Source organism: Miniopterus natalensis, chromosome 4 (genome assembly GCF_054644295.1).
Source record: "Miniopterus natalensis isolate mMinNat1 chromosome 4, mMinNat1.hap1, whole genome shotgun sequence".
Classification (NCBI taxonomy): Eukaryota; Metazoa; Chordata; class Mammalia; order Chiroptera; family Miniopteridae; genus Miniopterus; species Miniopterus natalensis.
This window is the reverse complement of record NC_142084.1, coordinates 97331770-97475554: the sequence shown is the minus strand read 5'-3', so window position 1 is coordinate 97475554 and position 143785 is coordinate 97331770. Positions and strand designations below refer to the sequence as shown.

The 143785-nt window shown below is 46.1% G+C and overlaps 2 protein-coding genes and 1 non-coding gene across 5 annotated transcripts; 1 reads left to right on the top strand and 2 right to left on the bottom strand.

Moving 5' to 3' along the window:
• Nucleotides 1-9128: 9128 nt before the first annotated feature.
• FSCN1 (fascin actin-bundling protein 1) lies at nucleotides 9129-18247 on the top strand. Its single transcript, XM_016213654.2, has 5 exons — nucleotides 9129-10006; nucleotides 15713-15869; nucleotides 15976-16097; nucleotides 16298-16465; nucleotides 16911-18247. The coding sequence occupies exons 1-5, from the start codon at nucleotides 9175-9177 to the stop codon at nucleotides 17111-17113; spliced, it is 1482 nt and encodes a 493-aa protein (XP_016069140.2). The 5' UTR covers nucleotides 9129-9174; the 3' UTR covers nucleotides 17114-18247.
• Nucleotides 18248-22459: 4212 nt separating this feature from the next.
• Nucleotides 22460-137751, bottom strand: RNF216 (ring finger protein 216). 3 transcript variants are annotated; one of them, XM_087817013.1, is made up of 17 exons: nucleotides 137635-137751; nucleotides 129244-129379; nucleotides 123352-123485; nucleotides 116866-117726; nucleotides 115729-115805; nucleotides 111734-111836; nucleotides 109767-109931; nucleotides 106539-106653; nucleotides 101886-102025; nucleotides 100322-100372; nucleotides 99324-99461; nucleotides 97508-97656; nucleotides 96922-97000; nucleotides 51769-51866; nucleotides 43368-43590; nucleotides 26164-26233; nucleotides 22460-25452 (listed from the first exon to the last, which is right to left on the bottom strand). In XM_087817013.1, the coding sequence occupies exons 2-17, from the start codon at nucleotides 129308-129310 to the stop codon at nucleotides 25133-25135; spliced, it is 2790 nt and encodes a 929-aa protein (XP_087673139.1). In that variant the 5' UTR covers nucleotides 129311-129379; nucleotides 137635-137751; the 3' UTR covers nucleotides 22460-25132. The 3 variants fall into 3 exon arrangements, with proteins under 3 accessions (XP_087673139.1, XP_087673140.1, XP_016069117.1); XM_087817014.1 differs by having other exon boundaries at nucleotides 116866-117555; nucleotides 137635-137750; XM_016213631.2 differs by lacking the exons at nucleotides 129244-129379; nucleotides 137635-137751 and adding an exon at nucleotides 125109-126703.
• On the bottom strand, nucleotides 76983-77278 carry LOC148093420 (signal recognition particle RNA). The gene has a single exon (XR_015714438.1).
• Nucleotides 137752-143785: the final 6034 nt, after the last annotated feature.

Sequence of the window (143785 nt, the reverse complement as noted above, 5' to 3'; positions counted from 1 at the left end):
CGGGCTGAAGCCAGGTGGCCGGGCGCCGCCCCACTGCCCCTCGGTAACTGTTCCGTGTCCACGTGCAGGCCTCTGTTTCTTCGTTGAGAATGGGCCGGTATGTCCACCGGAGCTCCCTGTTCCGGTGCTCTGTGTGTGGTCCTGCTCCAGGCCTTCACTGTCGTCATTGCTGGGGTGTCTTAGTAAGTCACCAAGTCAGGCCATGTCAGTTCACCAACGTTGCTCCATCTCCTCCCCCCTCCCAGTTCCTGGCACCCACCCTTCTGCTGTCTCTATGAGTGTGACTCCTCCAGGGAGCTCATGGAAATGGAATTGTGTAGCATTTGTCCTTTATTGTGGCTTATTTCACTGAGGATAATGTCCCCAAGGTTCATTCATGCTGTGGCAGGTGGCAGGATGTCCTTCCCATATGTGTGTGTGTGTGTGTGTGTGTGTGTGTGTGTGTGTATATTCCTTTATTGATCTGAGAGAGAGGAAGGGAGAGGGAGAGAGAGAAACATCAATGATGAGTGATTGATCGGCTGCCTCCTGCACGCCCCCGACTGGGGATCGAGCCCACACCCTGGGCCTGTGCCCTGACCGGGAATCGAACTGGGACCTCCTGGATCCTAGGTCGACGCTCAACCGCTGAGCCATGCTGGCCGGGCACTTATTTTTTTTTTAAATTCTCACCCAAAGATATTTTTTTCCAGTGCTTTTCAGAGAGAATGGAAGGGGGAGAGGGAGAGGGAGAGAGACATCGATGTGAGAGAGACATATCCACTGCTTGCCTCCCACATGTGCCCCGATGGGGGCTGGGGATCAAGCCTGCACCCGAGGTGCGTGCCCTTGGCTGGAATCGAACCCGGGACCCTTTAGTCCGTGGGCGGGACTCTAACCGCGGAGCCAAGCTGGCCGCGGCACGGTTCCCATTTTGCCTCTGAGTGTCCGACGCCGCGCACCTGGGTTGCTCCCACCTTTGGCTTTTGTGACCAGCTGCTCGGAGCCCAGGCGAGCAGCCCTGCCTGAGCCCAGCTTTGGGGTTCGGGGCGGGAACCCAGTGCGGAGTTGCTGGACCCCACGGTCGGCCGAGGGGCGCGCTGGGTGAGGGCAGGTGGGCTGCGCGGCCCCGAGCGGGGTCTCGGTTTCCCACGCGAGCTGCGGGTCAGGGAGCCTGGAGCCTGTGCACTTGGACAGAAGACACATCCTGACCGTGGGCTGAATTCAGCATCTCCCTCCTTTATGAACGTGAGCGGCAAGCTCCGGGGGACCCGTGGCTTTGTCCCCACCAGCGGCACCGATGACTTCAGACCGAATTACACGAATTGCAGCAATTCAGATTCCAATCACGGTCGTTCTCAAACCCGGGCTAGCTGCTGCTATGTAATGTATTCATGTCGGCCTGTCCCAGTTAAACAACATGCGGACAGCGTCAATGGCACTGATTTCCTTCGCAATTGTTTTCTCCTGCTCACAAGTGGTCAAAAGCCTAGTTTAGATAATGTAGGGAAGATTTGATGTCTGGAGCCCTGGCAGCCACCTTGTGACTCTGAGGGGCTCAGCCTGAGGGCCAAGCTGACTGGGTAAGGACGGGGGAGTGAGGGGTGGGGGAAATTCCAGGGACCTTTCCCAGCTCATACCAGAATTATCCACTCCTGGGAACTCCCCTCTTCGGGACTTCTTGCTTCTTGCCAGAACTGACAGCCTTGTTTGAACAGCTGAGTCAGAGTTTTCTGTTTTTCGCGCTGAAGGCATCATGACTGAGAGAGGGGGTTTCCAAAGGGGTCCGGGAACGGTCCGGGCGAGCAGGGTGAGAACAGGATCCCGCCAGCTTCCTCCAGGTGCGGGAAGGTGCCCTGGCTGGGGCTGTGACTTCTGGCAAAAATAAAGTCCCGCTCGGCCGGGCGTGGCTCAGCGACTGAGCATCGACCTAGGATCCAGGTGATCGGGGTTTGATTCCCGGTCAGGGCACATGCCCGGGTTGCGGGCTCGATCCCGTCAGGCGTGTGCGGGACGCGGCCGATCAATGACTCTCTCATCGTTGATGTTTCTCTCTCTCTCTCCCTCTCCTTTCCTCTCTCTGAAATCAATGAAGATATATTTAAAAAATAGTAAATAAATAAAGTCCCTTTCCGTCCAGGCTGCCACAGCCCCCAAGCTAGGGTGCAGGCCTTGTCTAGGGGGCCTTGAGCTGGCCCTCCCCCAGCCTCTATGCACACAGCCGCGCTGGGGGGAGACCCTCAAAAGGCTCCACTCTCAGCCTGCCTGTCCCGTTCCCCTGCTGGCGAGGACCTCACTTCCTCTGCCAGGGACCGCCTAGCAGATGGGCCTCTTGTTCATGCCCCCAAACTACCCTTGTCCCCACTCAAAGACCCATCAATGCCCCAGACCCTTGTAGTGTCCTTGACCCTTGGGTGGGGGAGGGAAAGGCTGACTGTGCCAGCTTGGGACCCCCAAGCCAGGCAGACAGATGTTTCCCCAGTCCCCCTACAAGATTTTCAAACATCCTGGCCCCTGTTCCCGGTCAGCGGGCATCCCCTGAAACGCCCCGCTCGGTGGGCAGACCCCAGCGGCAGGGTCCCTCAGGGAAGCAGGCAGAGTGCAGGTCTGGGGGCCACACGCCTGCTTAGGGAACTGTTGGGGCCTGGAGCCCAGGAGGCCAGAGCACCAGGAGGATTCAACCAAGAAAGGCCCAGGAGGCAGGGAAGGGGAGGGAGGTCTGGGCCCTCTACCCTCATGGCCCCTTCCTGCCTCTCTGTGTCCCTCTGTCTCCACAGGCTGACGTGGGTGTCGCAGCTTGGCACAGGGACACACACAGCCTTGCCCACTGGGGCGGCAGGAGAGCAAAAAAGCAAAGTCACCAAAAGTTGCTGGAGTGCCAACATCTGTAACTCATGAGACATCCCTCCAGTGCCCAAACTCTGCTCCAGCCTCCCAGGGGGGCTGCCCAGGCTGTGGCGGGGCCCCCAGGGGTGCCCAGACCCTCGCCACTCAATACAGTTGCCTCCAGTCCTGTGTGGCTTTTCCCATTTAAATTAATCCCAGTGAAGTAAATAGAAAGTTCAGCTCAGTCACACAGGCTTCACTTCAAATACTCAGTGGCCACGTGTGCAACTGGAGGCGCTTGTCTTAGAGAAGATTCTAGAACATTCCATCATTGCAAAAAGTTCGATTGGACGGTGCTGGGCTAGATTCCACCCTGGGACACCTAGACCTGGGTCAAAAGTGCCAAAGCTGCCCTCTGTGGGCACTCAGCGGAGCCAGGAGCCTCCCTGGAGGCATCAGGTGAGGTTTGAACTGGGTCTTTAGGGTGAGCAGGGCGTTGGCAGCTGGAGAATACAGGGAAGGGTGTAGAGGCAATGGGAACAGCATGTGCGAGGGCACTGAGGCTGAGAGCAGCAGCCCCATGTGGACCAGGTGTGAATGAGTGAAGGGGAGGAGGAGTGGAGACAGGAGAGGTGAGCAGAGGCCGGACCCCAGGGGCCCTGAGGCTCTGGGCTTTGGGCACTGGCAGCCTTGGGACAGGTTTAAGCTGAAGGGGGCAGGATCGGACCTGCCCTTGAGGGAGCCGTCTGCCTGCTTTGGGGCTGGACTGGAGGCCTGAGGGTGGAGGTCGAAGGGGAGAGCTGGCTCCTGTTATTCTTGTGCCTGAGCATCAGGAGTTGGTCAGAACAGCTCAGAATCACTGAGCTGAGGGAGGGTGGCCCCGTTCCTTGCAGCTGACCCTGGGCCTGTGGGCATTGGTGGCAGAGAGGGCTCCGTGTGGGCCGGGGGAGGGATGGGTGACCACGCCATTTGACAGATGGAGCTGAGGCCAGAGACAGGCCTGTGCTGCTGAGGTTTCAGGCCCTGGTGAAGGAGTGGGGGAGTCCCAAGGGCAGCCGCAGGCGTCCAGAGCAGCAGTGGGGTGGCGGCCAGGTGGGGGACGCTGAGGCCTGGCACCAGCCCGCGGCCTCTCCGTGGCCAGGGGATCCGGCCCTGCTCCTGGCAAGGACATCTTGGCAGGAGTAGGGCTCTGCCTGGGGTGCTAATGTCCTCTTAATTAGCCAGGCACTTGCCAGGCGCCCGCCACTACGGCTTCATTGCAAAACAGGCTCAGGCCTCAGAGCTGGACCAGCGTCTGCCACACTGTGAGTCGGGTGGATGGCCAAGTGGGGCCTCTGAGCTGCCCGCAGAGGCCAATCCAGGTCTCCTCCCCTCAGGCATCACCACCCAGGAGGGTGACAGAAAAAGAAATGGTTTCTAGGGATGCATTTTCAGTAATAGACACAGGGCAGGCCAGACATCATACCTTTGCTGAACTCCTATTCACCCAGCATAGGCATCACCTCCTCCTGGAGGCCCTCCTGGAGCTCACAGGTGACTCTGGAGTCCCCCCTGCAGCTCCTCAGGTGGGCCACGCCCTGGGCACTCACAGGCTTGGTTCCTGCCTTTGAAGGGGTTACAGTTTAGAGGCAGGGGTTGGGGGTCGCAAATCCCTTGGCAAATCTGATGGGAGCCATGAGCCTGGGTCCTTGAAAACTGCATTTCTCTCCTTCAAGCTCAGCCAGAGCCTCTGTTCTATCCATGCCTCAGTTTACCTATTTGTAACCAGGAGGCTGAGATTGGCAGGGGCAATGGGGTGATGGCCTCATCCTGCCCTCCTTGGCTCTGACCCAACAGTCCTGGGATGTGGCCTGTGGCCCTGGGTGCCACAGCTGGCCTGGGCCCCGTGGTCAGCCCTGGAGCCGCTCCTCCCGCTGCAGAGGCACCGGGGAAGGGCACGGGCTGTACCAGGCTGCGCTGGGGGCGCTGCAGGGGCGGCAGGACCACAAAGGCGCCATTCACAGGCTCGGGCCGCAAGGCCGGTCGTTTACGGTGGACGGAGCGTGGCTGTTCGCGCGTCTGTAACACGGATGGCCCCTTATGCAAACCTGGGCTGCACTTGTCACCTTTTGAGAAAAGGGAAACTGAGGCTCAGAGAGGACAAGGCCTCACTCCCCACCACGCAGCTCTGTGTGATGCTGGCCGGAAGCTCCCAGGGCGATGTCACACCCGTGTCCTTTCACAGGCCGAGGCTGCGATTTGCCCACGGCCACCTGGCAGGCCCCAAACACTGGAGTCTGGGTGACCCACCAAGAAAACGGGCAAAACCCCCGCAGGTGCGGGGTGAGGGTTCCAGTATCTCGCTGGGATGCTGGGAGGCAGAGCGAGCGTGAGTCTGCGGAGCTGGAGTCAAAGGGGGGCCCAGAAGGAGCAGGAGGTGTGGGGCCACCCCAGCCGGGAGACTCAGGAAAGTACCTTCAGGGAGGGAGGGGCGCAGCCACAGCGGCTGCCTCGAGCACACAGTCGACAGCTGAAGGCCTGGGTTCAAGTCCTGCTTCGATCACCTCCCAGGGGCGGAATTACTTGTATTCCCTTTTCTTTTCTCCAAGATGGATCGATTTGTTTGTTACGGTGAAATTCACATAATATCAAAGTAACTCTTTTAAGTATACAGTTCTGTAGCATTTAGTACATTCATAATGTCACATCTCCCCAGTTCTAAGCATTTTTATCCCCCCAAGGGTGCCAGCCCCAGGGTGCCCCAATCTGCTTTCTCCTGGTTCCTGTTTCTTCACCTCTCAGTCTCCTTATCTGTGAAATGGGGATAACAAGTCTGTTAGAAGTTTAAGCAGATAAAGCACAATGCCTGGAATTCTTATGATTGACAGTGATTTCGTGCCTGCCTCCCCCACCAGACAGACTCTATGCTCTGAGGGCAGGGTCCAGTGGGAGGGACCCCAGAGTCTGGTGGGAGCAGGGGGCCCAGGTGTCAGGACCCAGTCCTCTGGAGCTGGGAGAGTGGGGCTTTGGGAGATTCCTGCAAGGAGGAGCCCAAGGTGTCGGACCCCCCGACAGCGCTGCTCAGCCTCGGCCCAAGTGACAAGGCCTACCTCAGGGGCAGGTAGAGGCGAGGGCCCAGCTGGGGCAGGCAGTCCTTGTCCCAGGGTTACGTAGGAAACACAGTAGGAATTCAATGACCATCCACCTGCTCCAAAATGGGGTGGAAGTAGCTGTGGTGACAGGGGGACACACTGGGACAAGTCACCAAGGCATGGAAGCAAGATGCAGGGCGAAAAAACCAAAGCCAAAACCAAATAAAACAAAAGTCCTCAGAAACAGAGCTATGCATTTCTAGATCTAAGTACCTATCAACATTGCCTATGTAGCTGTCAATCAATCAATCAATCAATCCATCCATCCAAAAACACTCCCTGCTCTGCACCATCTGGGCTCCCTCCTCTGGCCTTCCCTGACTCTCAGTTACACTGGGCACCTCTGTGTCCGGCAGGTCACATGTCCTGTTTGTAGGCCCCGCCTTGGGTCCCTCTGGGGAAGGATGGGAACAGGGACGCTATTGTCCCAGGCACCACCTGAACTGCCCTGGAACAAGGGCATGGCTGAGGCCAGGCCCAAGCCACTCCTGGGCTGGCCACTGGGCTCCCTACTGCCTGAGCTGAGGAGGGAAATGAGGCCACTGGGAAGGGCTGCTCAGCCAGCTGGAACCCAGTTTCCTGAGTCTTGGAGACCAAGACCCCTTCTCCATGGCCGAGCAGCCTCGGAGAGTCCCCTGCGCCCAGCACTGATGAGCAGGGGCTGCCTGAAAGTAAATCTCAAGGGGCACCGCAGCACAAAAGTCACGGACTGGACGCCAGAGTCAGGAGGCCTTAATGCATAATTGCCATGGACAAAGAAGAGTGAGCTCCGCATCACCAAAGGCATTCAAGCCAAGACTGGACAGCCTTAATTTTTTACATTGTGCATGAGCCATGGCTGGGCAAAGAGAAGCACAAAAACTGTTGGTTTGTGGTTGAGGGCTTCACTGTTGGGAAGGGGTTCTGGTCAAAGCAGCCACCCAAATGTCTATCCACATGGTACCAGTCAGACTTGGGCGTATTCAGTCAATGGAATATTACGCAGCTGTAAAAAAGGGCAAGGAAGCCACTTATATGCTGAAGCAGAAACTGTGCTGAAATACATCAGGTAATAAAAGCAGGGTTGAAAATACTGTTTAAAAATGCAAATGATAATAATAATAATAATAATAATAAACAGACCCACGTTTGCTTGTCTTTGTTTAAAGAAAGGAAAACACAAGAAGCAAATCTAACAGCAGGCACCAAGGTGGTGGAGTGGGAGTGGGCTGGGGACCAAGGCCTTTTGAACTATGTGAACGTATTGTCTATTTGGGGAAAAAATGGCTCTCAGCATATTCCAGCCATGCCGCCAATACTCAGCCTGGCACCCACCGCCATTCCTAAATGCCTGCTGTTATTCACCCCCTCGCCTCTGAGTCTAGTAGTTGGCCAGACATTTGGGGTCTCCCTAACTAGGCAAAGGCCTTTTTTTTTTCTTTTTTAAAAATATGTTTTTTATTGATTTCAGAGAGGAAGCGAGAGATAGAAACATCAAAGATGAGAGAATTATCAATCAGCTGCCTCCTGCATGCCCCCTACGGGGGATAGAGCCTGAAACCCCCTGCATGTGCCCTGACCAAGAATCTAACTGTGACCTCCTGGTTCATGGATCGACACTCAACCACTTAGCCACACTGGCCAGGTGACACAGGTCTTCCTGGATCCTGACAGTGGTCAGAAACAGTGTCTGAGAGTGCCCCCTGGGACTCTCTGGCTACCCTGAGTGAGTGGTTTATAACTCTTCCACAAAGGGGAAAACTGAGGCTCAGAGAGGTTAAGTAACTGGCCTAAGTTACACAGTCAGTGAGAGCCTGTTTCAAGCCTATTAGATGACCTTAAAATGAGAAATGCGGCTTCCCAGCTCTCCAGGGGTGTGCTTTGTGGGAGGGGATGCTGTGGGTGTGCCAGCCTGGGGCTCTGAGGCCCTGCCAATAAATCCACAAAGGTGAGAAGGTCGTGCCACATTTGTTCCCCTGGAAGATAAAACTCCAGGGGGTTGCCTGGGGGAGGCACAGGCTCAGAAGACCAGCTGGGGAGTCAGTGCAGTGCCCTCTGCTTTCTCGTCTGGAGACCTGTGGGCAGCCTGTGGTCACGCTGGCATTCCAGGGGCCTGCCTGGCATGTGGGGAATGTCCCAGCAAAAGTCTTGGCCTTCGGGGAGGCTCAGAAAAGGGAAGTGCTCCTAGACAGGGGTGAGGTGGGTGTCTGTAGGGAAAGTCCCCCTCAGTGGCGGATGGAGAGTTGGGGTCCAGAAGGATGGGGGTGTCACCCTTCCCTGTGCTGGCTCAGCGAGCGGCCTTTGACGTTGGGGTCCGGGGTATAAAGTGGAAGGCACACTGGCCCGAGGCGGGACCTGGGCTCAGACCTGCAGGGCCGCCCAGAGTTGTAGCCCCTCTCTGACCCTCCCAGTAGCAGGAGGCGCTGCTCACTCCTCTGCCCCCTAGACCACAACCCTGCGGCCTCGGCGTCCCCACAGTGGGAACACTGGTTACTTGTTGAGGCCACTGCCACGGAGACCAGCCCGGCTGGGTGCCTGGGCCACTGGGAGGGGTCTGGTTGTCCTTCAAGGCAGTGCCCTTGGGAGCGAAGCCTCAGGGAACCACAGTCCCCCTCGGGAGGGCCTGACTGCAAGGCCCGGGTTGGGTGAGTTGGGGTCTGCAGACCCCTCCCCAGCTCCTGGGCTGCGCGCCCTCCACCCCATGAACCCACAGCCCCTTGCAGGGGCTTCTCTGGGCTCCCTGAAGGCTCTGCTCCCAGGCCGCCTCCTCCAAGCAGCCTCAGGACCGCCTCCGCCCACCCAGTTACAACCTCGAACCACCTCTGTCCCATCCTCAAACCTGCCTGGTGCATCCTCCCCGCTCGGCTTGGGGCGGGGGGCCTCGGAGGGGTCCAGGGCTCCGGGGGAGTCCTCCGTCGGCGGGGCCCTGGCGGTGGGGGCAGGGCCGGCGGCCTAGGCGGGGGGCTGCAGGGGCTCGCGGTGCAGAAGGCAGGGGCAGTCCAGCCGAGCGCCCCCCGCGCCCCCGGGGCCGCAGGGCGCGCGGCCCCCTCCCACGCCGAGCCCCGCGGCGAGGCCGGGGCGGGGCCTCGCGGCGCTGACGTCACCCGGCCTATAAAGGGGCCGGGGCGCCCCAGCCGGCTTTGTGGAGCGCTGCGGAGGGAGGGCGCGCGCGGGGCCGCGGTCGCCGAACAAAGGAGCCGGGAGCTGCCGCCGCGGGGACCCGCCACCCACGTCCCGGGGCCCGCCGCCCGCCGCCACGATGACCGCCAACGGCACGACCGAGGCGGTGCAGATCCAGTTCGGGCTCATCAACTGCGGCAACAAGTACCTGACGGCCGAGGCTTTCGGGTTCAAGGTGAACGCGTCGGCCAGCAGCCTGAAGAAGAAGCAGATCTGGACGCTGGAGCAGCCGCCCGACGAAGCGGGCAGCGCGGCCGTGTGCCTGCGCAGCCACCTGGGCCGCTACCTGGCGGCCGACAAGGACGGCAACGTGAGCTGCGAGCGCGAGGCGCCGGGCGCCGACTGCCGCTTCCTGATCGTGGCGCACGACGACGGCCGCTGGTCGCTGCAGTCCGAGGCGCACCGGCGCTACTTCGGCGGCACCGAGGACCGCCTGTCGTGCTTCGCGCAGGCCGTGTCGCCGGCCGAGAAGTGGAGCGTGCACATCGCCATGCACCCGCAGGTCAACATCTACAGCCTGACCCGCAAGCGCTACGCGCACCTGAGCGCGCGGCCGGCCGACGAGATCGCCGTGGACCGCGACGTGCCGTGGGGCGTCGACTCGCTCATCACGCTGGCCTTCCAGGACCAGCGCTACAGCGTGCAGACCGCCGACCACCGCTTCCTGCGCCACGACGGCCGCCTGGTGGCGCGCCCGGAGCCCGCCACCGGCTACACGCTCGAGTTCCGCTCGGGAAAGGTGGCCTTCCGCGACTGCGAAGGCCGCTACCTGGCCCCGTCGGGGCCCAGCGGCACGCTCAAGGCGGGCAAGGCCACCAAGGTGGGCAAGGACGAGCTCTTCGCCCTGGAGCAGAGCTGCGCCCAGGTCGTGCTGCAGGCCGCCAACGAGAGGAACGTGTCCACGCGCCAGGGTGAGTGGGGACGCCGCCCCCGCCTCTCCCGGCCGGCGCACAAAGCGCACCCCACCCCCGGCCTTCCAGCCTCCCGCCCTTTCTCGCCCGCGGCGCCGCTGCAGTTCCGCGCGGGCCCCGGTGCGCCCCCGCCAGGCGCGCAGCCCGCCCCCTCTAGCTGCGGGACGTGCGCTCGGGCCCGGAGGAGGGGGCGAGGGGTGTGGCTTCGCCCAGCTTTGGGCGCCGCTGCGCTACCCCCACCCTGCGTTGGTTTTGGGGCCCACAGGCTCCGCATGTGCGCCGCCCTGTGTGCCATTCTCCGACCCCTTTGCCCAATCTGGGGTCTCCCCAAGCGCGCTGACCCTTGGGGTCGGCGGGCTTACCCTTGGGGAGGGGACACCACTCGCCGTTTCCGCGATCCCCTCCCCCTCTCAGCCGGCCTTTAGCCGAAGGGCGGAGGCGAGGGTCGTAACGCACCCTGGGCGCGCCCCCAACCCCCTCGAGCAGCCTTTGGAAGGCGGGCGGGAAGGCTTTGATCCCCGCAGGGTGCGCTCCACCTCTCCACCCTCCCTGCCTTTCTCCACCTCTTGCTGTCGGGAGGGGTCGGGCTGTGCTGGGGTGGGGGCCCCCGAGTGCCTGCCCTTCCCCCAGCCCCTCCTCCCGCGTCTGCCCTCGTTAGAGGCCGCGGCCTTTGTGAACAGGGGGGCGGGTTCCTCGACAGGGCCCTCCCTCGCCCCCTTTGTCCTGCTCGGCCTCTGCGGATGGGAAAACCAGATGCGGCGGGCGGGGGAGGGGAACGGCTCTCCGCGGGTCCCCCTGCTGAGGACTTCCCCCGCGCCGGCCCTGGACGCCGGGCCGGGGTCTGGAGCCTCTCCCGGAGGCAGCCTCGCTCCTCGCGCCGGGGACCCAGGACGGCGTGGCGCGGCTGGCGGGCGGCCAGGCACCGCGCCCTGCGCGCGCCGTGCGTCCCGGGGCCGGTGCGCATGGCTCAGCGTGAGCCCAGGTCCCCTGGAAGCCCCTTCCCTCGAGTGAGCCCACCCCCGCGGCCCTGCCCGCAACAGTTGGCTGCAGTTCCTTTGCCCCCTCTCCCAGGGCCTCCTGCCGACCTGGCCATTTCCGAACCAGAAGTAGGGCCCCCTCTTGCCCTCCTCAGATTCCCCCCCCCCAGGCGGCTTCTCTTCCTTCTGGGGTTCCTGTCCTTTCTTTAGTGAAGAAGGCAGTTGTTTCCTGGCAGCCAGAGGCCCCGCTGAGGGACCTCTGGGGGGTCTTGCTCCCCTGGACGGGAAGTTGGACCCCACCTCTGGAGGTGGCTGGATGGGAGCCCAGTAAGTGGCCTCCTGCTGAGGGATACCTTCCTCTGATGGCCACTCTCCTGCAGCTCCTGTCCCAGTGCGGGTAAAGGCAGTGTTGTGCCCGAGTTTGCTGATGGACTCCTGCCGGATGCTTCCATCCTACAGATGGGAGGGTTTAGGCCCAGAGAGGTGAAGCCTGGTGCCCAAGGTCACACAGCTAAGAAGCAGCATGCAGAGCTGCATCTTTTTGACTCTACAGTGGGCTCTTATCTGGACCCCCTGCAGCCTCCGGGGCATACCTGGGCCTCCCGTTTCTGTTCTCACACTGTGCTGGGTGGGGTAGGTCTCCCCACCTGTTCAGCGGACTTTGAGCCCCTGCCCAGTTAGACACGCTGAGGCCTGAGTGGTGAGCAAGTGGGCATGTCCTGGATCCTTCCCTGGGGCTGCTGTTCTCACCGGGACATGAGCAACACTCCAGAGGTGTGGAGCAAAGGCCTGGAGCCCAGGAAGTATATCAGGGTTCCAGATTCGGTGGGGGGTTCCCTTTCTGAGGCCGACGCTTGAGCTGACCTGAGAACGAGCGGGGAGTGGTTGCAGCACAGCTGGTGCAAAGGCCCCGAGGCAGGAAGGAGCCGAAAGCCCAGAGTGAGCTCGTTTCTTGGCAGCCACGGGCGAGCCTGGACAGCTGCCCGATCCTCTCTAGTAAAGCTCGCTGGGGGTGTCATGATGTGATTCAGGCTGACGGGGCAGAAGCAGCCGGAAATTGGGCCAAGAGAGGTGTGTTGGCTCATCTGCGAGTTTAGGGGGATCTGGAACTGGGGGAGGGGCTTTGGGGGCTGATGCCTGGGCTCCATTGGCTTCAGATCTTGGGGTCTTCATCTTGTTCTCACGTTAGCTGACCCTGGGACTTCTGGCGGGATGAGGGTGACCAGAGGACCCAGAGCTGCCACCGGGTGTGTGTGCGGGGGCAGGGGGTGTCTGCAGAGGCCATTTTGGACAGGCCTGCGTGGCAAGGAGGCTGCTTCCGACACATGCCGGGGAACACACACGCTGGGAAACGCAGCCAGGAAGGAGGAGGGCCCTGGACTCAGCGGCTGTGAGGGATGTGAATCATCCCGCAGGCCTTCCTCCGCCGGCCTTGTGGGGGGCGGGGTGCTCCCTGAGGAAGCTGCAGCCTGCTCTCCTGCCTCGGTTTCCCCATCTGTAAAGGGCTGGCCCCAGGCTGGCCTGCGCACATTTTCAACCCGGCTTTGTTTCTGGGAGGAGGCCTTCATGGCCACTGTTCCAGGCAGGATTTGCCACCCGGGGGTGGGGTCCAGGGGCCGGAGAGCTGATGTGAGTGGCAGATGGCACATGTACATTCATCCCTGGTCCTGGCTGTCACCACAGGTGAGGACATGGCTTGGGCAGGGGTGGAGGATGGCAGGGGCACTGCCCCTTGGGAACCTCACCTGCCCTGGGCTCCAGCCAGACCTTGGGCAGTGTCTCACCACATTTTCCAGCTGGTCCCACAGCCTCCTTGCATCTGGCCAGCTGCACCCGGGGGACTCCACACTCAGGAAGTGCCCTGTCCCAGCCGCCTGAAGGAGAGGCTGGCTGGCTGAGGAAAGACTGATCAAGCTGGGCTTTGCAGGATGTGTAAGAGTTCTCTTCATAAGCCGGACATTTCAGGCTCAGGGAATGGCTCATGAGAGAATGGAGGAGGGATTTCAAGTGGTCAGGTAGTGGTAAGAGTGGCTGGAAAGAGGGAAGGCCACCGATGCTTCCAGACCCCTCCCCTAAACTGAATGAGGGTGGGGGGGAGTTCCCTGGGAGTTTTGGGAAATGCTAAGGCTGAGGGGGGTGGGGATGGGGGGGGTGTTAGGGAGGGGGTGGATGAGGACAGAGAAAGCCATGGTGGAGGGGGGTGGGGAGGTCCCAGGTATCTCTCTAGGGCTCTGGAGGAAGGAGGAGATGTGCCCATGGGCTCCATTGAGCCCCCCTCCCCCAGCATCTCCTGCCTCCCCAGGGCTCCTGTGGGCCTGTGACTCAGGCTTTCTGTGCTGCTGTTGATGAAAAGAAAAATCCCAAAACCCTGTTTCCATAGTAACACAGCTCCAATTAGAGACTCCAAGGCCGAGGGGCCTTTCCTGTCTGGGCCTGGCCCTGGAGCCAGGAGGGGCCTGCTGGGTGGTAGGGGGTGGGCAGCTCCCCTTATCCCACCCCTTCTCGTTGGGGTTGGAAGACCTGGTGTCCACGTGGCACCAGGCCCTTAAATTCTCTCAACCTCCTGGTAGAATAGAGAGGGTGGGCCCTTTGGATGGGCAGAGAGAGAAGCTGAGGCCGAGTGAGGGGAAGGTACTCTCCCAAGGGTGCCTGCCTAGCCCCCGCTTTGTGTCCCTCAGCCTGGGACACAAAGCGGGGGCCAGGGTCTTTCCATCAAACCTGGACACGCCAGGCTGATGGGGTCTGAGTAAGAGAGCAGATGGTGGCAGTTATGGCCCTGGGCAAGTGACCTGCACTGGGGAGCCTCCCTTTGTTCCTCTTGGAAGGAGGGTTTCAGTAACAATTCCACACACACATTCACACCCACACGTGCCCACAGGTAGCACAGGGCAACCAGAGGTCCCATTGATCTGTTGACTCGACAGCCGTGAGCTCAGACGGGCTGGTGAGGGCCTGGTTGGCCTGCCAGGCTGGGTTAGGACGAGCCCTCCGAATCCCAGGGTGACTGTTAGACTTCTGTCCCAGGTCCCTTCCCTGCGCACTTGGCCCCTCTTTCTGGGGAGTCCTCTCTCTCTCTCTCTCTCTCTCTCTCTCTCTCTCCTGCTTCTAGGTGTACCTGGTGGGGCTTTTCCTTTGTCTCTCCCCTCCCTTCGGGTTGGCCAGCCCCCCACGCCCTGGGCAGCTTGGGACTGGCTGGGGCCCCCAGGGTGGGTTTCTGGAGAGCGGGGTGGAGCAGGCTGTCCAGTTTGCTGGGTGAGGTCTGAACAAGGAGGGGACCCTAATCCCAAGTTATGCTCCTGGGTGTGGCTTTAGGATGGTCTGTTCTTGGTGGTGCCTCAGTGCTCAGCAGGCCCAGCCCTTCTGACCTGGTCCTGGCTCAGGGCTTCTCTGGGGTGTAGGTGATGGTGAGTCCAGCTCACCACCTTGGTCCTAGTTTGTTAGATCCCTGCCACTGGGGCCAAGGAAGCCCAGGGACCTGGAGGGCTGAGCCTAAGGGGTTCCTAGAGGGTCTGGTTCAGGGCCCTGGGGGACCCACGGAGGCCACATCCACTATTCCATGTATTCCATGGAGAGGAGGGAGGGCTGGGGGAGAGGGCCTTGCAGGAGCCTAAGTGTGCCCACCTTCCCTCTTGAGATCCACCAGGACCCCTTAGTTTCTCTCTGGGTGACCTTGGGCAAGGACACCACCTCTCTGCCTCAGATTCCCTCTTTGTGAAACAGGGTTGAAGGTTGCAACCCCTTGGTGCTGATGTGGGGACATGTCTCTAGGTTAGAAGAGGCTGACACCTTTCAGGCCCTGGGAGGGGTGGCTGGAGAACTGAGGATGGGTCCTGGGGAGGGTGTGCTCAGATCTGGGCTCCACTACCCTCAAGCTCCCAGCTCCCTAGCCAAAGGGACACTTGACACCCACCACCATGGTCTCGACTTTATAAAGGCCCAAAGGGTGACACGCTGGCAAGCCCGAGCCCTGGGCAGAGGTCTGGTGGCTGTGGTTCTTAGAGCCCAGAGCGCCTCTGTTGGGACAAAGACCCCAGTTTCAGGCTTTCGCTGGAGGAGTCAGCATTGGTATGCAAAACGATGCAGATCATATGCAAATCGAGGTTGTAGGCGGCTTAGGTGTCTGCAGAAGGAAGCTGAGGCCCCAGTGCTGTCCCGGTGCTGTCCTGGGGTGCTTGGGCCGACGTGTGGCTTCATGTTTATGCATTTATAAGTTTCCTGAATTTCCCGAGAACCTGTGCTCTCAGGTTTCACTCTGTGGCTGTCACACCTGCACAGAAGAGGGAAGGAGGCCGTGACCCCGTCCACCCGCTCCCCAGAAGCAATACTCTGCCGAGTTCTCCATCTGTCCCTGTAGTCATGGTTTTTGGTTGTATTTAAAGCAAATCCCTGACATCAGAGCATTTCATCTCGAAATGTTTCTGTCTGTATCTCTGAAAAAATGAGGCCATTTTCTTACATAACCACAACATGATTAACAATAATTAATCCTTTCATATCTAATCGAGGGTCACTTGATGGCCCCCCCATCAGCTCTGGAATGTCTTTCTGCAGTTGGTTTGCTGGAAGGTGTCGGGTCTGTTGTCAGAGAAGGTGACATGGACACTGGTGCAGCCGGCCTTGCTCCCGGGTTGGCCCTGGCTCTGGCCTCTGTTGCGGGGGCCGCAGGGTCTCGGGGACCCGGGCAAGAGGAGGGCAGGGCGTGGGTACCAGCTGGAGGCTCTCCCCCCAGGTATGGACCTGTCGGCCAATCAGGACGAAGAGACTGACCAGGAGACTTTCCAACTGGAGATCGACCGGGACACCAAAAAGTGCGCCTTCCGCACGCACACGGGCAAGTACTGGACGCTGACGGCCACCGGGGGCGTGCAGTCCACCGCCTCCACCAAGTAAGTGTCCGGCCTGCCGGTGGCTGCTCTCGCTCGCTGGCCAGGCCGCCCTTCCTGTGGGACCGGGCCTGGGTGGCTCCGCCTGACTCTGTCCCACCACACCCAGGAATGCCAGCTGCTACTTCGACATCGAGTGGCGTGATCGGCGGATCACACTGCGTGCGTCCAACGGCAAGTTTGTGACAGCCAAGAAGAACGGACAGCTGGCCGCCTCCGTGGAGACAGCAGGTAGCCCTAAGCCCCCTTCCCTGCAGGTCTGACCATGTGGTCACTCACCCCGACGCCCGCCCTGTGCTGGGCATCCCCCGCAGTCCCTGCCCAGTCTCACCCCAGGCTGGCATGCTGTGTGAGCCCAGGCCCCTGCTCTCCCTCTCTGAGCGGCAGCCACACCCCCACAGGGCTCACGGCCCCTCCCCTTTCTGGGACAGGGGACACGGAGCTCTTCCTCATGAAGCTGATCAATCGCCCCATCATCGTATTCCGTGGGGAGCACGGCTTCATCGGCTGCCGCAAGGTCACGGGCACCCTGGACGCCAACCGCTCCAACTACGACGTCTTCCAGCTCGAGTTCAACGACGGCGCCTACAACATCAAAGGCAGGTTCTCCTCAGGGCCGTGCTGGGTGGGGGCAGTGTCCGGGCCAGGGATGGTCCCCCTGCTGTGCATGGCCCTCGTTTTGGGGCTCAGCCTGGCCTCCCTGTAACTTGGCTTGGGCCATTCCAAGTCCCAGGGGGATAAATGTCTTGAGGCCACCAGGGCCCCTGGACTGGGAGCAGTCCCCTCCCTTCTTGTCTGTATAGGGGGGAGACTAACCAGCCACCCCAGACAGAGCCAGAGCAGACAGGGAGCCGGGTTCCGGAGGGGTGGGCAGGGGAAGACGCACACCTGAGTTATGGGACCAAAGCCCTGGGGGTAGGGATGGGCCCCATCCAGGATGGGTGGGTGGGAGGCTTGGGTGGGCATAACCGACCTCACCCCCCCTTCTGGAAGCCATGATTGCGGGGTAGGGAACAGAGCCTGACAGGGTTCCCTCTCCCCCAGACTCTACAGGCAAGTACTGGACGGTGGGCAGTGACTCCTTGGTCACTAGCAGCAGTGACACCCCCGTCGACTTCTTCTTTGAGTTCTGCGACTACAACAAGGTGGCCATCAAGGTGGGTGGGCGCTACCTGAAGGGGGACCATGCGGGGGTCCTGAAGGCCTCCGCCGAGACCATCGACCCCGCCACACTGTGGGAGTATTAGGCCCTGCCACCTGCGTCCCTGTCCCCAACCCGCCCCGACCCCTCCTGCTAAATCTCCAGGTGGGCGCCACCGAGGGTGGTGAGCCCCTTGCCTTTCAAACTGGAAACCCAGAGAAAACGGTGTTCCCACCTGTTGTCCCGTGTGGCCTCTCCTTGGGCGGCTGCGGCCTGGCCCTCAGAGGGACCGGGGACCCTCTGCCCTCTCTTCTCTGCAGTGGGTGAGGCTGGCACCTCTTTTTTCTGACCTCAGACAACTCTGAGCCTTATTTCCCTAAAGTGGCCGAGGAGCAGTGGGGGTTGGGAGCCCTGGATGTGGCGGGGGTGTAACTGGAAACTCCTGCCCCCCAGCCGAGATTCCCCCCAACTTGCCAGGAACCGGGCACTTGCCCCAAGCTCCTCGGTGGCCCCCTGGGGGCACCAGCCCTGCATCAGGACAGCCTACAGGGCAGGGGGCCGAAACTGGAGTGCCCATCACCTGTCCCTTTGCACGGAGCAGGCCTGCCCACTGCAGTCCCCTGTACTCTGGGGACCCTGTTCCTGTCTCTTTCACCCTGGCCTAACTGGAAACAGAAAATGACCAAATCAGTATTTTTTTTTAATGAAATATTATTGTTGGAGGCGGCTCTGGCAAGCCTGGTTAGAGCCATAAGTGGTCCTCAAGGGGTCTTGGGACAACATCTCCAGACCTTGGTGCCCTCTGCTTGCTAGTGTTGTGGCAGGGAGGGCACCTCCCCAAATCCAGAACCTGCCCCCACATCCCAGGGGCTCTTGCTGGTCCCTCCCACCTGCCCAGCCTTGGATCCCTACTTGGTGGTGCTGGGCCGCTCGCTGCCTCAGCCAGAGCCTCCAGCCAGCGTGATCGGTGCTCCTTGTCTGACTGGACTCTGGGTCTTGGGGTGGGATGAAGCCGGGTGTCACCCTCAGCTGGGGGCCTGTGAGGAGCCACCCAGCCCCCGACCCTTGGCTCCCAGCCGTGCCCCTGCCAGCCTTCCCCCCCACTGGACCGTGGTTTGTCTCCGCCATGCATCTCACTCTGGGTGTCTTGGTCTTTTATTTTTGTGTCATTTGTATAACTCTAAATGCCCATGATAGTAGCTTAAGACTGGAAAGAGCAAAATAAAATAACACAAATCCAGCACCGAGGCTGGCCTGTGTGTGTCTGGGGATGGAGGCAGCGGGCAGGGGCGGGCCCAGGGCTCTAAGGGGTGGTCTGAGTAGCCAGGCACCTCCAGGGACTGGAGTGCCTTGCAAAGGTGTGGACTCTGCTTCATCCTAGAGGCTGGCTCGGTGTCCCAAGTGGGGACACACACGCACGCACGCACGACACAGTATGGGACCGGAGCTCCATGGTGGGGAGGTGGCTGACTCTGGTTCCTCAATGCCCTGCCTGGAGCATGAGGCATTTGCGGCGGGCCTGCGTCTGCATGTTTAGGAGGCAGAGCCCCAGTCAACAGCAGACCGCCTTACTGGACATCCACGTGGCACCCTGGCCCACCTGCCCCTCTGTAAGATGGGCACCCAGCTCTTCCCACCCAGGAGAGCAGGCCCTCCTGCCAAGGCAGGTGCGCCTTGTCTAGAACTTGGAGGTGTGGGGCCCTGGGCCGGCCCCTTCCAGCAGTGCAGGCGGCCTATGCTGAGCACAGGGCCTGGGAAGAGTGGGCTGGCTGGCTGGTCAAGCTTGCAGATCAGGGTGGGTCCCTACAACAAAGCAGGACCCCTGGCCCAGCTCTGGGTGGGTGGGAGGGAGGGAGGCATTTTCCCATCTGCAGACAAGAAGCTGTGTGTGTTCCCAGCTATGAGGGGGGACCTGGGTCCTGAGCCCAGGGTTGACCACCACGTGGTCTAAGCAGGCAAGCTCTGGGCCGTCCCTTCTGCTGTCCCTCATTTAACCCAGGGTACCCCTGGGTGGGAGGAGCTGGGCTCCCAGCTTACAGAGTGTCAGGAGGACCATGGTGCCACGTCGATGTCCAGTAAGGTGGTGATTCAGGACGGACTGGGATGCGCGGTAGGGGTGGGCAGCGGGGGTGCCCTGCAGTTGGGGCTCCGCCAGGACCTGGGGGCCCGCCGGCCTTGAGCCGCGCCTGGTTCCCACCCCGCTGCGGGAAGCAGTCAGCGGAAGCCCCGATTGGCTGCTGCTGCTGCTGCAACTGAGATGCTTGTGCTGTGACTGGTGGTCCCTGGGGGGATTCTCGAGATTGACAAGGGCAGATGGGAGCTAGGAAGGGATGTTGGGTCTCCAGCGGGGTCCTGGCGGCCAGCCCACCGCCCGTTAAAGCCGGGCTGGAAGCCAGAGGAGGCGCACTGACGCGCAGGGAACAGCTGCACGTCTCGAGTGGAGCTCGACCAGGCCCGGGGTGGGGCGCGGGCGGGGCGCGCACCCTCCAGCCAGGCGGATTCTCAGCCACGATTCTGCAGCGCTGGGCGCCTGCCACGTGCCTGCGCGTTTGGAGGCCGTGGGTCCCGGAGGGGGACGAGTCTCAGGCTGATGGGGGAGGAGGCCCAAACCCAGGACAAGGGATGACCGGAAGGGCGACCTGGGGGCGGGGCCCGCACCAGCAGAGGCCCTCTCCTGCCTGCCCAGTTGAGAGGCGCCTTCCCAGGGTCCGGCCCAGGCTTGTGCCCCTCAGCTGCACGTGCACAGGTGGTGGCCGGCCGTGGACCATGTGCAGGCGTGGACACGGACTCAGTGCTCAAGAGTCCTGCGTGGGGGTTGATGCAATCTCAGACGCACCAGACACCTCAGGAGTGACAGTACTTAGTCCCCAAAGAGCCCCCAGCAGAAGGGTGAGGGACAACAGCCTGTGGATGCTCAAGGGCCTGAACTGGACCCCAGAAAGGATTCTGAGGACCAGCGAGAAGGGGATTCCACAGCATTCCTCCCTTGCTCCATCCTCAGGTGCGGGCCTCAGGACTCACAGCCTGGTGAAAAGATGCTGTGATTAACCCCTTCCCAGCTGGAAGGGGCAGAGCTGGGATCTGCACAGCTGCAGGGTCCACAGGGAAGATTCTGGACACCATGACTTAATCCTGAGTGGGGGAACACACAACACAGATGGGGGTTTAGCCGTGACATTTCCCCCAGGGGTCATGAGAACAAAGGGCCAGCAGGCTGGGCAGGGGTAGCTTTGCACCAGCCTTGAGAAAAGTGATTTCGAGAAGTCCAAAGAGAAGGCTAGCAGATCCCGTGTGGGAGGGAAGCGTCCATGGGAGAGAAACACACCGACTGGTTGCCTCCCACACACGCCCCAACCGAGCCGGGGGTCGAGCCTGCAATGGAGGTCCATGCCCTTGACAGAAATCGAACTCGGGACCCTTCAGTCCTCGGGCCGATGCTCTAACCAATGAGCCAAACTGGCCAGGGCTCACCTTTTGTTTTTTAACCCTCACTGGAGGGTATATTTTCCTTCATTTTAGAGAGCGAGGAAGGGAGGGGGAGAGAGAGAGACATGGGTGTGAGAGAAAACAACACTCCAATCAACTGAGCCACCTGGCCAGGGCTCTCAGTAGCTACCTTTGTACAACGGAGCACTTCTTTTTCTTTATACTTCTCCATGTCTTCAAGTTTTTTCTATTTGAAAACATTTATAACTGGTAAATGTGTATATATAAAAAGAGATACTCGTAAGGATGGAAAACGAAAATTTTGGACATTAGAATTACAAATGCTCCTGACCTGAAAGCTCTATCTAAAGAAAGGGGTGTCGATACAGGCGACGCCTCCATGAGGACAGGAGACCGAGCACGCAGTGGGCCAGCCGGGGCAGAGCTCAGTGCAAAGTTCCCCTGTGATGGCCGAGTGGCGGGGCTTTGCAGGAGAGGAAGCTGGCTAAAGCCATCAAAATACTGCCCCCCCCCCATTCTCTCTGAAAAGCAATGGAAAAAATATCCTCCAGTGAGGGTTAAAAACAAACAAACAAACAAAGGCCTGACCCTTTCTGCAGGTCTTCGCGTTGTAACGTGCCAGCAGGTGCCTGTGGCTCTGGTTACCTGGATGGAAGAAAAGATTGCAGCAGTTTAGGAAAATAGCCATTACTTATCTACTTACAGCTAACTTAAAAATGAAAAGGCCTTTCAAAGTGAGGGGCAACAAGCCTTTATTCGAGATCAATAAGAATAGCTATTCAAGAATTATTAATTCAGGCAGAAGCCCAGATAGTGTTCTGATTAGGAGACAAAAGCAGGGGGTGTTTATGAGAAGGGGACAGGGACAGTTCACAGTGCCGCCCTAGGCCCAGTCCAAAGGTTATTTTGTGGTTTTTAAGTTCCAAAGATTGGAGGCCTGAAGCGACCATGGCAATTCCTCTGGGATGGCAGCTCCAGCTCCATTTTAAAGAGGCTCTGTTTCTGTCGTTAAAATTATTGAAACTGTAGAAAGTCTATATTCCCTCAAATTTGCAGAATACAAAGCACGCCCAGGAACAAGGACTAGTTGGCACGGGTAAATTTAAAAACACACTGCCCCGTTCAGAAGGTGAGAACCCAGGTCACTTTTGTCTTGGATTGATTTCAGTATATAGGTGACCCTAGAACAGCGCAGGCTTGAACTGCGCAGGACCCTCTGTTTGAACCTGCGCTGCTCAAGGGTCAGCTGGCAGTTGGGAATCCAGGTATGCGAAGGAATCTGGAGTTACACTTGGATTTCCCATGTGTGGGCAGTTGGTGGCCCCTCATGCATTGTTCAAGGGTCAGCTGTACTTTTTTCAGACATAAAAAAAAAGATCATTTGAGTAAAAAGTTGCACATGGCAGGAAAGGGTAGCCCCGTGTTTTATTAAAGTTTTAAGCTCCTTTTGAGCCCAGAATGCCCTCCAGGACTTGGGGCTGATTCCTGCAGGTGGGAGCCTGGCACCCAATACAAGGTGCTGTGATGGGGCTGAGGCTGTGCCTGAGGGAGGGGGCCCTCTGGCAGTAGGGCTCTGCTCCGGTCTCCTGCCTTTGTCCCAGGTTCTCCCATTCGCACCCAACCTTCCGGAAGGTGGAGGCAGAGCTTCTGCAAGTTGCTCTCCAGGGTGAATCTGCTGCAGTGGCCTGGAGAGGGGCTGACCACAATTTCTCAAAGGGGATTCTGTGTCAAAAAACCAAAAAAATAAGCCATTTGTGCCCACCCTGGGCCTCTGCAGGCACGCAAGCAGGGCTGGCATAGCGGATCACCCGTTTTCCCCCTGGGCAGGGGAGGGGTGGGAAAAGCTTTCTTCCTGAGCAGGGTTGCTACTTTGGGATCAAATCCTGCCGTGATCTCTCCGTTGAGTGGTGTTTAGATCTAATCACCTCCGGAATCTGGGAACCCTGTCTATGTAGCCCATGGTGGGGGGGGGGGGGGGCGTGCGAAGAAACAAAATCAGAGGGAGCAGAGTGCACAAACATTTATTTACAAAAAGTCCAAGGTACATATGATACAGGCTTTTTACACACAGTAGTTAAAACAATTATTTTATGTATTTTTACTACCAGAAAGTAAAGAAAACATCTAGTAATTATCTTTACTATTTTTATACAAAGTGACAGGTCATGCACTTTTTTAATTCTTAAAATCCTTTACTAAGTGCAAATACTAGATTCCTCTCTCCAGTTTAAGGCAAGTGGAACGGGACTGTCGCTGGGCAGTCTCTTGCTCCGGGGAGCAAGCACTTGGCCCAGAGAGGGGAAGGTGCCAGGTGCCTCTGGGGGTCCTGCTTTGTCCCCCAGAAAGGGGCTGATCTTTGCGGGTTTCCTGTCATTTGCATCTTGCAGCCACTTGCTGGCTTGCAAGATGATTATGGCCCCATCTCTTCCCCAAACCCTGTGAGCTAGTATGCCTGCTTCTCCAGGAGCCCAGGATCCAGGTCCTGCCTCTAGGACACAGGTGCCTAGAGGGTCATGCAGGGTCAGAACTCATGGCAAGTGACTATCCCACATCTGCAGACCTGTGAATCCCCCCGTCTGGTGAGCAGAATGTTTGGTGCTGGCAGGAATGCCTCCTGAGCAGTCGTGTGGGCCTAGAAATAGGCAGAATCCTTCTCAAAGCACAGGGTCTCGGGTTGGCCTTGGGGGGGAACCATTACTATGGTCCTTTGTATGCCAGGCGCTAAGGGACTTGCTGAATGGCAATGATGGGCATGCCACCCGCCTCCGGCCCTCCATGAAGCCACATACCCCCAGCTGTGGGGAAGCGGTGGAATGAACCTGCTCAGGCCTAGGAGGCCAGGGTGAGCGCTGTCACTAGTGGGGCAAGACAGTGTGTGAGCTCACTCTCCACATTGGTAGGATGTCTGTTGGGGGTTCACTGCTCTCAGAGACCCTCCCTTGGGGAAGCATAGGGCACATGCTTTCAAGGTATTGTCACTGCCGTTCAGGCTGGCAGTGAGGTGAAGGCAGCCCCCATGGAGGAGCTCCGGCAGTGGAGAGCGGTGCAGGCCTGTCCCATAGGCCCCATCCCATGCCCAGATGACCAGCTGCTGCACAGCCCTCCACTGGGGGAGAGGCAGTCAGGTGCAACTCAGCACATTTACTCCATTTTAAATTCTTAAAATACATCTGAGAAGTCATTGGCAGCAGGTGACCAAATAGTGCTGCTAGTGTCCCGATAGAAGTGAGCAGGCCTGGGCGGTGCAGGCCTCTGGCTGCAGGAGAGTGAAACAGGGTCAGGGAGGAGTCACTGGCTCCCCTCCTCTCGGAGGCCTGTGAGTGTGCTCTGAACTTCTGGGAACCCCACAGGCCTCAGAGACATAGCAGCAGATAGAGGCCAGTACAGGGCTGGGCAGGCTCGGTCACAGCTGAGCCTCTGCTCTGCACATGGCTGGGGTATGACATACCACTAAGGGGGTGGGTGAAGCCTCAGATGTGGCTCAAACCCCAGGCTGGGGCCGAATGAGACAAGGGAGTAAGGACATGGCAAGGACCCCAGGCAGATCCAGAATGAGTCTCACCTAACCTCAGGAAAGGGCAGCTGCTAGGCCTGCAGAGCACCTGGCGGGGCGGCACCCTGGGTGGGTGCTAAGCATAATCTGGGTCACCTATCCGCCTGGGGAAACCCACTGTCCCCACCAAACCTTAGGGGAGCTGTTCATTGCCTGTTTGGAGACAGAGAAGGCTCCCCAGTAATTGCTGCCTGGGAGAGCCACCAGACCAGTTACAGCTGCCTCAAAAGGACCTTTTATTTGGCAAAAGCTCCAAGGCCATCTGGACGGCACAGGCTGCCTGATTTGGGATAACACGTGACTTTCCAGAGACCAGAGGAGAGTCTAGTGGGCCACAGAGAGCTGGGTAAAGTCAAAGGCAAACATCTTAGGTAAATCACAAAATGAGCCCACAGCACAAGATGGTTTCATCTGAGAGGGCCAAGAGGGAAGAGGGCAGACCCCAGAACTGTCACCATGGTGGTGTCCTGGGGTTCTGGATGTGGGGGAATGGTCTGCAGCTTCCCCATCCTGCGTGGTGCTCTTGGGCCTGTGGCTGCTGCTCTGCCCTCTTCACTGGGGCAAGCGGACTCAGAGCAGCCGGGCACCTCACTCTGGGTGGGCCTCAGTGAAGGGGGTGGCAGCAGGCCCTGGCCTTGGTGATTGGCCCACGCCTCAGCTCTCTCCAAGCAGCACTATTTGTAACTTCAGCTTTACTGTGAACCAGACAGCGCTATGGTAAGGAAGGTCTTTGTGTTTGTAACTGAGACTTCTGTTGTCTAGTGGGCGAGGGGATGGAGGCAAATGTTTCCCTTTTCTCTTTCTGCAGGGAGGTGGATAACAGCAGAAAAGATGAACTTGTGGCCAGGCCCCTGCACTGGCTCTAGGATGGCAGAACTCTTTAAAGGGTGTTGCTGCCCCCTTCTCTCTGGCCAGCAAGAACTAGCCTGCCAGCTCCTATTTGAGGGGAAGTGGCTTTCCCAGGAAGGGGTGGGAAGACCAGCCTATGCTTTCAGGAGCCGGGCCCATCGTCCCTCCTAAAAAGCATGGGCAGAGCCAAGGGCCGTGGGGGTGAACAGGGATCTATCCAACCCCTGCCTGCACATGCTGCGCAGTAGGGCTCCCAGGAGGGGCAGGGCTCAGGTGTCAGAAGCGATGGCGTGGCTGGGGACCAAAGTGCATGGGCAAGTTGTGCTCCAGGGGCAGGTGCATGGGGGCAAACTCGTAGTTGACCCGCACGTTGGGCAGAGGAGGCACGTAGGGGGCTGGGATGGGACCCATGTTGAGGGGGAAGTTGTTGAACATGGGCCTGACAGGTGGCAGAGGAAAGGGTGGGTGAACAAAGGCATAGGGGGGAATCTGAGGCTGGTGCAGGTTCTGCGGGACAGGTCTGGGCAGGGCTTCGATCCTCTGAACTTTCTCTGGAGGCTTCTCTAAGGGGGGCCCGATGCGTTTGAAGGTGTTCTCTGAAAAGGAGATGGGGTTTAGTAGAGAAAACAGTTAAAGTCAATTGTGCCTGGATCTGGCTTGGGACCTGGGTGTACATCCTGATCCTGGTCCCACCTGCCCTGAGCTAGGGGCTGAGAGCCCGGAGAAGGAGGCGAGGCCAGGAACCTGTGACCTTCAGCATCATTCTTACCTGGGTACACAGGAGGGCTGGCGATTAAAGTATAAAACAGCAGACACACGGACCTCCCCTCCAACCCCCGCCAGCCGTCACTAAGAACAAAATCACATTTTCATCTGAGTATTACACCCCATAGTGATCACCTTGGAAGTGGGGGGACTGATCCAGTTCAGAACAGGATGAGGTTCTGAGAGACTCCCCTTTAGAGCCAGGGCCCAGAGGGCACCTCACAGGAATACCATTTCATTCCTTTTAACCTCAGGGTGGGCCTACTGTCGTCTTAGTCTGATCTGGCTGCTACTTGCTTCCTAAGCTGAAACCTACCCCTTGGGACCTTCTTGCCATCAAGGAGATGCTGGAACTGTATCTAAGCTTTCATGGCCTTTCCACAGGGTGCAGGACATGGGGCTGAAGCGTATCTAGAGCCACCTGAGGAACTGCACTACCTGGGTGGTCCCTGGTCGGGAAGAGTGCCAGGATCCCCAGGGTGGGCCAGCAGTGGGGAGTGCACTGGGCGAGGGGCCTGTGCTAGGAGTAGGGGGGCACTTACCTCCATTCTTTCTTTTCTGTTCCTCTTCAGCCTCCTTCTGGATTTCCTCAATCAGCTTCTCATCATCTTCCTAGAAGAATAACAAGATAAGCTGGCGCTCAACCAACTGCGTGCTGTGTGGAGGCCCCTCGGGGATACCAGTCTGCCGCTGGTCAGCGATGGGATGAAGCCAGCAATCTGCTGCCGACCAGCCGAGAGCCTGCTTTGTTCACTCAGCTGCAGGGTGAGCACAGGGAGAACCTGTCTCATGCAGCTCGGAGGGGCAGACCAAGAACCTGAAGGTTTGGGAAGCTAGTAAGTCTGGGGTGGGCAGGGCCTGATGGATCCTGAGCTTATAGACTCTGAGCCCAGCAGCCTTGCCAACTCCCTGAAGTGGGCTGGACAAATGTCCACTCAGGTCGGCCAAGCCCTCAAGCTGGACTTTAGCTCCTTGACAGTTGGTGGGTTGTAGAAGCAGGGGCCCAACCCCCAGAAGGCCACCTGTCATGCATAGACCCTGCTCCGCTCCTTCATTCCAGTCTTTCAGAGGGGCTTCCTCCTGGGAACTGGGCCAGCGGCACCTGCCAGCGGAACGGTGGCCTGGGCAGGCCTTGGGCACAGGAGGGCACCAGTTTCAGAACAGACCTTGCCACTTCCCCTTCCCAAACCCACACCTGGTGGACCTGCTGTGCTCACTGGCACTTCAGACTTGGGTTATCCCAGCCTGGGAAGGAGCCAAAGAGGGGCTCTGGGCACAGGCAGAAGTGTGGGCTTCTCCAGGGAAGCTCTGGGCAAGCAGGGAACCAGGTCTGTGTAGTTCCCACGTCTCTACCTGCCCTGTGCACTATGGTGGGAGCACTGGGCTGCTGCCTCATGTTATGTGCTAAGTTCACCCACCGCTCAGGGGCCTAGCAGAGGCTTTCCAATTACAGTGGTACCTCGGTTTTCGAATGTAATCCATTCTGGAAGAACGTTTGAGTTCTGAAACGTTCTAAAACCAAGGGATCAACAGCTAGGCCTCAGGATCTTGCACTCAGCGGAAGCCGTGTGGCATGTTTGACTTCTGAGGTGTGTTCGAAAACCGAAGCATTTACTTCTGGGTTTATGGCGTTCATAAACCGAAACATTCATCAACAGAGACGTTAGAAAACTCAGGTACCACTGTATCTGGAGTGTGAAAGGACACGCGCTAGATTGAAAAACCCCAAGATGCATGTCTTTGCTGGCCAATGGCAGGGCTGCTGCTGCACAAGCAAGGATGTGTAGGCCATGGGAGTAAGGCCTCGCCCTCAGGGTGAGGCTCAGTGAGGAGCACGGGAGGTAGGACACTGCAGCCCAAACCTGAATGACGCGCATCAGCTCCACTGGTTCAAACTGAGTGACAGGCAGGCCTGGTTTGTTCTTTGGTGTCTTCCAGCTGCTTCTCTAGGAGTTAAGAGCAGCCACACTAGAAGTATGGGGAAGGGCAGTGGTGACCAAAATGGGGGCAAGAGGGCACAAGGAAGTTTCGGTACTTTAAGAGCCTGCTGGAAAGCTGTGTTTCCCCAGACCAGGCATGAGAGCCTTCTTCATGGCTGGGTGGACTCTGGGTGGGACAGGATCAGTGGTGGGTCTGGGTTTTCCATCTGACCTGAGGCTCTGACTGGTTGATGACACCCATGGAACTTCTCAGATGTGAATGGAGCCACAGAGCAGAACATGAGCTGTAAAGGACCCCTGGAAATCCTTGGACCAGAGGAGAGTGTGGCAGCCCCAGTGTGGAGCTGAGCAATGGACAGCCTGCAGATTTACTTAAGCATGTTACTACTGTCAAAGTCAAGACAGCAATCTGTGACTTTGCCGTACAGTTGTAAGCCCTCAATGACTCTGGAATCATGAGTTTACCCAATCAGCATGTCAGACACCTACTCTGTGCTAGACACTATCCTGTTTGCGGGTTAAACTTCTGATCAACAGTGAAACTGATGGAATGAGTAAATAGCAACACAATATATTCCCTTTGTTTGGTAGATAAAAATTTTAGGACAGAGTCCCTGGGGAGTGGGCTCTGCGGGAAACAGTGGGAGGCCCCATTAACTCTGCTTACATTCTCCAGGCCTCAGACGCCAAATGATGGTCTGGACTCAAGGATCCCAAGGATTCTTTCCAACTCCAACATTTGGAAATTCTTACCATATACACCCGTCTTTTCTTTTTTATAATCCTCACTTGAGGATATTTTTTCTTTCTTTTTTTTTTGATATGGTAGTCTCACTTTTTTTTTTCTTTTGAAAACTACCTTGATTCTTTATTTCCAATCATCTCTCATTTATTCTCATCCACTTCTATGGTTTCTTAAAAAAATTCATCTTTATTGTTGGAAGTATTTAACTGAGCATATTTTTTTTACTGCTTTTTAGAGAGAGTGGAAGGAAGAGAGAGAGAGAAACATCAATGTGAGAGAGACTCATTGACTGGTTGCCTCCTGCCCGCGCCCCGACCACAGCCAGGGATCGAGCCTGCAAGTGAAGTACATGCCCTTAGCTAGAACTGAACCAGGGAGCCTTCAGTTAAGTCTGCAGTCCGACACTCTAACCACTGAGCCAAACTGGCCAGGGCCACTCAAGTCTTTTCTAGCCTTAGCTGGCCAGGTGTTCTGAGCAAGGCAAGGGGAAGAGGAGAGGAAAGGTTAAGATCCCATCATGCGTTTCAGAAGCTGCCAAGTGCTTATGCATATCAGAAAATCCTAAGTATAGGAGGGATCCTGGTGGGTGTCATGTCCACCCCCAGGTAATGCATAAAAATGCTAAAAAAAAATCCAAGACACGGTCATCCAGCCTCTCTGCAAACACTCCACACAGGGAACTTACTGCTCTACAATGTATTCACTAAGCCAATCAACACAAAGGGCTCCAGTAACTCAGGGTTTGGTGGACAGTCTGAAGGTCTCCATGTGAATGTTAAGATAAATTCTACAAATTATCCAGATTAGGAGCTGGCAAGCCTCTTTATTTTGGTGCCAGTGGCATGCCTCGGAAAAAAAGATAAAACAAAAACAAAGAGGAAACTGGTCAAGACGAAGGGAAGTGGGAGCATTGTGGTCTACACCTCTCAACAGGTGACCTGGGGGAAGTCCTGACCACCTGAGTCTCAGCACCTCGTGTAAAATAAGCTGCTGGAAGGACTGAATGAGCTCATGTGTGTAAAGGACTCAGCAAAAAGTAAGTGCTCATTATTAAAGGTAGGAAGTTCCAACAAATAGCAGAAAGATGAGAGGTTTCAAGAAAAAGTGGCACAGACTGCCTCCAACATTTCTTTCAATGGCTTCTTTATGGTACAAGTGACAGGTTTCCTGACTGGTCATTTATTAATCGTAACTATTGGTACTACATCACCTTCACCACCTTCACCATCACTACCACTGTGTCCCTGTTTCTACTGCATCACCTAACTGTGCTTACGGCTCAAAGCCTCTGACAGCACAGAAGGTACCTTAGAAATCACCCATTCCAACTTCTTATAGCACAGAAACGGAGGTCCCAGCGTTCAATGTTACGGTTAGCTGGTGGAGGACCAGGCAAATGCTTTATATTGTTCTACAGTGTCACTCAAATAGCTTTCCTGGAGAAAACCCACAGAGTAGTCGTGAAGGTTTCCCTGTCCCCACTGCTTATTTGATGGGAAAATCGGGAGGGTGTATGTGCTCCTTCTTTCACGAGTGAGCACTGAGCGCTGCTGAGGCTCAGTTGGTTGAACACCATCCCTTGCACCAAAAGGTTGCCAGTTTGATTCCTGCTTAGGATACATACTCAGGTTGCGGCTTTGATTCCTGGTGTGGGAAGCAACTGATTGATGTCTCTCTCCCACATCGATGTTTCTCTCTCCCTCTCCCTTCCTCTCTCTCAAGTCAATAAAAAAATTTTTTTAAATTATTGATTAAAAAACCAAAAAACAAAGAGTCAGTACTGAGTGCATCAGGCCCTGTGCTGGGTGCACAGCAGAGAATAAGGCAGACCTGGCCCCGCCCCTCCTGGAGCTTCTGTTTTTGCTCTGGGATCAGTTTTAGCTGGTATTCCACATACTTCTGTCAGGATAATCGAGGAATGAGGGATAAGAGAGGTTTCCTTTTTGGGTAGAAGATTCTAGGTCCCTTATCACACTCCTGAGGGTGGGTGGGCAGGGCACCTGCCTGATTGCTATCAACACTGCTTCCTGTGACAAATCCAATGCTCCTGGTGGAAGTTCAGCACTGAATAAACGCAGTGTGAGAATTCCCTCAGAGGGGTCTGAGGCCATTGCAGAGGGGAGTGTGAGCTGAGCTTACTGATACGGATCTGCCAGCTTCTGGAGGACAGAGCGGCCAGGTGCGCCCGCTGGCAGAGACGCCCAGGCTGCCACTGAGACTCTTCCTGAAGGAGGGGGAGGAGGAGCCTGGGAACTCTGAGTTCTTCACCTTTTGAAGAGAGCCACCTGGAGCCTCTTCCCTTCTTTCCTTCCTTTGCTCTGATCACTCCTGATCTGGTACATGGACTCAAGACCGTTTGTCCTTAAGCCCTGTCCTTCCTCTGGTAGGCAGTGCCCTTGGAGTCTGAATTCAGTCTGTATTTCACTGGATAATGTCAGTGCTCAACTATTTTGTGCAGTGATTGTTAGCATAAATAATGAGTAAATTGTCAGTTACGCCTAGAATAGGGGTCAGGGGTTTCAGATTTCAACTTTCTCCAACTGACTGAAGTCACAGGACACCGAGTTTAGAAACTAAGAACTAAAACACTGCCATATACACACATATATATGTGTGTGTGTATATATATACACACATATATACATATATATATTTATTATTATTTTTAATTACAGTTTCAGTCAAATGTGTTAGACTCCAAATGGAAGATTTCTTCATCTGGGGTGTAAGTTCCTTTCACAAGCAGTTTCCCTTAAGCATTTTAAATTCCTCAAGTAAAGAGTGAAGGCAGACTGAACTATACACTTTAAAAATGTAAAGTTTTATTTTATATATATTTTACCACAATTAAAACACTTCTTGGGTTTGGGGCTGAGTGTCAGACAGGGCTACTGAAGGCCTCCTGGAGGCGAGTTCCCCCGGGAAACATTCTAAGCACCCCGACGGTCACCATTCACAGTGAGTAAGAACACTGAAAAAGGCCTGCCATTCTGCAAATCTAGGACACACCTAGGCTGCTGGAAACAGAGAACAGGAGGAAAGAGGATGTGAGGGCCAGGTTCGTGGGCTGGATCACAGAATTAATTGTCCTTCAGCTCTCCAGCAGGGCCTGAGTCACTCACAGGAAATCCAGGCGTACTGGAGGGCTATCTGCCAGCTCTTATTCTAAGCAGCTTGTACAAAAGTAATCTCCATAATGCCACAAGTTAGGTACTATCAACTAATTCCCATATTACAGATGAGCAAACCAAGGCCCAGTCTCAGAGCCTGAGCTCTTTCCCACAGAAACTACAGGCTTCTGAATGGAGCTTCTGCAGCAGTGCGACCAGAGGCCCAGGAACCCTGCCTGCCCCGCCCCACCCTCGTCACTGTCAGAGGTGACTATTTTTAGGCCCTTCTTTGTTCTAGAAAGAGTGTATCTTACCCCTCTTGAAATACAAGAGGGTTCTTTCTTTCTGAGAAGGGCAGAACTCTGAAATCTCCTTTCTCCACTAAATGCAGAATAGGGCAAAACAGAAAATGCCTCTCCTCAAGGAGATAAGTAGCCAATACAGCAGAGAAGGGGGCGATGTCCCTGGAAAGTTTTAGGAAAATCTTACTTTTTTGGGGTCAGCTCATCTAGAAGTACATATGCCATCCCTTAAAATGACCCGTTTGAAGATCTCTGGTCTCCCTGGCACTCAGCCTCTGAGATGAAACCAGCAGACCTCACTGACCCAGAGAGCTCAGAAACCTCAGTTGCAGGCTGGGCCCCATCCCTGAGGCTGGAGGACCTGCTGGCTCATGGTAACTGAGTCTCCCATCACCCCTGACTGGGTACTGCTCTTGGCCCACCTTGAATGTGGAATGAACACTTCCAGACTTCCCTGCCCAACACATTTTCTCACGAGGCATCCGAGTTACTTATATACATACTATGGTGTACCATGGAATTTCCTTTTTCTGCCACACAAAAAAAAACCCAGGGTTCTGATCCTCACACACATTAACCTCACCAGAGATAACTCCAGGGCACATTTTGGCCTAATACCCATTGGTTTTGTATCCACATCTCACTTTCAAAAAGCCCCTGAGGTTCCCTCCTAGAAGGCTGTCTCTGCACACAGGTCCCCTTCCCTATGTGTGTTGCTCCTGTTCATACATGCCCGCTCTCCAAGTACCTCTCCAGGCCACAGGGGGTGGGCAGGGACTCTACCCAGGAGCAATTGGCTCTGAGGATGCGGTTATGTGCCGAAGACACCGAGCGGTGAGGAGTGAAATCAGGCCCTGGGCAGAGGCTGGCGCTCCTTCTGGGCTTACACGCCAGGGGTGCCTGGTCACTTCTGGACTCTGTAGGAAGTTGGAGGCTGCTGACCCCAGGAGTGAGCTGTTAGGGCCCCTCCAACTGCTCTGCCCTCAATAGGGTTGGAGGGAGCTTGAGACCTGAGCTCCCTTTCACACCCTGCCTGTCCTGGTCAGGAGGGAACTGTGAGAGGAACAGACGTACTCTGTGTTGGACACCCCAACAGCCCTAGTGAATGGCCACTGAGGCTTAAATCCCCCCACCCAGCACAACTCTCTCTGGCCTTTAAGACACATCCAGTAGGTCTGGATGAATCCTCTTTGCCCTTTCTGGCCACTCCTAATCTCAGCGAAAACTTTCCAACAGTCCACAGAATGTGTATGTATAAGCAAGGCTAGGCTGGGGTGGGAGGGGGTGGACACTGGTGAGCAATCAAGATGTCCCAAGATGGGTGGGTCTCAAAAGACTGAGTGTAAAAAAACACCAGGTGGAATAGAAGTGAGCCATGTATGCCACTCTGAGAACCATGCCAGGAGCATGTACAATATCCATGGTGGGTCAGTACATGGGACAAAGCATTAAAGCAGAATGGGACATGGAGCCTCACTGCCTAGCAGATCTGGAGGACACTTAAAATAAAGAACCAAGCAGATTGCATCTTAACAAGGAGAAGGGTTTATTTCCTTCCTTTCCCTGAATTCCTGAGCTCAGCAGGATGCAGAAAGCACTGGCCTGACAGGGAGACTCTGGCATGCCTGCTTCATGGGGAGGGGAGGCGGGTGGGGAGTAAGGCCTGGCGGGAGCATGAGGTGGACGGCAGGGCCCAGCCTTGCCAAATACCGACTCAGCATGCAGGCGCTGGCAGGAAGTGAGGTAGAATTCAACAGAGGTTCTAATTAAGAAAAAAACTGCCACAAAACCCAACACTCCTTGTCTCTCAACAAGCCTGCAGCTCTACCAGGGCAGCAGGGTCTGGACAGGAGAACATGAAGGCAGAGAAACTACAAGTGGTTCATGGAGCGAGAGAACGTTTCTCCCAATCCGTATTAACGATGACTGCCAGCCACAGGCTGAAGGTGCCTAAGACAGACATTTAGCACTTGGCACAGGGCTGTCTTGTTAAAGCTTTGAACAGTTCTTCTGAGCCTGTTTTCTTCAAAATGTCTGTCAGCAGGGCTGGCTGCTTGCCTGCCGGCTGTCCTGTGACCAGGGAGGAAAGATGGGTGACTTTTCTTCATTTAACTTTCCCCCCCATAAAAAGGTGACTGGGAATTGCAAGTCAACTGCTGCTTCCCTCCTGTGATATTGGGGGTGGGGGTGGGATCCAGGTCATGTGTGGCCACAGCTGTTGTTAATAAACTTGCAATGATTTCATAAAAGGCTTCCAAAGAGCTGAGGATTTAGTTTCAAATTATTCCCAGATCGGCTGCAGATCGCAGAGCAACACCAGACCCTAACCCACAGCTCCAGCTGTCCCCCGGCAACAGGAAATTGCAGGGAGGAGGGTGAAGCGCAGCCAGGAGGGGCACATGCTGTGCAGCTGGGGTCTGGACAATGTGCTGGGGAGAAGCAAAGGCCCAAGGCTCTTGGCGGGCTTCTGCAGCTATCTCCTAGGGCCCAGCCCCCAAACACCTTTCTGTCTGGAGCTCCCCCACAGGGATCTGGAGGCAGCCTGGAGTGTGACCATGTTTTAACTCCTGTCAGGGTCAAGTGCTCAGCTGGTATTTGCTGAAGACGAGACATACCCACAAGCCATGCTTACTGGACCAAACCATGCTGCCACCCTCCTTGGTAAAGTCCTCTAGTGACATCCAAACTCTATCAGGGGCACTCAGTTTGGAGTTGTCAGGCTCCCTTTCCACCATCTGCAGCTTGCTCAATGGGGAAGGGGTCCCATGAGGGTTCCACCCCTGAGGCAGCCCGCTTGATTCACTGGGCTCAGGGATCCCGTGGGCACCTATAGGAGAGCACTTGTATTTGGGACCTCTCACTCCAGGGCGTGGAGATTTTTGGAGTGGAAGGAGCCGACATCTGGAACAAGACGTGAGCTTGAATCCGGTTTTACCAAGGTGGGGTGGAGGGGGAGGGTGGGGAGAGATTAATCTAAGAACTTATGTGCATATATGCATTACCCATGGACACAGACAATAGTGTGGTGAAGGCCTGGGAGGGGATCAATGGAGAAATAAAAAGGGGACATTTGTAATACTTTCAACAATAAAGATAAATTAAAAACAAGAAACAAAAACAGTGACTAGAGCCCTGGCTGGCATGGCTCAGTGGTTAGAGAGTCGGCCTGGGCACCAGAGGGTCATGGGTTCGATACCCTGTCCAGGGCATGTACCTGGGTTGCAGGTTCCGATCCCTGCCCCTGGTTGGGGTGCATGAGGGAGGCAACCAATCAATGTGTTTCTCTCATATCGAAGTTTCCAGCTGGAGTGGCTCAGTTGGTTGAGTGCTGTCCTGTGCACTGAAAGGTTGCTAGTTCAATTCCTGGTCGGGGCATACATGGAGGGCAACTGATTGATGTTTCTCTCTCTCTAAAGCATGTCCTTGGGTGAGGAGTAAAAAAAAAAAAAAAAAAAAAAATTTAGGAAAAAAATGCTGAAACCAAAAATTAGTTACCAACCTCAAGTCTGGAGTATCTTTCCTCCAGGTAGGTTTCCACCTTTTCCTCATCAGTCCTCCCTGAAATATCCTTCTTCCCTGCCATTACTGAATCAGTTCTTCCTTTCCCTGGCCACTGAAGGAAGGGTCTCCAAGATGCCCAGAGCCCTCTACATGCCTGTCTATCAGGAAGACCTGCACACTGGTCTAGTCTGGGTAGAGGTTGAGCCACTGAGGGGAGGAGGCAGGCAGTGGCTTGTTTAAGACACTGGGAACAAATGAACTGCGATGGAAACTCATGCTCCCGTTTACTGACCACAATCTTCAGCAAGTTTCCTCATTTGTAAAACAGGGATGACACATCTGCCTTAGGGAACTGCTACAGAATTAAATATATGAACACATATGGATGTCCAGTCGGATCCACAGCAGGCTTGGGAAAAATAAATCGGTTTTCCCATAACGGCCAGGAGATAACGATACCAAACTGTAAACTGGCTATAAAAGCCTTGGGTTTTATCTGAACTGAACATGCTTCAAACCCCTACATTCAGAAAACAAAGTTGTGGAAAACAATTCTGTGCAGTTTGATAGCCAAGACACTCGCTCAACACTGCCTCTGCTTTGTATTTAAAGGAATTTTGCCCCACTTGTAGAATCCAGACTGCCAGGTGACTTCTGAACACAAATCCCAAATGTCGGGTAGAAAGTGCTAGCCCCTACCATTCATGCAGCCAGCCGCACACGGACAAGAGAAGAGTCAGCATATTTGGATCTAGTCAAGTCCCAGGAGAACCCTTCCCCCACTGTGAAATGACGTTTGTTCATGTGTGTGTCGAGATTTGGCTTTGCATTCTGACCCCTAAACCAAGAACTGTGGTTTGCTGTGACTATGTTTGCTTCTCTGTTTTTTTCTTTCTAAAAAAAAAATCTTGTTTTTGTAAGATTCTTGGTTGAATGTTTTGATTTTTGATAACAGAAAAAGTACATTACTATTCACCAATTTAGTTCTCTAATATGTAGTTTGGGTTCCCAAGCAATCTCTGGTAATTAAGGATGAAATCTCAACTTCTCTCCAAACCATGAAGGGACAATTCCCTTGCTGACAAACGAGAGATTCTTCCTGGCTCCACTGGTTCATTAAGCGGAAAACAGGCTCTGTCGACAGGGCATGCTTTGTTTCCCTGAACTTCAGAATGGCTTTGTGTTCTCAGAAGCCCCAACAGATGCTGGGTTGGAATTCAATCGGTCTCCTGGTGAGAATCAAGGAAACAGGGCTGATCCCAGTTTTGATGGGAACGGGACATGTGGAACAAAATCTCTGGCTGTAGCTACCAAGGAAATCGAAGGGGTTTGTATTTGCCTGACCTTCCTTTCCAGCTTTATTTTGAGCAAACCCAGAACCTTTCTCAGGGTAGAAGACAATTCAACAAGAAAACAAGGGGGCAGTCACATACTATGGCACCCAAACACAGTGCCAGAACACGAGAAACCTTTATAATCAATTCCATGCGTGGGAAGAAGAGGAGGTGGCAGGAGAGGGAATAAGAACAGGGAGAAGGGAGAAAAAAGAAAAACAACTGAGAACAGGCCAGACTGCCAGCACCCTCCCTCCCGTGGTAACTCCCACTCTGCTCTTTGTTTCTAGAGATAAGATGGGGTGGGTGGGGGGAATACTTCACAGGAGCTGCAGCTGGAGAAAAGGGATCCTATTTCCTCATGAAGTTCCTAGAGAGGCTCAGGCCCCCCTTTGCTAGTGGGATGGGACAGAGGAGTGAGTCAACTGCCATGTCCTGTGAAGTTCTGTCACAAAAAGCAGCATGGATCACCTTGCCGAGTGCTCCCACTGCGGCCCATACTCCCCTCACACAACCAACAACAGAAGGATGGCTCCTCTATTTACTAAGTCTCCCCTTTCAGTTTTTCCTCAGCAATGGGGGGGGGGGGGGTAGGGGGGCTTACTAAGGAACTTATGGGGTCCTAGAGCTATGGAATAAAAGCAACTCCTGGGGCCTCAGCCCAACTTCCTGACCAGTGAGGAGGTTGTTCCTGATATGCAGACACCTAGTTTCTAGACCACTCACTGCTTTTCAAAACTGGTGGCTCTGAGGATTAGTGTGTGGCCACCAGCAGAGTCTTCGTGCTTTCACAGGGGCTGCCTGTTACCCTGACACCTTCTCTTTGTCAGGCATATTGAAGATGTCCTGTACCAGAGTAAAGACTGATAGCTAACAAGACCTTGTCTTTGGCTTGGTCTTGAAAGTACTGGCTTGAATTGTGTATTTTAAAAAAAGTTTGTTATTGATTTTAGAGAGAGAGGAAGGGAGAGAGAGAAACATCGATTGGTTGCCTTCTGTACACGCACTGACAGGCGATTGAACACTCAACCCAGGTATGTGTCCTGATCAGGAACTGAATCGGTGACCGTTTGGTGCATGGGAAAATGCTCAACCAACTGAGACACACTGGCCAGGGATGAACCGTGTTTTTGTTTTTTAAATTTATCTTTGATGTTGAAAGTATTACAGTTGTCCCATTTTTTCTCCCCTGTTGACACCCTCCACCTTGCTCCCACCCCCTCCCCAGGCCTTCACCCCATTATTGTCTGTGTCCATGGGTTATGCATATATGCATATAACTTCTTTGGATAATCTCTTCCCACCCCCCACCCCCTTCCCTCTTCTCTCTGAGATACGACTGTCTGCTGCATGCTTCAATGTCTCTGGTTCTATTTTGTTTGTCAGGTTACTGTGTTCATTAGCTTCTTCTTAAAGAAGACCCTTCAACATTTCCTGTAGTACTAGTTTGGGGGTGATGAACTCCTTTAGCTTTTTCTTATCTGTGAAGCTCTTTATCTGACCTTCAGCTCTAAATGACAGCTTTGCTGGGTAATCTTGGTTGTAGATTCTTGCTTTTCATCACTTTGAATATTTCTTGCCACTCCCTTCTGGCTGCAAGGTTTCTGTGGAGAAATCAGCTGACAGTCTTATGGGTGCTCCCTTGTAGGTAACTAACTGCTCTTCTCTTGCTGCTTTTAAGATTCTCTCTGTCTTTAACCTTTAGCATTTTAATTATGATGTGTCTTGCTGTGGGCCTCTTTGGGTTCCTCTTGTTTGGGACTCTCTGTGCTTCCTGGACTTGTAAGTCTATTTCTTTCTCCAGGTAGGAGAAGTTTTCTGTCATTATTTTTTCAAATAGGTTTTCGACTTCTTGCTCTTTCTTCTTCTGGCACCCCCATGATGCGAATGTTGGGCCTCTTGAAGTTGTCCCAGAGACTTCTTACACTATCTTCATATTTCTGGATTCTTTTTTCTCTTTGCTCTTCTGGTTGGGTGTTTTTTGCTTCCTCACGTTCCAAATTGTTGATTTGATTCTCAGCGTCCTCTACTGTTGATTTCCAGTAAATTATTCTTCATTTCAGTTCGTGTAGCCTTCATTTCTGATTGGTATTTTATTATGTCATTGATGGTCTCACTCGTTTCCCTAATAGTCTTACAAAGATCCTTGAGCATCCTTATAACCATTGTTTTGAACTCTGTATCTAGTAGCTTGCTTGGCTCCATTTCATTTAGTGCTTTTTCTGGAGATTTCTTCTGTTCCTTCCTTTGTGACATGTTCCTTTGCCTCCACATTCTGGCTGCTTCCAGGTGTTTGTTTCTATGTATTAGACAGAGCTGCTATGTCCCCTGGAATTGGTAGAGTGGCTTTGTGTAGTAAATGTCCTGTAGGGCCCAGTGGCTCAGCCTCCCCAGTCACCTTAGCTGGGTCTTCTAGGTGCTCCCCTGTGTGGGTCGTGTACACTGTCCTGTTATAGTTGAGCCTTGGTTGCTACTGGCGTCACTGGGAGGAACTGATCTCCAGGCCAATCTGCTGTGAGGACCAGCTGCAGCTGAAGAGCTCCTGTGCTGGAGACACCCCTATGGAGCAGGATTTACTTCAGTGGAGCTTTGGTGTTCACTGAGTCCACCCCTTGAATGTGTCACTCGTGGATGTGGAAGGGTTGAGTTCAGCATGGTTGAAGCTGACCACCAGGGTACTGTCTCTGGGGCCTCCTGGGAGGTGCAAACTCAGCCTCTGCCTGTGCCTTGCCCAGGGCCACCTAACTACACAGCAAACCATTGATGGCTGCTACTTGTGCTGGTCTTGGAGGTATCCAGGAGAGGTCAAGCTATGAACCAATGCAGGCTGCTGCTAGTGCCAGGCCTGGGGCCACTTATTGAGAGGTATGGGGCACGTTGAGGCCAGCTGCTGCTTGTTTGAGAGATTTTAGGAAAGTCCTAAGTATGAGGCTAGAGAGGCCGCTTGCATAGAAAAGCCACTGGAAATGGCTTGGATGAATTTGCAAGTAGGGAGGGGTGGGATCTCCAGGAATCAACAGGGTGGGTGATAGGTGTGAGTCAGGTTGATGGAGATTTAGATATGGTGCCTGCCTGTGGGCTCTGTGGGGGGAGGGCTCATCAAAGGAGCAATGGCCTCTGCCAGCTCTTCTGTCTGGGAGAAAGCTGCCCCTCCAGCTCTTTCCTTGATTCCAGGCAAGTTAGTTCCTCCCTGAATGTCCCAGTTTCCTTTCAAGCTGCTGCCCAGCACTGGAGCTCAGAGAGAGCATGTCTGAGTAAGTCTGTGTGTGGGCCCTTTAAGAGGAACTGCCTGGGACTCCCGCAGCCTCAGTGTCACTCAGCCACAATCCTCACTGGTTTTTACAGTCCAAAGTTGTGGGGACTTCTCTTCCCGACACTGGAAACCTCCCTGGGTTGGGGGGCCTGATGTGGGGCTGGGACCCCTCACTTCGGGAAACCCCCACCACCAAGATATCTCTCCTGGTTTTAAACTGCAGCACCTGGGTGTGGGACCTTGGCCGTGTACCTGAGATTCAGCCCAGATTTTGCTCTGCGTCTCCGCTCCTCCTACTGGTCTCAATGCTTCTTCAGTTCCCTAGCTGTAGGACTTCTATACAGCTAGACTTCAGGAGGTTCTGAATGACGGTTGTTCTGTATTTTAGTTGTAATTTTGATGTGGTTGTGGGAGGCAGTGGGTACCACTGTTACCTACGCCGCCATCTTGTTGTCTCTCACTGAACCATGTTTTAACGATACTTGGATTAATAATCAATCTTTAAAAACTGGGAGATTTTGCCTGGCCAGGCGTGACTCAGCAGTTGAGCATCGACCTAGGATCCAGGCGATCAGGGTTCGATTCCCGGTCAGGGCACATGCCCGGTTGCGGGCTCATCCCCAGTCGGGGCGTGCAAGAGGCAGCCGATCAATGACTCTCTCATCATTGATGTTTCTCTCTCTCCCTCTCCCTCCCTCTCTCTGAAATCAATAAAGATATATTTAAAAAAATAAAAAATAGAAAATAAAAATTGGGAGATTTCACATTAAAGTACAGATTTCCAGCCTCTCTGGAAAATCTTAAGCCATGGTAACTGAGTACAATCTCATCTGGTAACAAGCTGTGGGGAGTAGCAGCCGCTTAAGTTGGCCCACACCCTCTCCTATTTGCCACAGTCCCTACCACACCCTACTGTGCCCTAGACCTGGCCTACTTCATATTCATCAATCATTAATGTTACTACTTGTCCCTATGGTAACTTGGGTCTGTGACCCCAGCTGCATGCTGTGTGTATTTTATGTGTAAATCTTTCCATGTTTTTTTTTCTCTGAGTTCTTAAACATAGATATATAGCATTGCTTTATATAGCTGTATACTATACTAATGTGAGCATCCTACCCCTGAGCTGTCTACCACTATTACTTATACATAAGGGAGAAATAAACCTCTATATTGTACAAGCCACTGCTACTTTTGGGCTTTCTGATAGTAAGAGACAAAATGATCCCTATTAATATAGGGATTTTTACTGATTTCTTATTGAGTAACATTACTTTTTATACATTAACATATTAATTAACCTATATCATATATATGTTACAACAATTTTCCCTTGTTTCTCAATCCACATGGTAGCCAGTGTGACTTTGAAAACGTAAATCAGGCCAAGTCACTCTCCTACATAAGCCCGGCAACAGCACCCACCACACCCGTTGAGACCCACTCACAGCCCGGTTTTGTGAATCGCAGTCAACTTCTAGATTACTTTAGAGAGAACTAATCTCTCCATAATACTGAGTCTCCCCTTTGAGGGACAAGATGCTTCTCTACAACCTTGGTTATCTTCGCTCATCTCAGGTGGAAGCTGAGGAGTGCTGGCTGTCACTAGGTACCCCATGGGCTCTGGTGCCCTTCCTCAAGGACCTTCATTTGCTCCCAATTGGCAGGGTACTCACTGTTAGGCTGAGTCACCTTTTGGTAGAATAAGTCTTCTCCATGTCACATTGCTATCCTTATAGAGCAACTTACAATGGACTGTGATAGTTTCAAATTTAAAACTATTTTAAGAATTGATACATTTTATATATAAAACTATTTAGGAACAAAGCACATCTGTCTATATGTTCAAGTCTCTTCATGTCCTTTGATATAGTTTTCTTCGCATTTCTTATTGAAATTCATTTCTAGGGTATTTTATGATTTATATTACTACTGAGTGGCATTCTGTATATTTATTTTGTATCTAGCCATCTACTACTTCTAATAGCCTTCTAGTTGATTATTTTGTCTTTTCTCAGGTCTAACATGGTGAATCTGCTTTTCTTTTTTTACACATCAAAGTGCTTACAACAGTGTCTGATACACGTGGGTGCCCAATAAACATTAGCAATTATCTCCTCCAATATCTGTACCTTTTATTTCATTCTCTTAGCTAACTGTTTTGACTAGCAGTTCCAGAACAAAACAGTGGTGATAATCTTACATTTGACTTTTTGGGAATGCTTCTATGTATTCCTTTTTTTCTTTTAAGTCCTCACCTGAGGATATTTTTTCCATTGATTTTCAGAGAGAATGGAAGGGAGAGAGAGAGAGGGAGAGAAACATCAATTGGTTGCCTCCTGCACATGGCCAGGGATTGAGCCTGCAACCGAGATAAGTGCCCTTGACTAGACTCGAACCTAAGACCCTTCAGTCTGTGGGCCAACACTAACCACTGAGCCAAACCAGCCAGGGCTGTATGTCATTTTTAAATACATCCTAATAATGACTGTTTTGAAATATGGACTGTGAATAAAAATATATTATTAAGTAAAGAATCCTTCTATTTTTTAAAGTTCAAAATTAAGACTGGATATCTGATTTTTATTCAATATCTTTTTACCATCTAAGCTATTATATGGTGAATTATATTAAGAGGTCTTAATATTGAGCCATCCTTACATTTCTGGAACAATCTCACTAGCTGTTTTCTATTTGCTGGTATTTTATTTAGAGAATTTAAAACCTAGTCATAAGTAGAATGAATCTGTAGTTTTTCTTTTTTTAAATATTTTTTTAATTGATTTCAGAGAGAAGAAAGGAGAGGGAGAGAGAGAGAAACATTAATGATGAGAGAGTCATTGATCAGCTGCCTCTTGTACGCCCCCAACGGGATCGAGCCTGCAACCTGGGTATGTGCCCTGACCAGGAATCAAAATGTGATCTCTTGGATCCTAGGTCAATGCTCAACTGCTGAGCCATGCTGGCCGGGCTGTAATTTTCTTTTTTTGGGTTATTTCTATCACGTTTTGGTATCAACATTATGCAGGTTTTATGCAAATAATATGTAAAACTTTCCTCACTTTTCTATGCTCTGAAATATTTCAGATGGCATAAAATATTTTTATTCCTGCCCGGCCAGGCGTGGCTCAGCGGTTGAGCATCAGCCTAGGATCCAGGAGATCATGGTTCGATTCCCGGCTGGGGCACATGCCCAGATTGCGGGCTCGATCCCTGGCAGGGTTGTGCAGGAGGCAGCTGATCAATGACTCTCTCATCATTGATGTTTCCATCTCTTCCTCCCTCTCCCTTTCTCTCTCTGAAATCAATAAAGAAATATTTTAAAAAGATTTTTTTTTTATTCCCTAAAGGACTGAAAGAATTTGCTCATAAACTGGGCATGCTGTTTTCTGAGGACTAGCTTTTTGAGGACTTACTCAGTTTTTATCTCTGGTTATTGGTCTATGCATTTCCTATGTTTTCATGGGTCACAATACGTTACGTATACATAAAACCTCGCTTCATTATATCACCTTACTGATATTTCCCTGCAAAGCAACAGGCAATCATGCGTTCACTTACAGTGGGGTCGGTCCAGAGAGAACATCTCGAACACTCCTGGCAGGGGGCTCCTGGAGAGCGAGGATGCTGGCAGAAATGGTCATACCCATTGATGGATACTCGACAGAGGTAGCACATTTGGGCCCCACAGCGGCAAGACATGCGGTTGCAGCCTTCGGATTTGATGAGGCCGGTCCCACATTTGTGGCACTTTCTAATGCGAGCAGCAGTCATTTTCTCTTCACTGAAAAAAGAACACATGGTTGGAGATAGTAGGGAAGACGAAGAAAGAAAAAATGGCTATTAAGTGTTTATTTTTTACCACATATGACTGCCTCTCCTTTTGTTGACATTCAAAGAGTGAAAAGAGCCTATGTTTTGGAGTCTGAGAACTGGGTTCAGTTTATCAGTTGTTAACCTTGGGTAAATTACTCAGCTCACTGGAGTCTCAGTTTCCACACTTTTAAATAGGGAAAATCCAACTTTCTCACAGTGTTTTGAGGATTACAGGTAAAATACAAAGTACCCTGGCACAGAGCACTTAGAAACACTCAGGGTGTTCTGAAATAATGTGTTTTATACATACAAAGCTGGATAATGGTGAGCCAGTAAGCCTAAATCTTAGCTATATTCACACCTTGGATTTTTAAATACTTGGCATGCAGGTGTGATAGACACAGCTGGGAATGATCCAATAGCCAATGGAATCCTACATTCCCAGAATCCCTGGCAGCAAGGGGATGGGTACACATATGGCTCAGTGGGTAGCTTGTAGGGAGGCTACTTGTTACCAGAAGCACTTTAACCGATATGGAAGCGCAGATGACTAGGATCAAGATGATAGGTCTTGGCTCTTCGTCATGAGCTGCCACTGCTGAACTAAGTCACTTCCATGGTGCTCTGTTCATAACATTTGCTACTTGGCCAATAATTGTTTCTGTGTCTGTCTTCCTCTAAGTTGAGTTCCTTGAAGGTAGAGAGCAGAGGCTGTGCTGGTATACCCAGCTGGCATGAAGAAGTATGGTCTTGACAGGAAGGTGTCAAAAGGTATGCCTACTACCAAGACCTGGAAAGAGTATGTAGGACCCAAACAGTGGACAGCCCTGACGTTGGGACTCATGCCACTGCTCCATGCATGGCAATGACTGTAACAGTCTGGGGATGAGTTTTGATCTGCAGACTCCTCAGGCTGAGAAAAAGCAGCCTTTTTTCTCCCACTGCTCCAAGTTCTTCTGCTAAATAAGAGTAGCCAGGGATAGGCAAGTGTTTTTAATTACTTATATTTAGAAGATTGCTGTGGTAGTATGCTCCTTAGAAGCCAGACCGTTCTTTAAAAATAGAAAAATGCATTAGGAAATTGGCTGCTATTCATTTAGGTTTAATTTTTGAATGACCCAAAATGAAGGAAGGCAGAACTCTGTCTTGAAAAGAATTTAAATCCAGTTCAAGTTACAGAACAAATGAGTTCTAAGTTTTCTGAATAGGAAACATTGTCAAGGAGACAAAGTTTACTACTGCCAACTAATATAATACACACGTTCACGATTTCAGTTACTCAGCAACTGTGAGGACACTGGTCAATGCTCCATGTTAAGCCTCACAAGGTTCTGATGAAAAAGCTTCCATTTTGAAAAGCTATGACCAAAACACAATTGCAATCTTCTACAGCATTGACTTTGTGTAAGAGCACCCTTGAGACTGAGGTGTGGCTTTCAGCCACTGTACTTTGGTTGCCTGGGGCTGACTGACTTATTTCCTGGGCAGCTAATAGGTTGTAGTGTGGGAGAGAAGTGACTAAAAAGAATCAAGGTTACACAGTTCTTCCTGAAGGTTTGGAAAGAGGGTGCATTTGCTTGCTCTGTCCCACCACACTGTCAGCTGCCAATGTGAAATAATAGTGGGTGTGGTAAGGGAGAAAAGGCCCTCCTAAATGGATGAGGAATATGTAAAGATCCATGCAACTCAACATTGGTTGCTACAGTGTTCAAACAGCTATTCAACACTGCATCAATATCCATTCAAGTTCTTTGCTTTTGCAAAAGAACAGTACTGGGTAGGGCCAGAAAGGCCTTGTACCAAAAAAGGACTGCTATTATGGGATGCGGTGGCCACCTATCCAGTAATATAAAAATGCAAACTGCAACAGGGGAGAAATCAGTTGATTCTTTTGGGAGGAAGGTGATTTGGCAAGTAGATTCTAAATTAGGCAGAAAACAAACAGCCCCACAGGATGTGTTCCTGTTCAGAACAGGAAGAGAGGACTGAGCTGCAGCTGTGTCTGCTGACCTCATGTTCAAACAGGAAGGCTTGCTGCCCTCTTCTACATAACCAACAGAGATCCTATGATTCCATGATTATTTTTCTCACCACTATTTAAATATGCTGGGAACTACACTTTGGGAGCTGTCTTCATTCTTGTGGCATATACTACTATTCAAATCTTAAATGGCTTTCCTTTGTGAGTGTGTGTATGTATTTTTTTTTTATTGTGGTAAATACACATAAAATTTACTGTTTTAACCATTTTGAAGTGCACAATTCAGGAGCATTTAGTATATTGCCTAAGTTGTGCAACCATCCAACTCTGTACCTATTAAATAGTCACCCCCCCATCTCCCTTTCTGTCTTTAATGGATCTGTCTATTCTGTACATAGGCAACTATTCACATGCCTATGGACATTTCATATAAATGGAATCATATAAGATGTGACCTTTTGTGACTGGCTTCTTTCACTTAGCGTGTTTTCAAGATTCATCCATGCTGCGGCATGTATCTTCATTCCCTTTTTACAGCCAAATACTATTCCATTCTATGGATATATGGCACTTTGTTTACAATTCATCAGTTGATAGACACTTGGACTGTTTCTACGTTTTGACTATTGTAAGTAGTGCTGCTTTGATCATTGTTGGACACATTTTTGTTGGAAGACCTGACGCATTTCATATCATTTATTATGCTTTATTTTATGATTCAGCAACAATAAACTCCTAGAATTTCCTGTGTGTACCCTGCTGTTTCTTACTTTTGCCACTTGACAACTGGTAGGATTCCTTGGCTTTCTGGTCCATGGAGAAAGCACTGTGTGGTGGGGACAGGAAGTGGAAGCCTCTAGAGCACCCCACACTATAAAAATACTAAGTTCCTGTGAGCATCTTTGAGACTGATGCCACCAACAAGACTTCAAAGTTGCAGGGCTGTTGATTGCCATCGCATCTCCTTTTACTTCTCTGGCTTGAACAGAGAATGGGTCCTGGACCCAGTGCATCACTGGAAGCCTAACTAGATGCTGATTCTAATTGCAGCTGCTGTTCCAGATGTCGTTTCTCACCAGAGCAAGTAAACAGAGCCTCTGGCAACTGGGATGCAGCTGTTGATCTGGAAAATGCTTTTATTCTCTGTCTGATAAGCAGAGAACACCAGAAGCAGTTGGGAAGGACGTTGGTCATTCGTTGTCCAACAGGACAACACACACTGGTCTACTATTTAAATGATGTGCAGATAGAACCAGGTGAACAAGAAGTAGCAGGTACTCTACGACACATTAATAAGGTGTATGCCTGTGAGATGGTGAGAGATAAGTCCCTCAAAATGATTGAGATCTGTAATCTTTATGAAGTTCTGGTGATGTGGAGGTCAGGTGTGTGTATTAGGATAGTCCTTCCAAAGCTAAGCACATGTTGCTATATCTTGTAACCCCTACCATGAAGGAAGAAGTCAGACACGTGGGAAGCCTTTCTGGATTTTGGAATCAACATATTTCACATTTGGATGTGCTGCTCTGGCCCATTTACTGCTGATATAAAAGGTTGCCAGGTTTAAACAGGGTCCAGACCGAGACTTTCCAGCTGCTCCTGGCCTCAGTGGTGCTCCAAGGGTTTATGGCAGACCAAGACACTAAATGCAGCCAGCAGCAGGAACTGACAGGACAACAATGGGGGCTCTGCTTCAAAAAGTAACCAGCTCTTTTCCTTCTAAGAACATCTCCTAGCCCATGACTGAGCCCTGGAATAGTCCACGTGCCTGACCCTGGGGCATCAAGAACCAGTACAGAGAGTGGGACGACACTCCACCACCAACTCCAAGTAGAATATATGTGACCAGGTCTAAAAGGCCCTGAATGCAATAAGTTATTTTTATGTTCTTGCATCACATTTGTAAATCAGGGCCTTCTGCTTACGGAAGCCTGAGCATGAGGCAAAAATCATTCTGGGCACAGTAATCTGTATAATAACCTTATAAGTTGATTATGATTATGCTCTGTACTTTATAGATGAGGAAACAGGCACAGAAAAATTAAGAAATTTGCTCAAGGTTCTTAACTATGGCTATCCATAGTGAGCACTCAGTAAATCCATACTGACTACATAAGACATCCTCCTTAGGGGAAAAACAAAGGCCAAACAGCGACAAAAGAAATCCTCCCCTGCTCCCAACTCAAAACAGAAATGACATGTCCACAGTAATGAGAACAGATTTTTTTGGGAGTTGGCTCATAAATCGGCTAAAAGACAAGTCCAAATGAGAAGTTTAAAGTGTTTTAGTGTTTTAGGCAATAGCAAAACTGCTGAAATCAGTACATGCCTGACAAGAGAACTACTTTGAAGAAAGAATAATTTTTGACCTGTTAATCACTTCAAGGCCATGCCGCTGGTCAGGCTGGTGGCCACTCTGAATTATAAAGGCTGGCTGACACAAAGGTAAGCCTAGATTTGAGGAAGCAATGTTAGACTTTTCTAGTTGGAGTGGCATTTGTGATTCTATGTACGTTGTTGTATTAGTTTTCTATTGTTACCATAACCTTAATTTCATCTGCAAAGTCCCTTTGCCATGTAAGGTGACAATATTCACAGGTGGTGGGGATTAGGGCATGAACATTTTTGGAGGCCCTTCTTCTGCCTACCAGTCTGTCCTCTGGCCTCCAAAGATTCATATCCATCCCACACGCAAATTACAGCCACTTCATTCCAAGAACCCTAAAGATCTCATCCATTACAGCATCAACTTCAAGTCTCAAATCTTATCTAAATCTCCTCAGTTCAATAGTCCCAAATCTCATCATTTAAAATGAGTACAGGTAAGACTCTGGATATGATTCACTCAGACACACTTCCTCTCCATTTGTAGGCCTGAGAAACTAAAGAAAAACATTACTTGCTCCTACAGTACAATGATGGGACAGGTACAGGATAAATTACAGATATTCTGGTTCAAAAAGGGAGGAAATGGAAGGAGAAAAGGAGTCACCACTCCCAATCAATCTGGAAATTCATCTGAGCAAACTCCCTTATATTTCAGACCTGACAATAATCCTGAGATTTGAGGCTCTGCCCTCCTGGTTCATGGCTGCACTTTCTGAGTAATCTTCCTTTTTTTCAAAAAAAGGTAGAGTATGCTTGCAGCTCAGCAGTTTTTAATCAGCCTGTTTCCTGCTTGTAGAATTTTGGGGGTCTGATAGACTTCATTTCATACTCCCTGTCTCTTCCAGTCCAAGCTGATAGTGTTTCTGCTGATACAAAATTCTCAAGAACCTTGTGGATCTACCATTTATGTCACAGGAATCCATTCCATTAGGCATGAAGCTCATTCATAGGTATTTCCTAGATAACCCCACCTTTATTTTTGACTTGTGCTGGGATGGCTGAGGGCTAATGCCCGAGTTTCCTAGAGACTGGTTAGATTGCGAGGATCTGTGAGTCACTCCCGCAATCTCTTCAAAGAGCCTTTGTATGACTGAACACTCTCGACATTCTGAACAAGTCCTTGCTTTTTTCTCTAAAGCATGCTTTTCCTGACAGTGAATCCATCCATTTTAGGGTCTTTTATAATCTGGATGAGAATTTCAGAAACAATCACATCCTGTCCCTTTCTGTTATAGCCCTCCCCTCAATTTATTTCTTTCCATTTGCATTTTTCACTCTTCAACACTTTGCAAGACACAAATTACCTAAGCTTGCTGCCATTATATAAAAAGAATTCCCTTTCCTCCAGTTTCCAATAACATGCTCCCATTTCCTTCTAAGTCCTCACCAGCATTGTCTTTAATGCCCATATTTCTACTAATAGTCAGTCTGGTGATCATCATCTAAGTATTCTCTAAGGCAATTTAGGTGTTGCCTGGAATGTTCCTCATTTACTTCTGAGCCCCTAATTGTAGAGTTTCTAATGTCCATATTTCTCCTAACGGTCTGCTCAAGGCAATCTAGGTGTTTTGCTGTAATGCTTCTCAAAATTCTTCCAGGTTCTACCCATTGCCCAAATCTAAACCCACTTCCACATTTTTAGGCACCTGTTACAGCAGTGCTCCACTTCTGGTACCAAAATCTGTGTTAGTTTTCCTTTGCTGCTGTAACAAATCACCACAAATTTATCAGCTTAATCTAATATGAATTTATGATTTTACAGTTCTGCAGGCTGGAAGTCTAGCACAACTGAAGTCTCGTCAGTCCAAAATCAAGGTGCTAGCAGGCTGCATTACCTACTGGAGGATCTAGGAGAGAATCTGTTTGCTGCTCATTTGGGCTGTCAGCTGAATTCAGTTCTTTGAAGCTGTAGGGTCAAGGTCCCTGTTTTCTTGGTGGCTGGAAACTGAAGGTTGTTCCCTGCTTCTAGAGGCTGTCGCATTCCTTGGCTCATGGCCTTCTTCCTCTATCTTCAAAGCCAGCAATGAGAGGTTGAGTCCTTCTCATGTCTCTGACTCTGTCCATCACTGCATCTCCATCTGATCAGAGAAAGGCTCTCTCTCTGCTTTTAAGGAGTTATGGGATTAGACTGTGTTTAGCTGGATAATCCAGAATAACCTCCCCATCTCAAAGTCCATAACCTTAATCACACCCAGAAAGTCCCTTCTGCCATGTAAGGTAGTATATTCACTGTTCACAGGCTCTGGAGATTAGGGCATGGACATTTTGTGGACCATTATTCTGCCTACCAAGTCTGAGGTAAGCCATTTGCCTAGGTTTCAAATCCCTGCTATGCCACTTACAAATTGCATGACCATGGATAAGTTACCTGGGCTCTCTGTGTCTAAGTTCTGTCATTTGCAAAATGAGGGTAATAGTATCTACCTGTGGTGCAGATTTGGATACAGTTAACTACCCCAAATAGGCATTTCCCACTTCATTATTTTTAGTAACAAAACCTGCTCCTTGCCCTAGCTGGTTTGTCTCAATGGTTAGAGCGTTAGCCTGCGGACTATAGACTCCTGGGTTCGATTCAGGCCAAGGGCATATACCTGGGTTGCAGGCTCCATCTCCAGCCCCAGCCGGGGCTTGTGTGGGAAGCAACCAATAGAAGTGTCTCTTTCTCACATCAGTGTTTCTCTCTCCCCCTTCCACTCTCTCTGAAAAGCACTGAAAAACACCTTTGGGTGAGGATTAAAAAACCACCACCACCACCACCACCACCACCACCACTACCACCCTGCCAAAAGAAAAAACCCTGCTCCTTACCCTTCAGATTTAAGCTGGACATAAAATCACCCAGCTAAAGGCTACATACAGTGTCTGCCTTGGAGCAGGCTGTGGCCAAGTGACTCAGTCTAGACAAATGGGTATGAACAGAAGTGATACACACACACACACACTTTATTTATGTATATATTTATACACACACACACACATATATGTGTATATGTATATATGTGTGTGTGTGTATATGTATATATATGTGTGCGTGTGTATATATATATTCTTTAACTTAAAAATCAAAGAAAAGCTGCCTGGCTGGCAAGTTGTCTCTCTCTCCTCACCTACGGGCCGGAGTATAAATGTGGCTGCACCCCAGTCACATTTAAGCAGATGAGAACACTGCCTTAGGTAACAGTGAAGCAATGACATAAAGGAACCTGTGTCTCTGAATGACCTCATTGGACAGATCTGCTCCACCCTCTAGCAAGGGTGGACTATTATATGAGAGAGAAATAAACTTTTGTATTGGTTAAGTCAATGTATTTAATAAATTAATATGTATAAAGCGTTCAGCCACACAGGGAGTGCTACACAATAATGGCTCTTATTCCTAATTGTATTAATTTGCATTCTGGAGGTTGTGATTCTACTCAATGTCACAGGCCACCAGTATCCTATAGGAAATACAGATAAAAGCAACCTAATTAAAATGTGTTATTTGCTTATTTAGACAATAAGAAGAGGAACCAACATATATTGAATTCATATATGCCAGGCATTTACTATGTTACACTGATCCTGGGAATAGCTCTATGAGGATGCAGAGATGAGGAAATGAAGGCTCAGGGATCAGGTCACTTCCTTGAGGTCAGTCTAGATTGGGGTAGCTTGAGAACAAGTTCTCTCCTCAATACTCACTGCCCCTCTTTGCCAAAAAGGCAGTTTAATGCATGTGTGTTTGTGTATGTGTTGCAAATTAGTCAACAAACACCTCTGAATTATGTTACTCACATAGATGTTCGGTACTTGATGTCATCTTTTTCAGCCAGCTCTTCACAGGTGAGGCCATTGTGCTCTTTCCAGAGTCCCTGACACTTCCTACAGGTTTCCTGGGGATAAAGCAGAGACACACAGCTGCTGGTGATAGAACCCATGCAAGTTTCTGTTCAACAACAGGGAATGGAAATAAGCTTCACTTGGCCTGAATTCTTTTAGAAGCTCTCCCTCCCTTTCAGCAGGCATATTTCTACAGACATCTCAATATAAGAGAAAGAATCATTAGACAAAAACATGAGAAAATTTTCTCTCCTTAGATCAAAAGGATGCATTGCTTCCAACACTGATTTGTATAAGGCTTTCTAAAATGCCAGGAGCCACCTGGAAAACGCCCATAAAGGACAAACTTATGATGAGATTTTTGAGTTTTTAAAAATAAAATACTGCATGCGAGCTGCCTGAGCGCATGGTCTGTCAGGGTCTTATAAATTTCTGCAATTCCTATGCCCAGTGTTCCAGTGTTGTCTGGCACAGAGAACTCTTGTTGAACTGAAGAATGATCTACACAGGATAACTAGAGGTCCTTAACAGAGGTACTCCTCCCTCATAAACATGGATTCATTCTCCAGAGTTTAACTTCATTTATAAACATGAATTTTTAAAAATTACTACTTTTTATTCTAGGATCCTTTGTAGTTTATAAATTGTTACATCAATAATAATTTTTAAAAAATTAACCCAATTTAATTTCCATAAGTAGAAATTACAACCCCAGTAAATACAGTGAAGGAAAAGATACGATCAGCTTTAACTGGGGACCGTTCTAGTCTAGGGAGACAGTGAAGGCTTGAGGAGTTGGAGACAGATCTGAAAGGTGAGTCAAAGGGAGCGAAAGAACAGCATTTGGGCAAAGGAAGTAAGTGGAGCTGGGAGGTGAAGCAGGGCAAGTCTGGTTTCTGTAGCTGAACTGCAGACAGTGGGCCTGGTGAGGCCCACAGGGGCCTTGTAGGGTGTGATGATCAGTTTGACTTTTATCCTAAGAGCACTAGGAAGGCATCCAAAGGTGTCAAGCATGGAAGTAGTATCATTAGCTTTGTGATTTTAGATCATTCTTCGTGAAGAACAGGTTGACAGGAAGAAAGAGTGAAAGTGTGAAGGACAGTTAGGAAGCTATTTAAAGTCATCCAGGAGAGAGATCAAGGAGGCCCACCCAGACATAGGGAGTTAGGTGAGGGCATGAAGGAAAGTTGAGTGACTTGAGAAAAATTTAGGAAGCCATACTTGCTGGTGTGGTGATGGCCTGGCTTTGGGAGTAAGGAGAGGGAAGTGTCAAGGATGACACCCTGGTTTCTGGTTTGTGCAACACAAGGTAACAGCAACACAGATGGAGCTTGGGAACAGTGGGAAAGGACTGGATTGGGTAGGGGGAGGGCAGGCTTTAAGATCCAGAATTTGATCTGGGTGGTGATGGCACAGGAACCTGTGGGACACCCAGCAGAGATGTCAGGCAGGTAGTTGGGAGTAAATGTTTAAGCATTTGGGAGCAGATGGGCTAGAGATCACCAGAAGAGTTACTCGATTATATCTTCACATCAATTCTAAAAACATTGATCACTGTATTCTCCACTTATTATTGAAAATTTTCTAATAAACACCGCTAAGATGATTCTAAAAAGGCATAGAATAGTATGTACAATATAGATGCTACCATTTCTACATAAAAAAGGTGGTGGGAAAAGATAGTGATATATAAAACCAACTTGAAAGGATACCCAAGAAATTGGTAGTATTGATTGTCCTGAGTGGCTGGAAGGCAGGGGTGAGACTTCTTACTACTGTAGGCCTTTTGTTTGTTTTTTAAATATATGTTTATTGATTTCAGAGAGAGGAAAGGAGAGGGAGAGAGGCAGAAACATCAATGATGAGAGAGTCACTGATCAAGCCCGCAACCCGGGCATGTGCCCTGACCAGGAATTGAACCCCAATCGCCTGGACCCTAGGTCGACGCTCAACCGCTGAGCCACGCCCGGCCAGGCTGTAGGCCTTTTGAATCTTATACTATATAAATGCACTATCTAATTAAAAGACAAAACAAAATTTAAAGAGAGAAAAATGTAATGGACTACTTGGGTAGCTGAGAACTTGAACCCTTTGGTGGGTGTTGTAAAAAGGTTCAATCAATGTAATGAGGTGGGGTAGGGGTGGAGATGAGCTGATCAGAAATTCTATATTAAATGCTGTTGCTTCCAATATGAACGATGTTCTCTGTCAGTTCACTAACTAACTACATCCCTGTCAGTAAACAGAGGCTAAATCAGTAGTGACAATTATTACACACCAAAAGCAGCGTAAAACCCATTTTTAAAAAATGTTTTTTAAAATTTTTTATTTCTTTATTGATTTTAGAGAGAGAGAGGAAGGGAGAGGATGAGAGAGAGAAACATAGATGTTAAAGAGAAACATTGGTCAGTTGTCTTCCATATGAACCCCAACCAGGGATCTAACCTACAACCTAGGTATGTGCCCTGACAGGGAATTGAACCAGTGACCTCTTTGTGCACAGGACGATGCTCAACCAACTGAGCCACACCAGCCAGGAACAAACCCCATTTTTATAAAACCTTGTGCCTGACTATTCTGGGAAACTGGATAAACAACAGCTGGAGAATAGATGAACTGGTATCTGGATCCTAACCTTCAAAACAATACTAACCTAGCCACACTCCAGGAATAGCAGCTTGAAAACAATGCACTGCATTTAGATAGTACTTTGTGCCATTCCTGGAGATGCAGTTATTAATTCATGGGACCGTCTTCGTAAGGGAAGAACCCATTTTCCAGGTGAGGCACAGGTCCACAACAGCAAGATGACCTGGCCAAGCTGAGTCAGTTGTAAGCGGTCACTGTGAAGCTACCATTCATTTCTAAAATCACAGTGGTTCTCCTTTAGGTCCATGTGTGGATTTTCAGCCATGGTACTTCTCACTGAAGGGCCCAGGGGTCCCAGAGAATAAAACTAAAATGTGTTTAAAAAAACAAACAACAATCTTTATTGATTTCATAGAGAGGAAGGGAGAGGGGGAGAGAGAGAAATAGAAACATCAATGATGAGAGAGTCATTGATTGACTGCCTTCTGCACGCTCCCCCACTGGAGACTGAACCCACAACCCGGGCATGTGCCCTGAACAGGAATCGAACCACAATCTCCTGGATCATAGGGTCGATGCTCAACTGCTGGGCCAAGCTGGCCAGGCTAAAATGTCTTTTGAAGAGTCTAGCTAGTTACACATGGAGGCCCACAATTAAAACAAGGTAAGCATACAGCAGGCTGAGTAAATTTAACATGCGGAGCTTTCTTTTTAAAAATGTACCCTCTTGCCTGGCTGGGTATGGCTCAGCGGTTGAGCAGCGACCTAAGATCCAGGAGATAGAGGTTTATTCCAGGTCAGGGCACATGCCTGGGTTGCAGGCTCCATTCCCAGAAGGGGGCATGCAGGAGGATGCCGATCAATGCTGACTCTCATATCACTGATGTTTCTCTCTCTCTCTCCCTCTCCCTTCCTCTCTCGGAAATCAATAAAAATAAATTAAAAAAAAAAAAAAAGACCACTTCTAAACACAGTATATACTTTACTAAATTGTAATTCTTTCCTCTCAAGCACAGCCAGGCTTTGTTCCTAGACTCAACAAACGCTTAAACGATATTAGGCAGAAGAAATGTTCTTGAGTGTTTCTGACATGAAGAAATCACATTCTTCAAAGTGAGGTTAATGAGAAAGTCCCAAGGACCATTTTGGAAGGGAGAGTACATTTTAACAAGTAACTTCAAGACACAAAGGCCATGCACATCCTGGCTATCAAACAGAATAGGAGACCATGCTTTTCATCGCCTGTGTGCATTTTTAGATCAGGAGGAAACAGTTAAATTCATCATCACCCAAATACAACAAAGGAGGCAGCTCCTTCCCTCCAAATGAAGAGGGCTGTGTACACACTGGTTAACTGGTTAAGCAGCTATCAGTCCATGTTCTTCATGACATCAGAGAGATTTCTGGTTAAGTTTTATGTTGCCCTTTAGTCCTCATGATGCATTGAGGTGTTTTGACTATTCATTAAAGGTCTTAACTTTGCAATATAAGGAAAATACAGCCTCCCTTCATTTGTTTTCTGCTGCTTAAATATTTTATGGGTAAGGCATAAGATTAAGTCTCATCACCTTGTCTACACTCAGCAGAGCTTCCTGCTGCTGGTAAAGAACCTGAGAGAAGATGAGACTGAGGGTTCAAGTCAGCAGACTGCCCTCCTTGCTCTCCATGCCTCCAGGACTATCTGAAGTTGCTTAGCTCCCCATGCACGCTCCATCTACCTGCCTGACTTCCAGCCTTGTCTCAGAAGCAGCACACAGCAGAAACTGCTCACCAATTTTTGAATGGTGAGACTTATAGACTCACTCTCCGGAGGGGAGAAGTTGCTGACCTAGATATGGGACATGAGCTGGTGTCCAATCCAAATCTAATCTTTGAAATTCCAGGCTCCAATGACATATGGATAACAGCTAAGTCCAGAAAGAGACCAATTTTAAGACAGAAAAACAGACAGTGAGACATGCTGGAAACTTCAAAGCTCAGGCAAAATCAGTGGGTTTCCCTTCCTTTCTTTAACGGAATCCATGAACTTCTATTCTGCCTTGGGCAAGGATGCACACAGTCTCCTGAGGAAGACAGATATTGGAGCAAACCAAGTAGAGCACAGTGGAGTTAAACGTAATAGTATACACAACCGCACATGCACATCTGGGAGAGAAAGCAAAGGAGAGGGGGAGGGGCTATGTCAGATGGAGGAGTTGGCATCTTCATGGGACTGAATAGAATATTGTGAGCGGTGAGAACAGCCAGGCAACTAGTAAAGAACTTTTCCCATCTGGGTTGACATTCTTTGTGGAGTACCTTTCCCAGCTATGACAGCCATTACAGTCAAGTAACTAAAATGTAGAACCAGCCCAGCCGGCGTGGGTCAGCAGTTGAGCATCAACCTATAATCCAAGAGATCATGGTTCGATTCCTGGTCAGGGCACATGCCCAGGTTGTGGGCTCGATCCCCAGTAGGGGGCTACAGGATGCAGCTGATCAATGACTCTCTCATCATTGATGTCTCTCTCTCTCCCCCTGCCTCTCTCTGATATCAATAAAGATATACTTAAAAAAATAAAATAAAATGTAGAACCAGACCTTCAATCAAACATTTCAACAATGATACATATTTACTGTTAACATTTTAACGAGCATAGAAGGTTTTCATATCATTAAATAAAATTATTTTAAAGTAAGATCTATTTAAAATCACCCTTTAAAATTGTCTATATTTCCTCATGTTTTGTAATGTATGTTACAACAGTAGTACATACACACGACTTATAAATGAACACATATAATGCGGGGTGTTCCGCTCTACACAGTGAGAAATCACGACTACAGAGCTGTGCACCTACTGCTCTAGATATGGGAAGTCACGACAAGGCAGCAAGCTGTCCGGGCTTGGTTTGCTAATGCTTTGGTGGACTGAAGAGGCTGAGACTGGAGGAAGGAAGACAGTTAAGCACAACTGGAAGAGTCTCTGAGAGTGATGAGGGAGAAGTCTAGAGTAACTTCTGGGTTTCTAACTTGGGACTCCAGCTGGGCTGGTGGCAACATAAACCTGGATCAAGTGATGCAGGAGGAACAGATATGAGTGAGGGTGGGAGGACAGGTGAGAACATAAGTTTAATTTTAGACTGGAGTCTTTATTCATTCTCGGTATCTGAGGAATTTCTATCATTTGTCAAGTGCTGTATGAGATGTTGGGGATAAGGCAATAAGCAAGTTAGACTCAGTTTCTACCTTCTTGGAGCATATGTTCTAGTGAAAACACACACACCCAACAATAGATATGAAACAAACAAAACTACAACCATTACAGGAACATTTCAGAGGAAAAGCATCAGGTGATGTAGTGTAAAACAGCAGAGTTAAATTAGCCAGGGTCAGCCTTAGCTGGTTTGGCTCTGGTTAGAGCACTGGTCCATGGACTGAAGGGTCCCGGGTTCGATTCCTGCCAAGGGCACATTCCTCAGTTGCAGGCTCAATCCCCAGCCCCAGTTAAGGCACATGAAGGAGGCAACCAATCGATGTGTCTCTCTCACATTGATGTTTCTCTCTCCCCCCCCCCTTCCTCTCTCTTCCTTCCCCTCTCTCTGAAAAGCAATGGGAAAAATATCCTCGGGTGAGGATTTAAAGAAAAGAAAAAAAAAATTAGCCAGGGTCAGAAAAGCCTTTTTGAGGATGTGACACTGAAGCTGAGCCCTGAAGGGTGAGCAAGGTTAGCAGGTATGGGGGAAGGGTGTTCTGGGCAGAGGGAAGAGAGGATGTGTGCAGGCTTTGGCAAGGAAGAGGGCCTGTCTCATTCCAGGAGCTCAGAGGAAGTTGGTGTGAACGGAGTCCAAGGGGCGGGGTGGGGGTAGGGTAGGGAGTTAGAGTGGACAGTGGTCAATCCTGCGTGCAGACACTGAGGCTGCAGCGGGAATTTGGAAAGCCAGACTGAATAGGTGAAGTGATCTGATTTACATTTGCAAAAGATCACTCTGGCTGCTGATGGTGGAGGGATGGATAGCTAGGCTGTAGGACCTTGTAGCAACTCCCCTCACTACACTAGGGCCAAGATGATAACTTCTAGGAGAACAAGCCCTAGAGTCTGAATTCTATTCTTGGCCAGACTTCCTCCACAGCCCCCCACAAACTCCTTCCTGAACCAAGCTGTGCCAACATTGAGCCTGGCAGGGCTGAGACCAACCTCGAACTGGGGAAATGGCAGCATGCCTGTCTATTCTTGTTGGGAATAAGAGGACTGCTTTTCCTATATGGTTTCAGAAATGGAGTTGATTACTATTTTTAAAAGATTCTTTTTCAATTTTGGCTCATTAGATGAATTTCTCGCTGGATGTCATCTACAAGGTAGGGGGCACCTTTTTTTGAGTGTTAATCCTCACCTGAGGATATCTGAGAGAGAGTGGAAGGAGTGGGTGAGACAGAGAGGAGAAGAAAGAGAAACATCAATGTGAGAGAGACACATCGATTGGCTGCCTCCTGCACGTGCCCCGACTGGGCCAAGCATCGAACCTGCAACCCAAGTACGTGCCCTTGACTGGGAATTGAACCTGAAAGCCTTCGGTGTGCAGGCTGATGCTCTAACCACTTAGCAACACTGGCCAGGGCAAGGTAAGGCGCACCTTTAACAAGCACCTTGAACTCTCACATCCCTCCCACTACCCCACTACTGGCTCTGGGTTCCCAATTCAAACATCTTCTGGTACAGGGTGCTTTTCATTCAATTTTCAAAAGCAACTCCATAAGGGAAGTACTAGAACATAGCTCCCCCCCCCCCCCAAGTAAATGAGAAAAGGAAGGCTCAGAGAGGCATATTAACTTGTTTAAGATCACAGAGCTATGGACTCAAGTTTGCATGATTCCAAATCCACTTGCTCGTTCTCCTCTATTCTCATGTTTGCAAGCAAGAACAGGTCATTGCTTACTGGAAAACGCAAGGGCACTACGGTATGAGACAAACCCTGAGGTTACAATGGGTATCTTGTGTAAGGAGACCACAAATGAAAGATTAGCAAGGCTGCGGAGAACCGAGTGTCAGGGTTTCGAGGACGTGGACGCCCAGCCACAGCTGTGTAGGACACCAGCTCCCCATGCTTCCTGGAGAGCGAGGAATGACCCATTAAGACGCAGGATGGACTGGGATTTCTTAATGGTGATAGGAAACTTCTAATCACTGAGCAACCTTAGACTGGACACATGAGGAAGCAGCTGGTCCTGTCACCTTCAGCCAGCTGCATGTCGGCAGGGCACAGAAGGAAGCACGTTTTAGGTTCCCATTAGATGCACAGACACAGGCAGGCTCCACGTTGGTGTGCCACAGCAGAGCCAAATCAGCTACCTGGTCCTCCTCTCAACCAGCCCCTGGGCCCAGACTCGTAAGTACTTGCACTCACTTCTCTAAAGGTGGCCAGGACTATGATATATGAAGACTTGTTAATGACAATGCTTGTGATCATTACCATCACCCACACTGCTCTGGGTCAAAGCCCTATTCCGAATGGTACTGGTAATGGAGGCGATTTCTGCACTGAAAGGAATGACAAAACTCTCACTTTTCCTCTTTCATCCCTCAACAAATACTTCCTAGAGTGTCCATAGCGACCAGGCTCTGTTCTCAGCAAAGGATCGGTGAACAGATAAAGGCCTTGCCCTCCTAGAGTCTACGTTCTGGGAGGCAGTGGGTGAGTGGGCAGACAGACAGAAGGACATGTACTCTGTAGGAGAGGCTTGGGGCAGGAGTGCAGGCAGGGAGGCTGCCATCTTACACTGGTGTGAAGGACACCTCATGCAGAGCTGGCGTTTCAGCTCAAACCTGAGGGTATCTAGTAGAGCAGTGAAAGCAGGATGGGGAGTAGAGTGAGAGGAGCTCAGAGAGGTAGCACCCACAGCGGGCAGCATAGCTTGTCCAGGGCCAGTATGGTCGGCCTCCTGCCAGTGCCACACGCCCAACATCCTCAACCATGCAATGCTCTGCCTAGATGTCCTTTTTCTTCTGGCAACATGTACTCGTCAGTTCTCATTTCAAATACCAGGGGCTCTAGGAAACTGAAATGACCTGGCAAAAGTTGGCACTCTTTTCCTGGACTCCTGGAGCATGTGACTCCCACTCTATTATGGCACTTCTAATAATGTCTTATAATTATCTGATTACATCACAACTCCAAGAAGCCAAGCACTCCTTGCAGGCAAAGACTATGCCCTGCTGGTCAATGTAGACAGGCTTGGAATGAAGGGTTCAATTCATCTACGCAAAAAAAAAAAAAAAAAAAAAAAAAAAAAAGCCTCAAATTCCTGATTGCAAGGAGCTTACTTACCATTCTATGCCCCAGTTATCTCTGAATTTCTAGGGCCTCATACTAGGTCTAACCCACAGGAGGGGCTGAATACATGAAAAGTGACAGAGAGAAGAAGGCGGCAAGACAAAGCACACTCTCCTCCAGGCAGAGGCCCCGCCACTGCTCCAGGGACGTGGAACTTACACAGGGGAAAAAGCCACGAGACTTCTTGACAACTCCTGCCCAAAATAATGTCATTTCCTCCCTCTCAGGCCTTCAAATTTATAATTACGTAAAGTATGATGATTTTATGAGAAAATCAAGTTACATATAAGACACTTTCAGGTTAATTCATTAGGGTTTATGTCTTAAGGATACAGGTTATATACATATTTTTCATTGTGGTTCCTTTCTTTGCTCCCTATCTCCCTTTTGAAATCCAATGCACAAAACTGGAAAGATCAGTTATTACCAAGAAGCTAATGGCCAAATGCTTGCAGATGGTGCTTGAGAAAGTACTGAATATATTTCTTCTTCTGTTTAATAGTTTATTGATTTTGACAGAGAGGAGGCAGGGGAGAGAGAAACACTGATGTGAGAGTGTAACACCGATCAGCTGACTCTTAGGGATTGAGCCTGAAACCTAGGCATATTCCCTTGACTGGGAATTGAACCAGCAACCTCTTGGTGCATAGGACAACATCCAATTGAGCCATACCAGCCAGGGCTGAATATGTTTCTTTTCTTCTTCTTTTTAAAAAATATTTTATTGATTTCAGAGAAAGGAAGGGAGGGGGGCAGGGAGGGAGGGAGGGAAACATCCTTGATGAGAGAGTCATTGATCGGCTGCCTCCTGCATGCCCCCGACTGGGGATGGAGCCCGAAACCTGGACATGTGCCCTGACCAGGAATTGAACTGTGATCTCCTGGATCCTAGGTCAATGCTCAACTGCTGAGCCATGCCAGCCAGGCTGGGCTAAATATATTTCAATTAAGCTGTTTCTATTGATTTTCTCCTATACCTTTAATACGTGGAAACTGATCTCTTCATTTTCGTAAAAGGAGCTTTACAAGTGGTAGTGCCTGACAACCTGTGCCTGGAACCTCTAGTTTAAGAGGGGTCAGGATGAAAAATCAGCCTGGGTCTACCCCCCCAATCCAGGGGCTCTAGAAGTCAGCTACCACCCAAGGTTAGATCATAGGTTCCTCCTACCCCTGCTGACCAGAACAAGACATCCAGCCTGCCTGAGTCCACTTTTCTTACAGTGCAAACAAAATTCAAACATTAGTTCTTTTAGTGCTGTCTTGTAATTATCTGACTGCATCACAAAGAGAAGCCGAGCTCTCTCTGTAGAGGATTTCTTTCTTTTCCTCAGAGTAAATCATCTCTTGGAGGCAGGAGAGCCTAGATTTCTAAGTGAAGAAATTCAAATCTGGGAAACATTCCTGAGGAAATTACTTCTTTGGGTAAGATTTCATATTATTGTTTTTAATGGTCATGCACTAAATTAGGGGGGTTTAAAAAAATGTGTGCACTGGATGTGCACCCTATGATTTCTATGTACAGAAGCAGAGTTTGAAGAAAGAAATCTCCAAGTCTTACTCCTGCAGATGAGAAAGAAGTCAAGCACTTCTTTCCTTTGGATCCACCAGAAGTAGGTGGTGACAAATTGAAACAGGTGGCCACAACTTTGGTTTCTGTGCTAATGCTGCCCTCTAGAGACAGAAAGTTATAAAGGCACCGAAACCCACCAGGTTTACACTGTCTGGGAGAGGGCAACGCTTGAGAAATACTGACTGGGAAAGCTACAGCTGCCAGCTTTTGACTACTATGGGGACCAGGACTTTTAAGAAAAAGTGGGAGGTCAATGCTTCCTGGAATACATACAAGTTCTATTTTACCTTTACCAGAATAATACAAACAAAAATATCAGTTCCTATATAGCAGTTATTCAAATACCGATGACTGTTTTTCTCAAATGCCCATTTATGTAACAGAATCAATGGTATATTGGCAACACCCAAGGCAATGCCAGGAAGTGGACATTTATGTGCTAAGGAGAAAAATACAGAAAGGAAGAATGCTAATGCTGGGGTGCAGAGAGGGAAATTGTTCACAATTATAAAGTGGGTGGCTGGGGAAGGCCTCTCTGAGAAGGTGTCTGAGCAAAAAGTTGAGAGCTGAGGAAGTGAGTCTTGTGGTGCCAAAGAGAAAAGAGCTAGAGGCTGAGTAAGAAACATAAGCAGTGGGGCAGAGGGCCAGTAGAGGCTGAATGGAAGGCAGGTGTCTGGGGCCTGGGAGGTAATAAGGACTTTGACGCTTATCAGAGTAAACAGAGGTTAAAGAGGATTCTCTCTACAAGGATTTGAGTGAGGCTGGTCCAAAGCACCCCTCTGTGCTGGACCCATTTTCATGGAGAGAGCTCAGGCCTTGGTACTTCACTCAGGCTTGAAAGGGCAGGAGGGCAGAGGCTGTGACTAAGCCCCACCCAAAGGATTTGCTGACAGCAGATACTTGATACAACAATACAAGTTTGTGGAAGCAAAGTTACTTACAGCTATGATTTTTAAACTAAGAATTGCAACCCATTGGTGGGTTGCAAAATCATTTTAGTAGATAATGACCAGTGTTGTGTTGTTTTTTTTTAAAAAAAACTAGAACAGAAAAGAAGATACTAGAGTGCATTCCACATGTCAGGCATTTGTTTTGTAAAACTACTGTTTCTGTTATACACATATATATCTGTGTACATTTATGTATGTATTGGTTTGTGATAAAATATATTCTTACTACAGGTCACATTAAAAACAGTTTGAAAGCCATTAACTTACAATTCATTTATTCATTCAAAAACCTAAAGTTTCTTTAAAGGATCAGAGAGGATCTTTCTCATAATAGGAACTCCCAGGGACCATTGTGAGGAATTGAAAAATGGTCCCATCTCCAGTTTTCCCTGGAGGGAATGCTCCTAGTGAGCAACAATGCATGAGAATCAGGCAGCACAGTAGCGCTTAGAAGGGCTTAGTAGCAAAGCAACTATTAGGAAGTGGTGGCAACTATTAGGAAGAGATCATTTCAACCTGTCAAAAATAAACAGTGCTAGAACTTGGGCAAAAACAAATTCAAGCAGACCTCTTTGCTCCCTGCAAGGCTACTCCTGGACTTCCTGGAAGCTGGGCCTGGCAGAAGCAGCCAGCAAAGCCAGCTCTCCCTTCTCGACCCCACTATTTCCACTCCCTGGAAAAGAGGCTCCAGATCTCATTAAAACCAAAAGCTGTACCTCCCACTCAAGACTGCATCTGTAGTCTCAAGGAGTCAGCTAACAAGGCAAGGGTGTTGGGGGAGGCAGAGAGCAAGGGCCCCTCACAGGGCAGAACTTGGAGAGGAGGTACTGTCTTCCTCAGGGCTAACATGAGAAATGCCCGTATTTCGTGGGGGAGACAGACAAGTGGCAGAAGAGGCAATGCAAATCAAACAGGAGGGCATTATGGCTAGTGCAAGTTCCAACAGATCTGAGGAACAGAGACATGTTACCCCAGTTAGCTGAGGTTAGAAAAAGGGGAAATCAAAGAATTTGTCAGCTTGACTCCACATACTCTAAGGGAGAGGGAACTGCACCGGCAGGTCAATAGCTCTGGCCTTGTCACAGCTACCATCCTGCAGCGCTGACACCTGGCCATGAGATGACTGGACCTTTCTCCCTTCCTTGGGCAGCATGTGCTGGAAGGCCGACTTAAGTATCTTATGTGGCAGCTACATCTGTAACTAAACTAACATTCTGATTTGTACAGATCTCATGTGGACTTCGTTTGGGCCAGTGTGAGAAAATCCAGCCTCTGGACCAGTGCTGTTGAACAGAACCCTTGGCCCTGGCACTTGTTTCCTGTGTGTAGAAGAATCACCAGGGCTGCTACCAGGAGAGGCCGATTCTGACACAGTGGCCCTGGGTGGGTGCAGGACCAGCTCTTGGGATACTCTGTTACAGCTAGTGCACACCTGAATCACAGCCCTATCTCCCTGTGAGGAGGCCCTGCTTTGGTGGCTTTCCTCTAGGACAGTCATGACTGTTACCTTGATGATTTGATTTTCCCAAATAAATGCTAATTAATGACCCTCACCCAACAGGCTGCCTAGTTTCCTTCTGTGGATTCCTGTGTAGACAGCACATATACTTTGGCTACTACTCTTTGCCAAACTTAGAAAGAAAGGTCTTCTTTCTGTCCACTTTATCTCAGTTTAGGTCTGATGACACACTGTGAGCCAGATAAGTGGAAAGACCAGGCGCTGCCATTCAGGCCCAAGAAGCAGGGATACTGGCCATCTTATTAGCACTCCTCCCCAAGACCAGATTGGTAACAGGCTGGGAGACTTATTTATTCAGCTGGGCTTCAACCCGGCTGACCAGGTGGGATGCAGGAGCCTCTCAGATCTACTCCTCATGACTGACTCACGTGTTCATTCAAACAAATGCTTATACGAAGTCCTGAGCAAGTACCAGTTAAAAGAGATGGATCCTGCAGTGTTTCTGCTCAGGGATCAGCTAGTGTAGTGGGGGGCAAGGAAGAAGTTGGTTCAGATGTTCCAGGTGTTCTAGGTGTTCAGGGGAGGGCTATGGGTGAGGTGGGGCTAGGGAAGGTTGCACAAAGGAGAGGGTCTGGCTGAGGCTCCAAGGTTGAGGAAGAGTCGCCCAGGAGAGGGTAGAAGGTGCAGTAAGTACAAACGTGGAGATGGGAGAAAGCCTTGCTAGTGCAGAAACTCAGGGAGTGTGTGGCTGTAATGAGATGCTGGGAGAGGTATATGTGGTAGGGAGGAGCCTGGCGAGGCTGAGTAGAGCCAGGCAGATGTGTAAGGCCTCCTAAGGGACATCCTGAGAGCCAGGGGGAGCTACCGGAAGGTTTTAGGTGAGAGGTAACACAGCTAAGTTTGCTCTTTAGGAAGACCAGCCACTCCAGAAGCAGGAACCCAGTTAGGAGGCTGCTGTGGAAATGCAGGTGAGGGTACAGGGTGAAGGACAGGGGGTGAGAGGTTGGGAAAGTGGAGGTGGGGCTGCAGGGAGAAGAAAGGGTAGGGGTCTAGGATGGCAGGTGAGAAGCCAATGCCTTTCAGGACACGTGGAGCATGTATCTTTGCTTGGACACTGCTAAGGTGCTTCTCTGGCCAGAGGTCCTTGAGTTTATCTCTCTGGATTCTATTGCTTGACCTTTGGGGATCCCTTGGTCAGAAAAATCTACATAAGTACTGGGATTTCCTGGGCCTTAGCCTAAGAAGCTGCGATTTATAGGTTTTGTTGTGTCTTAACAAGAGATATGGACTGGTGTCTATCAGCCTCTTCACCTACTCACGGTGGGATGGGCACACACATGCACGGTGAGGGTATCCCCTTTACTCTATCTGGACCCTCTGAGCCAGTTTATTGACCAATTTGTCTCCAACACCAAATCCCACCTGTGGGCAGTACTGCATCTGGCACAGCCCTACGCCTGAGTGGGAGAAGTAGGTTAAACATACAGTAATTACTAAGACTCTTCTATGGAGCCCCAAAGAGTAAAACATCCTCTGCCTGACTGCTTACATATGGTACCTAGTGCGGTAGGACCAACTGAGCAGTGTAGGCTGGAAACGGCTTTGTGGAGATAACTGGAAAACAGGTGAAGAGAATGGGGGAAGATGGTCTAAGGTGAAGGCATCTACATGAACAGATGCAAGCAGGTGGGGCCTGGCCTGGTTTGTGAGAAATCAGGAGGAAGGGGCCAGACTAGAGACAGTGACAAAAGCCTGGGGTTCTAGGAGCCACTGTAGAATCTAACTGGGGTGATGTGAAGGAACAGCAAGGCAGACTTGACATTATAGGGCATACAGGAGGGAGGAGGAGAGAGTCAGGGGACCAAGTACAGGAGGCCAAGGATACCATCAAGAGTGAGAGAGTAGACCTATGAAATGGAAGGATGTGAAGTTCTGAAGGAATTCTTCCATTTGGCTCCATTCTGAAAATAACAACAACACAACACAACACCCCCAAAAAACCCCCAAACCCAAACAACTCTAAGTCATCACAGCCTATTAAAAAAGCCTGCTAGCCATGGAATTCTTGGGAAGCCTGGTCAAAGGGGCACTGATGCTCACTCAACCTGCAGAAGCACAAAGGGGAGACTTTAAAGTAATGTGGATGCAAAAAACAGTTCATGTATGGCCCTGGCTGGTTTCACTCAGTGGTTAGAGAGTTGGACCGCAGAGTGCAGGGTCTGGGGTTTGATTCCAGCCAAGGGCACGTACCTTGGTTGCAGGTTCAGCCTGGTCAGGGTGCATGCAGGAGGCAACCAATTGATGTGTCTCTCTCACATTGATGTTTCTCTCTCTCTTCCTTCCACTCTCTGAAAAGCAATGGAAAAAATATCCTCGGGTGAGGATTAAAAAACCCCCAAAGAAACAGTTTATGTATGAAAAAGCTAGCTTCCTATGTAACACAGCAGACCTCCCACAGTTTAACTGAAAGGTTGTGTTTTTTTGTTGTTTTTAAAAACATATCTTTATTGATTTCAGAGAGAGGAAAGGAAGGGGAGAGAGAGGGAGAAACATCAATGATGAGAGAGTCATTGATTGGCTGCCTAGCCCGAAACCCAGGCATGTGCCCTGACCGATCTCCTGGATCCTATCAATGCTCAACAGCTGAGCCACACCCGGCCGGGCTAACTGAAAGGTTTTTGATTTTAAGATAATGGAACAGAAAGAAGTAGCTCTGGAACACTTTAATAAAGCATCACTGGTTAAGTGCCTATTCTGTGTTAGTTGCTGTACTGAGAGCTTCACAACCAGCATCTCGTCAATTCCTAACTATCCTGCATAGACATCAGGTCAGTCAGACAAGAACCTGAGGCTCTGGATTCAGAAGGCTAAAGGCTCAGGATCAGTCAATCAAAGGGGAAGTTGAAAGGGACTTTCCTTCGCTGTATCTCAGTGGATGCGGGAAAGAGGCAAAACCACACAGATCATAGAACCACTTCTTAGTTTTTCTCTTTCCAAAGAAATTCCTACCTCCCCAGTGCCATACCCTAAAAATTTATGCAAATTTTAACACAAAACAAAGCTGACCGTAAAAGTGTTGACAGCAGGTGCAAGAAGTACTGCTCTGAAATGAGACAAGCCACACTCACAGCAGAGGCAGTGACCCTGTCCCTACAGCCCGTCTGCACAGCATGTCTGTGCAGAACACATGGCGCAGTCTGCTCTAGATCCACTGCCTCAGTCCTGTCTGCCCAGCTACTGCTTCAGGGGTGCTCTTTGGAACAAAAATGGCGTCCTGGATACCCTGAGAGGCACAGGTGGTGTACAACTGGGAATAGTAGCTTTGAGCCAGAAAAAGCTGGTCCAATCAAAGACATTATTATTGTTTTTAAATCTTCACCTGAGAATATTTTTTCCCATTGATTTCTAGAGAGTGGAAAGGATGGGGAAAGGGAGGGGGAGAGGGAGGGAGAGAGGGAGAAAAGAGGGGGCAGAGACAGAAGGAGACAGACAGATAGACATTGATTGGTTGCCTCCAGCATGAGCCCCGACTGTGGAGCTGGGGATCCTGCAACCCAGGTACGTGCCCTTAACTGGGAATCGAACCCAAGACCCTTTGTGGGCCAATACTCTAACCATTGAACCCACCGGCCAGGGAACAAAGCCCTTATTCTTTTGGAAGCACGGCACTTCAGGCCTAACAACTGGGAAAGAAATAAAGGACTCACAAACACAGTACAGTATGAGAACTGTGACATTCAGAAAACCACCAGTCTTCCTTGGGCCTCAGGTTCAAAGCGCTTCCCCTCCAGCCATTATCCTATGCTATTATTTCAAGGGTGACCGTGGTGGGCCTAGACCAGGTGTGTGTCCAGCTGGGGTGCTCCAAAATGGGACCAGTCAATGCCAGATATAATCTCATTCGAGGCCCATAGTTCCAGTGGGTAGGGGTTGTTTCTTTTTCTTTCTTTTTAAAAAATTCTCACCTGAGGATATTTTTTCCATTGTTTTTCAGAGAGAGTGGGAGAAAGAGAGAGAGAAAGGGAGAGAGACATATTGATTGGTTGCCTCCTGCATGTGCTCTGACTGGGGCAGGGGATTGAACCTGCAACTGAGGTACGTATCCCTGGCCGGAATTGAACCCAGGACCTTTCAGTTCTCAGGCCGACACTCTAGCCACTGAGCCACACTGGCTAAGGTGGGATTATTCATTCTTAAAAACCAAAACAAAACCAAAACAAACTGAACCATATAAGTGCCGTTCTTAAGGAATCTAACTGATGGCCTGATTTAAGTAAAATACCACTACAGAAAACACACGTGTATGAGTGCATGTACTTCCCATCCATTCTGAGAGCACTATGACAGAGCTCATATAGTGGGGAAATGATTTTATTTTGTACTGGAAAATTTCTTATCTGTTGAGGTGTTCATTTCAGAGAAAACACACATTACTTATAGACTGCTGAAAACACACTGCCACTGTGTCAATCAAACGGTCACCAATTATTCTGTTTTCCCTTGCCTCTGAACGCTATGGCACAGGCAACACCTCCCACACTCACTAAAGGTGAACATGAGATAAGGTCTACCCATTGTAGGGTGTGATTGCTAATGATATATCTGCATTCTTCTGCATTCTTCAGATCCCTTCAAGCTTTCTACTATCAAGGAGAAAAAAGTGGCAAACCTCTCTACATACATAAAAGGGAGTGAAGTATAAGATCCAGGCCATGATTCAAAGGCCTGCATACAGTTTTGGTTAGATTGTAATAATAGCAAGCACTTATAAAGGCATTGTTCTAAGCTATCAATAACCAATCAATCAATCAATCAATCATACTTATCCTCAGGATACTCAGTTTAGAAAAAAATTACTAAGAACCAGTCTGGAATCTTGTCACTCAATTGCTAATACTGAGGATTAAGAGCCAAACTGCTTAACCCTGTTCTGGCATTGACTGTCCACAGTCCTGGGAGTGCTCAGGATCTCCCAGGCAAAAAAGATTCTGCCCAGGGGGAGGGTCATACATGCAGAGACCATTAGGATTACTGACTGAATCAAGACCCAGTAAAAATCAGGGCAAGGAGATACTAGAACATGAAGGAATTGGATAGTTTCTTGCTCCTTTCCTAGTTCCAGTGGAGGCAAGTGGATTCTTCTTTTACATACAATGGCACACAGCCCCATGCCCCACCCTCAATGTAAGACCACAGATGACTATCAGGTCACCAGATTCTGCAACTGTTCTGTAAATAACTGTAACTTCTACCTTCTACCTGACTCCTGTCAAGCACAGAGGTGCTGGAGTTTCCTCCCAGTTCAGAGATGAGCACTCCAGTGTGTGTTTGCTTGCCAAGTGGCAAGCATCCCAGAGAAAGCCAAAGTCCAGGCTTACAGTATTTGTGAGGCTCTGGGGCCCTCTGCTGGCTGGCTGCTGTAACTGTCAGCTTCTCACTACATTGGGCCAAGAAAACTGCACTTTCTTGCTATGAAATCTGTACTGTACCCAAGTTGTGTGCTGTTCTTCAGGGCACTGAAGAGCCAGCCAGCTCAGCTATTCCAGCACTAAAATGTTTCTTGTAACATATCTTTCCTGTCAGGAAATCTATTATTATTTGGGGCCAGAATCTAAATTCTAATCCTGTTTTATCTTCCATCATTTATCTAGAGTACTTTAGGAAAAAAAAGCGATCCTTGGTTTCAAACAAGTGTCACATTTATAGCTACAGAGAAATGACTGGATTATGATGTCTCAACAGCTTCTAAGCTTCTGGGAAGAAAACCACTGGTCCTGTTCCAGCACCTCTCTCTCTCTAGTTTATTCTAAGGGTTTTCTCAAAGCCTCAAGGGTCAGGGAGGACCCTCAGCACCAAGGACAGGTGTCCTCCTCTCTCCTTCAGCCTACTGACTGACCATGTCAAGACCCTTTATCTGTCCTTCTCACTTAGAAGCGTCAAAGATGAATCCCATACCTCAACTTGGGACAGTTTTCTGTCTGGTGTGTTGGCCCAAGCCTCACTGGACACAGACAGCTTAGATCAAAATGTCCAATCAACGCCACCCCTCAATCCCAATTTTACAAATAAGAAAGAGACCCAGCCTAGCTGGGTGTAGCTCAGCAGATGAGGCCACCCCTCAATCTCAATTTTACAAATAAGAAAGAGACCCAGCCTAGCTGGGTGTAGCTCAGCAGATGAGCATCAGCCTAGGATCCAGGAGATCCTGGTTCGATTCTCGGTCAGGGCACATGCCTGGGTTGTGGGCTCGATCCCCAGCGGGGGGCGGGTAGGAGGCAGCCGATCAATGACTCTCTCATCATTGATTTTTCTCTCTCTCTCTCCCCCCCCTTCCTCTCTCTGAGGTCAATAAAGATATATTTAAAAAGAAAAGAAACAGACCTAGAACAGGAAGAGACCAAGCTTAAAAGCAAGTTCAGAGCTGAGACAGGATTTGTAGAGCCTCAAAGGGTGGTGGCCCCAGGGATCTTCTAAAGAATGTTACAAAAGTGAACAAAGGTGACAAACTCCAAGCCAACAGCAACCTTGATGGACTCGTGCATACACGCTTATGGTGATGGCTTCAGAGGTACAGCCGTCTGTTCTGGTTCTCTCTCACGCCATTTCTTCACCCCAGCAGCTGCTATCCTCATGGCAGAAATAAGCAAGAGGGTGGAGGTAGAAGAGGGTGTAGGGGGGATAAATGGTGACAGGGAAAAAAAGACAATAAAGAAATGCCTGCATTTGAAATGCCAGCACAGCTGTCCACTCAGAGGAGGACAACTGAGACCATAATGGGTGCCATGCTGTCAGGACAAACTGTGTTTCCCCCCTTTTCTAAATTGCGAAGCTGTCAGATTCTGTACCTGTGTGCTGGCCCACATTTGTTTTTGCTCAAATCTGAACAAATTCCTATGTTTTGATTCCTCTGGAATCACCACAAATTAGTCCTTTGCAGGCGCCTATGTCCCTCTGGAAGGGCAGCCATGCAGCACATGCTACTGTTCAGCTTGGGGCTAAAGAACAGACTTTTTCCTTTTAAAATAATCAGCATGTACCAGAGGAAACAGAACCATGTGAAACCCCTTGGAAAGAAATTTGGAACTGTTTCAAGATTCTTAAAAAAATTGATTATCTTGGACCCCGGAGTCCTACTCTAGGGATCTATCCTTAGGAATAATTCTACAAAAGAAAAGGCTTTACAAAGCTGTGCACTACATTATTTGCAGCAGCAAGAATGGAAAACACACTACATTTCCAACTCGGTGGTGTGTGTAAGTCAATCAAAGCACATCTGTTTGATGGAATGACAGCCATGCATAACATAGGTTTACAAACTGCTTAAGAATGCAGAAGGTACTTATATCATACTAAGCAAAAAAACCCCCCACACACAGGGTATAATGTTGTCTATATGGAATGATTACAACCATATGGTGAAAACCAAATAGTGGGCCCTGGCAGGTTGTGGCTCAGTTGGTTGGAGCATCGTCCTGTGCACCAAAGGGTCGTGGTGCACCTACCTAGGCCACAGGTTTGATCCCGATTGGGGTGCGTATGGGAGGCAACTGATTGATGTTTCTCTCATATGGATGTTTCTCTCTCTTCCCTTTCTCTCTCCCTTCCTCTCTTGCTAAAATCAATGAAAAACATGTCCTTGGGTGAGGGTTAAAAAACAAACAAAAACCAAATGCTGGACCACAAGCTAAAGCTGCAGCATCACATGGTGAAAGGAGCAGGAGACAGGGGACCAGAGGAATTTGTGTGACCCTGAGCAAGTCCTGCCCTCTGCTTCCTCATCAATAAAAATGGGGGGAAAAAGTACCTGGCAGGATTTCTGTAAAGATAAATGAGAAAATACATGTGCTCTGTAAATGACAGCAGTGACAGAGAGACAGACGGTGCTGTCACATTCCTCACTACATCCCAAGATAGGTGCCAGAGGCACACGGGCATCATAATCTTAACCGTTTCTCACTAGAACTTTCCAAACAGACGTGCTGGCCTCAATTCTGGCCCTGCAATTCACAGGTGTGTAAAGGGGTACATAAACCTTGAGCTCCAGTGCCCCCATCTGGTAAAATGGGGATAATGCCACTGCCTCTTTCAGGGTTACTTTGTGGATGGGGAATAGTTTTTAAAGTGCTTGGCACAGCAGCAGATAATGAATGAATTGTACAATTACTATTCGAGGGAGTGGGGTGGTAGTTAGTGTCTTGGGATAAAATCGTAATAAAAAGCTCACGAAGAGCTGAGCAGTTTACGGCCTGGTTACTCTGGCAATTACCAGAGACAAACAAGAGACAGGATTTTCCAGCTTCATTCTGGATGGCGATGGGGGTAGCTTTTGTTTACAGAAATATGGCAATATTATGATATGACAAGGTACATATGGTGAGAAGGCTGGCCATGGCTGACTTAAGGCCTGGATAAAAGTAAACAGTGATGCCCTAGCCAGTTTGACTCAGTGATTAGAATGTTGGCTCTTGGACCCAAGGGTCCCAGGTTCGATTCCTGCCAAGGGCACATACCTTGGTTGCAAGATCAATCCCCAGCCCTGGTTGGGGCACATGCGGGAGGTAACCAATAGATGTGTCTCTCTCACATCTCTCTCTCTCTGAAAAGCAATGGAAAAAATATCTTCGGGTGAGGATTTAAAAAAAGCAAAGTAGATGGTGATGTGTGATGAACAAGGGGTAGAAAAGCACTTCTATCTGGTCAGTAGCTGGCACTGATCTGTGATGGCTGAACATGAGTTTCCATTAGCTGGGCTTTGTAAGCTGAACCCCTGCATTATAAAATGAAAGAAAATCCTGAGGTTCAAACTCCTGCCAGATTTTGTTGTCTCAGACCTGTTCCAGGAAGCACCACTCCCGCCCTAGGGGGCTCCCTGCAGTTTCTGGAAATGCAAGCTTGGCTATGTCAGTGGCAGTGAAGATTACCTCAGGTGGTCCTTTATGTCCCCAGTTCCACTCAGGTCCAAGTGCCTGTGCCCAGGCGGCTCAGCAGTGGGGGAGGGAGGGGACTCACAGAGTGTAACAGCTCTTCCAGTGGGCACCTCACAAGCAGGAAGGGGAAATAAAACCTTTACTTTTGTAAGGTACTCTCTGTCAGCAAATCAAGTACCATGCCACAGTTTTTTTTGAGGTGGATAAAGGAGAGGTCAGCAAAACACTGATTTATCTCCCCACGAGAGAAAGCGAGACCTGCTGGGGCAGCCTGCTGCTGCTCCCCAACCACTGGTGAGGTGTGGAAGAGGGTGCTGGGGACTGCTGGTGGTGAGCTGCACACTGCATGAAGCCAGCTTCTGCAGGCCGTGCCTCTGCTTCCCCTCCACCCAGCCACCTTTGCCACTGGCTGGGCATTCCACTCTGACTCTTACAAGGAGCCAGACTCATGCAGAAAGAGGGATGAGCAATTAGTCGCTGGGCTCAAGCTGTGGGAACCTGGGAAGCCCCCCATGATCGTCATCTACCACAGCTGTGTGGACACAGGGGCGGCTCTGCTGGTGGTAGCAGCTGAGATTGAAAGGAAACAGTGAACTTGAATAGCCACCACCTCCTCTTGCCCCACAGGCTCCCTGACCTCTGCCTGTAGAACTAAATGGATAAACATGATGAATGTTAGGAGAGGCAGACTCCCACTGGCCCCAGTCTGGGGTCTAAGCTCTTTTGTGGGCCTGTGCCTTTTCCCTCTGCTCCACACAGGGCACCAGGGTCGAAGGGACTCAGGGTGCAAGAAAGGATTTTCCAGTCTGCACAGCAGGGCTGCAGAAATTGTTCTGTTGCTTTATTTTCCTGGGTGCTAATGGATGCACACTAACTGCTACTACTTTGAAAACATAGCAAACTACAAGATAAACTCCATAGGACAAATTCTATTACGTTTCCTCTTTCCTCCCCAAACTGAAAGGAAAAAGTGATGTGCTGAAAATAGGAGGGGAGAGAAGAAAAAAGCCAAAGGCTGAACCTGACAGAAGTCCTGGTTTAGCCCCTCTCCTCTCACAGTCACATCCAAATGGCAAGTCACCAAGGCTACAAACATCTATCTCAGGAGTAATTAAATCAGATTAATCTCAGGAAAAGAGCTTTAAATATTCAAAGCTCCATTAATCCTCATGCCTCGTAATTAAATATGTATGATAAGAAGGCTTGGATAAAAGCAAAACATTTTCAAAGTGTGAATTCTTTACATGGCAGAAAGAATGCAGATACAATCTCAGTCCACAATGGGCTTCAGAAAAATGTCCCTAAACATCTTCACTTTCAGGCTCCACATTATTTACCTAATGATAATCTCCATTTAGTTTGAACTCTCCCTGATCCTCACCCCTTTGGGTCCCCCAAGGCATCTTGAAAGTCCTTTGCTTCTACTGTCTTGGGACAGCTTTGTGTCATCATCTGGGGATAATCTCTCTATAATAATCAACCTTTTGAGACTGGTCATCCCAATAAACTGTGTGTCTTGGAGGGAAGGTCCCCGATCTTCCATTTCTAAAACAGAGTGTGCTGCTGCATGCTCTCTGACCAAGTCAAAGAGCTGCCCACCCTCCCCTGCACCATGAAAGGGAGTTGGAACAGGAATTAGCAAGCCCATTTTTCTGATGGGAAGTCAGAATAAATGATCTGCTGAAGGTCACAAAGCAAGTAGAGGAGAGTCTGAATGCTATCAGCTCTCTGATTAAGCGCTATTGGTTCCAACCATCGGTGCTTTTAGGAAAGGCTGTTGCAATGCAGGCAAGTCACCTACAAAGGGCTCTCATGATTTGTCTGCACTGCATGACTTTGTTAGAACTGTAGTTATCAACTATTTAAAATACACCGTGGTGTTGTTTCCCTGAAAAATTCATATGTTGAAACGCTAACCCCCAATGTGATGGTATTAGCAGGCAGGGACCTCATGAATGGGACTCATTATAAGCTCTCTCTGCTCACTGCCCTGTAAGGCTGCCATGTGCAAACAAGGAGGGGGGGGCTCCCACTGGAAATGAATCTGCCCGCACCTTGATCTTGGACTTCTGTGAGAAATAAATGTCCGTTCAAGCCAGACAGTCTGTGGTAATTTGCTATAGAAGTCTGAGCTAAGACTGCTGGGTTTGGAAAACTTGTCAATTTTATCGATAGAAGATCTTAAAAGATAAAAGCAGAAGCCCTGATTACTCCAATTGGATTCATTACCATAAATCTGTCAGGAATACCAGATTCAAAAACAAAACCTAGAAATCAAGAAAACAGGTGGAGTCTTTAGAAACCAAAGAGTCTACTCATATCTAATTTCTGGACAAAGGATTCTCGTATTGATACCTGTGCATCTAAACATCATCTTAAGTTTCCTCTAGGTCCAAAAGTCTATGATAAGCTCCTCTGTCCCTAGTAAGATGTGAGGTAAGAAGATCTCATTCCAGAGGAGAAAACCAAAGCAGAGAAACTAAATACTGCAAATGAGGAGAAATCAAGAACAATAAAAACACTCATCTTTTTTTACTTCCTAAGCTCCAGGGGAGAGAGAACATAAATGAACCCACCCACATTTTCAAGGACTTATCCCTTCCTTCATCATTATACCCATTTCACAGGTGAGAAAACCAAGCTACTAAGAGACTAAATGACCTGATTAGATCACAGATTTTGCCTAAAATTCTCAATGTCATATCACAATTAAGACCCTACTATACTCTCTTCTGTTTTCTACAAAAAAAACCACACCTTGCTGTTCTGACAATTTTACTTACATTTGATGTTAAATCCTGGGGCTTTTGGAAATGAAACTAAAGATGTGATTGGAGCCCGGCCGGGCGTGGCTCAGCGGTTGAGCATCGACCTGGGATCCAGGCGATCTGAGTTCGATTTCTGGTCAGGGCACATGCCCGGGTTGCGGGCTCGATCAATGACTCTCTCATCACTGATGTTTCTGTCTCTCTCTCTCTCCCTCTCCTTTCCTCTCTCTGAAATCAATAAAGATATATTTAAAAAATAAATTAAAAAATGTGACTGGAGCAGTAAATAAACATCAGAGGAACGAATCTTTGTGTTCTGTGTAGTGATTCTGTTCCCTAATTGAGAAAACTTAAAACGCTTATTTTAATATCAAAGTTTCTGCCTAATGACTTTCACTTACTTCTACACGATTATAAATAAAGACCTTAACACAACTCTAGGTCTAACAGGTGGAGGGTGCACTTCAGTTCAAGTGAGTAAAATAGAATTTTACTATCTAAAAAACTGCATGAAGCCCTGCCAAGCTTTCCTGGAACAGTCAAGAGGATATTATATGCTTCAAGTCCTGAATTCCTATCACTGGCCAGCAAGGACACCAGGCTTTCATTTTGCTGTTAAATGCACAGAATTGTGTAAAATGGAAGTTATTTCTAGCTATGAGTAGGCTTCAATTATTTTTTACCTGCTCCACTTCCTACTTGGGTCAGTTCATCCTTCCTTAGACAACCTGGTGGTTCCCTGCACCTGGGAGGTCACCACATTGATGCCAAACTTAGTGCAGACACCCTATCGACATAGCGCACTACTGCCCAGAACTCCTGGACTCAAGCAATCCTCCTGCCTCAGCCTCCTGAGTGGCTGGGACAAAGGCGTGCGCCACTGCACCCAGCTTCTTTCAATTATTTTTAAATTGAGAGAAAAAGCAGAGTAAAAAGCTACAGAAAGTATAAGTAGACAGTAAACGAAGTAGGATGCTAAAACCTGGATTTCCATCCTAGAGTTGCTAGGTTTTTTTCTTCTTAAATCTCTGTTGACACTGGTAAAAGAAAAATATAAAAAAGAGTGACAGCAGCCTTCCTGTTTCAAGCCTTCCTTCTGCAGTTTGGTGTTTTCATCCTCGCGCAAGGATATTTTTTCCATTGCTTTTCAGAGAGTGGAAGCGGGGTGGAAGAGGGGGGAGAGAGAGACACACACATCGATTGGTTGCGCCTGCAGCCGAGATACTTGCCCTTGGCTGAAATCAAACCCACGACACTTCAGTCCTCGGGCTGATGCTCTAACCACTGAGAAACCCAGCCAGGGCTGCAGTTTGTTTCATTCCAGAAAAATATACATATTTAACAGAGAAATCTTTTACATTTATATTCAAGGAGCCAAAAGCTCACACTGCACCCACTGTACCTCACTTTCACTTGTAAGTGCATTTCTTGGATAAGTTCCCGGTTGGTACCTACAGGTTTGTCTCATTTTTTTGGAATGGGTTATGTGAAATTTTACTGGTGATTTTTTCTAGCACTGGGAAATTCTCAATTTAAGTATTTCACTTTCTTATCAATAAAAACATTGCTTTGGATAAAGTGCTTTTATACAGGCTCTTAAATGATAACAGCTAACATTATTATGCATATCACTGTGCTTTTTAAAGTAAAATTTAAGAGACCTTGAACTCAAAAGTTAACAGAGTGAAGGAACAGGGAAAAAAAGTCCATAGAACTGAATAAAGGAAATAGCCCTTTTTTCCTCAAGTGGATTGGAGAAACTTTGGATAATATGATCCTTCTGTGGAAGAAAAACAGGAAATCAAGACTGTAAGAATGAATTCCCAGTATGCAGCTCCGTCACCATCAGTGCACATGTGCACACTAGAAGAGCTCAAAGCCTCGCAAGGAAGGAGGGCCCTGGGCCAGCGCTGCTCCGTGCCCCTCTCACAGAGCGCCTGCCCTGCCCACACAGCCACCTTCAGCATCTTGCTGGTGCCTGAGACATGGGAAAAGTGACAGGATTTATTTTCAGTTTTGAGAACCATGACTCACCCCAATACTCTCTTCTATGGCTACATTTGTAGTATTAAAAAGGAAAAAAGAAAGCAAAAGAAAAAAAAGTCTCAAGACCAGGAGGCAAGGCACCTAGAAGCCCACATCCTCTGGGTTATGTTGTCAAGTGATCAATAATTGGTCACTTTCACAAAGCTGTTTTCTTTTCAAGAAAAATCTAAGCTTTATGTACTCTTGAAATGATCTTTCCTGATTTTCAACAATTAAATTTTATTTCAAAGTAGTTTTCCTTTTTTTTCTTGGATTTTCCACAAGTAAAGTTCTAAAGCATAAGAAATGTAGTTTTGGGGTTGTAATTCCAGGATAGTAGACATGAATAAAATAACTTAGGTATTCAGAGTTCAAGAAAATGGTATGCGAGGGGGCAGGTAACCCATGCGTACAGAGTTTGACTGTATTTTATTTTACTCAAATCTTTAAAGTCCCTCTACTTCCTGTTCCTCTAGAAGATTTGTTCTGTGTTCCTCAGAAGCTGGGTGGGTTTTTGCTAAAGTTTCCCAGGTGACATTAAGGGCCTGAGATTCATCAGTGGCTACGGCAGAATGAAATTCTCTCCCTGAAGCACATACAACTTAGGCCGTGGGCGGAAGTGCTACCCTTATCTCTCACAGAAACCATCATACCAGCTCACATTGGCATGTCAACCTGCCTTGATGTACACGCTTGTCATGGAATTGGGACTTGAGGCAGTCAGGAGACTTAACTAACAAATGAGCAGACTGACCTGGAGGTGAAGGACTGATCCAAGCACACAGCACACAGCTGTGTGGTCGCCTGCACTTTCCCTGCAGTCTCCTTTTGGCTCACATGACCAACACAAAGTGCCTGTTTGCAAAGGGCTTGTTCTGCCAGAACAGAAATTCTGGATGTTTGTAAGTTTTGATAGAAACAAATCCCCTTTTCTAATCCTGTGCATAGACTAGAACCTGGGGTGACAGATGGGAAGCAGAACACCGCTCCTGCCGGCAGGGGCTCTGCAGCAGGGTGGGTCTCTGGTGAAGGCCTACCTAAACCCTGAACAAAAAGAGCACAGACACCAAGCGATTTTGCCCGAAAACAGTATTTTATTGTCATGACACTGTCTCATGACCCACTTTACTCCCTGCTCCTTACTTCTCAGTTATAAGCAGTAATTAGTAATGTCAGTGTTCTGGCTGGATTGCTGCAGGTCCATTAATAATTCAAGAGCAGGAACAGGATGAATGCATAAGTGTACAACAGAGGTTTCAAGGTTAAAAGCAGTAATGGAGAGAGTGGGTGTGTATGTGTGCTCCAGAGAGAGAGAGAGAGAGAGAGAGAGAGGGAGAGAGAGAGGGAGAGAGAGAGAGAGTTTGAAATCTACTTTATAAAGCGCCCAGCTTCCCTTAGGGGCAATAATATGTATTGCAAAGCACAACTTCTTAGTGTCCTTGATCAAGCTAAGGACAGTTTCCTTTCTCTTCTGGAGTGGACACATGTCTCTGGCCACCTGGCAGGGAGTGTGTCAGCACTAAGTCTCCAGCACTGGAGAGTTACTAGTGTATGAAACTGAGGTCAGAGAAAACTACACCAGTACCTTTCAAACATATTTTCAATGTTTTAAATGACTTCTCTTATAAAAGGCAATGCCTGCTTGTTCAGCAGAACTGGTACCTTCCCACTGACTGCTTTTTTTTTTTTTTTTTAATATGTCTTTATTGATTTCAGAGAGAGGAAAGGAGAGGGAGAGAAACATCAATGACCAGAGAGTCACTGATCGGCTGCCTCCTGCACGCCCCCGACTAGGGATCGAGCCTGCAACCCAGGCATGTTCCTTGACTGGGAATCGAACCCCGATCACCTGGATCCTAGGTCGACGCTGAACCGCTGAGCCATGCCTGGCCAGGGCCCACTTACTGCTTTTACAGGAAAGTCAAGACAAGTGGTGCAGAATAGGCCTGGCAACCAGGCACTCCTTTAGTGGAAGAGAGAGAAGACCATGTTGTTTTAACTGCTTCCTCATCTCTGTAAATCCCCACATCAGTGTGTTTCCAAGGGGGCATTCAAAAGGTACACTATCTGACATTCCAGCACAGAGCTTTGTAAATAAGCCTGCAAGCCATGCCTAGAAAAGGATCAGTATGGCTACTTGAAAAATATCTGTCTGAGAGATGGGGGAGGGGCAATGGAGCAAGGCCGATACCATCTGTGACCTGAGCTGCTCATATTCACACCACCTTCTGAGCAACGGGAAGGGTTTGCTACTAGACTTTTCATGTGTCCCTCACATACCAAACATGAACTGTTTTACATACTAGAAAAGTGACAACTCTCTGCTGGTTTCACCGCCCAAAGCAGATATTTTTAAAATCGGTCATTGCAATGCTTGGGTGAATCAGAATCAATCCTTACTTGTTAGTCAGAAATAGTCTCTGTGGGAAAAGGAAGCAGTTGGAAGCAGTCCTGAATCACAATTCCTGAAAGCTGTGTTTATTCCCATGGGGCTCTGACTTCTGGGCCAACGTTTTCTCATTGGCTGCATACCCGCCTAGCAGTTCCAGAGCATGTGCTGTGGGCGGGGCTCCTACAAAAAGGCCAGTGAGAAGAAATGCAGGGCTGCTGATCCAGCTCTTCCTACCTGTCACAAAATCCCATCACCTCACCTACACTGAGGCAAGGCATTCCTTTTGAGGGTGGTAAAGTCGGCCCCCACAGGGATCCAGGAGAAATGACTATGGGCTTGAAAACATACAAGAATATTTTAAAAATCACATTTTAAAAATCCTTCTTTTCAAGTTCTCTTAAATAATACAAAATAAAATCCTTTTGCTTTAAAAGTCAGAGATGACTGGGCTGATAAAAATGGGTGCAATTTTTTTTTAATTGAAAAAGTCACACACACACCCCTCAGTGAGCCTCCTCCACAGAAATGCTCTGCAGCCAATTTCTTATCTACCCTCCCACAAAGTTTTTACGTACAAGTCACAGCACATCTCCTCCTCCTCCCAGCTGAGACCCAAACAGAAGCACACTATACCAACCGTTCTGTACCTTGCTTTTTTTACTGAATACATCTTGGAAACAGCTCTATGCTGGCACAATTGGACCCATGTCATTCTTTTTAATGCTATGGTGTATGCCAGGGGTTGGCAAACTACAGCTCATGGGCCAAATCTGGCCTGCTGCCTGTTTTTGTAAATACAGTATCATCTTAATGGATCACAGCCATGCTCATTTGCCCATATTTTATCTACAGTTACTTGGGAGCTACAAAGGCAGAGCTGAGTAGCTGTGGTAGAGACTACATAGTCTGAAAAGCTTCAACTATTTACTATCTTACCCTTTAGAGAAAATGTTTGCCAACCCCAGGTGCATGCCACTGTATGGATGTACCCAAAATGTACTTAACCTGTTCCCTGTTAATGAATATTCATTCCTTAAAATTCCTTAAGAATAAACTCTAAATGTTGAGAGGCATTAAGAAGGATGAGGAAAGGAAGAGCACGAACTAGCTGGGAAGAGGCCAGCAGGAAGCAGCAGACTTAAAGAGGGAACTTAGGGTGATTGAGCTCTAACCTCCCAAAGTGTCACTTCCTCTTTTTAGAGGAAGTAAGAGGAGAACTGTAGGTCTCTTGATAAGAGGAAATTCCCCTTTGCTATATCAAAGTTAATCCCTGTGTTTGTGTTTTTCTAAGTTAGGCAAGGCTGCCTGAAGCATACTGTGACCAAATTAGGAAGCAAGCAGGCTGATGTCTCTAAGCTGGTCACTGGCATGCACAGACAGTGATGGATGAGGAAGGAGACTCAGTCTAAGAAGGGAATGCTATTTGCTCAAGAAATTAGCCTTACAAAAATTACACTGAACGAGAATTAATAATTGTTTTATAAGACAAAATCTACTTGCTGCTGATGACAAAAGAACAGTTTCCAAGGTTTTCACATGGGAAGAATGTGTGAGGTGCACAGTGGAGACAAATCCTTTTGTTTATTCCAAAGGCAGTGAAGGTTTTGAAAAGTATCAGAGAAAAAATTTACCAATTAGCTCTTTGATAGGTTAATAAGCTATTCAGTTTTACACTACTGAGAAAGAAAGAATTTAGAAAGGTCATGCTAAAAAAGAACTGTACACTTTCCATTTGACGACTGCCTAGTTGATCGCTTTATCTGCAGGAACGGTAAGGTTTTAAACTAGTCCTACAGTTTCCAGCAAGGTCTAGGAACGCAATACTGATTCATTCATACTGAGATGGTTTCCGCCACTGCTACTCAAGTGATATTCTTTCAGGAACGACTTCTGAGTTAACTTTTGATTCTGGGCCAATGAGCTCAGAATCTATCTATTCTGACCACCAGCACTTATCTGGGTAATAAAATTTAACCTTGAAAATCCTTGCTTTCCTCCCAAATTTCCAGATCAGCAAGATTCTTGGATATGGTTTTTATTCCCTTAGGAATGTGCTTGGTGGAGTTCCAGCATCTGCTATGAGGTCAGACACGCAGTTAGAATCAAGGTAAGTTTAAACAACGAATCTCAGTTCTTTACAGAAAAAGCTTCAAGGGAGCCAGGCAAAAAGAGGTGGGCACTGTTCCTGGCTGAATCTGAGAGACTGCTCTCTCCTGGCAGAGAAGGCAGAGGCCTGGAGCACAGATTCGTGTGGGTGACCATAGGGCTCCTGTTGAAATGACCTTCTCTGTACTGCTGCTCAGTGTGTGTTGAGTTGGGATCCCAGTTCCTTCGTCAGGTTGCATGGGGCAGGAGTTCTGCAGTCCATGTTTCCAAAGTCCTCTAAGTGTCAAAATAGCTAAGTGTTTGCTCTCTACTTGCTCCTGTACTGACTTTGAACATTTATTTACAATCACCTAAAGGACCCATGAACTTTACATGTATCAATACAAAGAAAACAGCGGTAGGCAAAAGTAGGTTTACAGTAAGTACATGTATTATTTATTATTAACCTACTTTTTGCCCACCCCTAGAGATACTTTCTGAAGGCCCTGGTTGATTGGCACACAAACCCACCAAACCCACCAATTAAAAGCTGTATTTCTACTGTCAAAGTTTCTGTGACTCACCATTAACTGAGTCAAACAGACATATAACCAGAAGATGGAAGTTTGAGGATTTCTTCAAGCTGCCTGAACCTCTGCCCAGTGAAGGTGTCTGGGCTATGTGATCTCCAGGACCCTTTGTAAGTCCAGCACCTGCAATTACAAATGGAGCGAACCAAATGCCCACAATCTAGAAACAATGGGCAGGTTCTGTGCAGTTCCTCTTAACAGGGTTTGAACGACACACTCATGTGCCACAGCTGAGTGTGAGGTGTCAATGCCACCTCAGCCTGCTCGGACCTCACACTGCAGCCTGCAGCCTGGCTTTTGCAGCGTCGTGAGCCGGGTGAGCACCGCTGTTAGCGCAGCACACATCCCTCGGCCCTGTCTTGTGCTCTTTCCCTGCAGTGGAGGCACCGCAGCTCTGCACAAGCTCCACTGCCCTTTTATGGTAGAAAAATGAACTGCATGCACAGCAGTGGAGCTGAGAGAGATGACAGAACGGAAAGCTGCCATTTGTTGTGGTTTTGGCAGTGAGAAAATAGTGTTCTCCCCTCAGCCACCCCTGGATGGACAGTGCAAGCCAGGCACTCAGTGAGGGAAAGCAAAACCCTACCAAACTTCTCCCAGATGCAGTCCTCTCCTGCCTTGCCTGCAAAGAGATGTGTTTATTTATGAACAGTGTCAAGCCTTATTTTTGTGCAAGTGCATGTTTCACAAAACAAGGTATAAAAAGGCCGTTTGTGTTCTGCTGAAGGATCTAAGCAGAGGTGCCCCAGAAAACAGGGCTCCAGTGGGAATGCATCCAAGGAACAGAATTCATTTCCCTGCATAACAAGGACATAGTGGAAGCTGGGCAGGAAGGAGAGAGCTCACTGAGAGGGGTTGTGGCTTTTGCTGTGGCCCTGCCCAGCCTTGAGCCCTCTCCCCTGTCTGGTACACAGGGACAGGAGCATGGTCCTGAACTCCAGTTAATACATTCCTTGAGAAAACACACCAACATTCAAGCTCCTATGGTAACAAACAGCAGTTGATACCATGGTGCTTTAAACTGTTTGCATTTCTGTCAGGAGGCCCACAGAAAAAAAGCAGGCCTCCCAGCAGCTGGGAAAACATGTTGCAAAAGGAGAATTAGGCAATTATCTGTACGCACATCAGAGTTAGGGAAATTACGCTTATCTGAGTGAGAGAAATTAAACTTATCCAACATGCTTTTGGCTGGAAAACAAGTCTTTTTAAATGAGTGGCAAAAAAAACTTGTGATGGTTGCACGATTTCTTCCATATTTAAGGCACCCAAGGACTAAAAACACAGGCCAGCAACACAAATGTAGCGACACAGCAGCTAAGGAAAGAAGGGCCAAGTCTCCTGTTTTTCTGCAGTAGAAACGTGGCTCCCTCCAACACGCCATTCACTTTACCTGTGGGCTGTGCTCCAGGGACAGCTACCATGGGAGGGAAGAGCAACGTGAGACGGCCTCCCGGACATGTGCCCACCCTGTGCCCACCATCAGCCGTGGACAAGCCAGCTCACCATTGCTCCTGACTGTTGCCATCTCTCCCTTGCAGCCCCCAGCCAGCCCTCAGGAGACACACTGTCTCTTCAGGCAATCCAGTTCCACAGAGGCCTCCGGAGAAGGGAAAGAACCTTAGCAAAGACCTGTGCCAGCACAAGAACGAGCCCTGGGACTGGAGGTTACCAACTGAGGACTATGGGAGCACTCTGTGTTCCCAGGTCTCATCACTAGGTTACTAGAAGTGACCCGTTATACCTAAACTGAAGAGATGCCAGGTGCCCTAACATGTGCGTCTAATCTTTCCCTAACTCCCACCTTCTTTCATGGCTCTACAAGGTCCATCCTCCCCAAATAGCATTCTGTCACACTGGCTCTGCGTTAGGCCTGCAACAGCTCCCTGAGGTATCTGGAATCAAATCCACCTTCCTTACTCTGCTCTGCAAAGTCCTCTTCCATCTGGGGTCTATTTATCTTGAGTCCCATTTCCACCTGCTCTGTCACATGTCTACTGGCTGACCCTTTACACAGCTTTGCTGGAGTATTTCCCTGGCCCTGGAGTACTTTCTCCCTATCTCTACCCATTAGGTCCCATCAGGGCCCAGTCAGGCCAAGACCCAGTTCTTTCATGAAGTAATTTCCCAATCATGCCAAATCAGTGACTATCCCCTCATCAGATTGCCTATGGCCATCACCATCACCGTCTCACTATTTAAATGTCTGTGTCTGAGTTGGCTTCCCCTGCCCAGCTCTTAGGTTAGGGCTGTGGTAGCCCCTTTTGTAGTTCTTCAGGCACAGGGCTCAATAAATAGCTGCCGAGTGAATGACTGAATTCCAACCAAAGCAGTGATATTCCACCTGTGTTGGCACAAGCCTATGTGGAGGGAGCAGCTAATGAACGTGTTCAAAGACGAAAGAAATGTCGGGGAGGCTGAGGGGCAAGGCCTTCATCAGCTTCTTCTACACAATGACTAGGCAAAAGATTTTAGGGAAAAGTGAGTCCAGAGAAAAGGGGGAAGAGCGGGAAGGAGCTGCACAGCAGGCAGAACCATGGGTAACGGTTAGGGTGCCTGCCTGGAGAAAAGGTCCAAGCTGGGAGAGATGAGCTTAGGTCAGCATGGGCACTGGCCTTGGAGAAGAAAAGGTGTGTTTTTTTTTTTAATGGGAAGTGAGAGGAGAGGACCTTGAAGCTAAGATGACTGTGGTAACACGAGAAGCAGCCACAGGAGATGTTTTTAGCTGCAAAATCTGACAGAAGAGGGGAGAGCTGCAAAAACAAGAGAAGAAAAAATTGTAACCTATCTCTCCTTGGGCTAGAATCTAAATCAGCTTCTCAGACACAGAGAGCTTTTGAAACTTAAATGCTTTTCATATGAACTTCTGATGGGAAATAAAACTGAAAAGTGCTTTTATGAGGCTACAGGGATTTGATCTGAGAAATTCCCTTAGCTTATTTCTCTTTGAAAACCAAATGCCAATGGCAGTTTGAAAACTCTCAGTATTCTAGAAGGCATAGGCCCTGGACTGGAAGGACACTCGAAAGGTCACCTGGTCTCTCTCTTGGCCTCGAGGTTGGACTTCTTGTTGAAAGTCATGCTAGAGCAAGGAGTCTGTGGTAGGAGCTGTCCAGGAGTCCTTAGAGAGTGCCCGTGCAGGGCCCCAGGCTCCCAGAACCCAATTCACTGGTTATATTATGGTCTAGGATCCATTCTGGATTCCTTATGGGGAGATGAAGTCTGTTTTCTCAGAGAAGTTGGAAAACACCAGGTCACCAGCACTTCTAGGGAACAACCTTGTACAAATAGAGAAACTACCCACAAAACCTCCCCTGCTCCAGGATGACTAGCCATTTAATCTTCCCACAAATAGCTGTTGACATTTTCCTGTTATGTTACAAATTTTCCTCATATCTTAAAAGAGTGACCATACTGCCCTGGCTGGTGTGGCTCTGTTGGTTGGAGCGTCATTCCATGCATCAAAGAGGGGTTCGACTCCCACTCAGGGCACATACTCTGGTTGTGGGTTCGATCCTGTTGGGGCACATATAGAGGCAACTGATTGATGTTTCTCTCACACTGATGTTTCTCTCTCTCACCCATCCTCTCTAAAATCAGTTTTTAAAAAAGTAAAAAAAGCCCAAAAAACAGTGACCATGCCACAGAATATGGAAAACATTTGAGTAAGGGTCTTTCCAGTTTCTGAGAGTGAAGTGCCTCAGAGCAGCAAAACAATATAGGTAAGAGCAAAGATAAAGAATGTCGAACAGACCTAGATTTCTTTAGTTGGTGTTCTTAAAATTTAACTCTTTATTAGGAAAATATTTAAATATATACAAAAGTAGGTATGATGAACCCCATTACCTATCGCTCATGTTCAATCCAACCTTATCTAGACCCCATCTACCCTCTTTCCTCCAGTATAATTTTGAAGCAAATCCCAGATCACAAATAATTTCATTTGTAAGTATTTTAGGTTGTACCTCCACAAAATAAGGACTCTTAAAGTCAACCTATCATACCAAAATCATACCTGAAAACACAAATACAGTAAGGAGGCCCTGGATTTGACCCCTGATGTCGCCTGCTAGCTGTGTGACTTTGAGCAGATGAGGAGTAGAAAGCCCCTACAACATGCTAAGGGTTCTATTGGCAGGTACCCTGATTTCCATCTGTTTTAACTATAATGTGAGATGCCCACCTCAAGGAACACTGACTACATGTGCTCTGACTTTTTGGTAGAACAGCACACTAGCTTGGGGTTGTGGTCTTCACTCCAACCTCAGAGGACCGGATTTAGTTTTTTAGCACTGCTCTTCTGAGTTACCAAGGTGATTCTGAGTCTATCTTCTCAATGGACATTAGCACACAGTGCATGCAGAGAGCACATAGCTGCCATTTAGTTTCCAAAGAGATGGCAGGGCTGGCTCCTTAACCAGTTACACGAAGGACAGTGGGTCTGGGTGGCTGATCCCACTTGGAATGGTACACTGGCCACAGATAAAGACATGCTTTTCTAACTGTGGTCTAAGAGAAAGTTATGTGACTTATGGGGACTAGGAAGGTGACAGGGGCCCTTCTCATTCTCTGTATGCTTGTGGGGAGGACGCTGAGGAGTCAAAGGCTATTTACATTTCTCAGCCACCACAGAGCAATCGGAAAATGACCTTGAATTCAACAGTAAACACAAGAAATTCCCCCTCAGCGGCAGAGTTAGCCTAGGCTTCACTCTGATTCTGCTCCATGCTCTCTGAACATTCTTTCCTCTTTACTACAGCTTCCCTTGCCCACATTCCTCCTCCGACACAGCCACCCACAGGGATATAGGGTGTTTTCATGCTTGTGTTATCACCATAGCAACAGTTTCTCTTCTACCTGGAAGGCTGGAAGCCCCGCAGTGCTCTGTGCCAAGAATGCAAACAGGGGACACTACCGCTCTGCACTCCAACACATGTGCGCGTGCACACACTCCTTCCTCAAGGTCATCGCAATGAGAATCACTAAATCAAATTAAGATGCTGACACCTGGTAACACACAATTAGTGTAAAGACAAAAAGGAGGCAAATGACTATAAAAAGATATTTTGTAGATATCAATTCTTGAGGGATTTTTAAAGTGAGATTTCTAAAGACTTTGAATCAAAATGCAGCTCTCCTTTGATGAGGCCACAGGCAAAAGAAAAATGACATTAAGTCATTTTAGCAAAACATATAAAAGCACTAAACAAGTAATGTGTGGTTTCCAAAAGTGGAGGCACTCAAAGCTTATGATCCTTTATGGTTTGTGAACAGGGTTAGGCTGTGATGAGACTGATAAGTGGTGGCCACAAAAACCATGGAACAGGGTCAGAATTCTACTTTAATAAGTGCCCATACAAACCTATTTCTTTAAGTACTATAGACAGTGCATTATAGTAGAGACCAAAACGAGAGAGACAAGGAGGTATGTCCTTTCACTACAAGGACAGTAAATGGTGATAGCTTGGATCTCCAGGCCTGCCTGCTGCACTGGAGGTGGGGTGGGGTGGTCAGGACTCAAAGGTGAGTGCCTTTCCAGGAAGACAAAAAATATTACCACTGAGTCATCGAGACAAACCATGGGTTTTTAATCCTCATTTTGCACCCAATTCTGAGATCTCAAGCAAAATGTACTATCATTTTTGTTTCTAGGCCCTTTCTACATTCCTCTCTTTGAGCATCATTCCTTGAGATACTAATCCTTTTGAACAGAGATAAAAAAACATCAATGAGAACCCTAAGAGGAGGGGAATACAGAAGTGCTGTAAACCAGGCAACTGAGGCTTTGGAGGCAAACCCACAGGCAGCCTTCCTTAGGGCAGCACGGGGTCCTTCTCTGAACTTGAATAAGTGGGCTAAAGTGAGAGTGATTATTTCTTACAGAACATACTGGTTAGGAAAAATTTTAGCTTAAAAAGTCTATCCCCTCTATATTGTAGATGCTAGTAAGAAATGAGTTTTTTTGAGTACAGTCATGCGCCACATAACAACATTTTGGTCACTGACCAAATATATGACAGTGGTCCCTTAAGATTATAATGAAGCTGAAAAATGCCTATCACCTAGTGACATCACTGCCACTGTAATATCACAGGGCAACGCACTACTTACATGTTTGTGGTGATGTTGGTGTAAACAAACCTTATGTACTGCCAGTCATATAAAAGTGTAGCATATACAGTTATGTATACTACATACTTGGTAATAAACAACTATGTTTCTGGTTTATGTATTTACTGTACTTTTAAAAAAGATTTTTAATTGATTTTTAGAGAGAGGAAGGGAGAAGGGAGAGAAAGAGAAACATTGATGTGAGAGAGAAACAATGATCGGCTGCCTCCTGCACACCCTCCCTTCTAGGGATTGGGCCTGCAACTGGGGCATGTGCCCTGGCTGGGAATCAAACCAGCAACCTTTTGGTGCACAGGACAACGCCCAACCAACCAAGTCACACTGGCCAGGTCTATGCTATACTTTTGTCATTTTAGAGTGTACTTTCTACACATATAAAAAGTTTGCTGAAAAACAGTATGCCAGCAGCAGCTCCCAGACATCCTGTGCTTACCACATCTCTCAATCACATCTTCTCTTGTCCTTGATTTAATCTCATGTGATTTTGTACAGTAACCTGCTGTATAGGTGTGTAGCCTGGGAGCAGTAGGTTACACCACACAGCTGAGGTGTGACGTAGGCTGTACCATCTAGGTGTGTGTAAGTGCACACTACGATGTTTGCATGATGAAATCGTCTGAAGACACATTTCTCAAAATGTGTCCCTGTCTTTAAGCAATATGTGACTGTACATGATTTGAAGAACTAAGGTAACTGAGGAGACATCTTTTGGTTCCCCCATCTGCCCATTTTAGGCGAACTCTATGATCTTATAGTAGCAAACTGACAAACTTGGGAGAAGTTCCTCCTTTTTAGGAACTCCTTTCCTCACCTGAGCTGGTACAGCACCTGCACACCTGTCAGCATCAGTCTCTGCCTTCCTTGTTTCCTGACTGAGGAAGTGCCAGGTATTGGAGTAAGCGCTTTACCTATCTCATGCCCTCAACTTCCCCAACCCCCAGCTTCACTGAGATACAACAGACATGCCATTTACTTTCCACCAAAGCTCTATGATGGAAGTACAATTGTTCTCATTATAGAGAGAAAATGTGGCTCAGGGAGGTGTCGTATTTATCCTAGGTCACGAAGCCAAGAAGTAGAAGAGCTGGAATTAAAGCATGAGCAGGTTTAATGTCAAAATCTGTCTTAGTCACCGGGCAAGACTGTCTCCTGAGCTGCAATATAAGTGAGAGCCACGATTTCTCTAATATTTGAGCACAGTGCCGGACCAAGTAGCACATCAATAAATACTTCTCACATACTGTCTTCAAAAGAATTTGCAAACCTGAAAACTCACTAATCGAGACCAGCAAAAGGACTTTTCCCAAGCAATGCTGACAGAGGAGAAACTCAAAATCCTCTTCATTCTGAGCTGAATAGGAAATTCTGTGATTTGTCTCTGGGAAGGTGACAATATTTTAACCATCTTTTCTTGACTAGGTGAGAAAAGAAGCTCCAGAATGCTCTCTGGGGGCAAGGCAGAACAATGCCCATTTTCTAGGGGTCAGGGAAGTCGAGCCCACACTAACAGCTCAGGCCGCCAGGCCGCTTCACTTAAAGTTGCACTCCACCACCTGGTGGAAATCCAGAAGTTAGCCTCTGGGAATTTCAAGGGGAAGAATCTGAGAGCTGCATCAGCCCTCAGGAGGGGCAGGCATGGCAGTGCCCGCTCATGCCGCGCACCAGTCTTGTAGTCTTTTATAAAACAGGACAAGAGAGAGAGGCAGTTATTTTCACCATTCAATGCCTAAATCAAGGGATAAAGAGGATAGAATATAGGAATAAAAACTATTTCTGTGGGGCTGAACGGAACCAAAAATAAATGTTTTACAGGTTGACATTTTAGTTTAACACGTGTATTTTTACCTTTCCCTATTTTGGGTAGATGTTTATCTCCTTTTTAAATAAGCACTGCAAACAACAGCAGATAGGGTATTTATTTGGCTTTTATTGGAAAGGTAGGGTGGCAAGAGAGGTAAGCAGTATTTGTCTTTGTGGCTTTTGTTCTTCAAGGAAACACACACACACACACACACACACAAAATGAAAGAACCAGGTTCTCTAATCAGAGCCCTTGATATATGAAATGTCAAGTAAGGAAGTATGTATGATTATCAGCCCAAATCTCTCAAGGACTGAGAATGCCTATGAACAGATTCACTATGCGGTTTACTATGGTGAATTTTAAAGAGTGCAAACTGACAAAAATAGAGTTAAATCCTGAAACCTCATTGCTACAAGGCCAGCTCTGCTCAGTGCTTGATGGGAGGGAGGCTCACAGGGCTGGCGTTTGGGATCCACTCTGGAATTATGTTGGGGTAGGAAGGCCTCCCTTTGGCTTCTTAGCTCCACAGTTTATCATCACCTAACTACACTTTGGTGTCCTTTACAGGGTGGCTGTGGGGACCAACCAGAGTAAGGACTCTGCAAGGCACTCTTGAAAATCATTGCAGCCTGAGATCTTAGGCTATTCAGCCGGAATCCTGAGGCTCTGAAGGAAGCACCTCAACTTGAGAGAAAACAGGAACAGGCTAAATTTCAGAGAAGGACCCCTTCCCCTACTTCTTTCATGGACTTGCATTATGTAGCATGGACTTCCACACCAGTAAATAAGCCCTCATTCTGGGGACTTAAAACTCCTTTTGTTGCCCGGCCAGGCGTAGCTCAGAGGTTGAGCATTGACCTAGGATCCAGGAGATTGTGGTTCGATTCCCGGTCAGGGCACAAACCTAGGTTGTGAGCTCCATCCCCAGTTGGGGGCGTGCAGGAGGCAGCTGATCAATGACCATTCTCTCATCACTGATGTTTCTATCTCTCCCTCTCCCTTCCCCTCTCTGAAATCAATAAAGATATATTAAAAAAAACACACAAAAAACTCCTTTTGTTATCTAGACATTTAGTTTTTGTCAACATTACTTCCTGAATAAAGCTCTTCCCTGACAGTGGGAACAAGAAGATCAAGCTTCATTCATATCTGGATAAATGTAAAGTCCTGTACTCAGGGCACAAGTCAGCTGACTGGCTGGGCTTCAAATTATAGTGCTGCTAATAAGTGCCAACCGTCCACTGTCACAGCTGGTGCCGCGCTGGCACTGACAGCTGGTCCCGACTCATTTACATTCTCTTCACACAGTCATTCAGCTACTGTAGGCGGCTGCAGATGCCTAGTTTTTTAAAGCAACAAACTGGTTCACTGCAGATGTGAATTTTGGTTATATTTCACTTTTGTAGTCAATAACACTAAATGCTACAAAGGATGGGAAGGGGCCTGGAAAGGGTGGGAAAAGATGAAAAAAGAAGGTAAGAGAGTTGGTGAGTGAGAAAGAGACATTAAAAACAAATATGTGACATACAGAAGAGATAAGTGGTTACACATTCACATTCTCAGGCTCCAAACTCAGTGTTCTTCAGTTACTCTGATTAAAGTGTCACCATCCCCTTCTTTAGCACTTGTCTCCTGAGTACTCTTAAACTTCCACCTTGTTTGGGGCCCTGGCTACCTTTCCGGAAAGCTCTACTTTATGGAGCAAAGTTATGGTTCTGGAAAGATAGAAAAGACTCAACAGGGAAATTTCTGACCCTAAGAATAAATATTCCAGGAGCATTGCTTTCAAATTTCCTTTTATCCAACACTGCAGTCCCAAACCCAACACATCCAATTCATTCCTAAGAGTAACATGCTGAAAACAAACTGATGACTCCTTTACCTGAGAACATGGGTGAAACAGGTACTGAGGGCCGTGACAAAGCATTCCAAATCACCAATGAAACCAAGACTCTTCCCTCATTTCATCAGAGATACAGTGTCTTAGTATTCAGGGATTTCAGGGGAATGATTGCAGGCATTCGAGCCCTCCTCCAGACAATGCATTAATATAAACGCCTCATCTCAGAGTGCCAAGTTCCTGGAAATCTAACTGGAGTTATGATTACTGGCAAAATCACTACAATGAGGAAGCTGATGCCCTTAGTCTCACAGCGGACAAAATTACCTCGGGATTAACGGTTGGTTTAGCCTCCTAGCTGAAGAGAAAGGATGTTATAAGGAGAATTTGGAGGAACAATACTGACATCTTTGACATTACATTCAGAATGCACGTAGTGGTTTGCTTCAGTATTAAGCCTAAAAGAATTATGTCAATCCTGCTTACAAGACAATGTTCTGCTGACATATACATTTTAAACTGCTCAAGAGAAAAACCTTTCCTCATGGAGCATCAGTGCCACCTAGTGGCAACTTTTTCCATAGCTCATAATAAGGATGGGTCTTGGTTGTAATTATAAGCTCTCCCTATTCAAAGGACAGGGTGGGAACTGCTCTGCAACCTGCCTCAGGTTCCCATGAGACTTAATTTTCACTTTATTTTCTATGGTGGGCCAAACACTGGAAGACCTTCCCCTAAGAGTAGAAAGCAAGTCTAGAACGTGAATGGTATTATACACAGGCGAGGATCAAGTTCTGAAGCACACTGTAATAGACAATGCCCTGTAATGCAAAACATTACCGAGAAACGTAACAAGACTTGAATGGAAAGACATACTTTGAACTTCGATAGCAAGACTCAACATAATCCTCACCCAAGGATATTTTTTCCATTGCTTTCTAGAGAAAGTGGAAGGAAGGGGGGAGGGGGAAGAAGAGGAGGGAGGGGGACAGGGAGAGGGAGAGGGAAACGTGGATGTGAAAGAGACACATTGATTGCTTGTCTCCTGCACACATCCTGACCAGGGCCAGGACGAACTAGCAACCAAAGTACATGCCCTTGACCAGGAATCAAACTGGTGACCCTTTGGTGTGCCAGCTGATGCTCTTCCACTAAGCCACACCAGCCAGGGCTGCTTGTTTTTTTGATAGTGGCCATCCTAACAGATGTGAGGTGATACCTTACTGTGGTTGATTTGCATTTTCCTGATGATTAGTGATGTTGAGCACCTTCACATATACCTGTTGGTCATTTGTATGTCTTCTTTGGAGAAGTCTATTCAAGTCCTTTGCCCCTTTCTTAATAGAGTTGTTTTTTGTTTGTTAGAGCTGTAGGAGTTCCTTATATATTACAGATATTAATCCTTTATCAGATAAATGATTTGCAAATACTTTCTCCCATGCTATAGGTTGCCTTTTCACGGTTTTCTTTGTTGTGCAGATGTGATCTCATTTATCTACTGTTTTTGCTATCTGTTTTTAGTGTCATATCCAGAAAAATCACCAACTTCCCCCTATGTCTTCTCTAAGAGTTTTATAGTTCCAGGTCATATGTTTAAGTCTTTAATCCATTTTGAGTTGCTTTTTAAGTTAAGGTATAAGATAATGTCTAATTTCATCCTTTTGCACATGGTTATATAGTTTCCCCAGCACATTTGAAGAGACTATCCTTTCCCCATGTGTAGTCTTGGCATCCTTGACTATTCTACTGGCCTTTATGTTTGTCTTCATGCTAGGACCATACTGTTTTGATTACTATAAGCTTTGCAATATGCTTTGAAGTGAGGAAGTGTGAGGTCTCCAGCTTTGTTCTTTCTCAAGACTGTTTTGGCTATTTGGGTCCTTTGTAGTTCCATATGAATTTTATGATTGTTTTTTCTGTTTCTGCAAAAAATGTCTTTGGGATTTTCACAGGGATTGCACTGAATCTGTAGATGGCTTTGGGCAGTATGACAGTTTAACAATATTAGTCTTCCAATCCATGAACATGGATGTCTTTCCACTTATTTGTGTCTTCTTTAATTTCTTTCAACAATGTTTTGTGGTTTAGAGTGTACAAATCTTTCACCTTCTTGGTTAAAGTTTATTCCTAAGTATTTTATTATTTTTGATACTACTGTAAATGAGATTGCCTTCTTAATTTCATTTTTGGATTGTTTGTCGTTAGTGTAAAGAAACAACTGATTTCTGCATGTATCTTTCACCTGGATCACTCAATAGCCAAAGAGATCTCCCTGATATTTCAGTCCCCTCATCCCTGCGCCTCAGAATGGTGTCAAGGCCCCATGGCTCTGGCCCTACCCAGCTCATGAACCTTTCCCTTCACACTCCCAGAACTAGTCAGCGTCCAGGATGCTACTGCTCCTTGGACTCAGAACATTCCAACATCTTCACTTACACTTCACTCCTACCCTTTCCTTCCCTTGGTTACTGCCTCCTTGTTCTCTGTATCTTTGGATTGTCAGTTACTCCAATTTCTTACTTCTAAGATGCCAGAGACTCTTAGGACAATTGTTATATAGCAACAGCCTGAGGTGGGGGACAAATTAGTAAATGAACACATCAGTTATGAGAATACACCCAGGTTTTACACAGAAATGTTAATGTTGAAAACAAAACAAAGTTTTAGTCCATTGATTTAGTTTCTTTCTTCCTTTTCCAATATCCACTTTCATTTCAAAGCAGAGATACAGTATTCAATTCTGATCATGCTAGTTTAGAAAAATGGCTTAAAAGATACTTGTCTAAGTGGATGCCAATATTCATTAAAAACTCCAAGTGGCTGGCCCTGGCTAGGTAGCTCAGTTGGTTAACACATCATCCTAATATGCCAAAGTTGCAGGTTCAATCTCCAGTCAGGGCACATAAAAGAAGCAACCAATGAATGCATAAATAAGTGGGACAACAAATCAATGTTTCTCTCCCCACCCCCCGCTTCCTCTCTCTCTCTAAAATCAATAAAAAAAAGAACCAACCAATGAATGCATAAATAAGTGGAACAAACTGATATTTCTCTCTCCCTTCCTCTCTCTCTCTCTAAAAGTCAAGAAAAAACAACTCTAAGTGATAGCTCACAAATTTTAAGACATTCTTAGTACACAGAATAGGAGTCTAGTTAAAGAGATTTTCAACAGTGGGGTGATTAAATAGCTTTGATCTCACCTGACACAGTCAATTCTCATGAGAACAGTTGAGTGAATAATCTACCATAACAGATGCCACCATGATGCCCAGCTCTTTAGTCAAAGAAGTGAGGTTAAGACATTGAAAATTGCAGGGTATGAAACTATTTGAGTACAACAGGGTGGTGAAAAGGGAAACCAAGAATAATGCCAGCACTGTGGAAGAAACACAAAACTCTCTATATTTCACATTACAATACAGGAAGATGGCATAAAACAGAGATCCAGAGCTTTGTGACTGCAATTCAGCAGTGGCCCCCATCTCCGTAACCATGTCAACCACCATTCACAAAGTATGATCTTCATTTGCTTTCATTAAAAAAAAAAAAAAGAGTACTCAAAACCTTCTCATGGGTCAGCACACAGATAACCAGTAGATATGTGTGCCATGAGGGTAGCTCATAATACCATAATTCAGATATAAAGGTAGAAAAAAATTGCCTTCCTACCTTTCGGCAACGAGGATTGGGACAACTGAACCTCTTCACATCACTGTCCAACAGAGCAGGAAAGCTACAGGAGGGGCACCTAGAGTCAAACAGCAGAAAGAATGTTATTCAGAATAGTAAACCCTGATGTGGTTCCATGTGACTGTTCATACACAATGGAGTTTTCAGCTGGACGGCCACATTTCCTTTTATTCCTTTTCATTAAAACATGGACTGAGGTTCTCCTTTGTTCTGGCTCTTACCAGGAAATGCAGGTGCCATTCTGAGTCCTGCCTCAGTGCAAACTATTCAATAAACATACCTTTCTGAGAACTCCTCGCACATGTCGCTGTTCCTCCAGCCCAATATACTATGTTTGTACCAATAAGCCATATGACTAAGAAATGCCAAGGGATATAGGCAAAAATTTGAACTGCAGATTTTTTCCATTAATAAAATTATTCTTTTATTATTCAGCAAGAAATGCCAGAAAATCTGGAAAATACAGCTTTGTTGCAGAATCTTAACCACCTGGTGCAAGTGCTCAGGCAGCCTTCCTAACAGAGAATGAGCAGACAGACGACACACTCCAGCTCTGAGCACTCACCTGACAAGCTCGTCAGCGTAGGCTGCAGCGACTTCTTCTTCAGCCTTCCGCTCGTAGTATTTATACAGGATGGTCTGGGGAAGCACCTTCTCCAGTTCGCTGGTTGGGAATGAACATGTGCAGCTACCTTCCATGCAGCTGAGCTCTGACTAGAATGATAAAGTCAGGAGGCAAAGAGAGAAAAAAGAAAATTCAACCATGGTTTCAGAAAAATGAAAAGCCTCAGTGGTTAAATGCATCTAAAGCAAATAAATGGTGATTAAGAACACCGGGTCGGGGGAGGGGGGGAAGAACACAGGGTCTGAGATGATAAAGATATCTGTCCTCTCTTTTCTGAGAAACCATATCCAAACAACAAGGAAACCATGAAATAAAAATACAAAGCCCATGTTTGATTGCCCCAAAGGACCTCTATCAGCCCCATCCACAATACATGACGATGGAAAGTGGATGAGGAAGGGTAAAAGTCTAAGCAGACTGGAGGGGGAAAGTTGCAGCTCAGTGTCTGAAAAGGAGATACTCGTGAGCAGCAAACTGGTTCCCTCTACAGCCCCTGGAAAGGCTGGAGGTCTAGACATCTTGGAAGGCAGATGTAAGTAGTAGGAAGGGAGGGAATGACAGGAATAAAAACTGGAGGACTGTTTGAAAAGTCTCTAGTTCCTACCCCCTGCAGATGGAGTCAGGTGACTTAAACTCTTTCAGGAGAAAGGACAGCCTCTGGAACCACTGGACCAGAGGGCTCTGGACTTCATCTTCAAAGCCACTTATGACAGGTTGAGTCCTCACACCACAGCACTCTGACCAATTCTGCTGCTCTTGTCCATTTTTAAGGACCCTTGTAATGATACCAGGCCTACCTGGATAATCCAGGACAATCTCTATTTTAAGGTGATCTGATTAGCAATCTTAATTTCCCTTTGCCATGTAAGGTAGCATATTCACAGGTTTTAGGGATAAGAAGGTAGACATCTTGGGGATGGGGGGACATTATTCTGCCAATCACAACCACTCTGCTTATCGCTGTTACTCAGTCCTTGACTACACCACAACTGACCTTAGAATAATTGATGATAATGAGTGATTTGATTATTGGTTGGGTGTTTATGAAAAACAATTTTGGTTTTTAAGTATTCATCAAGACAAAATAAATTCCTTTCCGTATTGTGTTATGACAGTGTCAAGAGAAACTAACTCTGGAAAGAGAAATGTGATCTTGTATAAAACAGTTATTGATTTTAATACAGCTATAAAATCCTTCAAAAATCAGTTAAAAATTACTAATTTGCTCTCCCATACATTCAAACAGGCTGCAAGATTCTCTCTTTTAGAGTTTGTCCTTCATTTTTCTTAGGAACTGGAAGATGAAGGAAGCAGCAGGTGCTCCTGTGACATGGAAGGATAGAGGCACAGAAGAACTCCACCCCCTGAAAAGAAATCTGCTGTGCTTGGAACCAACATAATCACACAAATCAGGGACTGTCTAGGAATCACACACATTAATATGTCTTAGCAGAGGGATGCTTTCAACCAGAGGAGCGAGGGATGTTCAGGATCATCAGGAGGAAGTCAAGTTCTCTGCGATTGCTTGTCTCCTTGCTTATGTGGTGTCCTTTGTGTCGGGGACTTTCTTTGTTACATTATACCCATTGTTCTAAATTCTAAGTCAGTGGTGCTGAACCAATGGTGTGTTTCAGCATAGCTTAAGGTCCACCTCACTCTAGCAAAGGCACTTCCACAAGGTATTTATACTTGTCTATAAACATGGTCTCCTCAGACTCTGAATGTTTCCTGTCTGTGGGTGTATTCCAGTTCTTACCTTTCCAGATCCAAAGACTGCCTCCTGGGCATATCTGATGAGACACTCTTTGCAGAACAAGTGAGCATCTGCACACTGAGTCAGCTCCTCAAATGGAAATTCCCCATAGCAGCAGCGGCACTCAATCAGCTGGCCATCCTGCAGGCCGTCACAAACACATGTGAAACTTCCCACATTCAAGTAGAAGGCCTGCAGGTCTCATATTCCCCACCCCACCCTCACCAAGAGGTAAAGAGCAACCCCTAGAAGCCACAGAACAACGATGAGCTGTTTTCTGTTGTATAAATGTAACTTGAAATGCCAGTACAAATACCAATACATAAAGAAAGTGAGATTTTCACTTTTTTGGGTATTTTTTGGTGTCATCCTTTATTTAAAATGATCATATTTATGAATTCCATGGTGCCAGCAGAACTGCACCATCTGCAATCAGATTATATTGCTAACGTGACTGTAAGAGTCAGGGACAAGTGGCATGACAGATGTTACCTAAAAAGCTTCAAAAGTTGGATTTTCTTTTTTTGCTATAGGATAATTATGTGAGAAGATCATTTCCCAACCCAAACTTTTTCTTAAGGAACCACTGAAGCTAACTATAGCAGCAATCACAAGCAAATTCCTACCATGAAAGAAAAGGCCACTATGCGAGGAACAGTAAAGAGTACAAAACTCATCCGGCCCTGAGGTTATACCGGTTTCTGCCTTCTAACTCTCAGCAATACCTGAGTTCTAAATTTTCCTCTAAGAGTTTATTCCAATGGATTCTAGGCAGTGTTCCTTAACACGAACATTTCTATCATCTCCCCTTCAATTCTCATCCAGTCTGGTATTAAGAGCGACAATGTTTCAAGTACCTGACTGCAATGCGATTACAAACTCAGCAGATCAACAGATTATCCGGGAACCAGTGTGCCATCAAAATGCTGAGGAAATGTGATAAGAGAAAACGGCCCATGAAAAATACCAGGATAAATGAATTAGGTGAATTTTCAAAATACCTTTTGATACTGTTCTTCATTCATCTGCAGAGCAAGCAAAAAGTCTTCATGCTGAGGAACAAAAAAACGAGACATGCAGATAAAAATTTAGTAAAGATGTCACAAACCATTTAGAATTTATTTCCACAGACGTAAAAGAACTATAATTAATAATCATTTCTTTAGTTACATGGTTTAGCAGTTTAAAATTTATCAAATTTTGACCCTCAAAAACATCTTTTCAATACTCTGATAAAATGTGCAAAGTGCTTTTGCTGTACCCTATGATGGTCGTCTCAAGGAGAAGCCCTTGTGCTACTGAGTTGCAAGCTGCTGAATCAGGCATTTTTTTCTTTTTTTTTTTACAGAAAAAAAAAAAAAATGACAGAAAAACTCTGATTATTCAAAATTAGGTATTTGGCAGACATTTCTCGAAACCAAATGAAGTGATTATTTGTGGCCAATGATAAAATTCTAGAACTCAAGCAGAAATTAGAATTTTGGAGAAATCATCTTGATCAATCCGTCACAGAGTTACCTACCTGTCATCTGCTACATTAGGTGACATTGCCTTTAAAAAAAAAAAAAAATGTGTGCATGGTGGTGATGAAAATGATTACTGGTACAATCTGGTGCCACTGGCTTGACTCCTATTAAGGCACAGTTGTACTGTCAGTAAAAATTCAACAGTGAAAAGATAAATAATGTCTTATCATTATTACAAGAGATGTAACCTTGCAGAACACCTAGAGTCTTGGGGCCCTGGCTGGTGTGGCTAAGTGGGTAGGAGCATCGTCCCATAAACTAAAGGTTAGCAGGTTCAATTCCTGGTCAGGGCACATACCTAGGTTGTGGTTCAATCCCTGGTCAGGTGCATGTGGGACACAATTGATCGGTGTTTCTCTCTCACCCTCTCCCTTCCTCTCTCTCTCTCTCAAAAATCAATTAAAAAAAAAGTCTTGGGGAAGCCAGGGATCCGTGGGTCATACTTTCAGGGCTGCTGGTCTAGAAAATATCTATTAAAAAACCCAAAATACATATTCTGGTTGACTGGCATTTGATGGTAGATTTGGAAGAATTAAAGAGCTCAATGGCCCCTCTCTCTGGTTTTTACCCACTATTAGAGGCCGAGGGAGGTCAAATAGAATGTGTGCTAAGTTCCAATTAAAATCCTGACATAAATCTGACTTATGAAACTGTGAAACTTAGTATCATTACAAAACCCAGTTTTCCTTTTAAAAACTTAATAGTTGCCAGGCCGGCGGGGCTCAGCGGTTGAGCATTGATCTATGATCCAGGAGATAGAGGTTTGATTCCCAGTCAAGGCACATGCCGGGGTTATGGGCTTGACCCTCACTAGGGGGTGTGCAGGAGGCAGCCCATCAATGACTCTCTTATTATTGATGTTTCTCTCTCTCTTCCTTCCTCTCTCTGAAATCAATAAAGATATATTTAAAAAACAAAACAAAAAAGTTTATTCAAATCAATCACACAAAAGAAAAGGCAAATCTTAAAAGATAATTTTATAGTAAGCCCTAAAAGCAAACCAGAATCCCAGAAACACATTCTACACACATCTTCCTACCTCTGCCATCTCTTTGATTTTCTGTTCATAGAACTCCTGCTCTTGTTGCACAGCTGGAAGGAGGGCACGCCGGTCATAGGACCTACAATGTCGCCGCTTATTTTCCAGAAAGAACATCCTTCTTTCTATTTTTATGTCACCTAGGAGACATGACAATGCAAAATCATGCAGACAACTGTTTGCTAGGAACCCAGGCCAGTCATCCCAGTCTTCTGTGGCATGGGCCCCACCTACTTTCTAGAAGCACATTTCGTTCCTCTCTTGCATGTGCCACCATTTGGGGAAATTGGACTCTATTCCACCCCCTAACCTATATGCACTTTTTGACTTTCATGTATTTTTCCCCTTCTTATATTCCAATTGGAGCAACTCTCCTAGCCCGACAGTACCGTGCTGTGAATATACCAGCTTATTACCCATTCTATTACTGAGGACAGGTGGGTTTATAGTTTGGCGTTAGTATAAATTGGGCTACTGAACATATGTCTACAATTCAGTTGAGCACACAGGAAGAAATGGAATTGCTGCATAAGCTTTAGAAAACAGCGCCAGTTTTCCAATGTGGTTCTTCCAAGTTACACTTTCCCTCCACCAGCAACGTATGAGTCCCAGTCATTCCATATCTGCATCAACACCTGGTATCATCAGTTTTCAAATTTAGCCATTCTGGTAGGTGCACATGTGTTTTATGTATGTTTTTAAACTTTGTATCTTGAAGATTTCAAATGGAAAAGCTGAAAGAATATAAGACCTAGATTCACAATAAATCTTAGAATAAAAGGTAACAGAATGATAAATATCACATCATGTAAAATTGGTCTGTTCAGATTTTCTATTTCTTCTGTTGATTTGATAATTTTCAATTCTAGAAAATTGTCTACTCCATCCAGACTTTCTATTTACTCACAAAAGCCTGTTCTTAGTAAACCTTTTGATTTTTATCAATATTTACTATATCAGGTTCCAGATATTCTTTTTCTTCTTGTTCATTCTCAGTAGTTTTTAAAAATTAAAAAGTTTTTATTACTTAGAAAACCAGTTTTTTGTTCTCTATTCTTTTCCATCTATTCATGTGTATAGCTTTCTGCCATCACCACCTGGTCTTAATCACTGTAGCTATGTAGTAAGTCTTGAAATCAAGTATTTGTCCTACTTCACTCGTTTTAAAAATTACTTTAGCTATTCTAGTACCTACCTTTCCCTATCAGGATAAGCTTATCTATTTTATCTACCGAAAAAATCCTGCTGGGACCGAATAGGAATTACACTGAACCTGTACATGCATACCTGCGATATTGCCGGTCTAGTGCAAGACCACCACAATAAAGCTAGTACCACAATCAAGTCACAGAAACCTTTTGGTTTCCCAGTGCATATAAAAATTACATGTATGCCCGGCCGGGTGTGGCTCAGCAGTTGAGCGTCCACCTGGGATCCAGGAGATCGGGTTCTATTCCCGGACAGGGCACATGCCCGGGTTGCGGGCTGGATCAATGACTCTCTCATCATTGATGTTTCTGTCTCTCTCTCTCCCTCTCCTTTCCTCTCTCTGAAATCAATAAAGATATATTTTTAAAATAATAATAATAAAATAAAATAAAAATTACATCTATGTCATACTGGAATTAAGTTTAGTAGCATTATACCTAAAAAACAAAACAATGTACATACCTTCATTAAAAAATACTTTATTACTAAAAAAAGGTAGCTATCACCTAAGCCTTCAGCAAGCTGTTATCTTTTTGCTGGTGGTAGGTCTCGCCTCAATGTTGATGCAAATACAGAACGCAATAAAGCAAAGAGTGCAATAAAATGAGGTCTGCCTGTATATAATTACGGAAGGATTTTTATCCTTCCTATGTTGAGCCTTCCAATCCATGAACACAGTATGTATCTTCATTCATTTACATCTTCTTTGATTTTCTTCAGTTTTGTAGTTTTCATCATACAAGTCCTGTACATGTCTTGTTAGATTTACATCTAAGTATTTAATTACAGGAGGAGTGACTATAAATGGTGGTGGTGTATTTTTAATTTTGATTCCACATACTCATTGCTCGTATGCAGAAATATAATTGACTTTTGTAGGTTGATCTTATATCATGCAACCTTACTGAACTTATTTAACAGTTCTAAGAGTTTAGGGTAGAATCCTTAAAGTTTTTTCTATCATGTCATCTGCTTACAAAGAGTTTTATTTTCCTTTCTGATCTGTACCTTTTATTTCCCTTTCTTTATCACATGGGCTAGAACTTCTAGGACTAGGACTATGATGAATAGCAGTGAATAGAGGACATCCTTTCCTTGCTCCCAATCTTGGGGGTGGGGGAGAAGGATTTGGATTCACCCACCATTAAGCATGTTAGGAATAGATTTTATTGTAGACATTATCAAGCTGAGAAAACTCCTCTTAATTCCTAACTTTCTGAGAGTTGTAATCATGAATAGGTGTTAAATATTGTTAAATGCCTTTTCTGCATCAACTGATATGACCAGGTGATTTTTACTCCTTATTCTATTAACATGGTGGATCGCACTGATTCGTTTTTAAATACGAATACACTCCATATCTGGAATACACTCCACTTGTTCTTGATGCATATTAAAAAATATTTTGCCCGGCCGGGCGTGGCTCAGCGGTTGAGCATCGACCTAGATGGACCTAGGATCCAGGAGATCAGGGTTCTATTCCCGGTCAGGGCACATGCCTGGGTGGCGGGCTAGGCAGCCGATCAATGACTCTCTCATTATTGATGTTTCTCTCTCTCTCCCCTTCCTTTCCTCTCTCTGAAATCAATAAAGATATGTTTAAAATATATATATATTTTTTTATGCCCTGGCCAGTGTGGCTTGGTTGAGCACTGTCCTGTGCACTGAAAGGTCACCAGTTTGATTCCTGGTCAGGGCACATACCCAGGTTGTAGGTTCGATCCACAGTCAGGGTACATGTGGGAGGCAACCAATGGATGTTTCTCTCTCACATTGATGCTTCTCTCTCTCTCTCTCCCTTCCTCTCTTTCTAAAATAAATAAAAACATATCCTCAGGTGAGGATTTAAAAAAATAGTTAAATGTATCTCTAAGTCAAAAACATTAGACTACTAATGTAAATCAAGTGTATTTTCTCTTTCTAACTTCCAGTGTTCTTAAAGATGATCTAATAAGTGCAATATAAGAACCAGAATCTAAAATTAAAAAGGATATACCTGAAACAATGGGTAAAACTAGGAAGACCAAGTTAACAGGGAAAAATGTCAGATGCATCAAAACTGAGACATCAGTGAGGTAAAATCGAGGAGGATGAACAGACCAGGGCTCACTGTGAGCCAAAGGTGGGACATACCTGATTTTACAAAGCTATAACATTCTTAGGCTGTACAGACTTAAGAGCAGAATCTAAATCAGAGCTCTGTCCTCACAGCGGGCCTCACTTGGAAAACTCTGTCTAGGCCGCTACACCCAACTCTCAGAGGCGCCGACATGCTAGTGAGGGGCACACGGAGACGGAAACCAGGAAGAAAAGCAGCAACAGGCAGATTCCAAGGCTCTCCGAGGCGAAAGCGACAACCAAGGTGGGAAATCTCGGGAAGTACCCTTTCCCTTTGGCTTGATAAAAAAGAATTTTTTAAACGACAGAGCTGACTAACAAGGGAGTGGACCATCTTACAATGTGTTACTTTCCTTTCTCTACCACTAGAAGTCAGAAACAAATATGACATAACTATGCATTAGGGACGCCTAGTCTAAAGTGCGAACATATGTAGCTGAATGAAAAAAGCCACTCGCACAGTCCCCACTTTCTCATTCTGCCACAGACCTGTGAGAGCATCACATCAGGAGAGCACTGCTCCACAGACTAGCTTGGGAACCTTAGGAGTCAGGGCCTAGAATATTTTCTTTTAGGTCCTGAAGAGTTCAGAAATCCAAATACTTTTCAACCCTACAGCTATATCATGGAGTTTCCATTTAGTCACACCTGAAATCAAATTGTAAAACTAAGTACAGATGTAACAGTAAGATACAGAAAAGGAAAGGGAAATGTTCCTTTTTATGACATAATCTATAGGAAAAGTTGTAGTGGACTCTTTCCTTGAACATAAGCAACGCAGATGAAATTTGCTGTAAAGTTCAACAAGTTTACCTTTTGCGGAGATTAGACCTAACGTAACCTTTTTGGAAGAGTTTTCAGCAGTTATTTAATCAGTAAGAATAACAGAATTTTAAATAAGCAAGTGACTACTTCAGAGCTGTTTGTTTTGTTCTGTGAGAAGCCACTCTCAGGTGTATAAGTGACCCCTCAGCAGTAAGCAATCTCTGGTCTAGATAGTTTTTACTAGTGATAAAGCGAATTCTCATCAAACATCCAAGACCATTTTTCTCCCAAGCTTAAGGGTGCCCCAAACATTTTCCCATGTGCGAATTCTCTAACATTGCACGAAATTTTCCTGTCATGGTGTCTCCTCAGCAGAAAGAAGGAGGGCGAAAACTGTAGCCACTTTCTAAAACACTGATGTGCGGTCCAAGCAGTCCATGTTAAGGTCGCTCCTTGGACTCGTCTGCAGGACATTCCCTAAGCAGTTGTACCATGACGTCCCTTCCGTGTGTGTGGGAAGGGGGTGGTTCTGCACAGCAGCTTCATACAGTTTGCCATTACCTTGTTCAAACTTGAAATCTATGTAAGAATACTGATTCATTTCTTTTCTCTTTTTTCTTTTTCCACTGGTTTCTGGCGATAGCTCCTGCCATTTTTTAATGGCATCAGAAAAGGCCTAAAAATTGAGAAAGGGAAAGGTTACCACGATAGACGGGACACAAGAATATGGGAAACACAGGCAATTCCAAAATCTCATTTTAACTCAGTCTCAGCTATCTCCCCTGCATGGCTTACAGAAATAGGTAGTGGCAAAATAAACAGGTAGCATTTAATTACTTATTTTTGTTTTCTCTGACTTTCATAAACTACTACAATGGCAGAACCAAAATACTTGCTAACAAATTAAAGGGCAACATAAGAAAACAGAAACTGCTCAACTGTCCTTGAATGAGTACAGGTTAAATCACAAAACAAATAGCTAGCGAGTTGTACTTCACAGGGATTACCTACATGCTGTTTCTCAGGTCAACACTCCATTCCACTCCCCTCACATTCCTCGTTGCTTTCATCTTTGTCCTGGAGCACAAAGTTCTTATGCCAATGATAATCCCATCTTCCATACCTTTCCACTTCTACCTTTCTTAGATCTTTCTAATAAGTATTTAAATGTGCTAAAGATTTTGCCACTGAAGGTCTAGTCATATAGACCAGATAAAATTAGATTATCAGAATTCCTTCTTTTCGAGACCTGCTAGTTATAATTCACACCCACACACCCCAAAGGCACCACAGTTACTTTTTCTTGCTTCGTAGCCTTTGCTACATTCTCTAGTGAAGACATCTATTCTTTGAGACTGTTCAAATGCCACCTTCATTTCCTTCCTAGTGTTCTCATGTACCTGCCTCTCTTTCATAATACAATCACACTGCTTTAATCCTTTTAAATATCTCATCAAACAGACTGAAAGCTCTTTGGAAGGAAGCTAATTTTGTTTCATAATGCCAGTGTCCTCAAGGGATAGTCAGTAAGTGCTCAAAAAACCTACCAGGGAACATATGAACAAATGTTGAAGCATAATTTTTCCTGTTGCTATTATCTGGCATTTCTCCCTCTAGTTTGCTCACGTTCACAAATCAAATACCCATTCGAGGTATAAGTTCTGAGAATCAAGGATACAGCCTACTATGATTTTTAGGGTATTTGTGAAAATGGCCAAAGGTCCTTTAAGGGAGGACCTAAAGACAGACGGGTGGATATTGTCTCATGCATTGAAAGGTTGCTGGTTTCTTGGTCAGGGCATATGGCCTGGGTTGCGGGTTAAATCCTTGGTGATGGGGCATGCAGGAAGCGCCTGATCAATGCTTCACTCTCACATCGATATTTTTCCCTTCCTCTTTAAAAAAATCAATAAAAAAATCTTAAAAACAACACTATAATGGGCATTTGATGACATAAAAGCTGAGGAATGGATAGAGACTCAAGCCTGGGGCAGGGGAGAGTGAGAACTTACAGACTGAAGAGAAAATTCTTAATCTGCTTCAAAACAGTCTGGGAAGGAGGGGAGCCAGTGGAGATGAAACAAGATTGTGCAGGAGCTGATAATTACTGAAGCTGAGTGATGGGTAAGCATGGGCTTATTATAATATGATCTCTTTTAAAATATATGTTTGATGTTTATAATAAAAAGTGAAAAAAAAATGCAGGGAAATGTGATTGTCTTCACAGTGAACATACTTCCCCTAAGCCATCATCATGTTTGAGGAACAGCACGCACAGAGATGACGTGTTATTCTATAATTACAAAACATCTCTGGGTGTACCTTCTACATCCCTGTCCATGAGTGTCACTTTCTACCGGGAAGAACTCTTGCACACCATCTGCACACTGCAGAGAGAAGTTGTAACTGAGCACACCAGATTTTAGCTAACAGTACTTTCCCTTCAACACCCCGCTTTCATTCAAATAACATGTAAAATTTCAAACTACCCACCAAAACAAGCAGACACCATAAAAGATGTAAAGGGCCAGAAAGATAAGGAAAGGGATAATGAAGGTATAAATGAGGGAAACTGAGCCACAAAATTCTACAACCTCCCACCAAATAACAAGTGGGCTGTGGAATGATCAAAACTTTGGCATGGACATTACTAATGAAGACCCACCCATCCCCCAGATAACTTCTCTTCTGGGCTCCCTGGGAGCTCAGGAAAGGTCTAAGGAACCACTGCAGCAGTAGAGCGCCAGGCAGGCCTCAAGATAAGAGTCCCAGCTTTCCTGCAGTTACTATTTTTGTGGGAAAGCTCATTCACTTTTCAGTGACAGTACAGACATCCCCTAGTTACCTGACCTGGGGAATGAAATTCAGAAATAGAAACCACTAACTCTGTATTCCTTCAGAAAAATTTTACTTAAAATTAACCTACGATCAGGAGTTTGACAGTAGTCTGGATCTTCTTGGCAATCTAAAGGTAGAAGGATCTTAGACTCAGCATGAGGTCACATTCACTTGGGGCTTACCATCCTTCAGGTTAAGACATAGTGGGTGCTTTAACCATTAAAACAACTCCATTTTTGTCTGTCATTTGGAAAAAAGCATACTGTTTGCTGGGAATCAGAAGAACTTCAGCAGAAGAAAGGAAGAGGAACACACCAAAGACCTGCTGGTGTTCTTTCCTGTCCTGCCATGAAACAGGTGCTGTGCAGTGGACGTTACTAATGAGGCATGTCCACATTAGCCACTAGTCACCAGGACTCTTCAAAGCCTTGGAACAGAGGCGCTCAAGCGGAGTCTTATTTAGGCCCAAGGGTGGGGTGGGCAGCACAGTGGGAGCTTTCAAGCAGCTGCCCACTCTCTTGTGAGGCAAACACTACTCACCAAGCAGTGCTGCATTCCCGGGCTCTTTTAGAGACCCTGCCTCATGTACCTGACAACTGACCTGTCTGGGGCAGATTTGAGTGGCCTGCCCTAAGCCAAAAAGCACATCTGGAAGGAGCAGCACTGGAACACATCTTTCACACACTAGTCATCCTGCATCCCTCGGTAAAATTCATTACCCTCCAAGACTTTATAGTCAAGCCAGAACTCCGCTGCTTCTAATGTATTATTTCTTTTCATTCAGTTCTTCCTGGGCAGCAAATACCTTTCTCTATTTATCTTCACCCTGACAAACTCCTTAGCCCTTTGCCATCATAAACCACCCCAATTTCCACAAGCTGAACTCCATTCTGTTATCACAGGAAGAAGTATTCGAGAGGTGTGACCCCACCAGAAGACGAAGTAGAGCACCTTTCGGGTGATTGCATAGTGTCCTTTGAGCTCATTCAGGGCCCACTTGATGTCCTGACTGCTGAGCATTTTGAAGTCGGCCATCAGGAGGTCAGCAGCTTGGATGAAGCAGCGCTGGTCAAGGGGAGCCAATTTAGAATAGTCAAAAAAGTCTATCTTAGGCAACTGAAATGAGAGAGAGGCACAGCATTAGAGACCAGAGGGAAATCATCTGAAGGTTTGCTGATTAAAGAATAGAATACTCTCATTCATATTTACTCATAAGGTTACCAGCCCTGAATAGAGATGAAGAAATGGTGCTTCAGAGAGGTTAAATGGCTGTCTGGAGGCTAGTTTTACTAGTAAAAAAGTATAGCTGGGGATTTCAACCCAATCTTTCAGCCACCTTCTTTCCACACAATGTTTAGAAAAATTAAATTTTTCTGGCTACAAGATACAAAAAAGAGGTAAGTCCAAAGAATTTGTGGGGAACAGAAGGATGGAGCAACAGACCCCAATGAGGTGGTTCTGAACTGTATTCTCCTTCACCACTTACCCTAAATGTTCATTTGGACCACAAATGAAAATAATGATTAAGATTTTTAAAAATCTTCACCCAAGGATATGTTTATGGCTTTTAGGGAGAGGGGGAGAGAGGGAAGGAGAGAGAAGGGGGGGAGGGGGGAGGGGGAGGGGGGAGGGAGCAAAAGAGGAAGGGGGAGAGAGGGAGAGAGAGAGAAACGAACCTGCAACCTAGGTGTGCGCCCTGACCTGGAATCGAACCTACAAGCTTTTTGGTGTACAGGACGATGCTTCATCAATTGAGCCATCCGGCTGGGGTGATAATGATTAAGATTTAAAAAAATCAAACTGTTTATATTTTGATACAGGATTTGGTTACACAGGTATACACATTGTATATAATTTTTATATTAAAACTATTAACAGCCTTGGCCAGATGGCTCAGTTGGTTGGAGCATCGTCCCATCACCAAAAGGTTGTGGGTTTGATTCCCAGTCAGAGCACATGCCTGGGTTGCGAGTTCAATCCCTGGTCAGGGTGCATATCAGAAGCAACCAATCGATATTTCTCTCTCACATCGATGTTTCTCCTCCCCACACCTTTCTCTCTAAAATCAAAAAACATATCTTTGGGTGAGGAAAAAACAAATAAACAGAAAACTATAATCAGATATTGAACTCTAAGCAGTGATCTGCAGGTTGAAGTATGTTTGGGGCAGTATATCAATGCTTTTGCGATTTCGTTTTAAATGTATTATAATGAAATGAAATATAAGAGAGAGGTGCTGATGGACAGAGGGACAGATATGTGACAAAATGGATATAATAAAATGTTAACTTTTAACAGTACTGCTGCTGGGTATAGAGGTGATCAATGTAAAATCTTTTAACATGACTATATAATTAAAATTTTTCATATACTTTCAATTTTCAATGGTAAAAAATAACTGATATGATATAAAAAATCCTGGCCAATTCTTGTTTCATTTTAGGAACTTATTTTGTAGGATTAAAGATAGGAGGATTTTTAAAAAATATGTTTTTATTGATTTTAGAGAGAAAAGAGGGGAGAAGGAGAGAAACATCGATGAGAGAGAAACATCAACATTGATCAGCTGCCTCCTGCACCCCCCAAACTGGGAATCTAGCTTGAAATCTGACCAGGTATGTACCCCGACCAGGAATCAAACCAGTGACCGCATAGGTTGATGCTCAACCACTGAGCAACACCAGCCAGACAGGAGGATTTAATTTTTTGTGAGAAAGAGAAACAATAAAAGAAGTTAAATACAGAATTCAAAGTGGCTCAAATTGGGAAATACCACTGAAGTATAAATATATTCTGAAATCCTATTTTCCTGGCTAGTCTTTAAACTGGTGTCCTGACAAAGCACTTTCTTCACGTAAAGATGATGAAAAGCAGAGCATTTCCAGGCAGAGGCTGCAAAACAAGAGCTTGGTACTTGCCTTTGTCTCCTCTTGGCTAGCAAGCAGGCTGCTGCTGGGGTTGATAATGACTCGATCTTCTCTCTTTGGATAATCTGGATTTTCCAGAAGAAAATTACAAAGTCTACAAAAATAAATGATGTTATTTTCATACTGTTTCCAAATTCCACACCTGCCCATTGATTCAAACTCAATGTTTGAAAATGAAGTCCCTAGTTACACATTACAAGTGACCTATCAAGAAATTAAAATGTCTGCTGATCAGAAAAACAAAACAAACAGACAAATAAAAGACAATTACATTGACTTTCTATTTTTTGCTTGCTAGTTTAAAAAGCAATAAGCATACTGATGAATGCAAAGCCCTCTGAAGTTTTTCTATTAGTGGGGTATCAATGCAACGAAGTTGTTGAAATTTTTATTGGTTGAACTGCACAGAACTGGAGAATTTAGATATAAAGTATCTATTTGTTAAAAAACTATTCAACAAATAAGGGGTGTGAAAAAGTGTGTACTCTCATTCATAAAATTACAATAGTTTGCTAAGAGAATAAGTGAATGGAATATAAGAGTCCTCCTGAATCATTAATACTTCTGTAACCCTGTGGTTACATCAATCCCTATAAGCAATATGAGTGACACTCAGCTTATTTAGCCAAGTACAAGGCTGAGGAACAGATCATGTTTGCTCTTCACACCAAACCCACAGCCTTGTCTTCATTACTATGAAATACTGCACCAGTGAGAATAGAGAAAGTAAGGTAACACACACAAATGTATCACACCCACATTTAACAAATGTTAACTAGCAGGACTCTTCAGCCTGTAACAACCAAATCAGGCAACAAACTGTGCTTTAGTGGGAAGATTCCATAGTTTGAGGTCAGCTTGGGCAGTGTACAGCCTGAGTCACTTCAGTACGAATAAAGCTCCTCTGTTCAGAGGGCAAGTGGAGCTTCCCCTGCCCTCATCCTTCCTTCTCTGATCCTGCAGATTCTCAGGATGACTCCAACCATAATTCTCAGGTGCCCCACCCATAATTCTCACATGACTCTCTTCATTCCAGGTCCCTCCTATCTAGCATTAATAGTGGAGCTTCTAACAGTAAGACAGGGACAACAGGAAGAGAATAGAGGTAAAGTGCTCACCTCTAGCTCCTCTCCTCACCCACTCAGGGACCATAAAAAGGGGAGGCACACTTCCTCTGCAAGCCCAAGAACCCTCAGCACTGGCCCAACTGCAAGCACCCTCCTCATCCTGCTCCAGGACTGGTCAGCACACCTGAACACTTTTTCTTCACCATCACTTTTGGGAGCCCCAAATGCCTCTTCTCTCTAAGCTTTCCTCTTCTCTATCAACAACGCCCTCTCTTCTTCTTCTTTTTTTTTTTAACAATTAGGTTTTTTGTTTTTGTTTTTTTTAAAATTTTTTTTTTTAAATATATCTTTATTGATTTCAGAGAGAGGGCAGCAGAGGGAGAGAGAGATAGAAACATCAATGATGAGAGAGTCATTGATCGAGCCCGCAACCCGGGCATGTGCCCTGACCGGGAATCGAACCTCGATCTCCTGGATCCTAGGTCGATGCTCAACCGCTGAGCCATACCCGGCTGGGCATGCCCTCTCTTCTGAAACACAGTACCAGCAGCCTGGTGAGGGAAAAAGCCCCTCTTCCCACATTATAGTTATAGCAAAGGGAGACACCTCTAGTCAAGAATTCTGAGCACACCTCCCTTTAAAACCACCACATTGATGGTAATTCTTTGTTCTAGGATAAAATGATAAGCACTGTAGGTTTTCTAGAGCTCTGAAGGCTGATCTGAGAATTAGCCACCATTAAAAATCCACTATCACCCAGCTGGGCGTGGCTCAGTGGTTGAGCATTGACCAGGGATCCAGGGGATCAGGGTTCAATTCCCAGTCAGGGCACATGCCCCGGTTGCGAGCTTGGTCCCCAATCGGGGGCGTGCAGGAGGCAGCCGATCAGTGACTCTCTCATCACTGATGTTTCTATCTCTCTCTCTCTCCCCTTTCCTCTCTCTGAAATCAATAAAGATATATTAAAAAAAAAAAAATCCACTATCTGTGGGGAAAGGCCTAGAGTTTCCAGTAATTCCTCTCATGTGCACACCTGGATGTATTATAAATGGATGTGGAACAGCTCTTCCATTTTATTTTATTTTATTTTAAAAATATATCTTTATTGATTTCAGAGAGAGGAAAGGAGAGGGAGTGAGAGAGAGATAGAAACATCAATGATGAGAGAGTCACTGATCAAGCCCGCCACCCAGGCATGTGCCCTGACCGGGAATCGAACCCTGATCGCCTGGATCCCAGGTCGACGCTGAGCCACGCCCGGCCGGGCAGCTCTTCCATTTTAAATTTGGCTGTTGGTAATGTTCTGGTAAGTGTAGCTACCACAGACCAAAAAACTGCGAGATACCAGAGGTTTGGGGAAAGATAAAAAGGTTAAATAATAAACAATCTTTGCTAGAATGGCCACCCATGAATAAAGCCTGTGGCTTCCAAGCGGCATGCATGGAAAATGATCTAGGGTGTTGGAAGTATACTACCTCTTTTGTTTAATTAAAGTAACCTGTATTGGCTCTGGCCGATTTGGCTCAGTGATTAGAGTTGGCCTGCACACCAAAAGGTCGTGGGTTCGATTCCCGGTCAAGGGCACATACCTAGGTTACAGGTTCATTCCCTGGCCTCGCTTGGGGTGAGCGCAGAAGGCAACCAAATCGATGTGTCTCTCTCTCTCCTCCTCTATCTAAGCATGTCCTCAGATGAGGATTAAAAAAATAAATAAAACCACCTGTATTAATTAGTTGAAAATTGATTAACTTCAATATTATAGTGTTCTTTATAAATTTACAACTGTTTTAGTCCTGCAGACTAAAAAGAGGGAAAAGATGTAAGAGGACAGAGACTGATTTTTCACTTTGTATTCCTTAGGAAACTTTTATTAAGCAGGTGAACTGGTTGTAGGACATTTCGGGTACAAATATTGGGAAAAATAATCTCTTTTAATATCCCAACCAAAATATAGATAGTAGCAATGCTCATAATTAACCAAACGTGCAGAATTCTGAAAAGTAAAAAAAAAAAAAGTCTGCCCTGGCCAGTGTGGCTCAGTTGGTTGGAGCACCTTCCCCGTATACCAAAAGGTGTCAGGTTCAATTCCTGGTAAGGGCACACATCCAGGTTGTGGGTTTGATTTCCAGTCAGGACATGCTTGGGAGGCAACTGATCGATGTTTCTCACATGGATGTTTCCCTCCCTCCCTCCCTCACCCCGCTTTCTCTCTCAAATCATTAAAAACATATCCTTGGGTGAGGATTAAAAAAAAAGTCTATCTCTGACTACAATTAGAACTCTTCTAACAGGACCATTAAGTAAGATGTAATGCTGCCCTGGTCAGTGTGGCTCAGTGGTTAGGGAATTGGCCATGCACCAAAGGGTTGCGGGTTCCATTCCCAATAAAGGACACGTATCTGGGCTGCAGGTTTCATCCCTGGCCCCAGTCGGGGCGCTACGGGGGGCAACCAATAGATGTGTCTCTCTCACATCAATGTCTTGTCTGTCTTCTCTCTCTCTCCCTTCCTCCCTTTAACTCTCTAAAAAAACAAAAAAAATCAATGGAAAAAACATATCCTCAGGTGAGGATTAACAACAGCAAAAAGATGTGATGCTAAGTAAAACAAGCCAGTCACAAAGGACATATACTGTGTGACTTCACTTACATGAGGTTCCTAGAGCAGTAAAATTCATAGAGAGAGAAAGTAGAATGGTGGGTGCCAGGGGCTAGGGGAGGGGGAATGGGGAGTTGTTTTTTAATGGATATGGAGTTTCAGTTTGGGAAGATGAGAAAGTTCTGGAGACGGTGTCGTGATGGTTGTATAAAAATGTGAATATGCTTAATGCAACTGTATACTTAATGGTTAAATTATAAATTTTTATGTTTTGTATATTTTTACTACAATAAAAAAAGAAAAGGCATGGCGGTATACTTACACATTCAAATCATAATAATTCTTCAAACGAATTATTTCTTCAATATATCCAGTTGCTACATCTGGAAATCTTGCTTCCTAGAAAGGAATAAAAACATTTATATTTCATCCACTAGAATGGTTTCAAATTGCAATAAAAACCAGATGTCAAAAAGTATATAAATGACTACAAACTAGGAAAGGGCTATAAAGCAGGTTTGTGTCTGGCTTAAAACTCCATACGAGGTGCCCAAATTTATCTGTATACATAGAATGTGGAATGTAGAAAGGTCCCTAGAGATCATCTGGTCCTCTGCTCCCATTTGGTATGTCCTTCACTCTTTTAATAAATACTGAACATTTCTGCCCAGGCAAGGGAGTCCAAAAACAAATAAAGCACAATCTAGTGTTTACCCTCAAGAAGCATATGACCTAGTGGGCCAAATGAAAAAACCTGGGGGAAGAAGGGTTAAGTGACTGTTCACAGGTGAAGGGCAGCAGAGCCAGGACATAACGTTCTGCACTGCTTTTTCTTCTCAACAGAGGGAGAGAGAGAGAGAGAAACATCGATTTGTTTTTCCATTTATTTATGCATTCATTGGATGACCTGGATAGAGCCTGCAACTTGCTGTATCCGGATAACGCTCTAACCAACTGAGCTCCCTGGCCAGGGCTCTGCACTACTTTTTAGATCAGTGTTATCCAACAGAACTTTTACAACAATGGAGATGTACTACTCTGTGCTTTCCAATATGGCAGCTGTTCACCCCCATGTGGCTATTGAGCACTTAAAATGTGACTGATGCCACTGAAAACAAAACTTTGGACAGTGCAGCTCTAGGTAATTTGGTAAACATGCTTTAAGGGTTTGACTTCGTAGTTAACTCAATGCCTTTTTAAAAACTGAGGGATTGCTATTATGACAGCACTAAGTTATCCATAACCTACACCTAGAATCCCAAAGGACTTGCTGGGGGGTTAAAAATAGATTAAGAAATTCTGATTTAATTTTCATGTTTTCAGTGTTTCTCTTTTCTTCTATAAATGTAGCTATATATCCCTTAGGAAAGTTACGTCCACACACACAATGTTTTTGCAATAAAAGAAAACTCAGTATATTTAGTGTCAATAATTATTTACTTAATAAAATCAAACTTACTGTTTCTTTCACTAATAGTGCAATGACTTCTTGGTCTACTTCAGTAGCTTCTTGCCCCCAAAGGTTTTCCAAATTGGGCTCCTGGGATCCCTGTAGTGGAAAGGCTGGGCCTGGCTCTTCATCGTCTATTGCTAATTGCTGGTCTTCAAGTTCTCCTAGAGGATGGGCAGGCTGAGGAGAAGAGGGGCCCGGAATCCCATCCTGCTGGGGTTCTGGTCTTGGAAAAGCCGGCCTTGGAAAAGCCAGCCTTAGGGGCTCATGCTGATAAAACAATGGACCGAGTTCTGCTTCAGGCTGCCGCTCCTGAGGAACAACCTGGTTTGTTATTTCACGGGGCTGCTGGTTTAGGGACTGGAAGTAAGGATGGTTTTCTAACCAGCAGTCTTCTTCGATGGTCTGATCTTCTAGGATACCAGTCGATTCTCCGAGGTTTGATAAAAGGTCTGTCTCTGAGTCTTCAGAAGACTGGTTCTGAATGTCCAAAGGATCGCTATCTGGAATAAGAAGGCCACTTTTTCTCCAGATAAAGATTTTTGGCCCTGATCCAGGGTTGACAATATCATTTGCTGCTTGGTTATGACTTGGTCCAGGCTTGGGTTCTCTTTCTGTCTGGCCACTTGGCTTAATGAATTCAGAAACTCCAGGAGGCCCAAGATCCAGAAATTCACCGTAGTCATCCTCAGAATCATCCTGTGCCCCAGAATCAAACAATGAGCTGTTACACACTGCAAAATAGTTGTTCTTATTTGATTCAAAAGCTGCTCTAGACTTTTTAGGCCTTTCTTCTCCCCAACTTTTGAGATCTTGCCACTGGGCAGCTGGTTTGATGAGATTGGGTCGTGATGTCTGAGGTTTACTTGTCTAAGAAAAAATGAAATTTTAATAATAATTCAATTTCTTTCCTATGTCTATGGCCTCCTTATGTATTAATATGCAGCTTCTGAGATAGGGCAGGAAAGAAACAAAAACACTCTCGTCCACAAAACCTATTCTTCACACTTATGGTAACGCTGAAATCTGATCATACTACACTCACTATAAGAATTAAAATAGCCATTCATATACCGAAGTCTGAATTATTGTTTCAATTATAATTTTACCTGAGACTACTAAATCAAAAACAACTGCACAGGAAATAATGAAAAAATGAAAACACAGTGAAAAAATGAGGAATGTTGCCCTAGCCAGTTTGGCTCAGTGGTTAGAGCGTTGGCCTTTGGACTGAAGGGTCCCAGGTTTGATTCTGGCCAAGAGTATGTACCTCAGTTGCAGGCTCAATCCCCAGCCCCAGTGGGGACACATGTGGGAGGCAACCAATCGATGTGGCTCTTTCACATTGATGTTCCTCTTTCTCTCTCTCTCTCCTCTCCCTTCCACTCTCTCTGTAAAACAACTGAAAAAGTATCCTCCAATGAGGATAAAAAAAAAAGAGAGAAATGTTGAACATATAAAAAAAATGTAACTCTCATTAGTAATCAGCAAAACGCAAACTAAAACAAGATCTTTTTCTCCCCACAAGACTAGAAAAATTTAGTTAGATAATATCAAGTACTGGTAAGGATGTGGGAAAACTGCCAGTGAAATTAAAAGAGCAGCCGGCCGGGCATGGCTCAGCAGTTGAGCACTGACCTAGGATCCAGGCGATTGGGGTTCAATTCCTGGTCAGGGCACATGCCCGGGTTGCAGGCTCAATCCCCAGTCGGGGGCGTGCAGGAGACGGCCGATCAATGACTCTCTCATCATTGGTGTTTCTCTCCCTCTTTCCCTCCCTCTCCTTTCCTCTCTCTGAAATCAATAAAGATATATTTAATTTTAAAAAAATTTTTTTAATTAAAAAAAATAATAAAAAAAGAAATTAGAAGAGCAATTTGGCTTTATTTATTAAAATAAAAAATGGAGCCCTGGGTGATGTGGCTCAATTGGTTGAGTGTCGCCTGTGCACCAAAGGGTCACCGGGTCAATTCCCAGTCAGGGTACATGCCCTAGTTGTGGGTTCAATTCCCAGTCAAGATGCATGCAAGAGGCAACCAATCAACATTTCTCTCACTCTCTCTTCCTTCCTCTCTCTTAAAAAAAAAAAAAAATCAATAAAATAAAAAATATATATCCTTATGCTCTATCAACATCACTTTTTTCCTAGCTTTGCCCCCTTAAGTGTCTAAAGGGGGCATATACAAGGATATTCAGTGCCACAATGTTTGCAATATAAAAAGAAAAGAATTAGACATTCTAAAGTTTGTCCCTAAGAGAACAGATCGCTGCAGGAGGCAGGATGGAGAGAACTTTGAATTGGACTGCTCTGAACTAGCCATCTATGCCAGGAGGTAAGAAGTAAAGGCTAGCCCTAGCCTGTCTGGCTCAGTGATTAGAATGCCAGCCGGTGGATGAAGGGTCCTGGGTTCAATTCTGGCCAAGGGCACATACCTAGGTTGTAGGCTCGATCCCCAGCACCGGGCTGGGGCATGTGTGGGAGGTAACCAATCAATGTCTTCCCCCCCCCCCACTCTTTCTGAAAAGCAATGGAAAAAATATCCTCGTGTGAGGATTAAATAAAGAAAGAAAGAAGTAAAAGCTAAACAAATATAAGCACATGTATGTAAACATCCTCCCCCACACGTTCTCTGTCATAAGGAGAATTACTGCTAGCCTGAGCCCTTTCCCAATATAACTGCCTATAAAAAACTGGCCCAAGAAAACTAAAATTGCATTCAAAGTTGAGTAATAATAACCAACAACTAACCCAGAAACTATATAAAGATGCCTATTAAAAAAAGAATAGTAGATGTGTGACATGTACTAGAAAATCAGCATTGCACAGATGAAATAATGACAAAATATAAAAACAAGGACACAAAGAAGTAATGAAATAATTACCTCTTTAACATAAATGTTTTAAGTTACGGTTTTGTAGAAATAAGGTAACCATCAAAAGTCAGGAGAGGAAGCAGAGAAGCTGGGGGTCAAATGATACACTTAAAGCTGATAAATCAAATTATATACATAAGGACAACATTTGAAAGTATAAAAATAACTACTTGAAAAACGAAAATTAATAAAACTATGGATAAAAACCTTTCAAATTAACCAAGAACACATGCTTTCAATATAAATAAAAAGATAACCTCAAAGATTCAAGGGATATAGTGAAAATTTCCTCTTAAAAGCAATAAAAACACAAAGCATATTAAATGCTACAAGGAAACTAAAAACAAACTATAATAGCCACATTAATAAATACAAGATCAATTCACCTTATTTAATTGAAAAGTATCTCTAAATAGAACCTCTAAGCAAAACCCAACTATATAATCAAGAGTTACTGGAACACATTGATTCAGAAAGCACATAGGAAAAAGCACAACAGTGGACTTCCAATTCCAATAAATGGAATGCTAGATCATTCAGATAAACCCTGCAATAGAGTAAAAGCAGAAAAACTGGTCAAAATATCAAAGCAAAACCAAAATCAAAACATCTACTTGAAGGCCTCAGATCCAGGGGAACAGAAACCAGAAGGAAGAAATACAGCAAAATAAGCCCCACATAGGGGTACTTTTTCCCTACAGATGCACCTGCCAATTCCAGATTTAGCTAAAGAATGAGGAGCTAAGGGTACAAAAATAGGAATTCAGAATTCACCATGGGTAAGGGTTCTGGTAAATTTTAAGCTCTAGTATAAGGCCCTGAAGGGCTACACTACTGAATAAGGGCAAACTGGAAACATGCTGGACCTCCCAGGAACTAAATCCTAGTCCTGGCTGGTGTGGCTCAGTGGTTAGAGCGCAGGGCTGAGCACTCCAGGGTTGCAGGTTCGATTTCTGTTCAAGGGCACATATCTAGGTTTCAGATTCCCTCCCTGACCTCGGATGGGGAGCGTGTGGGAGGTAACCAATCAATGTCTCTCTCTCACACTGATGTTTCTCTCTCTCTCTCTCTCTCTCTCCCTCTCCCTCCTTTCTACCCTCTCTCAATGGAAAAAATATCCTTAGGTGAGGATTAACAAAAAAGTAAAAATAAAATTAAATCCTAGTTTGCACAGTTTAGATTCCTGAATCTGAGATTGCTGGCCCCATAACCTTCTTTGAGAAGAAAGATAACATCATCTAGAACCTCAAATTTTTCATATACAACGATGACTATTATTCAATAAAAAATAACTAGGCATGTAAGAAGTTGATGCAACATTATAGAAAACCAAACCAAGAGAAGTAACAAACAACAAAAACACACCTACAGAGGTTGCAGATAGTAAAGTTATTAGACATGGATTCTAAAATAATATGCTTAGTATACTTAAGGAAATAAAATACGAGATTGAGAATTTCAGCAGAGAACTAGAAATTTAAGAAAAAAGAAAAAACGAAAGAAAAAGAGAAAGAAAGAGAGGGAAGGAGAGAAGGGAGGGAGGTCCCAGAATGAAAAAATATAAAAACTGAGATTAGGAATCAATGGATGGGTGTATAGCATTTTAAATAAACACAGCTGAAGAAAGAAATTAGTGAATTAGAAGACAGGTCAGAAAAAAATGGAATAAGGCACAGAGACATAAAATGATTGAAAATTAGGTAAGAGAATAGAAGACATAAAGAATATAGTGAAAAGGTTTTTACCAACTTTTTCTGCCATCTTGGAGCCTGTGGAGGCCTGCTGGGAAAAGGACTTTTGTAATGACAAACATATCTGGAAGACTGTGGTCCAACGCCATTTTTGCTGGCTATAAGTGGGGTCTCCGGAACCAGAGAGAGCACATGGCTCTTCTTAAAATTGAAGGTGTTTATGCTCAAGATGAAAATGAATTCTATCTAGGCAAGATATGTTCTTATGTATACAAAGCAAAAACAACACAGTGACTCCTGGTCGGAAACCAAACAAAACCAGGTAACCTGGGAAAAGGTAACTCGTGCTCATGGAAACAGTGGATAGTTTGTGCTAAACTCCAAAGCAATCTTTCTGTTAAGGCTACTGGACACAGAATCCATGTAATGCTGTACCCAAGGATTTAAACTTATTGAAAAGTAAATAAATAAAATGGATATGTTCTCTTGTTAAAAAAAAGGTTTTATCAACTATATAACTGGAGTTCTAGAAGGAGAAAGATAAGCAATATTTGAAGACAAAATACAAATATTCAAGAAGGACAGTGACTTGATTTGTTTTAAAGATCTAAGCAGGATAAATTTTAAAACCCCAAACAACAGAAACCTAGGTATAGCATTGGAAGACTGCAGAAATCAAATACAAAAAAATTAATTCTTAAAAGTAGTAGCACATATTACCTTCAAAGGAAAAAAATAAATTTACAGACTTTTCAATGAAAAAATGGAAACCAGAAAACACTGGAATAGTCTCTGTACTTCCACACAAAATTTATACTCAGTGAAAATACTAGATTTACTGTAAAGAAAGTATTAAATAGTGTTCTTTAGGTAGAAGAAAAATAATCTCAGTTTTAAGGCCAGAAATGATGAAAGGAATAAAGAGCAGCAACAACAACAAAAAAATTTGGACAAGGCAAAGTGAATAATTGACTGTATAAACAAAAAACATATTGCAGTGTTTTAAAAAATGTATACAGAATTTAAACATATTTTAAAAAACAGTATTTAAATTGGGAGATAAATATATAGAATCTGACAGAATTCTATATTCACTAATAAAAACGTGAAACAAAGTAGATGGCTACTTCCTTGGCATAATTTTGAAAAATTTTATCTCAAGCAAAAAAGCCACCACCACACTTAGTGAAGAAACATTAAAGAATTCCCACTTATGTCAGTGGCTATTTTTCTTATTCCATTACTAATGTTACTAAAAATTTTTGAGGAGGTATCACTTAACATAATTACATAAGGAAGAAACTAGACGTATCATTATTGGCAGATAAAAAAATTGCCATCCATTAAGAAATTATGAAAGCCAACTGAAAAAATTACTATAGACAAAAATAAGGTGGCTGAGTATGAAATTAATATAAGAACCAACAGACTTAAATCAATAATACTTGCTCTTAGAAAACATCAATATTATAATAATTGTGCTATAACAATAGGATTTGTTGTGAATCTATCTGAATTTAAAAAGCTGATCTTAAAATTTATATAAAAATACAAACAGAAAAATATCCAGGATTCTGAAAAATGTAGAGTAATAAGGGGAGATGAGCGTTACCTGAGATTAAGGTACACTATAAGGTTGTAGTAATTACAATAGTGTATACTAGGTACATGAAGAGTCAGATAAAGCAATAGTGCACAGAAGTCCAGAAACATGAAAACATGTGGCTTCTAAAAGTAAGGGGACATCAGGAAGGGTGGAAGGCGGCTGATCTCAGAAACACAGAACAAGTGCCAAGAGTGCCACATGTGTAGCACAAGCAGTGCTCTCGACTATCCTACACAAGGCCCCAGTAGCCACTACTGAGTGGCTGAAGAATCAGATCACTAACTTGAAATAATGCCTCATCCTGATAAGTTTAAGAAAACTCACTTCTGTCAGGATGACATCATCATCCAGGTCCTCTTCATCATGTTGCTGAGGAGCTGGGGTGACCATCATTGGAACTCCTTCCTCATCAGAGTCGTCAGATATGGTGATGGGTCCTTCTCTGAGATTGATCCAGTCTAAAAATAGGCAGAAAACACTGTTACCAGGAGGTGGGCACAATCATATTCAGTCCTTTCATTCAGTTTTGGCATGCAAAAGGTCGTGTCTAAAGCAAAGTTCATGGCTACTGGTATCTCCTCAAGTGACACATACCTAAGCATTAAGAGCCATGTTTCCATTCTGATCTTTACCAATAATACATTTTGGGAATCACTTGAGAAAATCTGACAATTACTATGCTCAAGATTATCAACTTTTTCTTATATTAGGCTGGAAAAATGTTGATGAAATATGTCAATTCCTTAAAAGTGAAATCATGGCCTTTAACTCATCCCATGTCTAATCCTTCCAGGGAATAAAACACTGTCATTCAAACTGACAGATCAGAAAAAAAATTTACTCAAAAATAGTAAAACTTTTGTTTAATATTAAAATGTGCTCACCTTAGACATAACCTTAAGTATTATTTATACAAACATATTTCAGTGTTTTAGCCAAACACTCATAGAGCATCTATGACAGTAAGCAATTTAACTCTTCTAGTTTCTTTTTAAATGTAACTAGAGCTAAACACTATCTAGATATAGTAATTTTGTTCAAGGTCTCTAACTCCTTTAATTTGTTTGAAAATAGATCATGTTGGATGTGAATTACTGAATAACACAAACTGATATTTTTTGTGTGTCTGGTTCCATGGGATGGTTAAAGCTAAAATGGGCAATGAAGAGAAAACGCATTGACTGTGCTAGAAAAACATGTTTTTTTTAAAAAAAGAAACAGAAAGAGGTCTTACAAATTTTGAAATTCCTCCATTAAAGCTCTAATGTCTTTCTCAAGGTTAATGCCTCATATATGTATTTTTATGGTACCGAACAATTTGAAAAGCAATCTAAAATCAATTATCTCATTTCATTCCTGCAACAGAGCTGTGGTAATGCCAGGGATGGTAGTTTAAAACAGGTAAGTCTGTGTGCTTTAAAGTCAAACTGCCTGGGTTCAAATCTCAGTTCTACCACATGCTAGCTACATGCTGCTGTTATCTAACTTTTTTAAACATCCATTTCCTTAACACTAAAAAAAGGTTAGCAGTGGTACCTACCTCAAGTAATTGTATTAATTGAGAAAGCTCACATAAAATGTCTGTTTATTTTAGTACCTGACACATAGTAAGTTGCCGGATTTTAAGTCCATTGCTACCTACATTGTAGGCTGATAAATCTAATAACCAACTGAACAGAGAGCCTGGGAAGTACATGATAGAGGACTTCTGGTTAAATCTGGCAGGATGAATTCAAGTGGTTGTCATCACTACCTCCTGAAATACCACTAAAATGATAGTAAAAGGAACTTAAGGTATAATCTCTCAAGTACACAAAGAAAAGGAAAGGAAATGATAGCTGGCAAGGGATTTAAACAGATGGCAAGAGCTCTAGCAGGGTGGAGAAGGTTTAAACCCAGTCTGCAGAGGAGGCAACCAACCAGCAGTGGCCTAATTCATGCTGCAGAATCCTAGATTTTCTTGAGCAAATATTCTCAATTATTGTATGTCTTTGGTTATTTCCAGTCTTTAAATACTTGTTTTTGACAATTTTGTTAACTTTATCATTGACTTTGCAGAGAGGCTTTGCCAAGCTCCTCACTTGGCCATTCAGAAGACCCATCCAGTGGAGATCCATTCTAGCTTCTGAGGCAGAGGCACTAGACACCAGGCAGGGGATCAAGAAAGGAAAGGGGTGCCACTGAAATAGCACAGTGAATGAGACCACAGCTGCTTTCTGCTGCTTGGCACCCTGAATGCTGGCAGTCTTAGATTCCAGATGCAGGAAACTGTAGATTCCTCTCTGAAAGAATCAGCCTAAGAAAAGGACCCAATGAAAAAGTTGATTTGAAATCCATCACCTTACAATGAAGCCCAGTAGTTGACAAGATACTCAACACACCATGTATAAACACATTAGCTTTTTAAAAATATACTTAAAAAAATTAAAAGTATAACAGAGTCTATGAATCAAGTGTATAACTCCATGAACTAATATAAAAGGTATATTCCTGTGGAACTACCATCACTAAGGCGAGTAAATACAACATTTCTAGCACTTTAGGAGCTTCTTAACTCCACAGATTAATTTTGCTTGTTTTTGAGTGTATTCTTTTGTTTCTAGCTTCCTTACAAATAACAGGTCCAAGATGTAACCATGCTGCTGCATGCTGCAGTAGCTCTGTTGCTCTATGTAATCCACTATATGACTATACCTTAAATTAATTATTCTTCTGCAGATGGACACTTGGGTTGGTTCCAGTCTTGGCTATTCTGGACAGTGCTGTTAGGAACATGCTTGGACATGTCTCTGGGCATACACATTTCACTTGGGTCATATGGAAAGCTTATTTTCAATTTTAGTAGACAAAGCCAAACAATTTTCCAAATTGTCTGCACCAATTTACACTCCCACCAGCAGTATAAAATAGAACCTGTTACTTCATGTCCTTACTGGAACACAGACATGTTCATTCATTTATATATTATCTACAGCTACTTTCATGATACAATGGTATAATAGGCTGAGTAGTTGCAACAGAGATCATATGATCTGCAAGGCTGAAACAGTGACTATCTGGCTCTTTCAGTTTGCTGAGCCTAGTTTAGATTACTAATTTCCGAGCTTTATTTCTTACCCATATGTGCATTTTAGTTTTCTTGACATTTAGTTTTGTTTTTCTTATGCACACATAAGTTTTCTTCAAAACATGACATTAGCTGCATCTCATAAGTTTCAATAGATTGTATTTTCACTATCATGCAGTTCAAAAATTTTCCTAATTTTCATTGTGATTTCTTTGAACCATGGGTTGTTCTGAAGTGTACTCCTATTTTCCACACATATAGGGATTTTCTAATTATATTTCTATAATTGATTTATAGCTCAATTCCAATGTGGTTAGGGAACATAATCTATGATTTCAATTCTCTGTAACTTGAAACTTGTTTTGTGGCTCAAAATATGATCAATTTTGGTAAATACATTGGGTACACTATTTCATACATGTCTAACATGTCAGGTTTATTGATCATGCTCTTCCAATATTCTACATTCATACAATTTTTGTGTGTGCTTGCTCTCTCCCAGTTATTGAAAGAAATATATTAAAATCTCCCATTATGATTGTGGACTTGTTCATTTCTTCTTCTAGCTCTGTCAATTTTTGCTTTGTATATTTTGACACTATGTTACTAAGTGTGTAGGGATTAGAATTGTTTTATCTTTCCAGTGCACTGATCCGCTTTTATCATTATGAAATGTTTATTAATACTTCTGGGTGGGCCCGGCTGGGCGTGGCTCAGCGGTTGAGCATCGACCTAGGATCCAGGCGATCGGGATTCGATTCCCGGTCAGGGCACATGCCCAGGCTGTGGGCTCGATCAATGACTCTCTCATCATTGATGCTTCTATCTCTCTCTCCCTCTCCTTCCCTCTCTCTGAAATCAATGAAGATATACTTAAAAAACAAACAAACTTCTGGCTGGAATGTCTATTTTACCTGATAATATAGACATACCAGTTTGGTTTTTTTTAGCTACTATTTGCAAAATGTATCTTTTTCATTCCTGTACTTTTAACCTTTATTTTACCTTAATTTTTAAGCCTATTTTCACTGGGTATAGGATTCTAGGTGAATATTACTCAGCAATTAAATGAACTGAATTACTTATACATGCAACACATGGATGAATCTCACAATAAATTATGTTGGGCAGAAGAATTCAGGCACAAAGAGTAAATACTGCATGCTTCCACTGATATGAAATTGTATAGTGGCAAAAGGCAGATCAGTCGTTTCATTAATCCAGGACTGGGGTAAACACCGATGGAAAAGGGGCATTAAAGGAATCTTTCTGGGGTGATATTCTATATAATGATTAAGGTGGTGGTTATATAGGTGTATTTGTTTTTTAAAACTCACTGAACTATACACTTAAAATGTGTGAATTTACTGTATATAAATTACAGCTCAATAAAGATGATTGCAAAGATAACTATAAAAGTTGGCATAAAAATTATTAATACAGCTAATAAAAAAACCACACAACTTTGTAGCCTAAAAAAATCCTCATGATGGGTGTAATACATAAAACTTGTCTAACAGAAAAATATACCTCCAGGGAGTACCCTTCTAGTTGTTTGATGGGATGCTCCCTGATTCATGAATTGCTTAATAAAGCCAATTAGAGCTTTAAAAAGAAACAACAACAAAAAAAACACGCCTCCTAAGTCAATGATTTCTCAAAAGAATATTATTGTGCTTAAAGAAACATTCAAGTATATTTAAGATCCAATTAAAAAACTACAACATTAATTTATACGTGTTCAGGAATTTTGGAAATGATCACATATATAAATTATAGCTAATATTTAAAACTTTCTTATTCACAATAAATTATAGCTATAATCACTATCAAGTTAGAATATACTATTAAGAAAATCCTGCCATGCTGGTGTGGCTCAGCGGTTGACCATTGATCTATGATCCAGGAGATCCCAGTTCGATTCCCAGTCAGGGCACATGCCTGGGTTGTGGGCCTGATCCCTAGCAAGGGACATGTAGGAGGCAGCCAATAAATGACTCTAATAACTGATGTTTCCATCTCTCTCTCCCTCTACCTTCCTCTAAAATAAATTAAAACATATTTAAAAAAAAACAACCCTTAAAAAAAAAAAAATCAGTATTTCTTGCCCGGCGGTGTGGCTCAGTTGGTTGAGCACCATCCCATGCACCAAGAGGCCACTGGTTTCAATCCCAGTCAGGGCACATGCCCAGGATGGGGGATTGATCCCCAGCAGGGGGTGTGCAGGAGGCCGCCAATCCGTGTTTCTCTCTCTCCCTCTCCCTTCCTCTCTCTATCAATAAAATATATATATATTTTAAAAAATCAGTATTTCTTTTGTAGTACTCATAATTTACATAGCTTAAGCAATTTTATTTTTCTCAATTTATTTGCTTAATAAAATTTACTCAATTTTAAATGCTTTGAAAGCCAAATACATATAATTTACCCTCTGCTGGAAAAGAAGTCATCATAAGCACAAAATATTACCAATGGGAAAAAACACCAAAAAACATGGTACAACCTCTTTCATGAAATTTATACTTACGAAAAATGAACTTTTCCTACTCATCGGCATAACATTTCTTCTTTTAGTGATGTATAAATGTGAATTAGGATTTGGCAGGAAATTTTGTATGCATTTAGGAATGAAGTTATAGAAGTGCAGGCTTCCTTCCTTTTATAAATCAATAAATTTCCCCACATTTAAAACACCATAAAATGAAAAAATACATGTCCTAAAATTCCGTGTAAGGCTAAACCACAATCTTCTGGCAAATGCTTAGCAGCAGCCTTAGTACTTTTAGGTCAGGAGGAGTGTTCCTTTGCAGTCACCATTCCTTCAAAAACAGGTAACTGCCACTGTTCTCAAACTCCAGCCTCTTAAGATCCAAGGACTACATGTTCACAGCTCTTTTTAGCCTGATAATTCATAGTTTATTAATCTACTTGTGAGAGAAGATTCTTAAACTTCAGTCATGCATTCAGGTATCACCATTTGACACAAAATTCTAGTTTGATGAGTCCATTTATACCTGATGCTCTGAGGCCTAAAAATGAAACATCTCTGGGTTCTACATGGTGCAAAACAGGTTCATTTTTGAAAAAGATATAACTATAGTACTAAGGGAAAAAACAGTGAAAAGGAAAAAGTGAGAACCAACATTTACCTTGTCTCTGGTGGCAATGAAAGTTGTTCAAGTGAATTACCTCTTCATTGTTATTTCCCTCTGCCATTTTGAAATGCGGACACACATATGTGCTTGCTAATATCTAAACATGGTGTGACTACCTGTTCCAAAGGGTCTGAAAAAGAAGAAAAGAAGAACATTAAGAATGAGGGAAGGATCAAAACTCTTCCCACGTATCTGGTCAAGGCAGTAGCATTCTAAGCTTAAGGTGAAACCACCACTAGAACAACAACAAAAAACCCCTAAATGAATGCATAACTAAAAAGCTAATAAAAGAGGGAATAATGGAATAATAAAAAAACCAAATTACTCCAAAAGAACATATAAAAGATAAATAAGAGATCAAAGAATAGATGGGACATACAAAAAACAAAAAGTATACTTAAAAACTCAATTATGACAACCTGTGGAATGGGAGGAAATATCTGCAAATCATTTATCTGATAAGGGGTTAAAACCCAAAATATATAAAGAACTCATATTATTCAACATCAAAAATCATATGCTTACATGCAGCAAGTCTATGCACAATACAGCAGCATTAATTCTACAAGCCAAAAACTGAAAGGGACACACATCAATGATAGAATGGACAAATACATTATGGTATATTCATACAATACCAAAAAAAAGAAGCCATTACAGTCACATACAACATGGATAGATATTAAAACATAATGACTGGCCCTGGCCAGGTGGCTCAGTTGGTTAGAGCATATATATATGTGTATAAATAATGACTCCCATTTAGACAAAGTTTAGGCATAGGCTTAAACTTAGTTGTTTGGGGTGAAACTTATTGGTGTGTTGTATTTCACAATGTAAAAGCTAGGGGAAACAAAGCCATTATAAGGGGGGAAAAAGTGGTTGCCTACATGAAACAGTAGTTGGGGATCAGGAGGACAGGATTATTGCTTTTAATTTTCTGTAGCTTGATTTTGAACCATTTTCATGCTTTACTTTGATAAAAATGACAAGAATGAAAATCAATAAATAAGAACCAAAAGGGTACAATTATGACTGCTATGGACCTCTTTAGTTTCAAGACCCCATCTGTAGCTTACCCACTCAACGTTTTCCTTCACCCCTAAGAAAAGCTCAATTTTCTTTGCCTTCCTGGGAAAAATCATGTGCTTTAAGATGTAAGCTCCAAATCCTGGTTTCTCTCATTAACGTCCACAAAGAGTTAACAGTCAAATAATATCAGAATTTTCCAACTTAGAGAATACAAAGTTGTATATCAAGATTGTTTTACCACAGAACTTTCTGGTTATCTATAACCAGACAAAGGTATCTCAAACTTAAAAAATTACACATCCAAGCAATAGTTTGGTTCTCTCACTTGAAATAACAGTAATGTTACTTATAAATAGCATGGTATAAAGGAAAGAGCTCTGGTGTCAAATTTGAACTGCATTTATTCAAATACTTTTCTTTCAAATATAATTTTTAAAAAAGTATCTTGAACACTTAATTATAATACCCAAGTTCCTTATTTCTTCTTTTACCACAATTAGGTTTCTTCAGTTTTACACTGGAAATCAAAAGGAAATGTGACTTATTTTACATCTAATTTAGTTAGAATGTCAAGCTTGTAGTTAAACAGATTACTAGTGGTGCTTTAAAAGTAACATTCCTCATGAATGGTACACACAGCAGCCCAAAGCTGCACTGAGAAAAAGAATCTGATGAAATTTCTACTTCTGACTAATTTCTCTGTAAAGGTCCCTCAACCCCGACGTTCGGTCCTCTCATCTGGGTTTCAGATCAGACTGCAAAAGTATAAACCTGGTGTCACTGTTTAGTGAATCAGTAACTGTAAATTGCTTAACCTCTTGGGCCTAGATCCCCCATTTGTAAAATAAAAATATGGTTATTTTAAATTTCAATTGAGTTAAATATGTATAAAGTACTTAGCATAGAGCCTGGGAAATAGCAAGTGTCACATTATGACTATTATTATTATCTGTGAAACGGAAATAGCTATTCTTATTTTGTAAGGCTGTGTTGAAGATTAAATATGAGAAGGCAGCACTGGCCGGGTGGCTCAGGTGGCTGGAGCATTGTCTTGTACACCACAAGGTGGCAGGTTCAATTCCCAATCAGGGCACATACCTAGGTGGCAGGTTGAATCCCCAGTCGGGAACGTATGGGAGGCAACCAATCTATGCTTTTCTCTCACAGTGATGTTTCTCTCTCTCTAAAAAATAAAAAGAAAAGGGAAAAAAAATCTGGTGAGGATTAAAAAGTATGTACATAAGAAGGCACTTTGTATATGGTAGGAGCCATCAAAACAAGAGCTTTATCTCAAGTACACATAGATGTGGTGTTTATTAATAAGAGTTGGTAATATAGCCAAACAAGGGGGGGGGGGGGAACGACACTGTATTTTCCTCTTACAAGTTACTTTTCACTAGTATTATAGCTATTCACAGTAAAACGTTTACTTCTTTCTATAAAAGAGACATCATTTCCCCTCTGGAAGTAGCAAGAAGCTATCTATGTCTTTTCGCTTCTTGATCAGACAACTAAAGAAAATAAACAAAAGTGAAGTCCAGAAATTGTAAATGCCACCCAAGAAAGATTATTTCAGTTCTTGCCTCTTCCCTTTATTATAAAAGTTGTATGTATGTTTATGACTCTACTTTATAGTCAAGTATCAGTTAATGCTTTCCAAAATAAAAACCAAAAATTAGCACTTATTTCATCACTTCATAACTGTAGAGAATCTTCGGTAGTACTACTATATGGTAAAACTTTAAGAAAATTAGATGGCAGTTCTTCCATGTTCTCTTCCACTCCTACAACTGTCCCTCCTTTTATGGATGAATCAACATATGAGAGAGTTCACATTTTGTTTCCTCCCTATGCCCTTGACTATGTCTTACTCACAGCTGTATTTCCAGCATCTCACAGGTGACTTATAAATGAGTGACTCCAAAAACATCTTTCTTTCAGAGACTGGAACTGTGAAACACAGCCATATGTAACCAGAGTCAGGTAAAGTGGCTTAAGTGACAACAATCAGTTTTTATTAGGATTTTCTTCAATTATAAAGTATGGCCCATTATAGAAAATTTGGAAAACAAAGTCTGGGGAAAAAATGGGTATCATCCATGGTTGGTTCCCTCACACAATTTTCTGGTTTTCAGATTTGCATCTTTGCTTCCTCGTGCCCAGAGACTGACTGGTCGGGTCTGTCTCTAACAATCATTTTCTTCTCAGTCTTCTATTTCTGCTGCTTCTCCACTTCTCCTTCCACATGCATGGTCCTGGGGTTCTGCAGTGTTCCCGTTTTCCAGAGTAATCTCCATGAATATGCCTGTCACTGCTGCAAACACTTATTTGGGGGTAATAAAAGATGTTTCAAATTTAATGAGTTAATCTCTTAACATTCCAGGGAAAGGTGGGCAAAGCAGAGTGAAACACAGGCTGGGAGAAGCTGACATCCATCAAGCCCCCCACAATGCCTCCTTAGCATTTTAAAATATATATATATATCTTTATTGATTTCAGAGAGAGGAAGGGAGAGGGAGAGAGAGGAACATCAATGATGAGAGAGTTGTCACTGATTGGCTGTCTCCTGCACGCCCCCGACTGGGGATCAAGTCCGCAACCCGGACACGTGTCCTGACCAGGAATCAAACCTTGATCTCCTGGATCCTAGGTTGATGCTCAACTGCTGAGGCAAGCCCGGCCGGCTCTAGCATATTTTTCAATTGTCTATAAATTATTTTTGCTTTTCATTCAACTTGTAGCTTCTCATCTTAACCAATATTTGGATACCCATTCTTTATAAGCCTGTACTAATATTTAATCAATATTAAATCAACACAACAAAAAGTTAATAATGGCTGTTTCTAAGTAATAAGTTTAAGGTAGTTTATATTTTTCGCTTCCTTATATTTCCTGATTTTCCTATACTAAATTGGCATTATTTACATTAACACTTAAAATACATTAAAAGAATTCAAGATATTTATTGTGGGCTTACCACATGGTGTAAATAATGTGTTGTACATCATGGTGAATAAATACAAAGAAAACCCAACATGGATCTTGCTTCAAAGAACTTGGGAGTCCCATCAATGAGAAAAAATATGCATATAATTAAGTATACTAAAAAGTATAAAGTCATTAGTGCAATAAAAAGATTATTCCAGTTGGGGAGAGGTAGGCAGTCAGGAAATGTTTAGTGGAGACAGCAGTATTTAAGCTAAACCGAATGTTGTGCCAGCTCCAGGCCTAGCCTTTAAAGGAGGCAGCAGCTTCCACCTCCGGCTCTTGAAGGCCAGAGACACCATGTAAGAAGTTTAACTCCCCTGCTGGAGAGACCACATGGAAAGCCCTGACACATAACATGGAGAGGGGAAGGCCAGCAGAGCCCAGCCTTCCCGCAGTCTCTGACATGGGAGTGAAGAAGCCATTTTGGAAGTGCGTCCTCCAGCCCCAGCCACCTCGTTTGACAGCATGTGGATCAGAAAAAACATAGCCCAGGTGAGCACTTCACAGTCTCCTGACTCACAAAACTTTTAATAAAATTGTTGCATTAAGTCGCTAAGTTTGGGTGTGGTTTGCTATGCGTCAAGAGCTAACTGAAGCAGAGCTTAAGGTTTATTTTCTATCCAATGGGAAGCAATGTAGAGTTGAGCTTTAGGAAAATCAACCTAGTTGCAACATATAAGGCCAACTGTAGAAGACATCTGGTGGCAGGAAACCCAGAAACAAGAGCTAGTGAAGTCTGAACTAGAGTTAACAGTAAGCAGGGGAGGAAAAAGATGTAAGATACTGACTACGAATTAGATTCAATGCGATTTTTTAATGTAATTAGCCATCAAGGCAAGAGAAAGAAAGGAGTCAAAGGTAACTTAGATGTTGAGATCAGGTGACTGAAGGATGGTGATAATATATATATTTTTTAAATATATCTTTATTGATTTCAGAGAGAGGAAAGGAGAAGTAGAGAGAGCTAGAAACATCAGTGATGACAGAGTCATTGATCGGCTGCAGGCCGCAACCCGGGCATGTGCCCTGACCGGGAATCGAACCCTGATAGCCTGGATCCTAGGTCGATGCTTAACTCCTGAGCCATGCCCGGCCGGGCAGGATGGTGACAATATTAACAAAGAAAAAGGCAGGTGATAAGTTCAGAACAAGAAAATGCAATGCACGTTAATTTTAATACATAGACAAAAAGAACTAAGGTAGAATATCATCCATAATTACGCATACAATTATACAAACAGTCTGGAGTTTAAGCAGAGTTTAAAAGAGCTCTAAAAATCCTGTAATAAGTATCTTTCTACATTAGGAGAGATTTTAATCCAAAAATTAAATTAAAAATCTTCATTGGGTGGGCTAAAGAGTTTAACATGTAACATTAAGATTTCCCTTAAAAAAAAAAGCCCTGGCCAGTTTGGCTCAGTGGTTAGGGCATCGGCCTGAGGACTGAAGGATCCCAGGTTCGATTCCAGCCAAGGGCACGTACCTCAGCTGCAGGCTCGATCCCCCGCCAAACTAGGGCGCACCCAGGAAGCAACCAATCGATGTGTCTCTTTCACATCCATGTTTTTCTCTCTCTCCTTTCCACTCTCTCTAAAACAAACAAAAAACATTTCCCTTAACTGTCAACTGAATATTGGTTCAGAAACCAGGATAGCACCCAGCCGGGCATGGCTCAGCGGTTGACCGTTGGCCTAGGATCCAGGATTTCGCGGTTTGATTCCCGGTCAGGGCACATGCCCAGGTTGTGGGCTCAATCCCCAGTTGGGGGGCGTGCAGGAAGCAGCCGATCAATGACAACTCTCTCATCATTGATGTTTCTCTCTCTTTCTCCCTCTCCCTTCCTCTCTCTGAAATCAATAAAGATATATTTTAAAAAAAAAGAAAAAAAGAAACCAGGATAGTTAAGCACATCCTCATCTACAAGGGGTTTAAAAAATTTATCAATGTTTTCAATGACCTTTTATAACTGAATCCCCTTGACACCGTCCTTTCTATCCCAATACTGCCTACAGGTTCTACATTTTAACATAGTGCTGCGAGGTCTTTTTAAACCACAAATCTCATCACGGTAGAACCAAAATCACTGCCACGGCTTGCAAAACGCTGCCTCATATGACCCTTGCTGACACAACTAGCCTCACCTCGTACCTCTCCCCTCCATTCCCCATTTGGCAGCGGCAATGGCTGTTTCTTGAGCGTGCCATGCTCCTTCTTTCCACTTCTGCTCTTTTCTCTGGCTGGATTACCCTTCACTACCTCTTTCACCAAATGAACTCTATCATCCCTCATTGCATCTTAAATGTCACTTCCTCAAAGAAAAACCTTTCCTGACTATCCCCAGTATTCATGCGCAGATCTCTCACTCCTTCAAAGGAGACGTGGCACAGTAATAAGCTACAATTGTTTAATATCCATCTCCTCTGCTAAAACAAGCTCCAAGAAGGTGGGACCCTACATCTTATTCGTTCCCATAGCCCCAGGATATAGCACACTGCATGGCACGAAGTAAATACTCCATAAGAGCCTTCCGAATAAACATTCACAGGTGTAACAGGATAATTAGGAGCATGAACTCTGGGATCAGGCTGAGTTCAAGTTCCAGCCACCCCTTGTGAGCTTTGTGATTAGCTAAGCTGTTCTCAGCACCCCGTTTTCCCCTTTAAAAAGTAAGAAGAACGAAACCCCAGGCACTGAGGGTGAGAAGTCGCGGTGCGGAAAGCGCTCAGAACAGTGCCTGGAGCACAGCATCATGTTCTGTCCTGTGACCAGTAGCAATGAGGGCAAAACATGGGTAGGTGTGACGTTAGTTACGCTGTCTGTGAAAGTCCTAACAGCCCAGGAGATAGTCAACGCTGGTTAAACAGCAGCTCCCAGCCTGGCCGTGTGGCTCAGTGGGTTGGAGCTCCGGGCACACACCGCAGGGCTGTAGGCTTGACTCCAGTGAGGGCACATCCTTAGGTTTCAGGGCACATCCTAGGTTTTGGGTTTGAGCCTGGGTCCCAGCATGCAGGCCAGGCAACGGATCGATGTTTCTGTCTCACATCGAGGTTTCTCCCTCTCTCTCAAATCAATCAACATATCCTCGGGTGAGGATTAAGGAAAACAAATTAGCTGTCCTGGCCAGTGTGGCTCAGCTGGTTGGGCACAGATGCCATGCGCTGAGGGGCTGGCAGTTGGATTCCCGGTGAGGCCACAAGCCCGGCTCCATCCGGGTGCGGGGCCTGCAGGAGGCAGCCGATGGACGTTTCCCTCCCTCCCTCTCTCCCTCTTCTCTCTCTCTCTCACGCTCTAAAAAGTCAATAAAAATATAGTATTAAAAAAACAGCTCTCAGAGTTAGCAAACACGGATGCTCCCATCTGCCGTACTTTCATAAACTTTCGGTCTCCCTGACGCACATCTCAACTTCCTTTATTGCAGGGGCTGAACCTCTGTTTTAGGTTTTGCAAGGAGGTCCGAAGGCTGGCCCCCGGCTCTCTAGCTATTTCCTCAAAGGCAACCCCGCGCGGCGCCGCAGTAAATCCCTCGGGGCGGTCCTCCTCGGGACAAGGTGCTGGAGTCGGAGCCTGTCCCCGAGTCCCCGGCCCTCTCCCGGGGCGAAGCAGCTTCCCTCTCCGCGAGGCACACGCTGGGTCAGGCCTCAGCGGGGCCCTCGGCGCCGCGCGCCCGAGTTTTTCACACCGCCCCAGGGCTGGCTTGTGTGGGAAGCGGCCCTAGAAACCGAGCCGGGACCGCGGGCGCTCGGTTGTCACGACACTGAGTGGCCCGAAGTGCTGGGCCCGCCGTGCCCAGGGCTGCGGCCGCGTCGCGCGCGGGAGCGTCGCCCCGGTTCGGCGCCCGGCGCTGCAGGTACATCCCTCAGGGTCGCCTTCCCCGCGCCGCGGGCTCGGGCACCCCTGCAAGTCGTCTCGAGGGCAGCGGAGCTGTCGCCGGCTTCCTGGGGACACACCCCTCCAAGGGCTGAGTCCGCAGGGTGCGGGGCCGCGGCCCGCCCGCCGCGGGGCCCGGGCCGCCCGAGTTCAAAGTCACGGCGCTTCGCCCCCCGCGCTCCAGGCCCGCTCGGCACCACGGCCGCCGCCTCCCGTGAGGTGTCGCCCAGGAAAGTGGGACTTTCGGCGCTTTCGCCCTCGCGCCGCAGGTTGACGGGCCGGCCCGCGAAACTTCCCGAAGTACCGGGAGCGGCGCAGGGTCCGCGGCCGCGCGCGCCTGGATCGCTCCCGCCGCCCCGCGACCCGCCGCCCCTCACGGCCGAGGCCCCCTCCCGACCCCGCGGCCCGACCCGCGCTGGAGGAGGCGCCGGGCGCGGACGCCACTCGCCTCCCGGAGCCCGCCGAGGAGCCGCGCGCGCGCCCGCGCCCGACACTTACTCGCCACTCAACTCGCCGGCTCGCGAGGCGGGCTCGGCCGCCCCTGTCGCCCGAGCTCTCAGTCACCACAAGCCGCGGCCGACAGCGCCCGTCGCCGCCGCGGAGGCCACGGCCGCGCTCCTTCCGGCCCTGCCGCGGCGTCACCTCGCGCCTGCGCACAGCGCCCCCTCCCGACTAATGACAGGAAGAACCATAGAGGCACGGCGGGCGCGAGGAGGAGGGGCCTGGGGAGCGGGACCATAGAGAGGGCCGCCCGTGCGCGGCTCCACCCGCTCACCGCCCGGCGAGTCTTGACTCCCCCGCCAGGCGGGAGGCCGCAACGACCTGGGACTCCCGCCGCTGAGTCAGGACTTCCTGGGCCCAGGACTTGAGAAGGGTGCGGGGGCAGGTGGCCACGGAAAGCTGCTGGGTGTGCAGCTGCTTGCACCCATTGCCTCTGACAGGTCCCTCGTTCCTTCAGGGCGTGTTTTCGGAGGGCTCCCCGTGTGCCAGACGCTGTGCTCGGCCCGGGGATGCAGAGGCCTGGTGGTCGCTGTGTTAACGAAGCTTATGATTCTAGCGGGCAAGTAAGTCAGTAGCTAACTAGTGGACTCAGTAAGATACTGGCTCAGGCAGGAAGTGTGCAGGGGAAAAAAGCACCACAGGAAAAATAAAGCAGAGAAAGCGATGGCGAGTGATGGGGGTAGGAGGGTGGTCAGGGAGGGGACACTGAGCACAAAATTGAGTGGGGTTGGGGGGGAGCCAAGGTGAGCACCCAGAGGGAGAGCACCTCAAGCGGATGGCATGGAAGGGGGAAAGGCCCCAGCATGGCAATAGGCCTGGCATCTGGGAAAACGGCCTGGCTGCAGGGCGCTGAGACAGGCGATAGGGGTAGGGAATGAGGCTGGCCAGGTGGGGGGTGCCCAAGTCATAGAAGATCTCAAGACAGAATTTGGATTTTCTGCAAAGTGTGATGGAAGCTACTAGGGACTTGGAAGAGCAGGGACATGAGTCTGTCTGCTCATGTGGGGCAGAGGTCACTCCGGTGGCTGTTTAGAGAACAGACTATGAAGAGGCAAGATCAGGAGCAGGAAAGGCGGTTGGTCAAGAAGCAACAAGCAGGAGTCTTTTTTGTTTTTTAAATCTTTATTGATTTCAGAGAGAGGAAAGGAGGGGGAGAGAGAGAGAGAGAGATAGAAACATCAATGATGAGAGAGTCATTGATCAGCTGCCCAGCCCGTAACCCGGGCATGTGCCCTGACCCAGAATCGAACCCTGATCGCCTGGATCCTAGGTGGAGGCTCAACGGCTGAGCCACGCCCGGCTGGGCAAGCAGGAGTCTTAAGTAAGAGGCGACGGTGACTCAGACCAGGATGGTCAGGGAGGAGGTGGGGAGAGAGAATCAGAGGAGAATTTTTTCTAAAGGTGGAACAGAGAGACTCACGGATGGATTAGATGTGGGTGAGAAAGGAAGGGAGGAGCCAAGGATTGCTGCAAGGTTTTCTGGCTTGTGCAGCTGGGTCAGTGGTGGTTCCATTCTCAAATATGGGGAGAAATCAGGTGGAGCAGATTTCGGCCAGAGCAGGGAGAAGGGAAGATGTTTTGGACATATTAAATTGCCAGCAAACCTTAAGTAGCAATTTCAATAGGCAGTTACAGTCGTGCATCACTTAAGTGGGGCTGTGTTCTGAGAAATGCCTCTTCAGGCAGTTCCATCATTGTGCAAACATCAGAGAGAGCACTTGCTTGCACACACCTAGATGGTCCAGCTTGCTACACATCAGGCGATATGGTATATAACTCTTGTCCCTAGGCTACAAATCTATACAGCATGATGCTGTACTGAATACTGTAGGCAATTATAACACAACGGCAAATATTTATGTATTTAAACATATCTAAACATAGAAAAGCTACAGTAAAAATATGGTATAAAAGATTAAAAGAAGTCTCACCTGTATAGGGCACTGCTGACCCTGCTTCCACCCTATCAAGATGCCATACAGGAGGTCACAGCCACCCTCTCACTGAACAACAAAGCAGCAGAGCTGCAAAGGGAATGGCTTTTCCCAAACTTCAGATAGGTGAGCAATCCCACCACAATATTTGCCTAATCCACATATTGCCTATTAGTAATATTTTTCTTTAGACTGATTCATTTTTTTTGTTAAAATACATTTGTTTTAAAAGAAAATGTTATTTCACTATATAAATAAAATACAAGTCTCACTTTTCATAAACAGAAAGTAACCATAAAAACAGATTCTATGAAATAAAATGTTATTAAATTTTTTAAAATGTATAATTAAACAAATTAACGAATTACCAATAAAAATTAAATCAGGGGTAATTAAATCAAGGTGTGAAATGTATAACTGAAAATAAGCTTTGTTAAGGGAAGAATGGAATTATTTGTAATCAGTCAGAAGCAAAGGGATATTTGGTCCTTGTGTTTAGTTTAAAGGATAAATGTCAGTAAGAACAGTCACTTTTTCTTTTTGCTTTTAATGTTAACCAGCATCAAGAATCAAAAGGGGGCCTGGCCGGTGTGGCTCAGCTGTTGAGCATCAACCCATGAACCAGGAGGTCACGGTTCAATTCCAAGTCAGGGCACATGCCCAGGTTGCCGGCTCGATCCCCAGTGGGGAGCATGCAGGAGGCAGCCGATCAATGACTCGCTCATCATTGATGTTTCTATTGCTCTCTCTCCCTCTCGCTTCCTCTCTCTGAAATCAATAAAAATTAAAAAAAACAAATCAAAAGGGGAGAAAGATATCACCCTGCAGATAAAACTATTGTCAACAAGTGACGTTTGGCTATTTTTCTGGGAAGAAGCATGGAAATTCTCTGGAACTCCACGTCACCTGCACTGGCTCTGGCTCTACATCCACGCGGTCCCGGCGGAGGTGTGCAACACACAGGAGCTCTCCGAGCCTTCGCAATGAGTCACCACCGCACCGCTTCCTTTATTTCATTCTCTGGTTACAATTAGGGCAATGTGCCTGTGCCCTGTAAGATCACTCAGAATAGTAGAGGTCGGCTGTTTTCACAGTTCCCGCATCATGGCTTCGTTCCCAAGAGCTTACCTGCGGTATTGCCACCAGCGTTATCTAGATGAGGCTGTGCTAGTCTGGCCATGGAGGGAATTATTCCTGAACTCCATCTGCATTCAGAAGTAGTAATTTCCTGCCATTCTGACCCATTGCTTTTTTTTCCCCTTTAAATCAATGTCACTGCAGTATAATTTCTATGCAATACAATGCACCCAATTTAAGTGTACATTTCCATGAGTTAGGGCAGATTTATATGCCCGTGCAGCCACCACCATAATCAAGAGAGAGATCATTTCCATCACCCCAGAATATTCCCTTGTGCTCCTTCCTAGCCGATCCACCACCCCCATCCCTGGTGCTAGGCAACCAATTATCTGTTTTCTGTCACTTTAGAATTGCTTTTTTTGTAGTTTCAGATAAATGAGACCATAAAGCATGTACTCTTGTGTTTGGTTTCTTTTGCTCAACACATGCTTATTTTTTCAGGTATTTTTATTGTGGTAAAATACACATAAAATTGATCATCTTAACCATTTAAAGTATATTAAAATACATTTGTAATGTTTTACAACCATCATCACTATCTATCTCCATAACTCTTTTCATTTTGCAAAACTGAAGTTCTATACCCATTAAACAGTAACTCCCCTTTCCCCTCAGCCCCTGGTAACCCACCATCCTACTTTCTGTTTCTATGAGTTTGACGACTCTAAGTACCTCTTGTAAGTGGAATTATACAGAATTTGTCCTTTTGTGACTGGCTTATTTCACTTAACATAATGTCCTCTAGGTTTATCTACATTGGAGCATTTGTCAGAATCTTCTTCCTTTTTAAGGGTGAATAATATTCCATTAAGAGGATGGACCACATTTTGCTTCTCCAATCATCTTTGGATGGGCACTTGGGCTGCTTCTGTGCTTTAGCTATTGTGAATAATATTGCTATTATTCATTATTGCATAACACAGGTATGCAAGTATCTCTTAGAGCCCCTGCTTTCAATTCTTTTGGGTATATACCCAGAAGTGGAATTGCTGAGTCATATGGTAATTCTATTTTTAATTTTTGAATTATCACATAGTTTTCTACCATTTGACATTCCCACCAACTGTGCACAAGGGTTCCAATTTTGTCACATTCTTGCCAATGCTTTTTTATTTTTATTATTATTTTTTAAATCTTCACCTGAGGATATTTTTCCACTGATTTTCCAGAGAGAGTAGAAGAGAGGGAGGGAGGGGGAAAGAGGGAGAGGAAGAAACATTGATGTGAGATAGATACATCGATTGGTTGCCTCCCGCACGTGCCCCAACTGGGGCCAGGGATCAAGTCTGCAACCCAGGTATGTGCCCGTGGCCGGAATCAAATCTGGGACCCTTCAGTCCTCAGGCTGACGCTCTAACCACTGAGAAAAACCGGCCAGGGCTGTTGATATTGGTTTTTGATACACAATTAAAAACTTTTTCATGAAGCTCAGCTCATTTATTTTGTTGCTGTGTTGGCTATGCCTTTGGCATCATAGCCAAGAAATCATTGCCAAATCCAATGTCATAAAGGTTTTCCTCTATGTTTTCTTCTAAGAGCTTTATAGTTTCAGGTCTTACATTTAGGCTTTGATCCATTTTGAGTTTATTTTTGTGTATGGAGTTAGTTAAGGGTCCAACTTCATTCTTTTGCATGCGGACATTGTTTTCCCAGCATCATTTGTTGAAAGGCTGTCCTTTAGCCCATTGAATGGCAATCTTGTCAAAAATCATTTGACCATATACCCAAGGGCTTATTTCTAGACCCTTTATTGTACTACATTAGTCTCTATTTCTGTCTTTATGCCAGCACCATGCTGTTTTGATAAATGCAGCTTTGTAGTAAGTTTTGAAATCAGGAAGTGTGGCTTCTCTTAAAAAGCTTTGTTTTTCTTTGTCAAGACCACTTTGGCCATTCGGGGTCCCCTGAGATTTCATATGAATTTTAGGATGGGTTTTTCTGTTTCTGTAAAAAACATCATTAGGATTTTGATACAGATTGCATTGAATCTGCAGATTGCTTCCAGTAGGGTTGACATCTCAGCAAAATTAAGTCTTCCAATCCATGAACATGGGATGTGTTTTCATTTGTCTTTTTTCAACAGTGTTTTATAGTTTTCATTGTAGAAGTCTTTCACAGCATAAGTTTTTCCAGATTCCTCTATGTTATTTATGTATGTCAGTGCTTTATTCCTTGTTATTTTTGAGTAATATACTCAAATGCATTAACTTGCATTGTTTGGTGACTTCCATGGGTAAGTTCTCCCACCATGGCCGATTTCAACCACCAACTTGATGTCAACTGCCTTGAAAAATTCTTTAAAATGTAACATGGTATGAGCTGGATCCAGCACCTCACTGCCAAGACAGGAGGTATTCTGGAATCTCCTATTGCACTTGAGTCTTAAATTATTCCTGTTGTTCCAGGTCTTGTTTCTGATACACTGGGGTAAGCCCTGGTTACTCCTGTGAACTTCCCCATCCATCCTCAACCTTTCCACTCCAATCCACAGCTGGTGTTAATTCTAGGGTATTGGCTCAGTCTCGTTGACCATTCAGCACTTCAGAGGCTTTCTGGAGTTATGAGGATGCCCCTGCTGAATGGCACATCTGCTAATTGAACGCATCCAGCCCTGAGAAAAGCCTGGAACTGCTCTGCTTCTCCTGTGGGCTGCAGAGAAATTTCCCACAACAGTGTGGGTTGAGACTACTGCAACTCATGGTCTCTCACTCGGCGGGGCTCTCAGGGTCACTCTGCAAGACTTTATTTTTCCTGGGTCAGGTCTCTTTCATGTTTTCCACGTCAGCTTTTCCAGTCCTCCATATCTGTTCATGCCTTCTCATCATCTGACCTTATTTGCCAATACACTGAGGACAATCATGTTACCTAACTCAATTGAAAGGCTATATTGGCATATCCTGCCTAGACTCCCTCAAATTTCCATCTCCAAGCCTGCCCACTGATTTCTAGAGGGTCCCACTATCTCTCCTTACCCTTCAATTTAAGGCGAAGGTGCCTCTTCTTCTAATTGAGGCTGACTCCTCTACCCTCCCTCTCGTTTCTATCTTCTCTCTTTTCTACAGGGTCTTTCTTGA

Excerpts from the sequence above, each read along its gene's own strand:
- FSCN1 (XM_016213654.2), top strand. The coding sequence starts at position 9,175 with ATGACCGCCAACGGCACGACCGAGGCGGTGCAGATCCAGTTCGGGCTC. Across the intron at positions 10,007-15,712 it reads GAACGTGTCCACGCGCCAGG|GTATGGACCTGTCGGCCAAT; the intron begins GTGAGTGGGGAC and ends CTCTCCCCCCAG. Across the intron at positions 16,098-16,297 it reads CGCCTCCGTGGAGACAGCAG|GGGACACGGAGCTCTTCCTC; the intron begins GTAGCCCTAAGC and ends TTTCTGGGACAG.
- RNF216 (XM_087817013.1), bottom strand. The coding sequence starts at position 129,310 with ATGGCAGAGGGAAATAACAATGAAGAGGTAATTCACTTGAACAACTTT. Across the intron at positions 123,486-129,243 it reads TCATTGCCACCAGAGACAAG|ACTGGATCAATCTCAGAGAA; the intron begins GTAAATGTTGGT and ends GCCTATTTTTAG. Across the intron at positions 106,654-109,766 it reads ACTATGCAATCACCCGAAAG|GCCTTTTCTGATGCCATTAA; the intron begins GTGCTCTACTTC and ends CTCAATTTTTAG.